The sequence below is a fragment of the Dendropsophus ebraccatus genome, chromosome 5 (assembly GCF_027789765.1).
Source record: "Dendropsophus ebraccatus isolate aDenEbr1 chromosome 5, aDenEbr1.pat, whole genome shotgun sequence".
In the NCBI taxonomy this organism is placed as follows: Eukaryota; Metazoa; Chordata; class Amphibia; order Anura; family Hylidae; genus Dendropsophus; species Dendropsophus ebraccatus.
In genome coordinates, this window is record NC_091458.1 from 62,598,322 (window position 1) to 62,738,540 (window position 140,219).

Sequence of the window (140,219 nt, forward strand, 5' to 3'; positions counted from 1 at the left end):
ATCACCACAGAGTAAATGATGACCCCACAAGGTGTACCGCCCCCAACAAGCCTGCCGGTAACTATTACTACTATTCCCACTACTACTACCCTCATCTACTACTGCTACTCCCACTACTGCTACTATCACTCCCCTCATCAACTACTGCTACAACTACTACTACTGCTGCCGCTACTACTACTCCCAATACTACTACTACTACTACTACCACCACTACTGTTACTACTACTCTCATTTAATACTACTGCTACTACTTCCCCCCACTACTGCTACTACTACTCCCACTACTACTACTGCACCCCTCATCTACTATACTTCTACTACTACTTGTACACCTCTCATCTACCATCCCTCTACCACTATTATATCTCTCATCTACTATACCTCTACCACTATTACACACCTCATCTACTATACAACTACTACTACTAAACTCCTCATCTACTATACCTCTGCAACTACTACACTCCTCATCTACTATACATCTACCACTACTACACTCCTCATCTACTATATCTCTACCACTACTACACTCCTCATCTACTATACCTCTACCACTACTACACTTCTCATCTACTATACATCTACCACTACTACACTCCTCATCTACTATACCTCTACCACTACTACACTCCTCATCTACTATACATCTACCACTACTACACTCCTCATCTACTATATCTCTACCACTACTACACTCCTCATCTACTATACCTCTACTACTATTACACTCCTCATCTACTATACATCTACCACTACTACACTCCTCATCTACTATACCTCTACTACTACTACACTCCTCATCTACTATACAACTACTACTACTAAACTCCTCATCTACTATACCTCTACTACTATTACACTCCTCATCTACTATACAACTACTACTACTAAACTCCTCATCTACTATACCTCTGCAACTACTACACTCCTCATCTACTATACATCTACCACTACTACACTCCTCATCTACTATATCTCTACCACTACAACACTCCTCATCTACTATACCTCTACCACTACTACACTCCTCATCTACTATACCTCTGAAAAATGTTTTTTATTGGCCATATCGCCCAGCCCTATGATGTGTATGATATATATATATATATATATATATATATATATATATATATATATATAATGCAGAAGTAGTGAAAGGCAAAAACAAGCTTGAAATGCACTGATTAAACTTTAGTGTCTGTCATATTTATACTGTGGACTCTGTCCTTGGAAGGGCACCAATACTTATATGTCACTATTCAACAATGCTACCTGGACGCATAACCACAAGGGAAATAAAGGAACAGTCAACTCAGATGATGGATTTCTTTAAATTTACAACAATATGATTATTCATTTTTAGGATGGCCTTACTGCTTACTGGCAAAGCCATAGCCTTTACTTCAAGTGTCTTCAGCTTAGGGTCTCACAGCTAGATCCAATAGACCAGGGCATAGGCCCCACTTCAGGCTGGCAACACTAACCTTGCTTTTCCCAGCTGCCTCCTTCCTCCTCAGATACCCAGCTCTGTGACCTGACATTGCTCAGAAGTCACAGCCTGCTTGCAGCAGTCTCCTTGCTGACCTTCAGGTGAACATGTTTTCGAGGGTAGCTCTCACCCAAGTAGTGCTATAATAGTGACAAGCTTCTGCCCATAGTACCTGTTGCCTTTCTCCTGGAACTTTGAGCCCCTCTCTCTGGTCACACAGTAGTCCTTCGAAAAACTTGGTTTCGCATTGAGGGAGGCTTCAACTTTATTGTTACCCGTAGGAGTGAGATGCACTCTTAGGGTCCTATTCCACGGGCCGAGGAGGGCCCGATCAACGATGTAAACGAGCGGCGATCTGCTAGATCCCCGCTCATTTACTGGGCCTATTCCACGGCCCGATGATCGTTGAGCGAGGGCTGCAAGGACATCGTTACTGATGTCCTTGCAGCAGCATACATTACCTGCAGGGCTTCTTCTCCGCGCTGTGTTCATCCCAGGGTCCCGCGCGCTCTATCTTCTGAATGGACGGTCAGCTGACAGGCCACACTCACAGTCCCGGCCTGTGATTGGCTGAGCGCTCCGTCAGCTGACCGGTTATTCAGAAGATAGAGCGCGCGGGACCCGGGGATGAAGACAGCGCAGAGAAGACCTGACAGGTAATGTATGATGATGATGCTGCTGCTGCTGTCAAATCGTCGGTCGCCCGCCGCGCACCACTATTCAACCGTAGCGGTGCGCGGTGGGGGAACGATGATTTTAGGTCTGGCCCTAAATGAACGATCAGCCGATGACACGATCATCGGCTGATCGTTCTCTCTATTTCACCGAACGATAATCGGCCGAATCGGGCCAAATGGGGCCGATCCGGCCGATTATCGTTACTGTGAAATAGGGCCCTTAGTGTTGACTGGGGCCATCAATTGGTCACTGTGACTGTCACTCACTGTCCCCAACTGGGAACCTCTGCTTGCAGGAGGGAGACTCCCTTTTCTCCTGGACTTTGTCCCTATTTCTGCAGCCTTTACATGTGGGGTCTGCCTGTTTACCTCTCCCAGCAGGGTAACACCTGCTTAACATGTGGCCCCTGCCACACTGTAATCATGACACTCATTATAATGTTACTCCTCTCTTTTTCAGAGAATGTCTAGTGTCACTGCTTATATCTATAATGTCCCTTTGGTGGTATGTGGTGTGATATGCTAAGGGGTTGTGTTGCTGGGTGGTGTAGTGCAACCTTAGGGCTCACCTTCTGAAACCTTTCTGTCATGGTTTGGTCCGAGGGTGCTGGGGCCCTTGTCTTCTTCAGCATACATGCAGGGACATATAATTTTTAATAAAAGTCTTCACACAATAGACATATCAAGTAAAATATCAAGACTTTACTTGAAGGATAACTATATACAATCCAACACAGGGGCATCTGATGCTGGAAAACTGTTGGCTTGATCAGAGTCCTTTGCTTCAGGGGGAGGGTTACCTTGGTTACTATAGCTTAGACTTGGTGGATAAATAGGATTTCAAAGAGACAGACCTGTTCCAGAGACTTTATAACTTTCCGCCTTTATAAGGTACGTGTGAATAGGTACTTGAAGTTACTGAAGAGACTTGACGCTGTTGACGCTCACTATCATGTAGGAGGAAGACGCATGGACACACTGACTTGGAAGCCAGGAGGATGTGGACGGTGAATGGGAGACCCTCTATCACTTCACCAATCCGACAGCAGGCACTAATAAATACAGAGGATGTCCTGCTGAGACTTTGAAGACACGTATAAGTTCTTATGGCTGACTGGAAACAGATTAGGGGGTTGAAGATGGAGTCTGACAGGATTACTAAGGTGACGTAGGGAGGTTAGATGTGACTCTGGCAATGCCAGACTACCAACTGTCACTGACAAGACCGCACAGCCCTTCTGGGTAAAAGGTGGGCGGAGCTAGCTTTCCCCTGGCCAATCACTAGAGTGTGATAGGTTGCAGGGGAGGAGCACTGATCAAGCTCAACACTTGTATCATTAGCAATTAATATATAACAACATATTGAATAAATATATGACAGAAAACACTATCTCCATAAGAGAGTTAGGAAAAAGCAGCAAATACATAGGTCCCAATACAGACTGTCTAAGGTTGCCAATAGCAACAATACTTCTCCAGATGCCTGACAATATATACCTTTATGGGCCATTACACATCCACATGGGGATTGGGCCTCCCCCGCTTATCTCCACACCATACAGGATTACACAGTTACACTATAGTAGGCTTCATGTTACGGGCAATAATATGAAACCATGGGGCCAGAACTTCTTCTGTTCACTAAAAATATATATTATGGGCTTGAAAGTGTGTGCAAAGATTATGTCCCTAGAGATTACACATTGACTACATGTCAAGAAGGATAATCTGATCTTCATGCTGCAGAATGATCACATTATTCCCCCCACAAAAAAACGTCTTCCCTCAGAAGCTGTAAATGGAGATAATGGTGTAAGGGATGAAGCATTGGTGACTGGCGGTGGAGCAGCAGGGGCCCTGATCATCGTATGGGGCTCAGAGAGATTAAATGGCAGCCCTGATTGGGGGGGAATGAGCAGTGAGGTTTTTATGGAAGGAAAGAGCTGTTCTATGTAAGAAGACTGCTTCACGGATTTCATGGGTATGTCAGCTCTTTGTGCCACCTGAGGTAACTGTGAACCCCAAACATGGGACTGTGTGTCAGACGGACTGCATAATGATAAAAGAATATGGAAACTGCCTTAGCCAGATATCTACACCTTGTTGGTAGATGGTGTAGCTCAGGGAAAGAGCCAGAATGGTAAAAACCCATCTGTACTTTACCATAATAAGGGAGATTCATCAAACATGGTGTAAAGTGAAACTGGCTCAGTTGCCCCTAGCAACCAATCAGATTCCACCTTTCATTTTCCAAAGAGTCTGTGAGGAATGAAAAGTGGAATCTGATTGGTTGCTAGGGGCAACTGAGCCAGTTTCACTTTACGCCATGTTTGATAAATCTCCCCCAATATTTGCAAATTGATGTGGATGGAGAAAATCCGACGCAAATGTCATCATCTGCCATCAGTAAGACCCTAGCATTCACAAGCAGAGGTGTACCTTGCAGATCCTGGGCTACCTTTCAAAATATGTAACAGGCAATCCAACTCCAATACATGAATGAAGGGTTATCCCAGAACAGGGCCTGACTCATTGGGGGAGATTTATGAAAGGGTGTAAATATACACCAGGTGTAAACTGCCCACAGCAGCCAATCACAGCTCCTCTTATATGTTACCAGAGCTAAAAGCTGAGCTGTGATTGGTTGCTGTGGGCAGTTTACACCTGGTGTATATTTACACCCTTTCATAAATCTCCCCCATTGTGTACTTCAATTCCATTCATCATCTTTGGAGGCGCTGAATGTTTTGTTCTCACTTGGCCCCATCAGCTCTTTGGACAATGAATGTTGCGGCTGTGCACATGCGCAGTTCACCGCCCCATTCATAACAAACATTTGAGTTTCTTTTCTGGAGATTCCTCTTCAATATTGGGATACAAATGTATGCAAAATTTCCTAACTACGGGTAGGTTCACACACAGAGAAGTTCCTAGCGGATTCTGTCGCTTGCCCCCACTTGTGCCTGCGCACATCTCTGCCTGAGACATAGACTCCATTCTATGGTCGGGTGGATTCCGCCGTCTACCGAAAGAATTGATGTGTCAATTCTTTCAGCAGATGGCGGAATCCGCCTGTGCAAAGAATGGAGTCTGTGGCACAGGCAGAGATGCACACGGCCGCGAGTGGGGACAAGCAACAGAATCCGCGGGAACTTCTCCGCCTGGATTCCTCAGTGTGAACCCACCTTACTTTTTGCCATCATTATATAGTTGCAAGTGCTTTTTGTATAAATGATATGTAAGGGTTTATATATGCATATTTTTTGGTGAAACTACTTACCTGCTAATTTTTATGTGATTTTCACTCTACAAAATTCAAATCTGTAGTTATATACAACTTACAATAGCAATACCATCGAAAGCTAATATGTTGTTTACCTTCCATTGGCCTGCTGTCGGTGCAGGATAATAAATCTCCTGATATCACAGCTGTCTGCAGTGTTAATAGTGTATACAAAATAATACTTATGGTAAATGGCGGTATTATTTGACTGTCGCAGCATACTGGGCAAGTGATGGGAATTCCTGCTCCCTACAGTCCTTCAATTTTACCAGTCACAGTCAATGACATCACTTCTCTAAAATAGCTCCTGTATTGTACTGATGACACCGGGGAGATCAGTAACTGGGAATTGGATACCTGAATGTTTCCTTCACATGAAGACAGCAGACACATAGTAGAGGAGAGCAGCCACATTACTAGCACTTGTATACAGGAGCCAATAACTTAATAGAGAGAAGAGGGGCCATCACAATATTCTCCCATGACTGATAACATCATAAAAGTGGCGTGTAATTTCCTGACCGAGCAAGAGCAGGGAATTCAATTTTGCCTTTAACGCTCTACCATACTTCATCAATACCTGTGAGTAAAGGGATCTTGTTGGTTCTTACATTACAGCTCATACAAGTCAAAAAACCAAGCTGACCCTCCTACAAGCTGAGAAAAGCAGTGAATACGAGAAGAGTGAATACACCTACAGTATATGTTTGGGAAGTACCAGAGTGTGGTCACTAGTTGACTATGTTTGTGCCATTAAAGTCAATGGAGCAAGTGGCTGTACATCCTGATGTGAAGACTGCTTTGTGTGATCTCAGCTTCTGGAGCAGGAGAACTGCTGGTATTGGTTTCGAGGCACTTTTGTGAGGGGGTCACAGCAACTGGATTCCCCTAATTGTACATATCCTCACGATCCATCACTTATAAAGGCCCCTCTCCCTATTCCAGACTCCTCTTCATTCACTCCGATACTCCAGACCACATTTAGGGTGGGTTCACACTACGGAATTCTCGTGGATAAACTCCGACGAATTCCGCAGTATGTCCGCGCGTACGGCCACGCGCCTTTCCGCCGGCTCCATAGACACTATTCTATAGGCCGGGGTATTCCGCTATCCGCTGAAAGAAGTGACATGTCACTTGGTGTCTAAGGAGCCGGCGGAAAGGACAGCCAATGGAATTCCGCAGAGTTTATCGGCGAGAATTCCGTAGTGTGAACCCACCCTTATAGTGTAGCCTAGGAGCATCTACCTGGGGTGGCTATGAGTCAACAGTATTTATATACCATGTCTTCATCACCTATCCCAGTAACCATCCATCCACTTCTCCCAAGGTACAGTCATGTGTTATATTCCATTCGTTATTGTTTTTACTCAATATTTATTCCTTCCGTCTCTAGTATTTACCCCTTCCAGGTGAGACCAGTCCCCTTGGTTGGTTAGAAAGAATCGACAGGGGGAGCCTGCCCCCGTTCCCAGAGTCACCCCCGCCCCCTCCATACTATTATCCCCTTTTCTTCCTTATTATGGTAATACCCTCGGTTCTCTGGGAGTGCATCCCACTTTTACAATCACATACATTTTATTATTTATATCAATCTACTATCTATCTTTTGCACTCGCCTCAGGTAATCTCTAATCTCCACTTTACTACCTTTCCCCCTACCCCCTCTCCTCCCTGTCCAACCCTCCCATCAAAAAGAGAGGGAAAAAAAAAAAACAAACACATAGTAAATATAAGGATTCTCCCTCTCTGCCTTCCCTCTCCCCCACATCTCTATACTCAGTTTTTCTCTCAGTCATCAGGTCTTGGCTTTGCGGCCATTTTGTCCATACTTTGTGGAACTTTTCGATCTTATGTCTTTTTTGTGCCCTAAAATACTCCATTATCATTATTCTCTTCATTTCTCTCTCCCAATCTTCAATATCCGGTGGAGTTACTGAAATCCATTTCTTTAAGATACAATTCTTAGCCACTAACATTCCTTTAAGAACAATCTTTTTATCTCTTATGTGTAAAATCTTTCCTTCTCCCAAAACACATACCTTTGGGTCGTTCTCTATCTTAATATCTAAACGATTTTCCGATCTCGATATCACTTCCCCCCAATATCTATATAGCTTGGGGCATCTCCATAATAAGTGAATTAAGTCCCCCCCTTCGTGATTACACTTTACACACCTATCAGTCTCTCTTAGTTTCATTAAATACAACTTACGAGGGGTAAAGTGAAGCCTATATAATAAAAATCTGTGTCACTTTGTGGTTAAGCCTACTACACCCTTTATGTCAGAAAATATTTTATCCCAATCTATATCTTCATCCTCTACATCTCTCCTCCATTTTTCCCTAAAATTATTCTTCACCTCTTTCTGTGAGTGCCCTCTAATTATTTTTTATAATTTCCCTATCAACCCTCTTTTTATCCTTCTTACTTTATCCAACATAACTTTATATTCCTGTGTTTTAAATAGCCTCTTATTTTGTGCCTTCCCTATTGCATGATTAGGCTATGTTCACACACCGTCACGGAACAACGTCTCTGCCCAGATCATCAAATGATCTGTCCGGCCACAGAGCTCTGATGCGGGCGCATCAGCACGTACCCGCATCAGAGCTTCCACCTGCACACTATGGAGCGAGTGGCTGGAGCCGCTTGCTTCATAGTGTGAACTGACAAGGTTTCCTATGGCCGCAATCCATTGAATGTCAATGTCAGTTATTTGCGGGGCCGCACGGGATCCCGGCCGGAGCGTATACGCTCTGGCCGGGATCCCATTTAAACTAAGGCATTGTTCCACCCCACAAAAACTACGGCCGTTGTTGCCATCAGGCAACAACGGCCGTAGTTTAACGTAGTGTGAACATAGCCTTAATTTGTAAATATCTATAATAATCTCTCTCTCTAACCCCAAATTCCATTCTCGGTGTCTCTAGTGATTTAATATTACCTTGTACATTAAATAAATGTTCTACTTTAATAATCCCCTTTTGTACCCAAAAATTAAACTCATGAATTTTTTGAAACTGTGGGAGATGCATATTTTTCCAAAGGGGGCTATACTAATTGCTAGTCGTGATTGCCATTTTGCCTTTAGTGGCCTGCCATATTTTATGTTTCAAGAAATTTAAAGGATTTTTTTGGTCTCTTAATATTCCTGCCTCCAAGATGGTAGGAAGATCTTGAAGCCATTTTTTTTTTATTCCCAATAATCTGTAAAATCAAAGCTATCCCCTTGGATTATATAAACCATCTGGGAGGCCAGAAAGTAGAGCTCAAAACCAGATAGATTCATCCCCCCCCCCCTTATCACTAGGTAAGCACCATATATCATATGGGATTTTTATTGATTTTTCTCTCCATATTATTTTATTCTCTTTTATCTGGGACCAACAATCTCTACCCAACCATACTGGACTATTGGCTAAAATGTATAACACCTGGGGTAAGATGATCATCTTTATAATCCCTAGTCTAGCAGCAATACTCAGGGGGAGACCCCTCCATACCTTCAATTTACCTCTGAGTTTTTCCAACAGTGGTATCAAATTTAGTTTATGATACTTATCCACTTGTGCCGACATCACAATTCCCAAATACTTAAACTCGCTACATACAGTAAACATAGGATTAATTTTGTGTCTTCTTCTATCTTCCTCATCAAAAAACATAATTGCCGACTTTGACCAATTCACTCCAAATCCGCTAAACCTCCCAAAAAGCTCAGGTACTGTTGTAACTCTCAATACCGAACTGTGTACTGTACATTAGATAAAAATAGCAAAATATTGTCGGCAAATAATGATATCTTTTCAGTTTTACTCTTATATTTAAACCCTTGAATGGTCATAACTCTTCTAATAATTTCTGCTAGGGGTTCGACAGCATAAAGCTATTACTAGGTTGCTGCTGTTTGGTGTCTACCTGCCTGGTTATGGAAAAGAGGGGGGAGCCCTACTGATTTTTATTTTATTATTAATCTTTTTTGAGTGAGTTAATGCTAGCAGGTGTAAATCATAATAAATCATGTGTGCCCCCTGCCTTGCCACTAGGCGAAAGGCGTGTACTTTGAAGAACAGGTGCAAATTTTTGAGCAATGGTTTGCACAAAGATCTATGTCTTTTTCCTGGCATACACCAAAGCACACAATGATAAATTTCCCCCAATATGCTCTAGAATCCATCTGTATGTATCTGTATGCCGCTCTGTCATGATATTGACACATCAGGCTGGGCGGGGAACAAATCCATTACTCACCTCCCCGCCTGTAATTTCTGTTATATATAGTGATGCCATAGACAAGTAAAATCTTTCTTCCAATAGCATTGCCCACTAGCTACTTGTACAGAAACTTTATGGCTACAGGGATTTCTTTAATCTATGACATCACAATAGCCATGACATCATAATAGAACACTTCAGGGCTATATGAGCAGTTTCACAGCCACTTGCCATCAGTTCTCGCCAGACACAAGTGTTTTCTGGGGAAGACTGAAGGTAGAGGGGATACAGTCTCTCCCATCTGACCTCTTTATTGAGGGGGGTGCAACTTTCAATTCCCCCAAAAAAACAAAGTTCAAGTAGCACCCCTCGCTATAAAGAGAGCAGGTGGGAGATAATGTATCCCTCTTGTCTCAGCCTCCCCCAGTGCTTATGTGTCTAGCAGAGAACTGAAGCAGGTGGCTGTAAGGCTGCTTAGAAAGCCCTTTAGCTTTCTATTATGATGTCATGCCCATTGTGATGTCATAGAAAAGTACAACCTTTTTTCCAATAACATTGCTCACTAGCTAGTTGTATACAACTTGTACATAGAAACTCTATGGCTATAGGGCAATGCTATTGGACTCCACGTCTATGACATCACAATAGGTGTGACATCATAATGGAACACTGCAGGGCTATATAAGCAGCCTTACAGCCACTTGCCTTCAGTCCAAATCTGTTGCAGAACATCTAGGCCAGGGGTGTCAAACCCAAATACACAGTGGGCCAAAATTAAAAAATGGGACAAAGTTTGCGGGCCAACTTTGATAATTATTGAAAAGCACATATGGCGGTTCTGGAACTGTCAAAGAAGCATGCGGTGTTCCTGGCACTAGCAGTGGAGTGCATCTCCCATAACTGTGCACTATAACAAATGACATGATAAATTGCTATATCATTAAACCCCAACCCATGTAATAGCCCCCCCCATATTGCCCCATGTAGTAACCAAAACAAAACTGCCCAACTGCACCACATATTAGCCAGCCCTCCTAAGTGTCCAAATAGTAGCCAGGCCCCAATAGTCTCATATAGTAGCCAGTCCTCCCCCATAGTCTCATATAGTAGCCAGTCCTCCCCCATAGTCTCATATAGTAGCCAACCCTCCCCCATAGTCTCATATAGTAGCCAGCCATCCCCAATAGTCTCATATAGTATCCAGCCCTCCCCAATAGTCTTATATAGTAGCCAGCCCTCCCCAATAGTCTCATGTAGCAGCCAGTCCTCCTTAATAGTCTATTTTATAGTAGCCAGCCCTCCCCCATAATCTCTTATAAAGTAGCCAGCCCTCCTCCATAGTCTTATAGAGTAGCCAGCCCTCCCCAATAGTCTCATATAGTAGCCAGCCCTCCCCAATAGTCTAATATAGTAGCCAGCCCTCCCCCATAGTTTGTTATATAGTAGCCAGCCCTCCCCCATAGTCTCTTATATAGTAGCCAGCCCTTCCCTATAGTCTCATATAGTAGCCAGCCCTCCCCTATAGTCTCATATAGTAGCCAGTCCTCCCCTATAGTCTCATATAGTAGCCAGTCCTCCCCATAGTCTCGTATAGTAGCCAGCCATCCCCAATAGTCTCAGATAGTAGCCAGCCCTCCCCAATAGTCTCATATAGTAGCCAGTCCTCCTTAATAGTCCCATATAGTAGCCAGTCCTCCCCCATAGTCTCTTATAAAGTAGCCAGCCCTCCTCCATAGTCTTATATAGTAGCCAGCCCTTCCCCATAGTATGTTATATAGAGGCCAGCCCTCCCCAATAGTCCCATATAGTAGCCAGCCCTCCTCCATAGTCTCTTATATATAAGCCAGCCCTCCCCCATAGTGTCATGTAGTAGCCAGCCCTCCCCCATAGTCTCTTATATTGTAGATAGCCCACCACCCATAGTCTCTTATATAGTGGCCAGCCCTCCCCTGTAGTCTCATATAGTAGCCAGCCCTCCCCCATAGTCTTTTATATAGTAGCCAGCCCTCCCCTATGGTCTCATATAGTAGCCAGCCCCCCATAGTCTTTTATATAGTAGCCAGCCCTCCCCAATAGTCTCATATAGTAGCCAGTCCTCCCCTATAGTCTCATATAGTAGCCAGTCCTCCCCATAGTCTCGTATAGTAGCCAGCCATCCCCAATAGTCTCAGATAGTAGCCAGCCCTCCCCAATAGTCTCAGATAGTAGCCAGCCCTCCCCAATAGTCTCATATAGTAGCCAGTCCTCCTTAATAGTCCCATATAGTAGCCAGTCCTCCCCCATAGTCTCTTATAAAGTAGCCAGCCCTCCTCCATAGTCTTATATAGTAGCCAGCCCTTCCCCATAGTATGTTATATAGAGGCCAGCCCTCCCCAATAGTCTCATATAGTAGCCAGCCCTCCTCCATAGTCTCTTATATATAAGCCAGCCCTCCCCCATAGTGTCATGTAGTAGCCAGCCCTCCCCCATAGTCTCTTATATAGTAGATAGCCCACCACCCATAGTCTCTTATATAGTGGCCAGCCCTCCCCTGTAGTCTCATATAGTAGCCAGCCCTCCCCCATAGTCTTTTATATAGTAGCCAGCCCTCCCCTATGGTCTCATATAGTAGCCAGCCCCCCATAGTCTTTTATATAGTAGCCAGCCCTCCCCAATAGTCTCATATAGTAGCCAGCCCTCCCCAATAGTCTTATATAGTAGCCAGCCCTCCCCCATAGTCTTTTATATAGTAGCCAGCCCTTCCCCATAGTCACTTATATAGAAGCCAGCCCCTAGAGCAGTTGATAAGGGGAACCTGTCACCCGTGGACAGCCCCCGAACCCACCCTACCCCCAGATACAGCCCCCATACTTACCCTATTAGCTATCAGGTTTTTGGATCCAATTAGAGAACACTAACAACATTAAACTTTTTTAGCTATGTAAAATTATTTAAATTAATTTAAAGGGGTTTTCCATGGAAAATGTTGAGAGGCAGTGTAACCACTAGACGATATACTGAGCCAAGGCTTCCGCTTCTATACACTCTTTATATCCAGGTGCCATGGCTGTGCAGAACAGCTTATTGCCTGCACATTGTTCTCTGCTCTGGGACGCCAAGCATGTGCATAGAGCACGTCTGTGCTATCGGGTGGCTCAGCCTTTCCGTCTATGGAGCGCTTGGCTCCTCATGCTGCATAGATAGATAAGGAGCTGTGCTCTCTGCTCACACAGCTTCTGTCCACCATTCCACTGACAGCTGGCTGGCACCTATGCAGACAGAGAAGACGATGTGAGAATAGACAGCACAGCTTCATGTTGGTCTGTATAGTGGTTTTTATTTAGTAACAGTATGGTGGTATCACTATGTAGTGGTAATATGAGGTCCTGGTGTGGCGGTATTATGTGCCACTTTTATTATTAGTCTCTGTATACTGGGATTTGTTAGGTAACAGTATGATGGTAATATGTATGGTGACATTTGTTACTTGTGTACTGGGATTCCTAGTAATGTTAGTCTCAGTATACAGAATGAAGTCAGTAAACAATACCATTACTTTAGCCAGCCAGGAAGGTGTGCTGTGAATCCTGCATTATAGAGCATAGGTTCGTAACTAGCCTAATATATCTAGGATACTGTATAACCCCTCATATCAATAATGACCTCTGCATTATTAGTGTTATCTCTGATCTTCATTGCCTTAGATCAGTGACAGCCGTTTAAGCTGGCCTAAAGGCCCTATTACACAAAACCATTATCGGCTGTTACGGCCAATAATCATCTGGTGTAATAGAAGACAACGATCAGCCGATATGAACGACAAAGATAGCAACAATCTGCTGCCGTCGCTCTGAAGAATAGTAGCGGACCACTTCTTTCTTCTATGGGCTGCCCGGGCGATCTAGCGATCACCCGGGCAGCCCTCCCACAGCTCCCCGCGGCCCCCCAGCTCTTACCCGCTCGCTGCCTATGCGTGTAATAGCGCTGGCAGCAAGCGGGGAGAGAGGACAAGTGAACACTGACAGCACTTGTTTGCTCCTCTCCGTTGCCCCGTGTGATAGGGACTTACCTGTATCTATTGATGTAACGCTATGAAGGCGTACTTTTTTGCAGGATGGGTTGTACACTTTAATTGCAGAACTTTGGGCTACATACAATGTACTAAAAGTAAATGTAGAAAATGGAAAAAACTGTGGGTAAACAGACAGATAAGGGGGGTTCTATCACAAGGTGATTTAGCTGGATATAAAAGGACAAAAGTACGGAGCCCTGGGGCAACTGTGAACTTAGCCATCCACTTACTAATGATTGTAAACCTTTACTTGCTGTCACATATTGATTGCTCCTTACTTACTCTGCCGGATTTCCCTCACAGAGAAGGGTAGATACAGCAAGACAGTCTGATGCAAAGGTGCTGTAGCTGAAAAGTTCTTCACCTGCTTCTGCTCTTGGGTATCACTGTTGTGTCTATGTCGCCACCTGCTGGTGAAAGCTGAACATCTCACATGTAATGTGCACTATTCCCCACTAGATGGCAGACACAATTACACTCAGTCCAGCCAAGAGCAATGAAGGAACAATGGAGATTATTTTAAAAAGAGGACCTGACACAATGACAATGCAGCCCAGACTGCAGCTACCATGTTATAGAGCAGGAGGAGCAGGACAGGTAGATATGTAATGCATGTAAATCTCTACTTAGTCTGGGCTAAGTAATCGAGTGGGTGGTCCTATTCAGTTATTTAGAGCTGTCAATCACAGTAGTACCGCCCACTTGACTAATGAATCCAGAATTAGCAGAAATTTACATAAAAAATAATAATAAAAAAAAAATAATAAATATATATATATATATATATGTACTTGTTATATCACATGATGGCTGCCAGTGCCAACTGGAATGCATTTTCTATATGACATGTAAATCCATTGATACAGCTGCCCCATTAAATACATTTGCTCTTTTAACAAAGATACAACTGCTTATTTACTCATTTGTACACAATTAAATGCTCCTTATATTTCGTTTTATACATCTCTAACCCAGGGAAGGGGAACCTTCGGCCCTCCAGCTGCTCATGCCTAGACAGCCTTTGGCCCTTGGGGTGTTCGTCTAGACTAGAGACAAACCGGACAGCGTAAGGGACACGTAAAGACTACATCTCCCAGAAGGCACTGCGCCGTCTGGTGAGATTCCCGCATAGTCCTCTCGCGAGATTTTGCCCTGCCGGTAATTGGTCCTCGGTAACGGCTCCCGCGGCTCTTTCCGGGGCTCCTCGCTGTATGGTGTCTGCTGACCGGTCTCCCCATCACCCGTTGTGGATACAGAGCCCGCTGTGCCCGGTGCCCTGAGCAGCGCCCTCCTCCTCCCCCCAGTGTGAGCCGCGCCCTCCTGTCAGCGCACACACAGCAAACATGGCCGACCCCAAATACGCCGACCTGCCGGGCATCGTGAGTAACCGGAGCCTGAGTGTACGCGGTGTGTGAGGACTGCAGGGGGCGCCCTCGGTGTGCGGGGATCACGGGGCTGTGTCAGTGCCCCCGGCAGCCATGCCGCACTGTACGTGACGTGTTGCTGTGTCTGGTACTAGCAGGCCTGCAGCAGGTTATACTGGGACTTGTAGTTCTGCATTATTCCTGATGAATACAAGCCAGCCAGCTCTGCCGGCAGTATAAGGAGCCTCCCTCATTGTCCTGTCATTGTGCCCTATAGCAGGGGGGTCCCTGGGGGTCCTGAGTCTCACTCCTCCCTCATTGTCCTGTCATTGTCCCTATAGCAGGGGGTCCCTGGGGGTCCTGAGTCTCACTCCTCCCTCATTGTCCTGTCATTGTTCCTATAGCAGGGGGGCCCTGGTGGTCCTGAGTCTCTGTCCTCCCTCATTGTCCCTATAGCAGGGGGTCCCTGGGGGTCCTAAGTCTCAGTCCTCCCTCATTGTCCTGTCATTGTCCCTATAGCAGGGGGTCCCTGGTGGTCCTGAGTCTCACTCCTCCTTCATTGTACTGTCATTGTGACCTATAGCAGGGAGGTCCCTGGGGGTCCTGAGTCTCACTCCTCCCTCATTGTCCTGTCATTGTTCCTATAGCAGGGGGGCCCTGGTGGTCCTGAGTCTCTGTCCTCCCCCATTGTCCCTATAGCAGGAGGATCCCTGGTGGTCCTGAGTCTCACTCCTCCCTCATTGTCCTGTCATTGTCCCTATAGCAGGGGGGTCCCTGGTGGTCCTGAGTCTCACTCCTCCCTCATTGTCCTGTCATTGTGCCCTATAGCAGGGGAGTCCCTGGTGGTCCTGAGTCTCTGTCCTCCCTCCTTGTCCCTATAGCAGGAGGATCCCTGGTGGTCCTGAGTCTCACTCCTCCCTCATTGTCCTGTCATTGTCCCTATAGCAGGGGGTCCCTGGTGGTCCTGAGTCTCACTTCTCCCTCATTGTCCTGTCATTGTCCCTACAGCAGGGGGGTCCCTGGTGGTCCTGAGTCTCACTCCTCCCTCATTGTCCTGTCATTGTCCCTATAGCAGGGGGGTCCCTGGTGGTCCTGAGTCTCAGTCCTCCCTCATTGTCCTGTCATTGTGCCCTATAGCAGGGGAGTCCCTGGTGGTCCTGAGTCTCTGTCCTTCCTCGTTGTCCTGTCATTGTCCTTATAGCAGGGGGTTCCCTGGTGGTCCTGAGTCTCACTCCTCTCTCATTGTCCTGTCATTGTCCCTATAGCTGGGGGGGGGGGGGGGTCCCTGGTGGTCCTGAGTCTCTGTCCTCCCTCATTGTCCTTATAGCAGGGGGTCCCTGGTGGTCCTAAGTCTCAGTCCTCCCTCATTGTTCTGTCATTGTTCCTATAGCAGGGAGTCCCTGGTGGTCCTTAGTCTCTGTCCTCCCTCATTGTCCTGTCATTGTGCCCTATAGCAGGGAGTCCCTGGTGGTCCTGAGTCTAACTCCTCTCATTGGCAATTACTTTTATGGTCACCACCATCACCAGGCCTGATCCTATTGACTCCAGCAGGGTTGTGGTGTTGCTGAGAGTAGTGCTGCAGCCTTGTCACTGCCTCCGAAAACATAAAGCACAGAGTCTTAAAGGGGTTGTGTCCATTACCAGTAGCTCGGACCCCCAGCAGTCTCAGCAGCAGAGAGGTAGTGATAGAAGCCAGGATGCATCACTGTATCTGACACATACTGATGGTGCCCGACAGACGCTGCTGACTTATAATATGGTCGGCTGGGACCATCAAGTACTATTCTCCTATTGCATATGATGGAGTCCGCAAAGGAGTCAGTGATGCAGGTATGTGGGCCCATCTGGTTAGTGGGCGGCATCAGATCTCTACATGGCATCACTCTGAGCCTGACATTAAGCAAGTACTGCACATCTGCCCTATGATCAAAAAATGCCAAAGGTGTCAGTGGGTGAGCTATGGATCCATCGATAAGCTATGGAACTATTACCCAGGATTATTGGGAAATCCTCTATAACGGCTTCTTACTCCAGATGCTGTCTAATGGGAAACCACTGGATGTCTGCTGTTTGCATTGTTTTCCCCATCAAAGTAATAGTCGGCTCTAGGGAACCCTGCTGTACCCATTGTAAGTGTGTGGAGCCTTGGCTGAGAGTCTTAAAACATGGCAATAGCCAGATATCCCTAGCCTGTTGCAATGGGGTGCCTCCAGATGGGGAGAGCACCACACCACCCTGATAAATAGCCCCTTAAGTCCCACTCGGTTGTGAGTATTGGAACATAAATAAGGAAACTACAGGGTGGCCACTTTTGCGTTAATGTCTAACTCAAGGTGTGAGTATTGTGACATGACAAGGGCTTGCCAAGGCAGGCATCCATCCACAGGCAGGTGTTTCATGGTATTTGCCCCTCGTCAGTGTGGAGCAGGATTCTGGCTGGTTGGGGCAATGACAAATCAACCAACAAAACACAGTAATCACTGAACTCAAGGAGATCAGGGAAAATTCCAATGAAGTACTCAATCAAGAGTCTCCACTGATGCCCCCCAAAATTGGGCAGTGCCCATTCAGTATGCTATAAGGGAATTAGTCTGATAACAGATCCTCTAGCCCAACACAGGATCAGCATTAAAAGCCTCTGTGATTTGTATAAGACCTTTGTTTCCAGTCAGATGAGCTGGAACGGAGCTGAACACAAGCATATATCTCATTTCCCTTAATACTCCATTAGTCATCATGTGCCTGGCTGTGGCCTTCATGTTACGAGCATCAGGGTGGGGTTTCTGTCTGATCTAAGGGCTGGCAGGGCAGCTTCTTTCCCATCATTACTGACAATATTTATAACTATGGGAATAAGTAGCATTTGTAGTGATAACAGTTATTACTACGTGTAACGTGCATCCTGAGAGTCCTGTTACCAGGTTTTCTAGAACTTGCACTGAATTTTATTTGGGAGATTGACTCCTTACTGCCTTACCTTGATAGTTGAACCATCATAGTAAGTGACCTTTTCTTTTTAGTTCCATGTACCTTGTAGTCCAGTGTGTTTTGTGTGTTCCCATATGATTTTGATAACCTTTCTGTTCTGCTGCTTTCAGGCTAGAAACGAGCCCGATGTGTATGAGACAAGTGATTTGCCAGAAGATGACCAGGCAGAGTTTGATGCGGTAAGATATATTTTATTGCAGCCTCTACAGAACAGGGGTAAATCCATGTTATTGCAGCAGTTAGTATATAGTGAGGATTAGTGAGAGTCCAACCACTGGGAACCCCACTGATTCTGAGAACCAAGAGGCTTATGTACCTTTTCATTCTCTGGAAATGTGGGGATCCCAGGGGTTGGATACTGACACTTAATATGATGGGACTGTTGTATTTGAAGCCCAGAAATGTATGTGCATAATAATAATATTTATTTGTATAGCGCCAACAGATTCTGCAGTGCATCCATTAACATAGTAGGAAGGGTAGCAAATAAACTGTTGTGATCCCCTTACTTTGGATCAATTCCATGTGTCATGGATTTTTATTTATACCTGGGACACAGGAGCTCTATGGGGGGAGGGGGGTGTCATGGTTCTCTTTAGTAATACATCTTTTAGTAAACTATGCATGAATACCTCTAGTTCTCTAGAAATATGATGGCTTTGCCACTGACCCTGGGAGCATGGCGGCACCAGATGCATAAATAAGTGAAGAAGTGAAAGGCACTGGCACTTCCTACAGCAAAATGTGTTACTACCCAAATGCATGTCCATATTTTGCTGGTTAAATCCACTTCTGTTTTAGTTTTGCCAAGATTCAGCAGCTTTTGCACACTTTTACTTGCAAAATAAAGTATAAGATATAGGATGGATGTGCTGCTTAATAATGCTTATGACTTTTTTCCTTAACAGAGAAAATAAACACTTAAACTGACTGAACTGTGTTTTTAATACTGATTATGATGTCCCAAAGCAACAACTATGAATGCCAAAATTGTTGACTGGTTCTGGTACTTGGTGCTGTCCATGCAAATCAACCTATTGCTTTGGACTGCAGCTTTAACTCAGTTTAGTGGAAAATCTTCTTGTAAAGAGGGGCCTCAGATAAAATATCACCAGTCCTCATCCAATATTTGTGTAGAGTTCTCTCCTATTTACTTGTAACATTTATTAGTGTCCCTTCAATAAAGGGAAGATTTTGCAGGTTATTCTCCCTCATAGTTTAATGCTTTGGGAAATCATCATCCATATGTTTAACTGTTTAGAAACTTGCACCATGACAATTGTTCCTAACACTCTCACCCTCCCTTTTTGACCTCCTTGCCTGGACACTAGTTTGCACAAGTAAGACCACTCATGCTTCGTTTCTTTTTTTGCATGCTTTTTGTGTATTTAATGATGATAAATGCATGCAGTGGATTTTGATCTTTAATCTCCATTGATTCATTTATAAATGTCATGATCTTGTCCTACGTGTGCAATCCTGAACTGTGTTGAAATCTTTGATCAAGACCAATTATCATCTTGTTGTGATTCAGAATAGGGTGACAGGCATTTCTCAGATCACAAATCCATACTGATTTATATATGAATTAGTCTTATATAATAATATTTCTGACAATAACCTCAGACAGTGCAGCTGCCTTTGTCCAGATTAGATGAATGTTGATTGTGTAGGACAGAACGCTTGGTCAGACTGACTGTGTCCTGTCTGATGAACACAGACATGTGCACCGCCGCTCCATTTATTATGGGACCTGCCAGAGATGGTGGAGTGCAGCATTGGGCTTTCTCAGTGTCTTCTGCAGAGAATAAATGGGGCACCATCTGAAGATTTTTCTACAGATATGGACATTGTACTTAGAATTGCTTGTAGTGATTCCATTATTATATTAGATTTTCTTATACTGATTGTCAGATATGTGTTGTTTTATTCTAATCTGTTTCTATTTTCTGGCTGTCATTTTTTTATTTTACTTTTTGTACATTGTTAGGGGGCTGCCACCTTGCATTTAGTGACATGCTTTACAGCAAGCCTCATGGATATAGACAACAATAAACAGTCTATCCCCTTGGAATGAATGTGAAACATTACTGAGCTTACTCTGTGATCTTTGAAGAGGTCATTCCACAGGGAGCTGCTATTGTCTCCTCTACTGGTGTCACATGATTCTGCAATGCTGTACAGATCACTTTACAGCCATCCCTTATCACTTCAGACAGACTAGGAAGTCTCAGCTTAGTTTTAGGATTATTTTATGATCTAGGTAGAAAAATGTTACCAGAAATTCTTTCTAGTAATTTCACAACCTGTTTGCCACATAAACCATCATTTTTTTCTCTTTGGTCAGAAAAGAAGTAAGCATTAGCTAATACTGTCTAATACAGTCCATAGACAATGTAAAGTTAGACAGTCTAAAATCACACCAGATTTATTAATTGGTAGATCTATTGTCTAGTGTATACCAAGTATCAGTTGACATAGAAATAGGTACTCCGCACTGAGTTGCAGTTAAAGTAATTTTTATTTGCATAGTTGGTAAAGCAGATATAAAATAACGTTTCGGTCTATACGACCTTCATCAGACTCATCATGAATAGGATATAAACGGTGAAGAGTCCTGGTAAAACGGCTTCAGTGCTGGGAGTGGAAGTCTTGGTATAGGCACAGACTGATAAGTCCTGGTATAAGCAGGAGAGCTGTGCTGGCGGCAGGAGCCTTGCCTGGACTGTGAGACTCTGTCTCCCAGTCCAGGCAAGGCTCCTGCTGCCATCACACTGAAAGCTAGCACAGCTCTCCTACTGATACCAGGACTTATCAGTCTGTGCCTACACCAAGACTTCCACTCCCAGCACTGAAGCTGTTTCACAAGCTGTTCGACCAGGACTCCTCACCGTTTATATCCTATTCATGATAAGTCTGATGAAGGGCGTATAGACTGAAACGTTAATTTATATCTGCTTTACCAACTATGCAAATAAAAATTGCTTTAACTGCAACTCAGTGCGGAGTACCTATTTCCATGTATATGTGGGCTTGACCCTTCTCCGCCACCACCGCTACTAGTACGTGGAGTACTAGTACTCCGGCACCACTGCTGCTAGTACAGTTGACTTGTTATAGCACAATTTTAGTGCAATATATGTGGCGCACAGAGTTGTATGGAAGCGAGGCCCCTTTTCATGCACTCTTTGCACTGAGCCATGCTAATTGGCCAAGTAAGGCATTAAAATGTCTAAAATGCATAATAAATGTTGCGCACATTCAGAATTCTGGCAAACTTGCAGTAGTAAATTTGCCCCAGTGTTTCTTTAGGCCAGAAACCAATACTACTACTACTATTACAGCTACCCGAACCTCAGCTGCACGTTTGTTAATTTCTGATTTAGGACTGCCAGGAGTGTGCGTTTACTATATGTGCTCGGAGAGCCTCCAGTAAACATATCCATAGGTCTCACATCTTGACCAAAAGAATGCCATTTTAGGCAGTGTTTGTCAGGGTTACCTGTATGGAATAGAACACCTGTGCTATTCCATATAGGTACTTTAAGCAAAAAAGAAAACATACCTTATGATATATGTGTAGTGGGTTTTTTTTTTCTTCTATTTGCATTTGGAACCCATGAATAATTGATTCTGCAGCATGACAGCCATTTGAAGTATATGTCAGTAGTCAGATGGAATCCTGGCCATCACCATATACCTAGTAGAGAACAATTGCTGCAGTGTCATGTGTGTTATCATACATTGAACTAGTCAGTGCATCACTGTGTACAGTAAAGGAAGAAGCCTTTGACTCGTACTGATCCTGGGCCACTAGTCAGTACTGATAACAAGCCTCTTTTTGGTTATTCATCTATGTCACAGCTTATTCCACAGGGCTGCATTAACCATTCTGCACGTGGATTGCATTGCATTGCATTGCACTAATGCATCGCTACAGCTTCATCTAAACACTTATATAATGCTTTCTGCAACTAACTGCATCTGTTTAACCATCAGGCATCTGCCTTAGTCTGACGCCAGTTATCACCAAGGCTGATATATCTTATACACTTGTATAAGCAGAGCATTTGTACATAAATAATAAAAAATCTCCTCAGTCACATTAATGGTTATTGATGACTAGACATCCTGGTTACCACCAATGAGGCCCTGATTTTCCAAAAGGCATTGTAACCCAGCTCTTTGGCCTTTGAATAGCAGATTTTTCTACTTCTGTAGAAATACAATTGCCTGGAAAGGCTGGATTATAAGGCCCTTGGCTGCCATTGGGCTGCTAACAGGATTTCCTAGAACCAATATAACAAAGAAATTGACTAAAAGGATTTCATGTAACTTCTTAGAAGATGAGCCATGTTAGCCATGTTCCCTGTGACACATGAGTGACTGGTTACTAGTACAGTGATCATCCTGACTATCAGGCGGCCTATAGAGTCTTTCCTGTGATTCTGTCGTCTATTGGAAATCTTCGGGTGCTGTAAGTAGACGCATGTGTATTTGTCTAATAGCAAATCTTTTCTTTTGTTTCCTTTTAACTATTTATTTTATTTGTCACTCACCTCTTGGGGAACACTGCAAGGAGCTGGTAAGACGCCTGTAATTCTGTCTGCTTCCCTGAGTCCTGTGCTTAGCCTGCTTGTATCTAGTCTACATTTGTCTGTGCATTACTAATAATGTAGATCTTCATTCATGTGGCACCTTTTCCTTAATAGTATCTCTTATTAAATAAAAATGGAAAAAAGAAAAACTTTTTACATGTCTTAGAGACTGGTGGAGGTGTATACCCCCCCCCCCCTCAACATTGTGAACTGTGTGGCCTGTCTCCCGGCTTGTTGTCTCATAGATGTCTATTTAATTGTGAATCTCCTGCCTCAAGTGTAGAGCTCTAGTGATTGGTGATCTCAACACCCAGAATCTGACCAATGAAAATGTTTTTCTTTTTTCCTTTTTTTTTTAAATGACAGCGCCTATTTAATCTTAACAGGTGAAAACAAATTCTCATCTTGGCCTTTTATGTGATATAAATGTCTTATCGGCACAACTGTACATCAGAGATGCAGTTGGTAGTTGCATCTTCCAGCCATTAACAGCATATCCTGCATATCCTGTTGATATGCCATAAATGACTAGGATGAGAATACTGCTATAACAGATGAAGGCATGATTTTGTGTTACAAGCAATGATGGACAGTTTCTAAATAGTCTGATATTTGTTGTGATCAGATGATTATGCATTTTGCATGTTTCTTTGGTAGATGTATATATAAGACATTCTGACCCTGTTTTAGTTAACTTTTAACATTAGTTGACATTGACATAGGCAACAATAGACGGAAGCTGTCTCATTGACACAAATGGGAAAGTTGCTGGCTCTAACCTTTGCAGAAGTCATGCCACAGGGAGGGGGGCTGAGCTGTGAGCTTTATGTATCATCTTATTTATACACAAGTGTCACCATTTTTTTCTAATTCGGTACAGATTACTTTCCAGAAGCCGTCTTTATGGACAGAATTGGAAGACTTAGCTTAGTTAAATAGGGCATTTACACACTCCATAAATCGTGGATGCTACAGAGCGGAAATCTGCGGGCCGGCATCAGGAAACCCCGGCATCATATATTATTATAATGCTGGGAGCTCCAAACCTGTTCAGATCTTCCCATTACTGTATTGCAAAACGAAGTCTCTCAGCAGCACAATGCAAAAAATAATCAATGTGGGTGTACGCTTCACCAAACCGGACCAGGTTGGCTTCAGTAAATTCAAAAAATGTAATGTAGACAGCAGTTCCAACAGCAAATCTTTGAGATTTATTCACACACCAATGCATTGGTGTGTGAATAAACCTCAAAGATTTCCAATTACTGTATTGACACAGCCATGTATGGAGCATGTGAATGCCACCTTAGGCTAGTGGTGAGCATGAAAATTAGAAAAAAATTCACCCAAAAATTCAAAACAAATATTTTTAACACAAAAAGAAATCACAACAAAAGCTGTATTGTTCATATAACAGTAATCATCATCTTTATATAGCACCAACATATCCCCACTAAAGAGAGGACATGCACAGACTAAATAAGACATTACATAGTAATACTCTAACAATTCAAACAAGAGCAGTGAGGGCCCTGCTCACCAGAGCTTACAGACTATGAAGAAAGAGAGGTGATACAACAGGAGCGAGAGCCCTGCTCACCAGAGCTTACAGACTATGAAGAAAGAGAGGTGATACAACAGGAGTGAGGGCCCTGCTCTCCAGAGCTTACAGTCTATGAAGAAAGAGAGGTGATACAACAGGAGCAAGGGCCCTGCTCACCAGAGCTTACAGTCTATGAAGAAAGAGAGGTGATACAACAGGAGCGAGGGCCCTGCTCACCAGAGCTTACAGTCTATGAAGAAAGAGAGGTGATACAACAGGAGCGAGGGCCCTGCTCACCAGAGCTTACAGACTATGAAGAAAGAGAGGTGATACAACAGGAGCGAGGGCCCTGCTCACCAGAGCCCTCAGTCTATGAAGAAAGAGAGGTGATACAACAGGAGTGAGGGCCCGGCTCACCAGAGCTTACAGTCTATGAAGAAAGAGAGGTGATACAACAGGAGCGAGGGCCCTGCTCACCAGAGCCCTCAGTCTATTAAGAAAAAGAGGTGATACAACAGGAGCGAGGGCCCTGCTCACCAGAGCTTACAGACTATGAAGAAAGAGAGGTGATACAACAGGAGCGAGGGCCCAGCTCACCAGAGCTTACAGTCTATGAAGAAAGAGAGGTGATACAACAGGAGCGACGTTCCTGCTCACCAGAGCTTACAGTCTATGAAGAAAGAGAGGTGATACAACAGGAGCGAGGGCCCAGCTCACCAGAGCTTACAGTCTATGAAGAAAGAGAGGTGATACAACAGGAGCGAGGGCCCTGCTCACCAGAGCTTACAGTCTATGAAGAAAGAGAGGTGATACAACAGGAGCGAGGGCCCTGCTCACCAGAGCTTACAGACTATGAAGAAAGAGAGGTGATACAACAGGAGCGAGGGCCCTGCTCACCAGAGCCCTCAGTCTATGAAGAAAGAGAGGTGATACAACAGGAGTGAGGGCCCGGCTCACCAGAGCTTACAGTCTATGAAGAAAGAGAGGTGATACAACAGGAGCGAGGGCCCTGCTCACCAGAGCCCTCAGTCTATTAAGAAAAAGAGGTGATACAACAGGAGCGAGGGCCCTGCTCACCAGAGCTTACAGACTATGAAGAAAGAGAGGTGATACAACAGGAGCGAGGGCCCAGCTCACCAGAGCTTACAGTCTATGAAGAAAGAGAGGTGATACAACAGGAGCGACGTTCCTGCTCACCAGAGCTTACAGTCTATGAAGAAAGAGAGGTGATACAACAGGAGCGAGGGCCCAGCTCACCAGAGCTTACAGTCTATGAAGAAAGAGAGGTGATACAACTGGAGCGAGGGCCCTGCTCACCAGAGCTTACAGTCTATAAAGAAAGAGAGGTGATACAACAGGAGCGAGGGCCCGGCTAACATGAGCGCACAGTCTGAGTTTTAAAGAATACCTATTATAATTGTTAAAATATATTGGTAGTACATGTAAATACATGAACTTGTAGTTCATGCACCTAGAAAACCGGGAGGAGAAGGCTGCAGCTGCCGTGTTCCTCATTCATTGTGTGAACCCTGTGAGAGGGTTGTTTCTGCAAGAAGAGCCTGTCTACTTATCAGGCATAAGGAGAAATGGGCGTTTAGAGAAACAAGAGAATAGAAAGAACTCTACTGCTGCCAGTTGAGTAACCATACCTTTGTGTTGTAATGTTAGGTATTGTTTAAAGGAGCACTGTGTGATCTATAAGATTGCAGCAGCATCTATAGATCTCCCCTGGCACTTCCCAGGCACGCCCCTCCCCACTAAGCTCCTCCTTCCTTGCGCCTCTGTATAATCCTCTGTATAGTTTGCGGCTGCTGCTATGATGTCAGCCTTCTGCAAGGAAGCAGGTGTACAGTGATAAAGTAGATGAGTCTCTAGAATAATTACTGCAGCTCCCCTGACTTAGACTGTCTATAATATCTCTGCTGTGTAGAGATTTCTCCTTGTTATCTATGTGATGCAGCCTCATCTTCTACTATCTTCTACCAGGGAACCGTGGAGACAGGCTGAAGCTGCATCACATTAGGATATGCAGCAATTCTGCAGTGTGAGTTAGGGCCCTATGGTGAACAGCTTTCACCCCTATCACTTGCTGCAATTGAATAGGACTCAGAGCTGGGCAGGTGTAGTGGGATGAATCTCTGGTCCCTCTGTCTCTTGACATAATGGGGAAAGAAGAAATTAAGATGTATTGCACTTAGGCTACACTATGATGTAGAGGTATGAATAGTTATGTTTCCACTACAGCGATGACCTCTTGGCCAGCAACAAATGGGTACCTTTTAAAGTTTTTTTTTTTATTTTTTTCACATGTGTGTTTAGAGCCTTCCTTGGTGTTTTGAGGTTAGCACAGTGTTTCAGAAGCCTACCGCACCCCTCTAATAACAGTTTGAAAATGGATCTGACATAGCTGTCATGGCTTTCCTGTACAAAGATGCCAGAAGGCTAGTGTAAATAGACTAGCAAAGAGACAGCCCTGTATCTGCCAAAACCTCCTTACCAGCTTATTGCCCTTCTATGTGCTCAAAGTGGAAAGGGGAGAAGAATTGCTGTACCCCATGGGTAGAGGTAGTAACCCGAGGGTGTTGTTTTTGCTGTGCTGCCCGTACCTGCACCCCTGTAGAATTCCCTTCAATCCAGATTTTATATATAGAATTGTCCTTTATGAAATCCCATCTGCTGCTTTTCATCTGCGTAGATGCTTGCAGTTTCCTTTTGCATGGCTGTTATATACCCCGATATGTTTGTGTGTTTAGGATGGAACAATCTGTTGTCTGGGGAATTGTGGGTTTTATTCCATAGGATACTGTATTGCCATTTATCTGTGTGATCATCTTTAGCTGTCAGATGGCTTCTCTGTAGTACAGTACCAGAACAGTCCCGTATATACTACAGTACATACTTATTCTTATGTCTTCATTATCATTCCTAACCGGTACCTAAGTCAAATGACATACATCTCCTAGTATTGGAAAGGGCTATTGTTTATTGTACATTCTGCTCCTGTGTTTTTCTTTATATCCTACCATCATTTTATCGTGGAGAGATGGAGGATACAGAAGAGAAATGAGTCCATTAACTGTGTTGCCATTTGTAATGTAGGAGGAACTCACCAGCACTAGTGTAGAGCACATCATCGTCAACCCCAATGCTGCTTATGACAAATTCAAAGACAAGAAGATTGGAACTAAAGGGCTAGGTAAGTGAACAACTTCTGTCCTCATACTCAAACATAAGATGAAGAGCATTAATATCTCCTGATATATTGATTTAAAGGGGTATTCGCATCTCATAAAGTAATGGCAGATCCGTGAATGGTGAGGGTCTGACCTCTGGGACCTTGACAGATCCTGAGAAGGAAGGATATGCCATGCTTTGGAGGAACTGCAGCATATTTGTATCCATTTATCATTATTAAGTGATGACATATCCTAGTTATAAACCTTTTTAAAGGGAAAACTTTCACATTCAAGATACCATCCAATTTGCAGGCATCATGCGATAGAGCAAAGTGGAGCTGAGCAGATTAATATATAGGTTGGTGGCATAATTCCCAGTATAACTTGTCATTTATTTGGTCGTTCTTGGCTGAGTAGTCAAGTTGGCGGCCCTACTCATTGATTCTCATGCTCTCTATATAGACAGTTAGGGCCCCTTTTCCACAGGAACGATAATCGGCCGAATTGGCCCGATTCGGCTGATTATCGCTCGGTGGAATAGAGAGAACGGTCATCGGCTGATCGTTCATTGAGGGCCAGACCTAAAATCATCGTTCCCCCACCACGCATCGCTACGGTGGAATACCGGTGCGCGGCGGGCGACCGACGATTTGAGAAGCGCAGCATACATTACCTGCAGGACTTCTCCTCCGCTCTGTCTTCCTACCCGGGTCCTGCGCGCTCTAGCTTCAGAATGGCCTGTCAGCTGACAGAGCCCTCAGCCAATCACAGGTCGGGACCGCCGCGGCCTGTGATTGGCTGAGTGACCTGTCAGCTGACAGGCCATTCTGAAGCCAGAGTGCGGGACCCGGGGAGGAAGACAGAGCGGAGGAGAAGACCTGACAGGTAATGTATGCTGCAAGGACATCAGTAACGATGTCCTTGCAGCCCTCGCTCAACGATCATCGGGCTGTGGAATAGGACCAGTAAAGGAGCAGCGATCTAGCAGATCGGCGCTCGTTTACATCGTTGATCGGGCCCTGCTCGGCTTGTGGAATAGGACCCTAAGTCACTGAATACAAATGAGCATGAGATTTACATGAATGAATGACAAGTTACACTGGGACTTTCCTCACAAAACTATCAGTCTGCCCAGCTCCTCCTGCTCTGTAACATAGTGCCTGCAGACTGGATTGCCTTTTGACATGTTTGAGCAGACAGGTTTCACATCTTCAACAAACTAGGGTAACACAAACATTTCCAGGTAGCTGAAGGTTTTTTTCTTGATATTTATGGCTTTATGGCATATTCACAGGATGGTAACATTAATGGAAGTATCATAAACAGTGTAGTGCCGCAAGCTATGCCGTGTCTATATCACAGGTGCTTTAGATACCTTGTTACAGAAATCCTCTGACCATTGCATTGTAGATTAAGATTCTTTGCAGAGCAACACATTTTCAGAAGCTTGCAGAGGTGTAATTCTCATTGTTCCTGACCTGGTTTATTTCCTTATGGCTACTGCTTATGCTTAGTCTCCTGATAGGTTCCCGAAAACCCCTTAATGTTCTAGTTAACATGACATCCCAATATCTAAATAACTGATACAGTGGGATGAGATGGAACAGAGACTGTAATACTAACATCACCCTGTTACTAGCTGTGAAATGCCAGCTAAGTGTCCTGGACAAACACAGAGGCATGCTGCTCTGTGAGTGTATATACATCCAAAGCAGTTTGTTACTTGTTTTTGTTCCTCACTTTACATATGGCCGTGACTCATCTCTAACAGTTGGAGATGAGGTTTCTTTTCACTAGACTTCATTTTGTATAGCAATAAACATTTTAGCTAACTGTGTTTATGCAGCGTTTCCTGCAGAGAGAAGCAAAATAACGTATTCAGTGTGATAGAAAAACATATGGGGGAATAGGATTACCATTTAGAAGGCCGCTATGCTGACTGACTTTAAAATAGTGTGTTTTTTTTATCTATATGGAGCAGCCAACACACCTCTGCTACAATGATTAAACTCCTGACCATCAGACATCTCAGTCACAAGATAACAGAGTGTTTCTTCAAACTATTTAGCTATAGATAACTGATGCAACCTTGTAGCAGTAAGCTGACCATACATATTAGGTGCAAGTTGATCAAGTGTGCCTGTGTATGTGGATTCAGAGAGAGAGCTGTCAAACAAATGACTGACAGCTATCTAAAATTTTATATATTGGATATATATTTAATACATTCTGCAATGTTGTATAAGTAGTATATGTACAGTAGTGTTTAAGTGTAAAAATACTCTCGGTATCATCTGTTGATCAGTATCATAATATTTTTCTCTTAACAGATTTCTCTGACCGAATAAGCAAGACAAAGAGGACAGGATACGAGTCTGGGGACTATGAAATTGTGAGTTTTGTTCTCTGTGCTGCCGTTTTATACCGTATGGCTTGCTTTTGCCTCCCAAACTGCTCTCCACTAGGAGGAAGAATACCTCTTAGCCAGACCAGAATCTCCTTAAGGGTGCCTTCACATGTATCAGATCGCAGCAGATTTCATGCTGTGAGTTCCACTGCTATTCCTGGTACTGTAGTTTTTTTATAGGTTTACGTACTCTCAAAGCATTTTTCATTCTGCTGCGACTATGTAAAACCCTGTCCCCCTTAACCCACCGCTGCCCGCCACAGCCAGTGATTGGCTGAGTGTGACGTTAGGGAGCCAGGAGCCACCAAAACAGGCCGGAGCATGGGCGAATAATGTATTAACTGGGCAGCGGTGGGTTAAGGGGGCGGGGCTTTACAAACGTGCAGTGGAATGAAAAATCCGCTGCAAGTATGTAAACTCGAAAATGACAGTACCGGAAATTGCATTGGTTTTCATTGCGGAACTCGCAGTATGAAATCCGCTGTGATCCGTTACGTGTGAAGGCACCCTTAAAGGGAATTTGTCACCTTAATTTACATAAGGTTTCTTTGTTTTTTTTAAGGTACAAACACACAGGGCAGATCTGCAGCGGATTTCTCGCTGCGAAATCCGCTGCGGATCCCTGCCCTCTAATGTCTATGGGAAGCCATACTCACAGCAGGCCGGATCGCGTATCAGGTGTTGTATATGCTCTAGCTGGCGGCTAACGGGGCGGTCTCTTGACATACTCTCAGTGGGATGTCTATCCTGCTGCAAGTATGACTTCCCATAGACATGGCAGGGATCCGCAGCGGATTTCGCTGCGAATATGCAGCGAGAAATCCACTGCGGATAGCCCTGTGTGTTTACAGCCTTATTCTAATCTTTTTCTATTTTCTGACTTTTTCTGAATTTTTCTTATTTCACTTTTTTCATTGTAATGGGGCAGCCATATTGCCTGAGCTGTTTTTAAAGGGATACTCCGGGCAAAATTGTATTTTTAAATATGTTATTACAACAGGAAAGTTATACAAATCCCTAACATACACTAATTATGGGAAATGCACATATAGTGCTATTTCCCTCAATTTAGTAGGCGAGGCAGGCTCACTTCCTTAAAAAACTTGTGACGTCACGTCTCAAGTGTAGCTTCCGGCAGGGGGCGCATGAAGAAGTATAGAATTAGAATAGAAGTCTTCTCCCTCCCATCCCACTGCCTGTCTCCCTCCCAGGTCCTATTACACCTGCTGGCCGGTTCCAGGCAGCTGGGTGAGCGCTCCTTATCTGACGCTCACCCCGCTGTGGAGGACCCTCCTGCACCTCCCGTCCTGTGAGCCTGTCTCCCCTGTGCGCCTCAGCGCTTACCCCGCCGCCCGGCTCCGGCGGGGTGAGCGCTCCTGCACCTCCCCCCTGCCCCACATCTTTGAGTGGGACACTTTGCACCATAGTTTCCTGCTGCCCGGTCCCATGGAGGAGCGCTCACCCCCCGCTTGGTCCCGGCGGGGTGAGCGCTCCTGCACCTCCCCCCCTGCCCCACATCTAAGTCTGTCCCCCTCTGCACCTGTCCCCTCTGCCGCCCGATCCTGTGCTGGAGCGCTCACCTGCCGCCCGCTGGGTGAGCGCTCCTTCTCCCAAGCAGCTGCCCGTCTTCCTTCAGCTAACCTGCGGCTGATACACAGCGCCTCCATCCTCGCTGCACCTCAGCGCTTACCCTGCTGCCTGCTCCTGCGCTGTGTATCAGCCACAGGTTAGCTGAGGGAAGACTGGCAGCTGCTTGGGAGAAGTAGCGCTCACCCAGCGGGCCGCGGGTGGGCGCTCCAGCACAGGACCGGGCAGCAGAGGGGACAGGTGCAGAGGGGGACAGACTTAGACTGGGACCGAGCGGCGGGTGAGCGCTCCTCCAGCAGGAAACTATGGTGCAAAGTGTCCCACTCAAATATGTGGGGCAGGGGGGGGTGCAGGAGCGCTCACCCCGCCGGCACTGGGCGGCGGTTGAGCGCTTCTCCATGCGGCAGGGAGCCCGGTGCAGAGAGAACAGGCTTAGATGTGGGGCAGGGGGGAGGTGCAGATGCGCTCACCCCGACCGGGAACGGGCGGCGGGGTAAGAGATGATGTGCACGGGGGAGACAGGCTCACAGGACGGGAGGTGCAGGAGGGTCCTCCGCAGCGGGGTGAGCGGCAGATAAGTAGGGCTCACCCCGCTGCCTGGAACCGGCCAGCAGGTGTAATAGGACCAGGGAGGGAGACAGGCAGTGGGATGGGAGGGAGAAGACTTCTATTCTAATTCTATACTTCTATAAATGCCCCTGCCGGAAGCTACACTTGAGACGTGACGTCACAAGTTTTTTAAGGAAGTGAGCCTGCCTCACCTACTAAATTGAGGGAAATAGCACTATATGTATATAGTATGTACACTATATGTATATATGTATGTACACTATAAGTAGTGTATTTTAGGGATTTGTATAACTTTCCGGTTGTAATAACATATTTAAAAATACATTTTGCCCGGAGAACCCCTTTAACAACTTTTGGTGACATGCTTTACAGCAAGGCTCATGGACATAAACGACAATAGACAGACTCTGTCTCCTTGAGATGAATGTGAAACATTACTGAGCGGGCTCTGTGACCTTTGAAGAGGTCATTCCACAGGGAGCTGCTATTGTCTCCTCTATCTACTGGTGTCACATGTTGCGGCAATGCTGTACAGATCACTTTACAGCAGACTCACCACAGACACAACAGGAAGTCTCGGCTGAGTTTTAGCCACAGTGAAAAGAATGAAAACTGCTTAATATCAGGATTATTTTATAATATAGATAGTAAGATGAAAAAATCTGAAAAAAAGGCAACAAAAATTCTTAAAAATTAGTAGCATAAAAATATTATTTAAACAATAAGTCATTTTCTAATGACACATTCCCTTTAAAATAAAGTTATCCTGTTAATTCCCTTGCCACTTTGATAAGAACCGTAAAACAGTTGTCTATAGATGGTCTTATGCTTCCGGTCCTCCAGGAGCCTTTGTATAGATCATAAAAATGAACAGCATTTTGCATTTACATGATGTATAGTGATCCTCTGTGCAACATTTAGGGGAACACATGGAAGAAAATAAAGGATGAAAAAGGTTCTTTAAACCAGAGACACACCGATGATAGTTGTTTTATACTATTCTACAGCTTTTCTTGGCTTTCGTTATTAAATGCATTCATGGAATATAGATATTGAGGAGTTTCCTACAGTGTCGTCTTCTGACATGTCTAGAATTGGAGTTAGGAAGCTGTGGGTTTTTTTTCCCTCCAATCTCCTTAGTGACTTGCAGTCCTTCCATTTGCTGCCTCATCTTTCTAATCCTTCTGGTTGCATTTCTTTTTTGTGTAGCTGGGAGAAGGGATAGGCTTGAAAGAAACTCCACAGCAGAAATATCAACGGCTCCTGCATGAAGTCCAGGAACTTAATCAAGAAGTGGAAAAAATACAGGTAAGTCTGAGATCACAATCCTTCATGACAAATGGATACTATATGTAAACAGATATTGATCAATTTATTTTTTCTTACTGTAACCAAATAGAGCACTGTTAAGGAATCTACAGCCGAGGAGAAGCTTACCCCAGTTGCATTGGCTAAACAGGTCGCAGCTTTAAAACAGCAGTTGGTGTCCAACCACCTGGAGAAGTTGTTAGGTCCTGATGCTGCCATCAATCTGACTGATCCTGATGGAGCACTGGCTAAGTAAGTGAGGCTCTTTACATCCTAAAATCTTGTTGATTGTGAGTTTTTAAGTGTATATTGACTTATTTCTTGAGGGAATAGGAATTTTCCATTTATTCCATAATGCAAGACTAAAGAAAAAATAACCAATGAAAAAATAAAGTCAGTGGCTGGTTCTATAAAACGATTTTGTTACAGGGATATCTTAAAAGAAGGAACCCTCCACTGAGCCTGAGATTAAATGGGGTGTAGCAGCAGTGATTGCACAGGCCATTCACAAGTCTGTCTGTGCACATCAGGGTCTGGGCCATGTGCATGGTGACGGCAGCACAGCCCTAGTCAAGGAAGTAAGACTGGAAATAGAGAAGGCAGGGTGGGCACCACCAAGCATACATAACAATTGATAAAAGGATACTGGGTGCAGCTGACAACCCAATTGTAATTGATTGACTCCTGACGAAGTCGCAATGTAGCGGCGATACGCGTGGGGTATTCCTTCTGCTAAATGGGGACGTGACATTGCTTATGGGTATGATGTACATGACTAACAGGATTTACTCATCATAGCTTCTCATTGTGTTATTATGTTACCCTTTCTCTGAGTCCCATGTTTGGGGGCCTTTATGGCCTATCTCATTGTAGCAGTGCAGTTTAACCTTTATTCCCAGGTTCTGCAGTTTTTCTCCCCTCCTTGGGGATTTTAGATGTTTTTAACATTGTTTGTTCAGCTGGTGTTTAATAAAGTTTATTTCTTTTTGCATCTCATTTTTGGTGTGCGCTTGACTTAGTTACCCTAGTTTTCCTCTGTCCTTCTCTCCATATATAAGGAAGTAAGACTAGCTGCATTCCCCTGCGTAGTTAAACACCCTGGAGAGCTGCTTTGCAGGAAAACATAGTGAAAGGCTGGCAGCTCCCTAATTCTAAGGGCCCTATTACATGGCCCGATATTAACCCCTTTGGGACCGGGCTAGTTTTCATTTTTGTGCTTTCATTTTTTTGTGTTTAAAAGGCCACAGCACTTGCATTTTTTCACCTACAGACTCTTATTTCACCTATGAGTCCTTATTTTTTGCGACACCAATTGTACTTTCCAATGGCAATTGGAATGGCAATTTTTCCATAAAGTGTGCTGTGAAACCGGGAACAAAATAATTTGCTTAGTGAAATTGGGGAAAAAAGCAATTTGTTCTCATTTTTGGGAGTTTCATGTTTACACCGTTCATCTTATAGTAAAACTGACATGTTATATATTTTCGTCAGTACGATTACAACGATATGTAATTAAAGGGGTACTCCGGGCCAGGGGGTATTTTGGAGGATCGTCGGGGAGGGGGTGGAAATTGAAGCCGGACGTCACTTACCTCCCCCATTCCAGCGCCGGTGCCCGGATCGCACCGCCCGGTACTCCCATCCCGCGGCTGCTTTCTGGTCAAAGCTGCCACATGAGACTGGATGTCTCAAGACAGCTCTGCCATTCAGCAGCTGAAGCAGGACTCGAGTGCTAGGCGGGACTCCGCTACGGCCACTGATTGGCAGAGCTGCCTTGAGACATCACGTATCATGCGGCAGCTCTGACCAGGGAGCGGGACGGGAGTACCGGCGCTGGAACGGGGGAGGTAAGTGACCTCTGGCTTCAATTTCCACCCCCTCCCTGGCGATCCACCAAAATACCCCCTGGCCTGGAGTACTCCTTTAATATTACTTTTATTTTACCTAACTGCTTTAAAAAAATTAAAACCTTAAAAAAAAACAAATAAATTGCTCTAATACTATCCTTATAACACTTTTTTTCCTTTGGTCTATGGGGCTGTGTGAGGTGTCATTTTTGCGCCACGATCTCTTCTCTCTATTGGTACCTTTCTTGCATATTTGCAACTTTTTGATAAGGCTAGGTTCACTCTGCGTTTTCAGCATCCGTTTAACTGATCCGTTTTTTTTTTACGGTAAAAAAAGTAGTGTCAACAGTACTTTATTGTGCGTCAAAAAAAAGCATCCATTTTTTTTATAATGGAAGTCAATGGAAAAACGGATCAAAAACTGATGCACACAAATGCATCAGTTTTTTGCAAAAAACGGATCCGTTAAACGGATGCTGAAAACGCAGTGTAAACCTAGCCCAACTTTTTATTGCAATTTTTCTGGATTTGATGTGTCACAAAATCGGCAATTTTGCACTTTACATGCACAGACAGAGAGCAGGGGAGCAGCTAGCAGCCGTCGCTATCGTTGTCTTAAAACATGTTCTATCAAAAAGACAACGATCAGCTCACATTGTGTATGTTGGCTAATTATTGCCTTTTAACGTGACCTATTACACCAAATGATTATCGGCTGTACTTGGGGCTCTATTACATCAAATTATTATTGGCTGTACTTGGGTTTCTATTTCACCAAATGATTATCGGCCGTACTTGGGGCTCTATTACACCAAATGATTATCGGCCGTACTTGGGGCTCTATTACACCAAATGATTATCGTCTGTATGATTATCGTTTGATTTAACAGGTCATGCACACTGTCATGCATTATTGTCTTAAAACATGCTCTATTAAAATGACAACAATAGTGATGGTCTACTGGCCGTCGCTCTGCGCACACGGAGCGGCGGCAGCAGACCGCCGCTACCTTCAATGGGCCAGCCGGATGATCTAAGGATCGTCTGGGCAGCCCCTCCCGCTGCTCCCTGCGGCCCCCTTGCTCCATGTCTGTGCTGCGTGTAATGAGCATGGGAACAGGAGGCGGGGTACAAGGAACATGCTCCTTAATATTGGGCCATGTAATAGGACCCTTAGAATCAGAGATTGGACCCCAACCAGCTATTCTTTATGGTGTCCCAGCCCCCCAATGTAGCTGGGTAAATAATGAAATATGTTGGGCTGGGGGACGTCACTGTGCTGGATGTAGTTGGTTATGCTCTTGAATTATATCAGTGGCTGGCAAGTGTAGAGAGTTTACATTGAAAAACGGCAAGTCTCTGCAATCTGAGGATTATCATTAAGTGTTGATATAGCTTACAATTATGTTTTAATACAAGTTAACAATATTAGGAAGGACTGATCTTTAGTGGACCCTTTGGTTAGTGCCATACAATATTAGTTGTATATTTACCTTCCCAGGCTTCTTTTTTCTTTGCAGCTTTATTTCCCTATATTTGGCACTGTATGAATTGTAGAGACATCTATTGCTGCACCAGAAACTGTGACCCTGTATGTGACTGACCTCAACAAGGTGATAGCTATACTAGTGAGAATAATTGCATCTATTTAATAGCCTTCATTCGTGCCACAGCGGAGGAAGAAATCATTTCTTGGTTCTGCAAAATCACATGATCCACCTTAACTAAGGAGAGGATCAATAAAGGATCCTCATAGGATCTCTCTGATTTTCATGAGATATGTTGCAATCTCTCTAATGACCATCCATATTCTTTGTAAATTCCCAACCATACAAGCACTAATTAGAACCTAAGCAGATCGTTGAGCATCTAGTAGCCACTTCTGTCCCTTTCTCCATAGAAATGGCATGCCCTTTTGTCAGAATTGAACATGTGTGATTGGAGGAGTCGGGGAAGATACTTCACTGTTTATCAGTCATTTAGCTAAGGGTCTGTGGTTTCTTTTTTGCTCCTAATAATAAATCTATTGATTGTCACCTTAGACGTTTATTGACCCAGTTGGATGCTGCTAAAACCAGGAAGGGTCCAGAGGGAAAAAGCCCAGCAAAAGGTTTAGGCCAAGATGCCGGCGGCTTAGTCACCTATGAATTACACTGCCGTCCTGAACAGAACAAGTTTTCCCAGGCTGCAAAGGTGCGTAGTGGAATGTAGCACATCAGACTGAATATTTTCCTTTTTATAAATGTGATGATGAACCATTGTGTCATCACTAGAGATGAGCGAACCGGGTTCGAGACGATCCGAACCCGAACGTTTGGTATTTAATTAGCTGGGGCTGCTGAACTTGGATAAAGCTCTAAGGTTGTCTGGAAAACATGGATACAGCCAATGACTATATCCATGATTTCCACATAGCCTTAGGGCTTTATCCAACTTCAGCAGCCACCGCTAATCAAATGCCGAAAGTTCGGGTTCGGATCGACTCGAGCATGCTCCAGGTTCACTCATCTCTAGTCATCACCCTTTATTTTAAAGACATTTGACAAATATCCCTATTCTTGCTGCATTACAGATAGCTGAACTGGAGAAGAGACTGGGTGAGCTGGAGGTTGCTGTGCGCTTTGATCAGGATACACAGGTTTGTTGTAGATCTGTGGAGTAAAATTTAGTAAACAATTTGGAGAGCAATAACCTTCTATAGATAACACCCACCCCCTTATTTTTGCAGAACCCACTGACTGTTGGATTACAAGGATCAAATCTGATGGTAAGTACAACTAATCCAGGATCAGAGTTAATAAGGTAATGTACACTTTTATAAGTATAGCTATTAAGTTTCCCATGCACATCAGATAGAAGTCATCTATGCCTGCTACCTGTCTAAACGGAATCTTCTGACTCTCCCATGATGGCTAATGTTGGGGTATGGAAAAACTGGATGTGTGAGATTTTAACATCACCGGTTGAGAAATGGAGGGCACTCATTAAGTCTTTTTTATTGACAATTTATTTGCGAAGATAGGACAAACAAGAAAGCATGTCTGCCGGGCAGGTGGAGCGCAGGCACAAACACAGGGCCACCCTTTTTTTTTTTTTTTTTTTTAAATATACTTTATCCAGTGGGCGCTGACGTGGGGATCCCAGTCCCAGTGGTGTGGTCTTTTTTTTTTTTTTTTTAAAAAAAAGCTGCCCGATTCCTGCAGTCACTGCTATTCTCTTCTCGTGCACCAGTCTGGCTCTATGCACTGGAGACGGGCCCGGTGCACCCCAGTGTGACAATGTCACCTCCCCTCTGACGTGGCCCTGTTCATTCTAACTGATGGTACATTCGCTTTAAGCTTAGGGAAAGCTTGACATTCTGAAGGGACACTGCTGTATACCAGCCTGACAGACCAAAAAAGCCCCATAGATATGTGTAGTGTCTATGCTATATGACAAACTTAGGCTTCAAACATGTTGTAAACAGAGCCGTGCATTATATTATATTTGTTTTGCATCTATTCTCTGGTGGCTTTTAGTTTTTTTTTTCTATCTATAAGTATGCACTTGTACTACTGTGTAATATAAGTTCACATAACCTTTTATGCTGTCTTTTCAGGACACTGTGGAAATCCTGCAGGCTAAAGTAAACATGTTAGATGTTGCGTCGCTTGATCAAGTGGAAGCCAGGCTACAGGTAACACTAGTAACATAAAACCCTGAAAATTGGTGAAATAAATGCAACATAGAGAGCCTGTATTTTATAATGCCACCCAGGAAGTTAACCTAAATTTTGTTTCATAGAGTGTCCTGGGAAAGATGAATGAAATTGCAAAGCACAAAGCAGCCATTGAGGATGCAGACACAGAGAGCAAGGTACTGCATAGAAATGTCTCAGAAAGGGGAGGAGTAGTGAATGCACAGACTGTTACATTGGGGATGTTTATTTAAGAAGGGTGGGATCTGCTGGCACCACACCGTCAAACATACCAGGCACAATCGTGTTATGTTAGCCTGGACTTTAGTATGTGTGTATTGATTCAGAGTATGGCAGCATTTACATAATCTCTAGTCTAGCTTATTGGAGATGGCAGCGTGGTTTTAATACAGTCTGTGCACTAAGGGTGGCATTTATTAAGTCCGGCGTTTTTTACGCCGGACTTATAAATACCCCCGCAGCTCCGCCGCTACGGAGATTTATGTAGAGGCGGACTGCCTCTACATAAATCCTGTGCGTGCCGGTGCGCACCGCCGAAAACCTACGCCAGCTGAGGACTGGAGTAGGTTTTCGGCGTACATTTGTGCGGAACGGATGGTAAATCGCGCGGACTCTGAGTCCGCACCCTCCGTTCCGCCCACTACACGCCCCCTTTCCGCCCCCCTGGCGTACTCGGCGGAAAGTGCCGATTTGCGAATATTTTATTCGCAAATCGTCCATTTGCGAATAAAAAAATACGCAAATCGTCACTTTCTGGCGAAAATCATCCGTTCGCCGGATGATACATGTGGCCCTAAGAGTTCATTTGAACTGTTGACTTTTTGTGTTGTCCAGGTGCATCAACTCTATGACACTGTTCAGAAGTGGGATTCCATGTCTGGGACTCTTCCCCAGGTTGTTCAGAGACTGGTGACGTTAAAGCAGCTTCATGAGCAGGGTAATACATGTTTATCATAAATACTTGGAATCAATAATGAGAGGATGATAATTTGGAAACCTTACAGTGGATGTGGGACCAGCAGGATAGATCAGTGTTGCCACATTTTTAGAATCTTTTATTTATATAAAAAGAAGCCACTTATAATCTTGTATAATATAATCTTATAATCCAACTGGCCTATCATTTTGAGCTCTCTATATAATAAATGAAACATTGATGGGTATTAGAAAATGAATGCTTTTCTAGCGGTACTTGTCATTGCATTAGAATGGAGTGTGTAGGCAGATACTAGAGAAATAAATTAACCCTTAAAGGACCGGGCCAATTTCAATTTTTGCGTTTTCGTTTTTTCCTCCTTGTGCTTAAAAGGCCATAGCACTTGCATTTTTTTTTTTACCTAGAGACCCACATGAGCCCTTATTTTTTGTGCCACTAATTGTACTTTGCAATGACAGGCTGTATTTTTTCATAAAGTACACTGGTGCCATTCGCCCTGAGGTAAAACTGACTTGTTATGCATGTTCCTCAAGTCGTTACCATTACAACGATATGTAACATGTATAACTTTTATAACGTTACCGTGCGAGATCAGGAATTAAATAAATTCATATTTTGGGTGATTACGCACACGGCGATACCAAACATGTTTGTTTATTTATTTATTTTTATTTATAACATGGGAAAAAGGGGGTGATTCAAACTTTTATTACGGGAGAGGGCTTTTTACTAATAACATTTTATTTTTCTTACACTTACACCCTGGGGGACTTCTATTATAACTACACTGATCTCTCATTGAGATCTATGCAGTATGGTTATACTGCATAGATCAATGAGAAGAAGTGCATACTCACCTTTTGAGCTGCTTGTCATCCGACATCCATCTCTCCTGTCTTGTATCTTCAGGCCCCGCCTCCTCCGGCTTTCAATCATTCTGGAGAAGGCGGCGGTCTTAAGATACAGCAACAGCCTGAGCACATTAGAGACGGATTACAAGCAGCGCTCATGGTAAGTATAAACTGCTTGTGATCTGGAAACTCACATCATGGATATATACATAATTTTTGCTATCAGTTTCCCTTTACACAAAAAGATGTGCAACCGATGGCGATAAATTTTGAAGCAGGCTTAGTAGACTTAGCAGCCAAGGATCGGCATTTTCCCAGTCCTTAGCTGATTGCTGTCACTTTTACACAGGACAATTATCAACTGCAAGGGTACTATTACACGTTGCCATTGGCTGATCGTTGATATAGGTTTGGACCTTAAATTGTCGGGCACCGATCGCGCATCGCTACGTGTAATAGCGGTGCGCGGCTGACTATATGCAAACAAGAATACATTACCTATCCATGCTGCAGGGCTCCTTTTGCACTGTGCTTGTCACTGGGTCCCGCGGGCTCCAGCTTCAGAGCGGCCTGTCTGAGCTAACAGGCTGCTCAGCCAATCACAGGCCGGAACTGCCGCGGCCAGTGATTGGCTAAGCGGCCTGTCAGCTGAGACCCAGGGAGAAGTAGAGCGCAAAAGGAGCCCTGCAGCATGGACAAGTAATGTACACAGTTTAAACAAGGACTGCAAAGACATTGGTAGCAATGTCCCTGCAGCCCTTGTTAAACAATTATTGGGCCGTGTAATAGGTGCAGTAAATGAGCGCCAATCTGCTATTATCGGGCCCCCGTGTAATACTACCCAAAGCGCTTTTTTAGCAATATGTAAAAAGGCCCTTTAGTACCGGCGTCAGCATTGTCTCAGTCAGCTGGTCCCCCCCCCCCCCCCCACCCCCCCCCCCCCCATTTAGCCACTGGGTAAAAGCCTTACTCTAAAATCCTTTGATGAGCTCTGTCTAGTGTGTATATAAGTCTGTGATTTTTTTCAGTTCTGTATAACATCTTGTCTGACGAAGAGAGCTAGACTCTCGAAAGCTTACAATCAAATATACTCAGTTAGCCTCCAAAAGGTATCGCCTGATTTCTTCTCTATTCTACTGAATTCTATGGCTAACACGGTACAACAATACTCTAAGATTCATGGTGACCTCAGTTGCTATGTCTACCGCCAAGTTTGAACCTAGTGGCTATTCCCTACAAGAGGAAGGCTGCTATGGCTGACTATAGCCATTCATATCCAAAGTAATCCATAGCTTTCAGTCTAGGATTGACTACTGGTATCCCCACAGATCATTTGAGCATAAGATCATAAGATTGTTGGCAGAAAAAAAAAGCCTTATACCTCTGGTCTGCCCTTATGTTATTTCCTTTATTATCATCTTTGCATAGATGTGTTTATCCCGGAATGTTTATCATTTATTAGCTAGCAGTGCCCTGTTTACACACATTGTTTTTGTTTTGTTTTTTTGCAATTTCTTCATATACCCTTCTTTTCCTGAAATGTGTGGGTTTAAAATTTATCTGACAATTTAGTTAATAGTTACATGAGTGTTTACTTAATTTCAATGATGGGAGTGAATGTACAATCTTCCTCTTCTTATTGATTATACCTCTAGCTATATAGCCCAGCATTGTGTCTTTCGATACTTTTAAATGACAGGCTCTTTTTTGCATACCAGGAAATGGAGTGGCAGTGCGCATCCTTAAAAACGCTCCATTTATTTCCATGCATTACTAATCAATGTACTCAAAGGGTCCTTTTAGACCAAAAGATTTGTTGGCCATGGGGGCCACAAGCAAGATTGAGATCCGTGCTCTTTTGCAATGCCTTTACGCTCCTGACAAATAGAGGGGCTCAGGCTGCACGAATGATCCTTGTATTATTCGTGCACGGAAACTGACAGCACAGATATATATATATATCTATTAGAGAGAGAGAGAATCTTTGCTGTCAGTTTAAAGATCACAAGCAGCAGTGTACCCTTACTTCCATGCTGTTTGTAATTTTCCATCACGCCCGACTCCTATCACCACCATGTGTCAGTGGTCAGACTATTTCTTATCATTGTAAATAGATGCCACAAATAGACGTTTTCAAAACGCTTGTACCATAAGTCACAGGCTGCCTCACCTGTCTTTTCTAGTAATTTTGGCTGCACCCACATTGGGTGACATTCTTAAGCGCTGGGTACATCATTCAGACCAGTGTAAAATCCTACGCATTTTTATTTTCTTGTTTCTTTGTTTATGCCTGACACAAATGTTCAGCACTCCAGGCATCCAATGTATGGGCAGTGAGTAGATGAAGCCTTGCTCTCTTCCAGCCTAAGAATTCAGAATGGCACAGGTACATCATTTTACCCTGGCCAAAGTGACAAATCCGGGGCTCTGGGATTGAAATCAGTGTATGCAGTGCTTTTGTCAGAAACCATGATGGTACCCAATAGACCCCCATTATAAGTCAGCAAGGATTGTCTCTGTAGTATTTGTTATACAACAGATCTGAGACCAGGGCTAGTGTAAACAGAACCTTACCTATATGTGTAGTTTCCCACACTATAGTAACATTATTTTACTATTGGAGTATCTATTGTAGCCATCACCCAGTGGTATAAGAGGCAGATACTATGAGTCATTATTCAGACTGTGAACAGTCACGGTGTGTCGTAATGAAGGTTGTAGCCTGACTCTGAAAGCTATTTTATACGGCCCAGTGTGCCAGGAAATTGAGCACCGACCTGTTAGTTCAGCGTTCCCTGCTTCCTGCACTGTGCTATTACATGCACAGACAGCAAGCGGGTAGCATCATCCTTAGTCCGTTCCCGCTCTTATTACATGGAGCAACGCGCAGCAGACCTACTTCAATAGGTCGTCCAAAGGATCTAAGGATGCCACTACCTGCTTGCTGTCTGTACATGTTATAGTACAGTGAAGGGAACAAGGGGGAAGAGAGCGCTGAACTAACAGGTCGGTGCTCGATTCCCCAGCGCTTTGGGTCGTATAAAACTGCTTTGAGTCAGGCTACAACCTTCATTACTACACAGTGTAAATATTTTAATTGTCAGTGAAAGCCTATGCTAAATGAACTGATAAACAGACCGATTTGTGATATTAACATGTTGAAAGACCACAATCTGTTGGCTGATCGTTGCCTTTTAACTTGTGCTATTACACTGAGCGATTATTGTCCTGAACAGTTGGTAATCGGCACAGTAAGGCCGATAACCGTTTGGTGAATAGGGCCTTTATACATGAAAGCTGTGTTTATTACTATGTAGATATACCAATTGTTGAAAAGTAATAAACAGTTTAATATTCATGGGAGAATTCTTGTTTTTCAGCCATGCAGTTTGGGCAGCTGCTCACCCATCTGGACACTACTCAGCAAATGATTTCTAACTCCCTGAAGGACAACACTGCTGCTCTGGCCTTGGTACGTAATCCTATGGTCATTCATATTCCATCTATTGAACTTCCAGGAAGCTTTTGCCTTTTTCCTGCCCACAAAAGGCTCTGTAAGAAAAGTATTTCACTGCAAGTAAGAAGACGTACAGATGTGTTCATGTAAGTACCAGAATTTTTTTAATTAATGTCTGTTTTTTGTGCAGGTCCAAAAGGCCATGAAGGAGAACCTAGCCACAGTGGAGGATAACTTCGCTACCATTGACTCAAGAATAAAAAAGCTGGGCAAATAAGTCAGTTGATCCTTACAAGCCTCAATGTGCAAGGTGCAAAAAAAGAATTCTGGCCAACGCTGCACTAGGAAATTCCTCTAAGTTCCCTTTGCGTAATAAGGAAAGTTTTACTATTGTGTAAATATATAGTCTTGTTATCCTCCAGTTTTACCTACTCCTCTGCTCTTTCCCCTGGTTATGCTTAGCGTGCTTGTCCTATACCTGGCCATGCAAAGGACAACCTAGCTATGCTTTACCATGGGCAAAGCCCTCAGGAAGTATAGCATTTTTCAAAGTATTGCGTTTGCATGCTGGTAATTGTGATGCAGACTGGGAACGTCTCAGGAGGAGGTGGTGCCTGTCTTAGGCTTTTTATTTATATCTGTATGTCCTAATGCCCTCTGGTACAGAATGCCCATAAAGGTATATCTCAAGAAAGCACCACAACTCCTATAACAGCATTCCTGACTAGAGGGAACATGTTCTACACTAACTGTCCTCTAATAAACATAAGTAAATTATAAGGATGAATATCTTGAAACTTAATAGGCTCTTTCTTATATAAAAATAATCTTTATAAAATGTGTCCTGTTTGTGACAATTATTTTGGACCCTGTGCAACACAGCACACCATTGTCTTATGATTTTTGTAAAGTGACTAAAGGGGTTGCCTCCACATGGTCACCCCTTTTCATTGTGAGCCCACCTTCTCTTAGAAATAGTGAATTTGCTTGGAGAAGCCATGGCCAGCCTATCATTTCCTCCTGCAGCAGCCACTGCTCCTGAATCGCTGCCCATGTAATATATGAATGGCTGGGCTCGCCAAGAGTCACATGTACACAGTAAACGCATTGCCCTGGTAGTTGATTCTGGGTCCAGTCATTTTCTTTTACCCATTCGCCCTATGACAGCACTCCTGGAGAGGACCTCTCACTGCAGGACAGTAAACCTGTGAAGATAAGTCTGACACACCTCTCCACACCTCAGTTCAGGTTTCCTGTCCGGCAGATAGGAGGCCTCTGAAAAGTCCCATCCTGGGATAGAGATCTACCTTCTCCACACCGGCTGCAGGTTCCCCCACTTGGCTGCTGCAACAGAGGGGTTCCCTGGATTGATAATTATTAGGAAGCATATTACCAGAATTATTGCACTGAATGTGTTGAGGGTGTATTGACAACACTTTTTGCTGCAAATTGCACTTTTTGTGACAGTTATTGTCTGCCTGCTTCATACTCGTGGGACCACAGTAAAACGTGTGCAGGTTTTGTTTCACAGTCAAAAACTGCACAACAGACTACCTGCCCGTGTGAGTATACAATTAAATAGGCTTAGAAAAACAGTCTCTTCTAGAAACAGAACCTTTCCTGTCCTCGGTTATGGTGTAGTTTTGCAGCTCACAATGTGAACATGGTATGAGGCCTCAGTCTGAAACTAGCTCTACCTACACCACAGCAACTTAATTCCAGTCCTCAAGGCCCATCATCAGGTCATGTTTTTAGGATATCCCATACAAAGGACACCTGTGAGAATACCTAATGCACGGAGTATACTTAGATCACCTGTAAATACTAAGGAAATCCTCAAAGCATAACAAAGGTGTGTGGCAGGACTAATGTCATGTTTAGTCTTGTCAACTGCCCCATGGATACATTACACAGGACTAAATGTACCATATACCATTTTACTTAGTAGAGATGGGGGTTACTTTATAAGGCAATGTATGAAAGTAGAACCTCTGCAAAAGACCCACCCCCTTATCCAGACTTTTTGATATGTCTTTAGTCTGCCCTACATTGTGGACAGTGTGAATTTTCTTTAGGCCTACCCTTAAGACCCGTTTTCAATGCAATTTTGAGTGGTTTCACTGTAAGTATATATTGGTAAAATCGTATGATTTAATTGAACACGTAATCTCCTTATTACATTCCTTCCACCAGAAATAAAAAAAAAAAAAAAAGGTAGTCTTCCCAGCTGTAGTAGAAAGAGATCAATTCAATGCCTATAGTCGGCGTGTATGTAAATGTACAGAATCGCATATAGGAAAAAAACACGGACGCACGTTAAATTTAAAACATTACCACACTTTTCATTTTAATACCTGATACAAAATAAAAAGACCCCTCAATGATCAGAAAACATAAAATCTAAAAATGTTTCAAAATATTTTCATCTGTTAAATTAAAGTCAACTTTCATATAAAAAGCTAAAATTCACAATTGTAAAAGTTTGTCTTGTTTTTTCCTTTTTTATTTTGTACAAAAAAAATATTAAAAACTTAAAAGGAGGAAAATATTTTACATGAAAAGGCAAAAAGTGATACAAAATCCAATTTCTTGTTGACATATTGTTTCTTTTTTTTGTCTCATAAGTAACAAGACAATGGGACTATACAATATTTACACACATAATAGGTTATACATTTGCATAATTGAGTGTACACATTAGCTCCATCCCTGCTGAAGAGGTCTGAAATGCATTCATTGAGAAGTGCTTTGCCATCAGTTAGGAGGGAGAAGAGAAGTCACTTATTCCTTAAGCGACTGGTCTATACTGAGCTAGGTGTAGTGTGCAGTAACAGGGGATCAATGCTACATTCTGGGATCTAGGCAGCAGAGCTCATTGAGATTAATTGTTACCTGCATGAAGAATGTGGGGCAGTAGAAGCCCCACCTATATGCACAGGTTATAGTCCTGGGACATTATATAGCACTTGTTAGATAAGGTGCTTGCAGCCTGTAAACTCTACATGCACTTACATGATGCAGAGCTGGTTGAGCTCTGGGCATTTTCCTATAATTTTTTGCAGGAAAGGTTATCTGATATAACACACTGTGGTATAAAAGAATTACACAAAGATTAAGAGTACTCCCATCATCTTTTAAAATGATACATTGACAGAATTCATGCACAGACATGTAGCGTGCCAGGATTCAATGTGTAGCAAGTTACACGGTGCCCCGTGACTATGGGGCTAATAAATAGAATATGGCTTTAGGCATCTCTTAAGAAGAGGATCATTAAATAGGTTTCAATTTGTAATTGTACAAAAATGAATCTAATCGCGTCAGATGTCATGAGGATAGATGATACTATAGGGTTTATAATGGGGATGTGTAGTGAAGATTGTATATTAGTATCAAAAATATCCACAACTGATGTTAGTTTGTTCACATTACTTGGGCACCACTGGAAGATAAGAGAACTAAAGATATACAGACTCGCTAGAGCACCGGAGTGGACCCCATTAAAGGTTAATGAGATCCATTCGAAATTACTTTGAAGCTTATCTGCCTAAGCTGCAATAGCAGCTTCATTAATAATGGAAGCCATGATGCGAATGTGAAGAAAGCCTTAATAAATTGTGTATAAATACGGCATCTTAGTTTACAATATTTATCACAGAGGGTAGATGTAAAATAAGTAAGAATGTATATGTTTCCTTCACTGCAACCTCAGTGGGTGTTGGGGGATAACATATCTCTGGATGAAATGCTGTGTGCTGACTGCAGCTGCAATAGATCTAACTGCAAGACCATAGGCAATCATTTGGGAAAATCTGGGAAGAGAAACAAAATCTCTCCACATGGTGCATTCTTTATGTGGTGTTTGCAGAGTTACCACTATTTCAGAAAGCCAGGGGAAACCAGCAATGTATGCTGCCCCTTACCACACCTTGTTGACAGCTTGTCTAGGTTACAAAGCACCGCCCTGCTGTAAAAGCAGAGGTTGGACTGTATATAATATATATTTTTTTTATTAGCCAGACCAGAGTTTACAGTAGCGTGGTGGTCAGTAACCTAGACAACAAGCTGTCAACTCGGGGAGAGAAAGAGCAGCATATCGGGAAAAGGAGACAAGTTTGCTAAATGGCTGTATGTATGTATAAAAATATTTAGTGTGATGAGCCTACAAATGGACACGTTAGTAATTTTACCCAGAAAACCTCTTTAGTAGATTTTATTTCAGTTATTTAGATCAAATCTGCTGCGGATCTGCACCATTAAATCTACTATGATACAGTACGTGTGAAGCTACCGTAAAGGGATAGTCTCATCTCAACTGATTGGTGGTGTGCCAGCACAAGCAGCCCTCACACTCAGCTGATCAGTGCCTGTACTGCACAGTGAAAAGGGCAGGAAGTCGTTTTGTCCAGAAAAAGCTTTTAAATTGTAGCCATTAGTATTGATTAAAAAAGAAATAAAATGACAAAGTCTAATCTGGGAGTCTAAATGCTAGGATGACTACTAGAGATGAGTGAATTTACAGTATTAGCGTAAGTGCTTCATTAGCTCAGCAGTCAACCTATCAGCTGCTTGCTTTTGAACTTCTTGCCATTCCAGATGCCTAAAAAAGCCGATTCCAGTCCAAGAAAATTTCTCCCAGTTACCCAAGACTGGATCCAGCTTTTCAAGGCTGATAAGCAGACTGCTGAGCTAACAAAATGCTTCGCTTCATTAATACTGTAAATTTGCTCAGCTCTAATTACTACTGATCTCAAAAAAAGGGGGTGCGGAGTCCTGGTGAAGAGGTAGCAGCACATAACACAGTCACTCTCCATTATAGATATTATGGGAGATATGGGACAGTGATGGGAACTATGCAGTGCAGACTGCCAAGACTTGTCTGCATTATCCAGATTATTTCTTGTTATGTACTAAAATACATAATATGTGGGTATTAACTAGCATACATTATAAACAATAAGATCGCATTTGCATCCATAAAATATGTTGTGACTTCCCTTGGGAGGAGCTGCATCTTGTTTCAGTCAAGAGTTGTAATGCGCTAGATACTAAGTTTAGTTGCCTCTAATCTCAATCCCCTTGTAATCACAGTATCTACCGCACAGTCGCAAATAACTACTCCCTATTTTACCAACAAACAAGATATTATGGTAAATATTATTCTAGACTTTTCTCTTATGGTTATTGTCTATGTGGGGAAATATAGAAATGAAGAAATGAAATGTATGTCTACTGGACAAATCAAAGTCTAAGTAGGTACTTTACCTTTGGGTTAAATCAAATGAAGAGAAGAAGCGTATGGTTATTAGTAACTATTATCGGATAACATTTTGGAGCAATGCTATGTGAATAGAGAAGATAACAAATCTATATTCATAGGGGATAACTAATAACCAGTTATTACTAAGAACAGACCTTTTAGGAAAGCTGACAACTCCTTCTTCAAGCTAAAGAAAAATATGCTTTCTTCCAGAAACAGATTTATCAAACATGGTGTAAAGTGAAACTGGCTCAGTTGCCCCTAGCAACCAATCAGATTCCACCTTTCATTTTCCCAAGAGTCTGTGAGGAATGAAAGGTGGAATCTGATAGGTTGCTAGGGGCAACTGAACCAGTTTCACTTTACACCATGTTTCATAAATTCCCCCCCCCCCCATGTGTGTAGCATTGCAACTTCTTTCCATTAAAATGAATAGAGCGAAGTTTCAATTTTGGATAACCCTTTAACCATCCTATAGCATACATTATAAAAGTATAAAAATTATTCTTAGCTAATTCTTTTAACAGCATGTTTTCTTGCCAGCAGTTACTACTGTGCCCAAAGAAAGCTAAATAAAATATTAATTACCATGATAAAAGAAGGAATTTCAATGTAATGTGCATGGCACTAAAATGGACACTCTTGTCTCAAACAATGTGGCTTTATGTGATTTTGAACATTTTTGTCAATAACTAGAGTAGTGTAATGTAACTTTTTCCCCAGCACAGTCAATGCATAGCAGTAATGAGTAGATGTAACCATTGGCCAGACTAGTGTGGCAAAGGAAGTAATTGTGGGTGTACTACTGGTAAACAGCCTAGCTTGTCCTGTCCCCTGAAAAATAGCTATGTACCATAGAGGAGGTTCACAGAGGCTCCATGAGTTAATGTAACCAAACCATGCATGTCAACACATTACATGATGCACATTTCATATTCAGACACAGATTTAAAAGTGCATTGGTAAAATGTTAATATGAAAGTATATGAGTCACCTATGATGCAAGGTCACTTGTAAAATATGTGACCCTCCTCTATGTACGTGGGAAATTGTAGTTTTTGTAACAGCTGGGGGGGGGGGTGTCTGGGTTTAACACCTGTGCTACATAAAGCTCTACATATAATGAAAGGCTTTAAGGTGCGTTTACACATAACGATTATCGTGAGAATTTGCGTGATAACGATCAAATTCGAACGATGATCGTACGTGTAAACACAGCGAACGATCAAACGACGAACGAGAAATCGTTCATTTTGATCTTTCAACATGTTGTCAAATCGTCGTTTACCAAAAATTCGCAGATCATTCCGTGTAAACAGTCGTTCGCCGATGTGAGATAGGCTTAAGCGATCGCAAAACGATTTTCCGTACGATATAATGTACCGTCTAAACGCTGATCGTTATGAAAAAAAAAATTGTTACTCAGACATCGTTAATCGTACGATCGGGCCAATTATCGCTACGTGTAAACGCACCTTCAGATGGCAGAATTGGGCCCTAACCATTAAAACAGAAACTTTGCCACAATAAGAAAATTAAGATCTCTGGAAGTTAAAAGGTGCATTTTCATCTTCCACATTTATGTAATATCCACAGGATTAGCTATAAATGCTTGATAGGTGTGACTCCCACCTCTGGAAGCCTCAACTATGGGATGGGGAATGGGGTCCTGTGTCACATTTTGCAGATTCACAGAGGCTGCTATCCTAACTGAATTCATCAGAAGGCGACACTGACTGCAGCCCCTGCCTTGACATATATGGGAGCTGTGGAGAGGTGATATAATCTACAAGTAAGAGTTGTGTAGTTGTAAAGCTGTGATATGCACCATAGCAGATGGAACAATAACAATCTTATCTAAAATTTCCAAATCTAAAGTACCAGAAAGTGGAAAAGAGGAAAAAAAAACATACATAAAAACAAGAATAAATAAATTAAAATAGTGTAATGGACAATAACATGTAAAAGGAGGTGGAGAATGCAGATTGTGCTTTTAGGAGCCTATCAGAATCACTTTATGGCTCAAGAACATGTAGGCATCTAGCAGCCTTCTACTTGGATTACACAAGTCCCCGGTATACATGATGGGAGTTTTATACCAATACTATGGGAGCCGCTAGGTATCTACACCAGATTACAGTGTTTCTCTAGAGCCTATTTCCTGCTGTCAAATTACAAGCTAAAATATTACTATATACAAACAAAAATTTAGAAATGGGGATAATGGCCTTCTCCTTCCACAGCATCCTCAAAAACTGCAGAGATATGCCACCCCTCCTACAAGAATTTAAGGGGTACTTTAAATATCTATAATATGTCAAACAATATACCTTTCAGAACACAAGTGTTTTAAATCTCATATAAAAGATTCAAATTATACAAAGTCCCAACACTAAATAAAGCACTGTAAATGGAGCTTATTGGGCCAGTGTACAGGCCTACTCTCATACTGGAGAGAAGCTGTGTAACTGTACAGACAAGATGGTGCCCTAGCTCCCCACCAGTGCAGCCTCTCACAACAGGAGATCTTGGGGTGTCAAAGAAAAGCTTTGCCTCTAGCTCACTGATAACATGTGGCATAGGCCAGGGAGCAGGGACGTGCCTCTGAGGTGAAGAGTAACTGGGTAAGGTACTGAGAATGAGCGTAGTTTATCCTAAAGGATCCTTCTTCGTCTGTTCTTGGCTGGGCGACCAGGGCGGTTCTGGCGGATAATGGGACGTTCAGCCTGTAAGAGAATACAGCTGACATTATATGTGTATCATTTATGAAACAAAAAGTATCTGAAACGTCTAAAAAGAGATATCGTATATCCCTGATGGAAGGCTGCAGTTCTTTCACACTGTATAGGTATACAAAGGGACACATTGCAGAAGGGAAACTACGATGATGTAACTGTCCGTATATGAACTATTACCATTAGTGATGAGCGAGTACTAAAATTCCTGGGTGCTTGATACTCGAGACAAATATTTCCCGATACTCGGGTGCTCGTTTCGAGTAACGAACCCCATTAAAGTCAATGGGAAACACGAGCATTATTGCAGTGGACCCAGGGAAGGTTGCGTGAAAACCTGTCAACCTCAGAAAATGATAGAAACATCTTTAAGTGGTGCTATATGGTGTATGGCACCTGTTACTCAGGACAATGAGCAGTGAGGTTGGATATGGCTGCACTTAAAAATGAAGCAACCCTGCAGACGACAAAAGATAGCGGTTGGACTGGTTTTTGGTGGTTGTCGTATAGTCTGTGTGTAAGTGGTGCTTTATGGTGTATGCCACCTGTTACACGGGACAATCAGCAGTGAGGTTCTATGGAGCTGTACTACAAATCACAGCAATGCAATGTACAACAGCAGCAGCAGCAGCCACAAAAAATATAATAGTACTGAGCACTTCTTAGGAGTCTCTATGCACCACCTGCTGTCCCCTTTCTGGCAGCAGCCAATCACCACAGTGTGCTGCTAAAATTGTGTTAGCTGCACTGCAAGTCCCAGGCAGCAGTCTGGAGTAATAAAAAAAATAAAAATAAATAAGATTCTAAGCCCTTACAGGGGCTGTTGGGTTCTTTCTCTAGTATCCCTGCTTACAGGAACGCTAATTCCCTCCCTAACTCTCCCTGACAAGCAGCAGCTCTGTCCCTAATCTTTTCCAGCATGCATGTGAGGCGAGGACACCGCGTGCCCAGATTCTTTTATGTCTGGGTCATCTGATCTGGCCAACCAATCGTTGCTATCGACATGTATGGGTCCCACGTCATCGCACGATTTACCGAAGAGTCTCCTGCATGTTGATTGTTTGAGAAATTGCGCCCAAACTTACCGGAAAATGATGATGCCATTTTCCTGAGTATCGCGAAAAGCTCGTCCGAGCATCGAGCACCTTCGAGTACCTTAATACTCGAACGAGTACCAAGCTCGCTCATCACTAGTTACCATATATGAATACAAAATATGGACAGTTACATCATCTAAGGTTACCGGGGGAAGCTAAGAAGTTTGCTTTGTAGTTAGCCCTCCCTCTTATCCTCCTGAGCTCCCTGTGGAGCCCTGGAACTGCTGACAGCCACCCAACACACATTTAATATCAAGAAGCGGTCTACTGAGGAAGGACTTTTTGCCTGGTGATAGGGTCCATAAATGGACAGCGATGTCATTGACGCTTCCAGAGACATTCAGAAAACTGATGCCGTTGTCTCCCGTTGGTACCAGGTTCATACTCTACTCCACCGCATCTTTCCAGACGTATCTCCACTCTGCTGGAGAAACTGGGGAAGAAGGGTCTATCTTACTAAACTAGTTCCTTTTTGGAAGGAGCTATGGCATTTCGCTTCATCCTTCACAGATTACTGTTTACCCTTTTCTTCATCCCTCTTCCTCTTGCATGTGTCAGACATCCCTCTCAAAAGCTATCGTCACTCTGTCCTCCGACATCTGATCAATGCTGCAAGGTCGTGCATCCCCGCTCTATGGAGACAACCTGATCCCCCTAAAATTTCCATGTGGCTGCGCAAAGTTGAAGACATTAAACGAATGGAAGATCTCTCTGCACAACTACATAATCAAGCCCCCTGTTTCCTTCGGACCTGGTTTTATTGGGATCAGTTTACAGACGAATAAAAATCCCTCTTGGCTCAGTGAGGAGCTTCCCCATCACCCCTAGCTTTCCTTTTTCTATTTCTTTTTCCGCCTGTTACTTGGTTGAGCGCTAGATCACTTGTTGGCACTTTTATTCTCTAATTATAGGGAGCTGTGGTTCTACAACTTAGATCTGTGCTGATTTTGTACTTTATATGTTCATTTCTTCTGTTGACTTGTGTTAACCGATTGGAACCTTGCACCGACCGGTGACAGTTGTTATGCCTGATTTAGAATTATAAAAAAAAAAAGAAAACTAATGCCATACTACAACTGTCATCCATAGGCTAATATGATATTCATTTTATGAATACGTTTCTTCTTAAAGTGTACCTATCATTCTGTGGTGGTGGCAGGATACGCTATAAAAATCTTGCAGGTACACAGTCTCTTCAGGCACGAGTTGAAAACAGAATGTCTGGAAGTGCTTATTACAATACAGTCATTGGCGCTTCTAGGAGTGCGCCTGCTGCCACCACAGAATGATTGGTTTGTTGAATGAAACAGAATTTAGCCTTCATCTCGCAATGGAGGTCTAAGGACATATTGCTAACCATGCTGCACAAACTTGAAACCAGGCTATAGTATCCTTTATGTTCTTTTACAAGAACTGCACCAATGTTACAATCTCATATTACTATTTCATATTTAGCATTGCAGTAGGTGCAGTGTACTCCTATATGGCTAAGGACCATATGCAATTGATGCTGCCAACAGATTGTACCCCTAACTGTGTTCCATATTGGGCTGTTACAAAATACAATACTTGCAAGTACATACTTAAGTATGACCATCTCCTCTAGGAGAGGTGAGAGTTTACTGAAGATTTTTTTTGGTGTAACTTACATTTAAACCATTGGCGGGATCCATAGTAGGCCATTTTGCAGGAACAGCTTCTATACGAGAGCCCATCCTCTGGGAACTGGAACCACAAAAGTATGAAAATGTGAGAATCGGGAAAGCATCAGTTTTCACAATTACTGAACTTTCAGGTAAAATATGCCAAAAGCATTTTCTACAACAGAAAGCATATTAAATACCAAATTAGACTACAAACACAAAGTAGAAGAAATAGATTACAGTATCACACATCCAAAACTTTGCCCCCATGTGGTCACCAACAGCAACAACGTTGCCAAGATTATCAGCAATATTGTGTGGCTTCTGGTGACTGCATACAGTCATGCAATGTGGGAATGCAACCTTAGACTACTTATATACTGTGCTTTCCAGCACCCATTCGCACCTGCATCCAAAACAATTTATCAATGGTCCCTTATTGATCCATTAATACAGATGTTTATTCTGTACACCTACACAGTGGCATCCATCAGACATTACATTACATTAGTTTTATGGTTCCTTGCTGCACAGCATAGCTCTGCTGTGCATCTCCCTGATGCTACCTGTTGCGGCTGCAGCTTTACAGCAAGGTAAAACTAGTTATATTCCCCTGCACGAGAATGGGAGAGGGACGGCAACTAGTCAACTGGGCGCTGAGCCACCCATGACTAGTTACGGCTCTCTGCCTGTCAGCATGCAGTGCGGAGATGATTGACAGGCAGAGAGACCACTTAGTGGTGGCTCTGCCTGTCAATCATCCCCATGCTGCGTGCTGACCGGCAGAGAGCTGTGACTAGTCATGGGGGCTCACCTCCCAGATGACTAGTTGCTGCCCTTCCCCCGTCCTCGCAGAGGAATAAAGCTTCTTTTTCCCCCACTGTAAAGCTACTGCTGTAGCTTCGGGAGATGCAGAGCAGAACTAACAATAACTAAAAATACTTTTGGCCGAACGTCTCCTTTAAACAGCTTTTAAATCTCTGAATAAGGATGTAAAGGTTATAGAAGGGATAAAGGTGTCAGGGCTACGAAGTGTATTCAGCAGTAATGTACCTACCTTGCTTAAAAATAAAAGGATGCATTAATATTGTATATTTATATTCATAGCCGACAGAGGCCTGGATGTTATATCACTATTGTAAATTTATCATTACCAATCAAACATGAGGCATTTATAAAGAAGGAGTCAAAAGTTGGAGTTTGGCTTACCAATGCCAAAACCAACCAGCATTTGTAGGACAGGCATAGACAATACTATTTTTTTTTAATCCCTCCATTGCGTTCCAAGCGCTGTAACTTTATTTTTCGTTGATATAGCCATATGAGGCCTTGCTTTAGTGAGACAAGTTGTGCTTTTTTTTAGCACCATTTTTGGGTTCATATATCTTATTGATTAATTTTTATTAACTCTTTTGTTGTGGAAAACATGGTGTGTGACAATCTATAACTTTATTTTCCGCATGAATAAGTTAAGTGAGGGCTCATTTTTTAATGGGAAAACATGTAGTTTTTATTGGTACCATTTTGGAATGCACAGCTTTTTCCTCATTTCCTTTTCCGATTTTAGTGGTAGGTGGTTAAAAATTAAAATGTTATTGTTTAGGTCTTTTTCGATGTGGAGATACTAAATATGTGTTTTGTTTTATGTAGAAAATGGGAAGGTTTTTTTCGTTTTTGGGGGCTTGCCCAGGCCCTGGAATATGGGCTGAATAAGTATCCTTGTTGACTGTCCTAAAAAAGGCATATCAGTGGCTATTAAGAGGTTAAAGGGGTTATCCAGTGCTACAAAAACATGGCCAATTTTGTACCACTCTTGTCTCCAGATTGGGTGGAGTTTGAAACTCAGTTCTATTGAAGTAAATGGAGCTTAATTGCAAACCACTACTGATCTGGAGACAAGAGTGGGGCAAAAGTGGCCATGTTTTTGTAGCGCTGGATAACCCCTTTAAGATTAGAGACTTGATTTCACACCCTGTTGTACATACGTTTAGTTGATTACTGGGGTATAGGAGAGTATGGAAAGATTATATATACAGAAATTTACGTACTTTTGGCCTCTTCTTCTTCCTCTACGGGAGCGTTTCAGCAGCTGGGGTGGCACCTGATGGGTAGAGAACCATTAAGGGCATTAAAAAGGTCTGAAAATCTGTGCTTACTATTTTCACACATTTCTCTTTAACTTTCAATTGATTTTCTGTAATTAACAGGAGGAAGCAGATTATCTTTGTGATACTGGGCAGTAAAAAGCTGTTCATAGACTACCAAGTTTAGATAGCCATACGGTGAACCCCTTGGCAGGAAGACAGTCCAGACACTGGAGATTACATATAAAATACACTTAAAGACCCTTATTGTAGTTTTCTGGTATGCAGACCTTGCCAAAAATGCCTGTTTAGGTGTGGGTCACTGGTAACAATACTGACCTGCATGCCTTTCCTGACCAGCTAATGATAACAGGTTATAAGTATTGTCCAGCATCCAAACAGAAAATATCTTTAAAAAGGGTACTCCACTTAAGAAAGAGTTAACCCTGTTCAATCCCCACCCATAATCTAAGCTTGTTTGTAATTGGTTTCTATTACATGGATTGGGACTGCAGCACATCCTGACTCACACCCTGAAGCTGCTGAAAATCCTCACTTCCTAGTTCACTCTGTCTCCACTCATCTGTCCTCCCCCTCCCTTCTGAGACCAAAGTCACATGATATCTGTCTCTTCTGTTGCCAGGCAAGCTTTAACACCTCATCTGTATCCCCGCCCACCACCATCACACCAATCAGTGAGCACCTGGCCAAAAGGCAGGAAAACAACAGAATAGTGAAAGCCTCCTGAGCAGTATGGGGGAAAGGAAAAAGTTGTTTCATCTCTCTTTCTAATCTATGTATGTAGATAGACGAACAGATATTTTATTTACAGTGTAAAGCAGAAGAAGATTGAGCCGCGGTAACGATAAGTTAAACGATAATTATGACACACCCCTTTTAAAACCACATTTTCCAATGGTAATACAAACGTGGATTTTCTCCATAGAACAATGTGCAGCAAACTTCACAAGTAATACACAATATTTTGGCATCTCCTACACCATTTTCAAGTGGCACTTGAAAACGACATAGGAGATGCCAAAACGTTGTACATTACTTGTGAAGTTTGCTGCACATTGTTATATGGAATAAATTCATGTTTTCACGTTTGTATTACCATCAGAGTATTTTTTACTAGCTGACTTGATCCAAGGTCTGGGATTCGTCTGCTGGCACCCACAGTTCGTTAATTGTGCTGCCTATATTTTTTGCTATATCTATCTATATACTGTGGGGGAGATTTATCAAACATGGTGAAAAGTGAAACTGGCTCAGTCACCCCCGGCAACCAATCAGCTTCCACCTTTCATTTTCCAAAGAGTCTGTGAGGAATGAAAGGTGGAATCTGATTGGTTGCTAGGGGCAACTGAGCCAGTTTCACTTTACACCAGTTTGATAAGTGTGTGTGTGTGTGTGTATATTTATATTATACATACAGACAGGAGATAGAATGATATTCCAAAGGATCGCCCACAGCACTCCAGTTCGTGTATCAGAATACGTGATTTATTGTAGCACAGCTGTGCTACAATAAATCACGTATTCTGATACACGAACTGGAGTGCTGTGGGCGATCCTTTGGAATATTGTGGAAGTCCTGGTCAAGACTACCTGCGGGCACCCTGTATCTTCACTATCAGAAGTAGTGCTGTTTAGAGATCAGATTCAAAATACTTAGATGTAATGAGGGAGGGAGAGTGGGAGAGAGAGAGAGTGGGAGATAGATAGATAGATAGATAGATAGATAGATACAAAAAAAAAGAGAAAAAGCAGCACTGCTCAATTGGCGTGGGGTTGGTGCCAGTGGACCTAGGTCTTGAGTGTATTCAAATAGTAAGAAGATAGCCCACGGCACTCAAAGGGTTAATGGTGCAAAACATAGATTTATTTAAAAAAAAAAAAAAACAGAATGTGCTGCACTATGTTTTTTTTTGAATAAATCTACGTTTTACACCGTTAACCCCTTTGAGTGCCGTGGGCTATCTTCTTACTAGATAGATAGAGAGATAGATAGGAGATAGAGAGGTAGGGAGAGAGATAGGAGTCCTATCTATCTAGTTCCTATCTATTATCTCTCTCTCCTATATCTTTCTATCTAATATCTGCCCCCAGTCACTGCCACATGCTGTTCTGCCCCCCCCCCCTCTCCCGCACATACAGTTGGGGTCAGGTATAGGTCGGCACCTCTCTCTCTCTATTTCTCTCTCTCTCACCTGCACAGGAATCCTCTGCCCCCTGTCACTCAGTGCTGTAGCACATATATCTGCCGGCAGCGTCCCGGGCAGATCGTCACACAAGGCTGCTTCCAACACTGCCAAAAGATAACGGGGCGCCGAGGATTCCTGTGGGGGGGAGGATGTGCCGACCCATACCTGACCCCTGCAGCCACTTTATGTAAGGGAGAGGGGAGGCAGGGCACACCGTGCAGCTTCCAGAGCCGCCCGGCGGCAGCAACAGCTCTGAGCACACAGCACGCCTGTGCGCAGCCTGTCCGATCTCCAGCCTTCCTCTTCAGGAAGATTAACGGAGGGGAGCAGAGCATGCGGCCGCAGGGTGAGGAGGAGGAGGAGGAGGAGGGAGGGGGGAAAGACCGCAGATACCATCCTGGCAGAGTTGAGGTCGGTTAACCGACGCCAGAGACGGTATCAGTATTTTGACGGTATACCGCCCAGCCCTACTCTGAGGTGCAATGCATGCTGTGAAATGTAGTTTGCCGTCCGGCACCATCTTGGATATAGACTGGCTTTTAAAAAAAACACTTGTAATTCAGCAACGGCGGCAACTAGAAAGATACTCAGGGGGACTTGGTAAGTAAATCCAGTAAATTGCAATAGGAATGCAATATGAATAAAAATTACAACACAGCCACAGGGAAATCCACCAACGTGTTTCCAATGGTGATGGCCGATTCCCTTGTGATTTGCACTCCTGCTTTTATTGGATATTAATAAAAAGCATTTTTTATTTGGATGATGTACAATACTTGGAACCTGTTACCATTAGCAGCTGGTCAGGAAAGTTTGACATAATGGACAACTCTATAACACACCAAAAACTGTTCAGTGACTTGGGCTGAAGCCTGAATGTTGGTGGAATCACAGCACTTATGTGCAAAACACAGCTAGTCTGGGAACTATTTTCCAATTATCCCAAGAGATTTTTTTCCCATAGACATCTGTAGTCAGCCAGCACCTGTCAATGCTAACTGTCCGCAAAAATTAATGAAGGGTCGCAGGACTGACCATAACTGGACACAACTGTATATCATCATCATCATGCTGTAAATTATTGGATAAGACAACTGTTTGTTATCATTTTGTGTTGACCCGGGTAAAATTTATCACAAACAGTTGTGATTTTTTTTTTTATGCCACAAAATATGCCCCTCATTCAAAATTACTAATGATCCTGAATGATCATGATAGTCCTAGGCATTATAATGTGCCATGAACATTTCAAAAACTGTGGAACATGGGTAAGAATTTTCATTTTCTCATGCTGCAGAACCTAGTAACTGTTACATAAGGGAAAGGGGTGATTGAGAACAACATTACAATAATGAAGCATTCAATACATACATCCACCTCCTGCTCCCTAGGCTGTTCTTCTTCATGCCAATGGTGTGTAAATGGAGGGATTCCCAGTACTGGTTGTGTGATTTCCTGACTCTGTCCTGCTTCCTCTCCATCATTCTGTGATGTATCGTCCCCATTATATTTCCAGTAAGCGTGCCTGGAGCTGGATAACCTATCACCTCGTGGCCGACGACCATAAGATCTCTCAGCCCGAGATCGACCATTGAACCTGAATCCCCTCTCTTTGCCCTTAGATAAATCCACTTCAGGAAGATTTAATGTGCTGGATGGGTGAGAGGAACCCATCCATGGGAGGATGTTAGGGGGAGCTCCATTGGTGATCTCAGAGGGAATGACAGAATCAGTCAGCAGTCTGCACTTTTTCAGTGGAGATGCCTCTGGCTCTGTCTCTGAGGCAGAAGGGTCCATTGACTGGGATAGTGTATCTGTTCTTGGGGGGTCAGAAGGTGTGTCTGGAGGAAGGTCAGTGCGTACTGGTCCCTGAAAAGGGGGGCCTTTGGGGATGGGGCAGGAATCAAAGGCACTTGAGGTGTTGGAGACAAAAGATCCAGGCCGTGAGGGGGTAAGCGGCAAAGTTTGAGACTTGTTAGTCACATCAACTCGTTGTGAGGGAAAACTTGAATCCAAAGCTTGCTGAAGATTTGACGGGATTTGAGATGTAGGTGTTATGCAGATTTCTGGATGGGGTGATGGATTGACTTCTTTCTCTGATGTGGATGATAGATGGTTCTGTGGTAAGAGACAGTTTAAATGATCGAATTAATAGAAAGGTTGAGGTTGACAAAAAGCATTGTAACTATGTTGCCAATTTGCATAAAGTCCTCAAAGGAAGGGGTAAAGGTATATATTCACCTGGTTGTTGCTGCGTTGTCCTTGTAGAAGAGGCTGCCCCTGGAAAAACTGCATTCCCAGAGCCCCAGGGAGAGAAGGTAAAAATGCCTGCTGGTTTTGTAGCAGGGCTTGTGCCCCCAAGAGAGACTGAAGGCTTCCCATCTGGGCACTTGTGCTAGTGTTCAGCGCTGCGAGATCCCCTGTAAAAGTGTAGATTTGTATAAGTTAATAAAAGCTACATAAAATTTTAAGGTGTATTCCCATCTCAGCATGTCTGTTATCCCAACAGAAAGTGATAAAAGTGTCCCCAGGAATGAATGGATTGCACCGCTCATATGTAGTCAGCGATCAATTCAATCATTCTCTATGGGGCAGCTGGCTTGGCAATTCCACAGAAGGATGGAGCGCTGGCCACGTACGCATTGTGTGCACAACTTATTCCTGGGGGAATTTCACCTTTGTTCTATGGACCCTGTGGTCCAGTTTGGTAAGAACATAATCCACCAATAATGCCATAAGTATTTTTGTTTTTTTCATTTTCAGAGCACAAAAAAAACTAAGAGTAAATGGGGTGACGAAAAACATCACAAATTCCAACATATGAAGTCATTTCTTCCTACCCAACAATCCAGCAGTAAGCAGCGGGTTGAGCAGGGGAGGCATCAGAGTGTTAAGCCGCCCGGGTGGTTGTGGCTGTTGGAGGTGGAATGGGCTGTGTGGTTCGGACGGAGGGAGTTTCCCCTCTGATAAGGCAGGCGAGTTAGTGGTTGTAGTAATGGAGCCAGATCCCGTACAGGAGGTATTGATACAGCTCTGAAACAAGAAGAAAAATACAATTTCTGTAAATTGGTCTATCTTTTTTTTTCAGACTTTTTTTGTATAAATGTTATAAATATGTTTTAATTCCTCACCTTTTTTAAGAAACAAGTTTGCAGCCAGTGAATGGGAGGCATTAAGAGGCTGTAAACATCTAGTCCTGCTCTCAGCTGACAGGTGGATACCATTGAAATTGATGAAGGCAATCCTCCATGAGCTAAACAGCCTGGATTAAAAACTAATGGTCTGTTTATACGGACAGATTTATTTGACAGATTATTGAAGCCAAAGCCAGGAATGGATTTGAAAAGGGGAGAAATCTCAGTCTTTCCTTAATGACCTGCTCTCTGTTTATAGTCCATTCCTGGCTTTGGCTTGAATAATCTGTCAAATCTATCCATGTAAACACACCCTAAGAAACTGCAAAAACAAGCAGAGCTATATGCAAGTGTATTTGCTCCCAAAGCCTTGCCTAGACTTTGTAAAAAAAAACTGTACTGACTACTTTTTAATGGTGCCACACGTCACCTTAAGGATGCGTTCACACGTACAGGATCAAATCTGCTGCAGATCCTGTACATGTGAACCCACCCTAGAAGGGGACTATGAGCAAGTTAGACAAATCTAACCTGCCGATATGTCCCTTCTGCACAGGTAACGTCAACGACGAAAGTATGTCTCTTACCTTTATTCTCTGCGCCCTTCCTGTGCACTTAGTAATTTACTTCTCGGTCCGGTAAAACCATTTGTAGCACTAGGGCTCCTTATAGGCACTGCCCTACCCCCTCTAGTGACACCCCTGCCTGTCCTGCTCCATTGATAATGATTCGAAGGGGTGGGACGGCTGGGGGCTGATCAGTGCTATGGGGTGGGGCAGTGCTCCAAATGATCTTACCGAAACGCAGAGCGAATGACTAAGTGCACAGGAATGGCACCAAGGATGAAGGTAAGAGACTTACCTTCATCCTCAGTGCTCCTCTGTGCAATAGTGAGATATCAGCATTTTAGATTCATTTAAAGCAAGGTTGCAATATACATTCATTATTATTATTATTATTATTATTAAAAAAAAATGGCACTTCCTGTGTTCTGACTTGTTTTTTCAAAGAGTCTAAACAAAGAAAGACCCATGTTTCCTAGGTGATCTAAGCACTCACAGAGAAGGCAGCCAGGTGATTGATAGATAAATTGGCCGGGACTGACTGTGCTGGTCGGGACTTCATGTGTTTAGTCTCCTTTTTTCAACCAACACAGGATTTCTTGTATGTTTTACAGCATGATAACCAAAAAATATAATGATAATAATAATAATAATAATATTAAATGTACATTGCAAACTTGCTTTATATCACATCTACTGTTGATTTAGATTATGAAAGTTGTAACTATGGGTACACTAACTTTGCATTGGAAATAAACAGCAATTCTGAGTTTCTTCTGCAACACAGTAAAGGCTGCCTTTACACAAAGAGATTTATCTGACAGATTTTTGAAGCCAAAGCCAGGAACAGACTAAAAACAGGGAACATGTCATAAAGGAAAGACTCAGATTTCTCCTTTCCAAATCCATTCCTGGCTTTGGCTTCAAAAATCTGTCTGTGTAATTACTATTAGAGATGAGCGAACTTCGAGAAGGCTCGGTGCAATCGCACACAAGTGTGCTTGAGGTTTTTTTTTTTTTTAACTACTTTTGCACATTAAAAAAACACTTTGTCATAAGAAAATGACTTGTTTTTCGGTCACCACATTGCAAGACCCATAATGTTTATTTTCTCATTAACAGAGGTGTATAAGGCCTTATTTTTTTTGCTAGACGAGCTGCAGACTTCATTGGGTTTACTGTAGTGAACAAATAAGTAAGAATTTCAGATTTCGAATTGTTAGGCCTTATTCCCACATTCTGTGTTTCATTCATGGACGACATGGACAGCCTGTAGTGGACCCCCCGCCCCACAAAAAAAAGCACCACATATTGGCAGTGTAAAGCATAAAAAGTCACAGTGGGAGCTCCTCCTTATAAAAAGTTATTACTCAAGCAGACAACATTAAGCACCCTGTAACCCCTATGTTATCTGCAAAAAAATAACAAAAAAAACCTGAATACTATGTATAATCTAAACAAATATTCAGGATGTCATGAAGGAAAAAAGTCCACCTTACCTGTCCAGGGCAGGCAGAGGAGTCAACAGCTCCTAGACTGGCGGCCAGTAGTGCTGAATTCAAAGCCATGAGGGCCGGAGAAGCGGAGACAGGCGGGAATAGCAATGGTTGAAGAGCATTTTCAGGGAACGTCTCAGACAAGGTAAGTGGTGTCTCATGTTTCTCAGCTGTGTCATTCTGTGGAGTAGGCAAAGAGTCCAACAAAGGTGCAAGGGATGATAAGAGGGCGCTCTGCTGTTGATTTTGTGGTGGAAGATCGAGCTGTGGTAGTCCAAGCCCTCCCAGTGGTAAAAGAGGATTTTGTAGTAGCGATGCCATTAATAAAGCCTGCACAGCATTGGAGTCAGGGTCACCCATAGCAGAAGGCAACGCCATAGGTGGGTTTTGGAGTCCCAACAGGCCAAGTTCTGCACTACCCAGTAAAGAGGAGGAAAGTAAATTGAGCAAACCTTGGTTAAGAAGCTGTTGGTGCTGATTCAAGCCAAGGGAAAGTGGCAAGGACCCTAGCATTGCTAAGTTTAGCAGGGCAGGAGTAGCAGAGAATGGCATGACGTGCTCCTGTCCCAAAAAGGAGAAGCTATCCCCAGCATTTGTCAGAGAGCATGGCAGCTCTGTACTGCCTTCTGCAACATTGCTCTGGGGTAGGCTAGGGACAGGAGACTTTGGTACTGGAGACTGACTGGGTCGGCCAGAAGAGGATGCTGGAACAGAAAAGATAACATTGGTTACAGGATTATGGATTAGTCGTCTCTTAACATATACATGAGTCATTTTAAAAAAATTGTGGCAGAAAGCTGTGAAGCTAAGACACAACACAGAATCAATGTATACAATTCCCTTAAAGTAAACGTTAACCCTTTAAAGAACACAGTGTATTTTGGCCTTAATGACAGAGCCAATTTTCATTTTTGTGGTTTTGTTTTTTCCTCCTGGCCTTCTCAGAGCTATATTGCTTTTATTTCTCCATCTACAGAGCAGGTTGGGGCGTCATTTTTTGGCATCACAAACTCTAGTTTTTATTAGTATCATATTTGTTAATATTTTCTTTTTATTAATTCTATTATGATAAATAAAGTGACAAAAATCTGAAATCTTTGTACGGGAATAGTATTGTTATGTCTTTCAATAGATCAAACAACTGCGCACACAATACAATACATAATTTTTATTTACTTTTTTTCTTAATACTTTTGAAGTCCCCCTGGCACTATTACATGCCATCACTGAATTCACGATCAAGGCCATTTAAGGGGTTAATGACGGGCGGTAGCGCAATCGCTGCTACTATCTGTGCCCTAGGCCTGCAGAACCTCTCTCTATTTCTTCCTTGTGACGCCCATGGGCTAGATTACCTTTAACCACTAAAGAAGAGAGGTGTGCTGCAGGCCAAGGACACAGACACTCTAGGCCTAATGCCGACGAAGTGAGAGTTTTTATTTTTTAAACAAATAACAGCACCATCAGCCCAATTGACCCCAGTACAGGACATGGACTGAAGGTAGCTACAAAACGGTATCAGCAGCATGGGGGGGGGGGGGGGGGGGGGGGGGGGGGGGAAGCTCGCAGGTGGATACAGATTCGCTTTAACCTTGGCAGAGGGACATTTCAAATGTTTTCTTTGCACAGGGTCTGTGTGTTTAGGTCACAACCAATCAGCAGAATGAGCATAGAAAGAAGTGTCCTAACACACCTCTCACTCCCAACTCTGGGTCTATATGAGCAAGATGTCACTGAGTCTTTTCTGCTGTCTCCATCAGGAAGTCTTCAGAGAAACTGCACTACTGGAGGCTAGGAGAGCTTATTCTGTGTGACAGGGACAGGCAGGGGTCCCTAGCCTCTGACAGGCTATCACAGAGAGTGCTGTACTGTCAGGCACTCCTACAGAATGTGCGGGACTTTACAGTAACCCCTCAGCATTCCTGACATCAGTTTTAGGCTAGGTTTCTATTAGCATTGGAGCGTCATTGCAGATTCCATTTATTTATCTATCAGGATCGGATTGGACAAAATTACACTTGCAAGCAATATTTTACTGACTGGTCAAACCCTGCTAAATGAATAAAGAAAGATCACAAGGTCTAATGGGATCCAATGGTGTCCTTTGAGCAAAAGACAGTCTATTTTCTTGCACTGAACGGAATCTGTAATAGAGTAAACCTAGCCTTAATAAATATCTCAATACTTTGAAAATCTTTTTGTACAACGTAGCATTGTTTGGTTTCTCCGTTCCTTCCTGGAAACTTAAATAAACTGGCTACTGAGTCAATGGGGCGTGGCTCTGCATGTTCTGACAATGTCCTGTCAGTTCTGGAACAATCATATTAATGAGAATAATAATGTTCACAGAAGAACGACACAACGGAGAGCTCTAAGATGTCCCTAAAATGTTATTTAATGGACAATAAAAGAACAATAGATGGGGACATGCCAGACAGATCCTCTTTATGTTAATAAATCATAAAGTATTTATGGATGAGTTTTAAGGGTCGCTTTACACGTACCGGATCCGCAACAGATTTCAAGACGTGGATATGTGACCCGGCCCCTTTAACCACCCGCAGCCCCCGGCCTGGAGCATACATTACCTGCTCAGCGCTGCCGCTGGATGAAGCCTCACACACAGCCGTGGCGCCGAGCGGGTAATGTATGCTCCAGGCCGGGGGCGGTTAAAGGGGTCGGGTCACATATCCGCAGAATGAAAATTCCACTGCGGGTATGTAACCCCATAGAACTTCACTATACCAGGATCCGCAGCGGATTTCGCTGCTAACTCGCATCGTAAAATCCGCTGTGGATCCGGTACGTGTGAAGCTACCCTAAAGGGGATTTCCCATGTATGAGAAAGATGGCTTCACAGGCCATCTCTAGCCCATTTTCAGTCCCTGGAGATGGTTAGGAAGCTGGGGGGAAAAAGTTGTTTGTTGTACGCAATATTTGCGTAACTTACATTGACATTACCATCAATGGTATGCAAACTATATAAAGGTGGCAGACTGTTTTCCCAACCACAAACAGTCTGGAGATGGATGTGAAGCCGTTTTATAGGGACAGTTTTATATTTTTGACATAGTAACTGATTTAGGCTGTGTTCACACACAGTATATTTCAGGCAGTATTTGGTCCTCATGTCAGGTCCTCATTGCAACCAAAACCAGGAGTGGATTGAAAGCACAGAAAGGCTCTGATCACATAATGGTGAAATTGAGTGGATGGCCGTCATTTAATGGCAAATATTTGCTGTTAACTTAAAACAATGGCCGTTATATTGAAATAATGGCAGTTATTTACCGTTATATGACAGCCATCCACTCAATTTCAACATTGTGTGAACAGATCCTTTCTGTGTTTTTAATGCACTCCTGGTTTTGGTTGCTATGAGGACCTGACATGAAGACCAAATACTGCCTGAAATATACTGTGTGTGAACCCAGCCTAAGGGTGCGTTCACAGGTACAGGATCCACAGCAAATTTGCGTCAGATTTGATGGTGCAGATTTCATGCGGTGTTTAGTTATTTAGATGAAATCTGCTGGTAAGTGTGAACATACCCTAAAAAAGAAAATTAAAGACAACTTACTTGGATTAGCGCTAGAGGGTGTAGATGGTAACTTCAGTGGTAAAGAAGTCCCTGAGTTCTGCTCTGTAGAAGTCTGGACTAGTTGCCCTACAAGGCCAAGAAGATGGTTGCCGATATCTTGGGAAGCTGGAGAAAGGCTTGGAGTTTTGCTTTGGCTTGGGGACTCTTCTACTGTTGAACGAGGCATTGTAAAAGAAGAGGGCACATGACCAGAAACAGAGTGTGAATGGATGGCTTTGGATCTTCCCATGTCTTCCTCAACCTGCCCCCCAGTTCCCGTTAACTTTGAACATAAATTCAATTTAGAGAGCCCACTAGGACTAGTAGGGTTGTGCCCACTAACATCCTGAGGACTTGCATCTGGGCCTGGAGAATTTCTCTGTCTTTTGCGCTTCACCAATAAATCCCTTTTCTGGGAGTGAGTCCTGCTGGGGAGGGCCCGATTTTCTTGTGTGACTGTTGCAGAAAGCAAAGCATTGGGGTTCAGCACTCGGCTGGGTAAAGTGCTAGGGGCTGTGGCTTCAGGTTTGGTTTGATTAGCCATTTGGGCCTTGGCAGCTGCTGTAAGAAGGCTGCTAGCAGGAAAAGAAGCATTGCTTTGCTGACCCAATATGCATCCAAGGGGAAAGCCCAGTAAGCCTTGCGCTGCTCCCAAAGACACCGGTGGTGCTGTTTTATTGCTTTGGTGGGTTAAGGCATGGCTGGCATTTGAAGAGGATCCCAGTTGGGCCTGCCCAAGGGGAGGGAGGCCTTCAAGTATTGCTTTTGGACTGTGGGGCACAGAACGCTTAGGGGAGCTGACAGGTCGAGGAGATCTTGAGCTTGACCTTATGGGTGCAGGAAAGTGCTCAGAGGAAGCAGATGAATGGCGGGAACGCTGAGGGGATGGCTCCACACTGCCAGCTGGAGAAGAAATGGAGGATATGGAGGACCTAGTTGTAGAGGGAGATGTGAGGGCACCACTACGGGTGAAAGGAGAGAATGGAGGGGGTAGGGACGTGGATGAATGGTTTCCTGGGTTGTGTTCAGGAGTAGGGTGAGGGTTCATTATGGGAACCTGAGACTGAATTAAGGGGGGAGAGTTCAATACATGATGCTTTGGGCTAGGTGGCCTACAGCTGTGCGAGTCCAAAATACCCAGTGGATCTTTCTCAGGAAAGACAAACGGGCGCCGTGAGCCCTGAATAGATTCTTCAAGCGTCCGATTGAAAGTGCCACCTGGCACAAAACTGCAGGAATTAAGAGCTAATGGTTTGGGGGACAGGCCTGAACGTTCTTGACTACATGACGGGTAGGAAGGCCGATTCTGGGAAGACTTAAGCTGTATAAAAGAACTGGTACACAGCTCATGAGATATGGCTTGTGGAGTCCTTGAAAACACCTCGTAATTACCATTTGATGGCACTGGTGGACAGTTCCTTAAGGCATAGGACTCACCAACAGGAGCCCCATGCTGCCTAGGTAAGGCAGGTCGCTGGATGGATCGCAAGTCAGAGTACCTTTCTCCAGGGTGGGGAGTGAAAGTATCTGACTTGTGATCCAGAGGTTTCTCCAAGTGGTGAGCAGGCATGTTGTGGGCCTTTTCCATCATCAGTTTGGTGAAAATGTCAGGATCTAGGGAACAAGGATGTTGCCCCATCTTTGGGCTGGTGGATGTTGAATTAAAGTTCTGACTTGAGCCACATCCTGTCAAACAAACATAAAAAAGTAAAAAATAAATAAATAAATGAAATTACGTATGCACAATTGCTGAAAAAGACTTCTGAAATGTCAGAGAGATATTAAAAGTCTTGAAGGTTCACTAAATAGAGCCAGGAGAAGTACATACTATGCATTCTTTTCCAACTTTGCACCGCATGAACAAGACGGTCATATAATGCAAGTCTTTGAGACCATCAGCGCCGTTCCGGACATTTTAGTCTTTTGCTCCATGGTCTGGTGAGAAAGTTAGGAACACTGCACCATACTGCCGATCTGGCCCGCCTGCTCCATTCTTTGTCATCAGAAAGGGGCAGGTGCTCACCGTACTGTGGAGCAAAAGTGCACCGGAACGGCGCAGAGGAGAAAGGTAAGGCCTATACCTTTCTCCTCAGCATCTCCTGTGCAATAAGGGGGTATAAGCAGGTTAGTTTCCTCTAGTTTTACCTGCTGATAGTTCCCTTTTAATACTCCGCTCAGATAAGGCCAAATAAACCTAGTGATAGATTCTTCTTAAAAATTCTAAACTTGCATAGAACTATGCATTCTATGGTATCTAAGTAGAAGACAAAGAACAGAAGACATGAAAAATTCTCACTTACCAGCAGCTTGACTTTGTAGTGCAAGGGGTGTACTCTCAATGCTTTTGTACAGAGTTGCAAGGGCCACAATTTTCCTACGATGGTTGCAGAGTTTTGTCATATCCTCTTCAGCCTTCACATCTTCTGCGCTACGCCGTTTCACCACTGCTCTTGGGTCAAAGTTAAAAACCTACCAGAGGGAAGATAGTATCATGCATCACCCTGTATACATAATATCTTGGCTGAGTTTATGAGGCTATTGACCCCCCCCCCCCCCCCAAAAAAAACACAATCCCCCAGAAGTGATTCTGAGCAGGCCATCTATGCAGAAGTATATTTTGCGAGGACGGAAACAATAAAATAGCCCCTATGGCAACAGATTTTTAAGTTTGTTGCTCTTTAATGTTTATTAATCAATTAAGTTACACAGCGTGTAAGAACAGGTTATGCAAAGGTAAAGGAGGTAAATCAAGTAGTAGAGAAGAAGGTGAACTACATCTACATAAACTTAGGCTCTATCATTGTAAAGCAAACCTTAATCACTTATAGTTGTAGGGTTCAGGGTAGGGCTGGGCGATATACCGAGAAAATATCGATACAGTCTGGCGTCTGTTAACCGACCTCAACTTTGCCAGGACAGTATCTGCGGTATTTTCACCCCCCCCCCCCCACCTCCCCTGGCGCTAGGACACTGACAGCTCACGGTCCCCTCCCGGCCGCTCTCACATGGAGGTCCTCGGTCTCGGGAGGAGCAGGTCACAGACAGAAGAGATCGCAGGATCTATATTTTGTATGAATCCATAACTCCCGGCACAGAGAACACTACAGAGATGCTGCTGCGTGGATGAGAACTCATATTCCCGCCATTACCTCCTCCCTATTGGCCGCTACACATTACAGCAGGTAACATGTCACTGCTAACGGCTCCCGACCTCAGGGCTCTGTGTCCAGACATTAGCTGCAGTGAGCGTCCTCCACCACGGGGGGGCAAAGTGTGGCAGGCCGGGGGGCGGCACCGTGTCTCTCTCATCCTCCTGTGAGGTGGCAGGAGGAGGGGATCAGCTCTCTATACATACAGCCTGGGCTCCTAACAACAGACGGCCACCACTGTGCCCATCACTGCACAGTTCAGAACCGTTTACACCGTCCGCAGTGGGGAAGGAGCCTCGGGCCGTTAGGGGGCTCTTTTACAGTCGTGTTGGCCCTATGTAACAAGCTGCTGGGCTGGTTCATGGCTCTGCTCTGGAGGGAGGGAGGAGATGGAGTTCTCCCTGGTGGGGCTGCAGGCATGAGGAAGCTGAGATACAGGCTGCTGCAGGAATGCTGAGATGTGAGTAGGAAGTATGAAATCCATCTAGTAATTATTGTATTATGTTTTCTCTTGGGTTTGCTTACCACTAATGCTGGTCACCCAGCGTTCCTAGTGTTCTGTATGGCCATTTCGTTGTGTTCCTTTCTTACTAAACAACCAGGCAGAGTGTATATAGAAGGATATTGGCTGATCATTACCCGTCACCCAGCTTTCCCAGCCTCCTGAATCTAATGCAGCAGTGCTTTCCCCTTACCCCCTGAGGAGGATGCTGGGGGACAGTGTTATGTACGATGTGTGTGTGGACATCACTGGGATGGAGGGCGGCCATGATGTGTGTGATGTGAGCTTCCTCTCATAGAGGAGGCAGAGCTGTGCCTGGCTGGATGGAGGGGAGAGGCCCAGCAACAGGGGTATGGGGAGGCCTGGGGCCTTATATACAAGCCTGGCCTCTACACACATCATGTATATACTGTATGTATGTGTATATACTGTGTGTGTGTATATATTAGAGATGAGCGAATCGCTTGCGCAGTGCTCTGTTTATCAAGCCAATTGCCTTTCAGCACTGCTCCGCTCCCTGTCGCTCCACCCTGGGTTCCAGGGAAAAGCTAGAGCCAATCCTGAAAAATACACACACACACACGCTGGGATAGATGAGCTGATATATATTAAATGAAACCGCTGTACCAGCTGCACTGCTCCTACAGGGGTTGTCACCCAGCTTTCCTAATCTGCACTGCTCCTACAGCTGTAGTGTGTATATAGCTGTTTACCAGTAAATACTTGTCTTGTAGTGTGTACATGCTATGTACACACTACAGAATGTGTATATACAGGTATACAGTCACTACAGGATGTGTACATATACAGCTATTTACACACTATAGGACTTGTATGTAGAGGTATACCGCTATGTACTGCATAGCTGTATACCTGTATATAAGTGTCCTTTAGTGTAAACATAGCTGTATACCTATATGTACACGTCCTGTAGTGGTTGTATACTTGTATAGACATGTCCTGTAGTGGCTGTATACCCATATATACACTCCTGTAATGTGTACAAAGCTGTATACCTGTATATACACATCCTTTAGTGTGAACATAGCTGTATACCTGTATATATTTATCCAGGTCTCTGCTGAGACCCCCTAATAATAACAAATAATAATAATAATGGCTATAGACTAAATGGCACGGTCTTGTGTTGATGCTAAGTGAGTTTCTTTTTGGCATGGCCAAGTGGGTGTGGATTGCAAAAAGTGGTGTGTCATAATTATTGTTCAATTATCGTTACTGCAACTACCTGTACGATTAACCGCGATATTGATTTAGGCCAATATCGCCCAGCCCTAGTTCAGGGTAAAGTCTATCAGTACACAGCACCTTGGGCACTGATGTAATCAGAGCCTCACGCTTGACATGTAAAATCACTCACCTTATAGATGTTCAGGGGACACTCCAGCCCACACTTACAAGTTCCATCAGTTACTAGGTAGGTGCGCAACTGATCCATAGAGGTAAGAATTGTTCCACTTGGACTGCAATACAATACAGACAAATCACCATCATTATTACCGTGCATTATTTATTTTTTTTAAAGATTTCATTTTTGTACAGTTATTTTGTAAACGTAGAGTTTCACCTCTAACATTGTCATCATAATTAAGATGTAAACTATATGCAGTTTTAGACTAAAGGGGTACAGAGATACAACTGTAAAATATGAAGAAGCTGGTAACAAGATGCTAAGAATACAGATGTAAAAGAAGTACAGTGGTGCCTTGGATTACGAGCATAATTCATTCCGGGGCCGCGCTTGTAATCGAAATCCATTTATAAACCAAAGCAAAACTTCCCATAAGAAATCACTGAAATGCAGACAATTGCTTCCACACCACAAAAATAATGATTTATTATCCTGAATAACATGTAAAACAGATGAAACAAACATTCAGAAACAGCAGAATATGTGATATTATAAGTTACTGTACAGTAATGGAGAGGATGGGAAACACAAGGACTGACAGAGACTGCAGGGAGCATGAAGGAATGAGCAGGACATATGTGGGCACATACATGCAGCACTCTCTGTCCGGAAAGAGAGGGGTTACAGCTATGGAGAGATCACCTCAACAGTCCTGTCCCCTGATGTAAGCCCCAGCCTGAAGTATATCTGCTATAAATTTGGAAGGTAAGGGAGGCTTCCTGGGTCAGAGTACAGTGCTGTAGACCCTGTTCCTCCCCCACTCCCACTCCCACCCAGTACAGGGAGCTCTTAAACCAAAGCAATGCTCTTAAACCAAGTAACAATTTTGAAAAACTGTGAGCTCTTAAACCAAGTTACTCTTAAACCAAGGTAACACTGTACTGTAAGTAGCTAGATAAGGAAATAATGAATATGTCTAACCTTACGCTTACAATGTATCCTTTTTATATAACTTACATATTCTATGTCTGTATTTCTGGTATATTATACACAAATAATGAACTAAATACCTTAAATTCCACATATACACTTGAAGTAGAACTACCATGTCATAGTGATATGTTCAAAGTTTTAATTGGTGCGGTCTGAGTACCGAACATTCCACTGATCAACAAAACAAAGGGGAGACACGCTCATCTAAGCATTGTGCCCCTTTTTGACTCTGCTCAGTTCTTTTCTTAATAAAAGTGGAGTAAGCAGTATTCAGACTCGTAGACTTTGAGCAGAGCACATTGAAAGGGGCAAAGTGCTTGTAACCCTACCATTAAGCAACCATGACCCCACTGATAAAAAAAAAAAACTCTGGCACATCACTATAACATGTCAGATGTTTTCTAAAATGACATTCATTTTTTACTCATTTTCTGCAAACACTTGGTTACAGGTATAACCGTTGAGAGGGACTTACCTGACATACACCACAGTGCCTGGCTCCACCCTCCTCTGCCAACCAATGGGCACCTGGACCATCGGGACCCCTCCATAGTTATCTCCTCCTCCACTTTCACTGCCGCCATTCATTTTGTTCTCTCTTCTCTCTTGTACCTACATCACAAACCAACTCCAGAGGATTACTGTGACAAGCAGGCAAATATAAAGCATTAAGACATTTGTTAATAAACAAGGTCATTTTCATGAACAGCCTGTAACAACTCTTTTATTGACTTCACTATTGAAATTGATAGTAGACCCTAGACGTAACTATCTAGTAGTGATCTGTCATAGATGTGCACTTTAAACACATGACTGCTGACTCGCTCATGTATATGGATTTACCCATTGTCAGCACATGTAAGTATTGTTCCCAAATCCTTAGCTGCCGAAAGACTTAAAGCGTAACTGTCATATTTTTTTTTATTGCAGAAATCAGTAGTATAAGCGATTTTAAGAAACTCTGTAATAGGTTTTATCAGCCAAAACAGCCTCCTTCTGTACTCAAGAAGCAATCTCCCAGCCTCCCTCCCTGACTTCTTATCTGTGCATTATCAGGCAAACACGTCTTCATTACAGAGAAGCCAGTGAAGACAGGTTCTGCTCTCTTCATTCTATCCTTATGGAGGGGGGAGGGGCCGAGGGAGAGGAGTGAGCAGGAAGAGGTGACATGAAGGTCAGCTGTTTCTAGACTCTCTGGGCACCTAAAACGCAGGATTCTGGGGTCAGAAAGGTCAGTGCTCACCTATGAACTTACTGAGAGAAGATTGCAGGGTGTTGTGCTTTGCAAGACTGCTCCGTGCTCAGTCACTCCTAATAGCCCCTCCCCTCTCTATAGCCACATAATGGACACAGAAATCCTGCTTCATCTGAAGTGAGGGGGGAGGCTGGAAGATTGCTTTTTCAGTACAAAAGGAATCTCTTTTGGTTTATAAAACCTATTACAAAGTTTCTTAAAATCGCTTGAACTGTTGATATTTAATGTTTTTTAAAAAATGACCGTAAAATGACAGTTACGCTTTAAGTGTCACTACAGATATGAAGGCATGCGCCTCTGTACAAGTCTACCTGCTCATTGCGGCACAGTATGGCCGTTAGGTCTGCATCCGATCCTCCCGGCCCAGCATGGCGCAGTTACTGTGTGTCAGGTTCCCGTGGTGGGAAGAGGCAGAGTTGGGTGTTCTTCACCTGCTCCCTTTCTCTTGCTTTGGAGCTGTGAAATGACTGCGCTGGAAATGCTAGGGTTCCATCTTTTCTGCAAAAACAAGAAAAAAAGGAAACATTAAGGTTTTTTTTTCCGGCAATGGTTTTTTATAACATGTATTCAGTGCACAGAAGCCATGTTTTAAAGTTGTATACTGTGTAATTCAGTCTGTGCCCACCAATACAGCTTCCCATCAATAAAAGAACGACTGTCCCGCATGATGCCAGCAGCTCTGCAAAACAAAGGTGTAATGCACTATTTTATTAACCCAATACTCACCTAATGCTGCTCAGCACGCTGCGTTTTCTTGCACGGCTACAGGGATTTAGAGCCAATCATACCTATGACTTCATATGCATTATAAAAGGCTATGCAGATGGCAGCCTCAGTGTCGTGATTCTCACATGGTTCTTGAAGCAGCCATACACAGGAGTGCAAGCGATAACCTCCCCCTGCCCTCACCCAGCTGATTACTGACAGCTCTCCATTACACCCCCCTGCAGAAATCCCCGGGCAGGAGCCTGTATTGTGGACTCAAGCAGAGAGCCCAAGGCGGTTTCCGCTGCCATATTGCTTTTGGCTGTAATAAGGGAGTAAGGTGCTTATGTCAGTGTGTAGTGTGACTGCACAGACAGGGCTGGGAGTGGATGGGGGGAAGAAAAAGATCATCCTCCACACTCTCTCGCCTCCAACCAGATGAAATAACCAGGACAAAGAGCCTGCCAGCCAGTAAATTGATATTTATTACCCTCAGGAAGAATAGTAGTCATTCCCACAAGACAGAAAAGGCATCTGGAGGAGGAGTCGGGAAGGAGGGGGTCAGCCTGATTAACCCGTTACCGCCCAGAGGAATTTATTACCTTTACCTCATACACTGGCACATTCTGGTGTGGATCATGGTTTACACTGGGATCAGCATGGCTTCTGCACACCAAGCTGTCGTCACCATGCACTTTCACTTTCACACTACAACTTGCCATGCAGCACACCTCCTGACCGGCGCTTAGTACATTCCCCTCATGGAAGGATTTAATTGTACTAAGAAAACGGAAAGGATCTACAGGGTTTTGTTTTTTGTTCTTAATCTTGCCTCTTTTTTCTCTTGGTGAAAACAGCTATGGGAATGTGAGACATGACAAAGGTTATAATGGCGGCAGGACATTTGCAATGTATCAGTTACAACAAATAAGCGCATCCTGCCAAGTCTCTGCGGCGGTGGAGGTGCCAGCAGGTGGCTTGGTGGGTTTGTGCCCAATAGTTGTAGATATATTTTTATAGCAGATTTTATGTGGGATCTTGTTTAGAAAAGTTGTACAGGCCGGAATGACTTACTGCAGTCTTTGCTGTATTTTTCTCTTATGGTATACTTTAGCATACAAACAATAATAATAACGAACCATGTGTATATACACCAAACAATTAGCAAACAATTCATGATTTTTTTATGGTCCAAAAGATGCAGCCAATAAGATACGAGCAAATTTCCTTGGCCATATGATCGTTGCCTGCATATACATGGAAAGATCATCACTTCAGTTGAAACTATTTAATGATTTTTGGCACAATAATCTTTCCGTGTAATAGGGCCCTTGCAGACAGGTTTTCCCAATTACAGCTGATCACTAAGAGCCCCAGGAGAGGGGGAAGCAGCTTATTGTCAAGAAACTTTTCCAACAAGTAGGAATTTTCTAGTGCACAGAACCCCTTTAAAGGGATACTCTTATGCTGCGATTACCTGGAGCGATAATTCGCCCAATTGTACGATTAACGATTTTGAAGTAACGATTTTTTTATATAACGATCAGTGTTTGGACGGAACGATATAAAATTGTTTATGTTAAATCGGTGAACGACTGTTTACACGGAACGATCTGCAAATTTTTTGAGAATGACGATTTAAAAACATGTTGTAAGATCAAAATGAACGATTTCTTGCTCGTTGTTTGATCGTTCGCTACGTTTACACATAGGATTATCGCTCGCATTCGTTCGTTATAGTGCAAATTCGAACGATAATCGTTCCGTGTAAACGCAGCATAAGTTAAACCTCTCATCCTCTATCCATAGGTGTTGATGCACAGCAAAGTCCAGCCACTGAGATACTCGAGAATGGGAACCTGAGTGTTATAATTAAAATGGCAGGTTGTACATGCATGTGGCTGCTTAACTCACTATAGCTGCCAAAGATAGCTAAGTGTTGTACTCGTTTCTCAAACAACTCAGACAATGGACGGAGCAATGGTGTGCACATGCAACTCACTTATCTATTCCAAAAATAAAACTTGGGTCCCCATTCTCAAGACTGCTGGGAATCCCAGCACTGGACCCACTGTTATCTGACACTTATCCCCTATCTCTGGGTAGGGAATAAGTGTTTTAACTTGGAATACCCCTAAGGGTACGTACACACTTACCGGATCCGCAGCAGATTTCATTTAATTAACTGCACACAGCATCAAATCTGCTGCGGATCTGCTGGGGATCCTGTAGGTGTGAACGCACCCTTTAAAAGGTGAGACACCTTAAGGAATCATTCTAAAGCACATGTAATTCTAGGAAGGTGACTACCATATCAGTGCTTAGGTCACTGTGTAAAGTGGCGTTCATCCTCTAAGGAACGCAGCCCACCCCTCACCAATGCAATGAGGTAAGCGTAGATTATACTGCTCTCTAGTCTGATGAGTCACTACGCAGCATCTCTTATTCACTCACACAGCACTGAGCAAAGAAATTATCTGCTTGATATGCAAGGACTGCAAAAATATGGCTGAAGGAAAGGAAAAGACAAATTTATGATTAACATGAATCTTTACTTTAAATAAGAACAGACAATTCCATAACAACCTGTAACTAATAAATGGTCGATTTACTGGAAGAAGGGGGTGCTGATAAAAGTGAACTATCCCCTTAAGAATTTAAGCATTGGAATATCTTATGTCACACGGTGCAATCTCTCAGCTTATAAAGAGGGATGTGAAGAGCTTAAGTTGCCAGTGTTTGACATTACACTTCCAGAAATAAACCCGTGCTGTGAAACGTGCAGTAAGGGAGGGACATGCTAAATGCATTATAGAAGAAATATATATTCCAATGGTGAAGGCATCACATAGTTATTAAAGCATACACTACAAGCCATGCAAAATAGACTTACAGACTTTTAACTCAAACAAGAATGCTTCCATTCACTGAAAACAAGCAGAGATCTTTAAAAGTTGAAGAATTGATAGTATTGCTGCATAACATTTACATTGTACACTGAAAGGGCTGCATATAGAAGGAACAACCCAATCCATTACTAACAAGGCTAGCGGTACCGCAGATGGAGGAGTTAGGTGTATGACATAGCGCCCCTTTAGCAGAGGTGACCGCAGTCATAGCTCTACCCACCGACCCCCTCGGTGAGCCTCATATGCAATCTATTGTAAATTATGTGAACCTCCCAACTGGATTAAAGTTGACATTTACTCTAATTTTAACCCTGTAAAGAGTTTTAATCAAATGAAAGTTAATGCTATTTGCTTTTGCCCAGTCCCAATGACCTGGACCCTGTGAAGGCTGCCAACCAAACTCACATGCTTCTTCAAAAGGTCATTAAAATGAATGTGAAAATGTTCTGATGTGTAAAAGCAATCCATAAGAAACCCTCACATCTCATTCAAATATCGCAGTTCGTTTAACCAAAATTATCATTTTCCATTAAAACCAGTTTGAAATTTTTTAACTTTACTTCTTTAAAGGGAATAGGTAATCTAAATGTTCTTTTACAGATTAGAGTCAGTTACTCAAACGTCTTTTATTCTAATCTGTTTCTATTTTCTGACTTAAATTTTTTTTTTAATTTCTCTTTTTGTACATTGTTATGGGGCCTGCATAACTCATGGACATAGATGACAATAGACAGACTCTGTCCCCTTGAGATGGATTTAAAACATCATTGAGCGTGCTTTGCGACCTTTGAAAGGGAAAGGTCATTCCACAGGAATCTGCAACAGTCTTCAATGCTGTACAGATCACTTTACAGCAGCCTTCTCTTATTAGTACAGACAGAACAGAAAGTCTCAGCTTAGTTTTAGCCCCAGTGGCGAGAAAAAACTGCAAGATATCAGGATTATTTTATATTATAGATAGAAAAATGGAAAATTTGAAAAAAAAAAAAGTTACCAAAAATTCTTAAAAAATATGTTTAACATAAAAAAATTACTTAAATAAGTCATTATATGATAAAACATTCCCTTTAAGGGTAGCTTTACACGTAATGGAATCACAGCGGACTTCACTTGAAATCCAATGCAATTCCCCTCTTGTCAGTTTCAATAGGATAACATACTCTCGCAGAGGAATTGTCATCCCGCTGCAAGCATGTAAGTGGCAGCCCCCTTAAAGGGATCCTGTCACCCCAGTTGCCAGGGCAGAGCCAGAATAACTGGAGCAGTCATTCTCTATGGACGTCAGACTCCTCTCTGGTAATTAGCATAACGTGCATGCAGGGCTTCCGACTGCAATTTCTCAACGGAGGGACAGAGTCCAGGAACGGGACTTCATGGAAGGGGTAAGTATATGGGGCTCTCCCCATCTTGCATACCAATGACTACCTGGTGAAACTCATTCTTTTGGCGTGAAGCTACAGGGACACTTCGAGGCCCTATTACACAAAACCATTATAGGCCTTACTTAGCTAATTAATGGCCGTTCAGGAACAGTACATGTTAAAAGGCCATGCATGACGTCTGATCGTGGTCTTTTAACATGTTGAAAAAACCCTGATCATGTCGGTCCAGAGCAGACTGCCGCTGATTTTAGAGGGCAGCCCGAATGATCTAAGGATCATTTGGGCAACCCCTTTCGCTGCTCTTGGCTCTTCCATGTTCATCTAATACCCCATGTACTTTGCTTATTTGTTGGGAGCGTCATGGCACCATCTCTTTAAGAAACTAGGGAATCGGATGCCCAAAGTTTTTTTTAAGATGCTCTAGTCTAAATAATCAGATTCAGACCCCTCTTCCACAGAAAAACTCAAAAATCTTTATAAACTGATGGATTGGTATAACCTGGACAGGCACTTGTGTATATGGACACCATGGTTATCATGTAAAACTACATTTCAGGACTGCTTGTTACACTTTTCACTCTGGCCAATAGAGTAGGATCTTGAATAGAGGACCCCTAAAGGTTATATGAAAATTGGATTTCTTATCTGAAAAAGCCATTCAAAAGGGTTGTCCCATGTAATCAAGTTATGCCTTATCCTCAGGACAGGGCGTATCTAACTAATCAAAGAGGGGTATGATCACTGAAGTTCCCTGCAATCTGGAGAACATGACCAAAAGTGTCCCCTAAGAAAAGGGTGGTGGTCACACATTTAAGCAGGGAGAGTCATGGCTCAGTCCCTGGCATATGTATTATTTGCAGGACAGATTAAATAAACAACGAGGGGGAGATTTATGAAAGAGTATAAATATACACCTGGTATAAACTGCCCCCAGCAACCAATCACAGCTCCTCGTTTATTCTATTCTAGAGCTGAAAGCTGAGCTGTGATTGGTTGCGGTGGGCAGTTAACACCAGGTGTATATTTATACCCTTTCATAAATCTCCCCCTAAATGCTTATAATCTTACACTTTCTATACATTTTGGGCAAATTGGAGTTAACCACATAATGTGAATATGAATGGTAATTCTGAAAATGTCTCTCTAGGACTTGCAGCAATTTCTCAAGCCATTGAACATCTGATGACGGATTGATGAATTATGACTTGTGAATGCAGCAAATTTCTAAGCTTAACCAGGATATCAGGCTGGGGTCACGCATAGTCAGTATTTTGAGCCAAATAGAAGAATGGGTTCAAAACACAGAAAAAGGTGTGAAATGTTTCCACTAGTCTGACAGGTGAATCCAGCCCATTTCCCCTATGTACATTTATTATTTCTTTCTGATAAGAATTGCCCCTTTGGTGGGACTGATCCCCTCACTGTATACTAGAACTGTTGTGTTTTCAACAGTAAATAAATCACCTACCGGTCTATAGATAATGCTTTTCTAGGAGCTATTGAAACAAAACGCATAAAAAGATTTTTACCAAAAAATAATAATTTTTTTTTTCTGCCAGGTTAATAACCAGAGTTACAACCTAGCAAAAATTAGTAAGTATGGTCACACATTTTTTATTTTTAGAGCAAATCATAGATATGACACAAAACAGCGTTTAATATCTGAGCACTCTAGTATCCTGAAACATCCCGCAAACCAATCACCTTGGAATCTGCATTTACAAGAGGTGGCCATAACTGCAGCGGCTTATCTCGCCAAGAACAAAGGGACTGAGCTTTGAAATTCTTTATACTTTATACTGATATAACCAAACCTTCAACCAGCGGTGGGTTCAGCCAACATCAATATAAAGCAGGTGTAGGGAACCCTGACAGCCCAGGCATGATGCCACATTGTCTCCTGCTCCCACTGCTCTCCCCCCTTAGGAGACAAATCTTCCATGCCTCTGTCTCACATTGTGTGTGTTTGCTAAGATCAGGCTGATGATGCAGACAGGGGGCAGGGCGTGATGTCCCAGGAGGCTTGGCTGGATCCCCCAATGCCCTGAGTGATTCACCATCTCTGACTGGCAAGAAGCAGGTGTTGCACTGATTTCTCTAATTGTGCAGAAGTGTGCAGTGAAATTAGGGCTGTGTTCACACATATTGGAGTGTCATTGCAGTACAGCAAACGTATTCACAAAAATGATGCAGTAACACAAGTAAATGATGCTAAACGGCAGAGAGGATCAGAGCCTTATTGTGGGGCTCAACTTCAAAGATTACAGATGCTTGATCATAATATATGCGTGGAAATTAAAAGAAAAAAAAAAATTCTAAAAGTTCTTTACTTTATTCCAATATCAGCATTACAGGTAGAGAATACAGTGTGCTGTGTGGTGTTACAGGTAGAGAATACAGTGCTGTGTGGTGTTACAGGTAGAGAATACAGCATGCTGTGTGGCGTTACAGGTAGAGAATACAGTGTGCTGTGTGGTGTTACAGGTAGAGAATACAGTGTGCTGTGTGGTGTTACAGGTAGAGAATACAGTGTGCTGTGTGGTGTTACAGGTAGAGAATACAGTGTGCTGTGTGGTGTTACAGGTAGAGAATACAGTGTGCTTTGTGGCGTTACAGGTAGAGAATACAGTGCTGTGTGGAGTTACAGGTAGAGAATACAGTGCTGTGTGGCGTTACAGGTAGAGAATACAGCATGCTGTGTGGCGTTACAGGTAGAGAATACAGCATGCTGTGTGGCGTTACAGGTAGAGAATACAGCATGCTGTGTGGCGTTACAGGTAGAGTATACAGCATGCTGTGTGGCGTTACAGGTAGAGTATACAGCATGCTGTGTGGCGTTACAGGTAGAGTATACAGCATGCTGTGTGGTGTTACAGGTAGAGTATACAGCATGCTGTGTGGCGTTAGAGGTAGCGAATACAGTGTGGTGTGGTGTTACAGGTAGAGAATACAGTGTGCTGTGTGGTGTGGTGTTACAGGTAGAGAATACAGTGTGCTGTGTGGTGTTACTGGTAGAGAATACAGTGTGCTGTGTGGTGTTACTGGTAGAGAATACAGTGTGCTGTGTGGTGTTACAGGTAGAGAATATAGCGTGCTGTGTGGTGTTACAGGTAGAGAATACAGTGTGCTGTGTGGTGTTACAGGTAGAGAATACAGCGTGCTGTGTGGTGTTACAGGTAGAGAATACAGCGTGCTATGTGGTGTTACAGGTAGAGAATACAGCATGCTGTGTGGGTGAGACCACAATGAAATTATAAATTACTGCAAATAATTCAGTAACACAATGAAACTGCAATGTGTGAACACAGCCTAGATCAGAGTATCTCAACCAGGGTGCCGCGGGATCCCAGTGGGAAATGTGCACTGTCTCTTTAAGCATCCCGAGAAGCTGCGGCCGCGCAGCTTCTCGGGATGCACAGATCGATTTGATGTTTGACTGTGCGGGCGGAACATTAAAGCGAGCAGAATGCAGGAGCAGGACCTGTCAGCGTCCTCCTCCTGCATTCCCTCCCATAGGCTGCCGGCACTTCATACCAGCAGCCTATGGGACGCCGGGACGTGACCTCTCTGGCAGGCGTGATGATGTGAGGTCCCGTCCCTGCGGCTCGCAAGATGGAGCCCGAAGAGGAGAGCTGCTGACTGCACAGCATGGATTAGGTGAGCAGGATGTTTGTTTTTTTAGGGGCACCTCTGGGGGTATTATTAGCTCATGGGTGCCACCTCTGGGGGCATTATTAGTTCATGGGGGCACCTCTGTGGGCATTATTAGCTCATGGGTGCCACCTCTGGGGGCATTATTAGCTCATGGGTGCCACCTCTGGGGGCATTATTAGCTCATGGGTGCCACCTATGGGGGCATTACTAGTTCATGGGGGCACAGCAGGGGATCCTACATACAGGGGGCATCCCACATTCCCACTCGCTTTACTGCACATAACACCAAACAGCACAGTTACTTTGGGAGCCTACAGGAGGGAGAAAGGAAAGGAAGTTGCTAGAAATGTGCGGAGCCTAAATTGTTTGTCTCGCCGGTTCTGAAGAGATGAAACGTATCTGGAAGAAATCATCATGGAGGACTGGACTGGATGGAGAGGAAAAGGGAAAGTGACGCCTGAGATCAAAGAAGACGCCACCTGTGAGTCACTGTATGACTGTTTTCCTATTTTGTAGAACGTTATTTAGTAGAGGTGCCCCGAGCTAATTTTTTTTTTCCAAGGGGTGCCCCCAGGTGGAAAAGGTTGGAAAGCACTGGCCTAGATGTTCTGCAACAGTTTTAGGCAGGGAATAGGCAGGGAGGAGGACTGTGATGAACAGCTGAGGGAAAGCATTGCATTCTGGAACCTGTAGTACTGTGTACAACTGATAAACCAGGAAGTGCAGAAACACAGAACAGAACAAAACCCCCCAAAACAAATGGATTTTTGGTAGTTTCAAAAATGGAATAGATAGGTAAGTAATGCTTTATGCTTCTGCAGAAGTTTCATTTTTTTAACCTGTACCTGGAGTTCCCCTTTAATGGCAGCTTTTTTTTTTTTTTTTTTTTTTTTTAATCCAAACAGTGCAGAGTTCTCTTACCCTGTAACCCCACCTCTTCACAAGCCACTGTGTAGGGAGAAAAAGAAAAGGATACTTAAGTGACTTCTGTGGGTAAAAAATGTATTGAGTAGATCCATGACGAAAAGCACCATTATGCAGCATTTTTCTGACTGAAAAAATCTGCTGTGCGCACATACCCTACAAATCTGCAGCTATGCTGTGTTCACACCTACAGAGGGTCTGCATCGGTGGTAAATGTGAGCAAACCAAGCAGAACAGCATGATGGCGTATAATGTGATGTACCAGCGCCATTGATTTCAATGGCCCAAACATGTTTCTGTATTAACTATGTTTGGTACATTTGTGATCTTACACATTTTTTTCTGCAGGACGTCAAAGTGCAATGTATCCAACTACACACTGGAGTCCTGCAAAAAAAAAAAAAAAACATTTGGAAATGCACAAACCATAGTTACTACTAGTCTATGTTCTATCCGCTGGAATAAGCTGATTCTGAATACTATACACCTACAAAACCTTTTGGTCTCCAAAAAAACTGCAAAAATACAACAACAAATTAAACTAAATAAGTATTCTTAATAATTATCCAATAATTTGGATCCGGAATACTGTTCTGTCAATGTATACTATTATCAGTGAGCATAACCTTAAAGCCTAGATGGCCCGAACAATATAGTAAACGAGCACCGATCTGCTAGAGGGTTAAATAAGGAGAACACACAGGAAGAATAAAAGTACAAAAAGTTTAAATGAAAAATAAAACAACTGTGAATGAGGCCTTAAAACAACTGTGAATGACCCCGGCCGCGGAGCTCTGATGCGGGCGCATCAGCGCGCCCGCATTAGAGCTTCCCATAGCCCACAGTGAAGCAAGCTGCTAAGTGCCTGGACATGGTTCAGACAGAGACAGGCGTGCGTAATGAAGTTGTCGCCTGTGATTGAATGGAGGACAAGGAAACTGTGCCCACAGTCCTGGGTATTGGCCCATAGACTATAAACTGGACCTAAACTGTCTGCAATTTACAATAATGGGCAAGGGGCCTTGGTGTGGCACCAGCGGCTGTATAACAGGTTATTTATTCCAGCTCTATGACATACATAGGTCCGTTCTATAGGACAAAGAAATCAAGCATCCCAGTAAAGGAAACAGGAGCCATTACAGCTTATTAGGGTACTATTACATGGAACGATAATCGACCTATTATCGTTCAGTGTAATAAAGACAACAATCAGACGATGATCGTTGTCATCGGCTGATCGTTGATATAGGTTCTGACCTATAATTGTCAGGCGCGGACCGCGCAACGATACGTGTAATAGCGGTGCGTGGCCGGCGACTGATATACATTACCTATCCAGGCTGCAGGGCCCCTCTTCCTCTCTACTCCTCCCCGGGTCCCGCGCTCCGCCACGGCCAGTGATTGGCTGAGCAGCCTGTCAGCTGAGACAGGCCGCTCTGAAGCTGGAGCGCACGGCCCCGGAGAGAAGCACAGAGGAAGAGGAGCCCTGCAGCCTGGGCAGGTAATGTATGCAGTTTAAACAAGGGCTGCAAAGACATTGGTAACAATGTCCCTGCAGCCCTTGTTAAACGATTATTGGGACGTGTAATAGGCCCAGTAAACGAGCACCGATCTAGCAGATCGGCGCTTGTTTACATTTATTATCTGGCCCCCATGGGCCTGTCTAATAGTACCCTTACACAAGGTGTGTGCTCATTTCCTTCACCAAACTCCTAAAATGTAAGCTGTGCGCCTATACTACTACACTGCTACAGTATTAAAAACCTCTACCTGTGGATATAGAGTTAACTACAATTGCAATTTATCCTAAGAACACTTCTAAGTGAAGTTGGCATGCATGTACTGAAATGAATGGCCGCCCACTGATATGGGCAATGTATGCTTAAAAATAAACAAGCAAAAAATGTCCATTTATATTTGAGTTTCCAAGGTTATAGTCGCTGCTCACAGTGGTTCTACTAAAAGTAGTTGTAAAGTAATATTTCACACTGGAAATTTACTCCAATCCTGATCTGAAAAAGGTTACACAGCTATATAATGGAGGTTCCGCAGCATGCACACTGTATTGTGTATTATGGAGGTAGTCTCCCCTACATACAGTGAGTAAGGGAGACTATGGCTGACATACTGTATGAAGCACCATGATGTAGTATGGAGCCATGTCCCACCATCAAGCCTCCTGCATATGGAGGAGAGTGCTGAATCCCCCAGATTGTGCTGATCACCGAGGGTCCTGGAGGCCAGAGACAGACTGATCAAACACTGATGGTCTCCGAGTACAGCTGATGAAGGTTCATGCCCTGGAAAAGCCCCAGAGTTTTTACAGCCACATAGTGAAATATGTTCTTTTTTTCCTAATCTGTTTCTATTTTCTGATTGTAAACTTTGCATTTTTTGGCATTATGGGGACAGCAGAAAATGACTAAATATTACAGGTGGTAAAGATGGTGACATGCATTAGGGCAGTCTGCCAAACCTGCCAATTTTGGCATGCCAGACCGTGTTTCCCCAAAAATAAGACGCCCTCCTAAAAAAACTCACCAAATCCCCTCGTGGACCTTCAAAACCAGCACCGCAGGCAGTCTGGTCTATGGCCCGCATGACCGACGCACGCCTAACCTGCCGCTGACCCTCCGCACACAGGATCCGCCCCTCTTGGTGAGTATGCGGGGAGGATGTCTTATTTCTCTACCCCTGCCCCCACCCCCGCCCGAAAATAAGACATAGTGCCTGTTTTGCAGGGGGGGAATTTAAAGGGGTTATCCAGCGCTACAAAAACATGGCCACTTTTCCCCCTACTGTTGTCTCCAGTTCAGGTGTGGTTTGCAATTAAGCTCCATTTACTTTAATGGAACCGAGTTTGAAAACCACACTCAAACTGGAGACAACAGTAGGGGGAAAGTAGCCATGTTTTTGTAGCGCTGGATAACCCCTTTAAGGCAGCGCCTTATTTGGGGGGAAACGTGGTATAATATGTAAGGGTGTGTTTACACAGATTTATTTGACAGATTTTTGAAGCAAAAGCCAGGAACAGACTAAACAGAGAACATGTATGTTAGACTGAGTTTTCTCCTCTTTTCAGAACCATTCCTGGCTTTGGCTTAAAAAAAATCTGTCAGAAAAATCTGTCTGTGTAAACACACCCTTATATTAGTATTTATATATCAGACAAAATTTGGACAAATAGCAACTGAGGGTGGATGAGTACCTTGAAGGGACACCACAGGTATGGTTCAATCAGACACTGGGTCTTGTCCCAGGAGGGCATAAAAGTATCCCCCCACTACTTCTGGGCAGTGTACCTTTTGCTGATGGATGGCTGACTACTAGACTATAAGAGGGGGGCATCACTGGACTGAGATGCAGGATGGCTATTATGACAGACTGCCCGCTATCTATGCTGTTCTGACCAGACTATGAATAGGTGTTACGAGCAGTGGATAAGTGAGGACAGACACACACAGCCAACAGGCTCTAGGCAGCCCTGACAGACCACCAAGTGTGAGGAACGTTTGATGTGCTGACACGCTGGAGCAGTTTGCACAGTTTTCTTGTCCTCCATTCAATCACAGGCGACAACTTCATTACGCACGCCTGTCTCTGTCTGAACCATGTCCAGGCACTTAGCAGAAGTGGTGGCGTTTGGTGGAATTATGTGCACTGCCATTGACCGACAGCTACTCTTATCTTCGTTCATAGAGCTTTAATGAATGAGAACCCTGGACTGCTACAAACTGGAACCATATTGTCTTTATTAAGATTCTACGGCCATCAGGTTTGAGTATAAAGACCTTAGGGTGTATGCATCAGTTCTGCTTTTGCTGTGAAGTGACACCCTGCACCAACTACTAGTGTGATGATCTGGGGAGCCATCACCTATGACAATTGGTCATCACTAGTGTTGACAGGGACACTAAAAGGGACACTAAAAGCCGCCATACTCCACCAATAACTGACGGACAAACAATTGTTCAGCCATCAGTTATGTTTCCCGCCCACCCTCCCGTATACACAGGAATGCTTGGCACGGCAGAGCTTTCCTGTATTCTCTATGGGAAGGGGTAAGCTGCAGCCAGAGAGCTTATCTCTCTGAACAAAAGGGGTCAGCCCTGATTTTCCATCATGGCCGACTCGGTATTGGGACAGCCCCAGACACCCTAAACTGGGGATCGAATCCACCACAAACGAAGACCTCAACTGTTTGAAGTCTAAGGTGTATTGGGACAGCTCAGCAGGCACACGTATGTTGCCTCTTACGGCAGAGAGCTTCTAATGCTCGCCCACAGTAAGTTTCCCAGGCATGTCTCCTCCTGGTTACCAGATTTATCACAAATCGAGTATTTATGGAGCCAACTGGGACACCAGCTTTGGCAACCTACAAGTGGGCAGGATCTACAGACCCAGTTGCAATATATGTGTACAAATGTGCTGCAGAATGCCATACAGAGCCTGTATACCTCCATGGCCAACCGTATCTTGTATCAGGGCTCGAAGTGGCTCAACAGGGTAAATGGGCCACAATTTTCCCCAATAAATGATGTAGCCTGTAATCACTGTAATAATGTAATCACTAAGGCTAGATTCACAATGCAGTTTTTTTTTATTATGTAAGTCAATGGAAAACAGAAACTGAAGTATAGCATACCACAGCATCCATTTAACCATCCTTTTTTCTCTTTTAAACATAAACATTAAATGAAAAGCAAAAACGCAGTGTGAACCCTGCCTTACACCTATCATCATTACATTCACACATAGACTCCACCACATGTGGAGAAATGATGATAAATATCAGATTGTGAGGGTCCGACAGCTGAGACCACCAACAATCACAAGAACAGGGGGCCCCTGTTATGCAATTAAATCGAGTGACTGTGTGCATGATTAACCACTGCTGCATCCACTTCCTATGGAATTCATGAACATAGACAAGATAGGCTGTATTCTGCTATCTTTTTTTGGCCCATTGAGGTGAATGGGGCGGCAGTCTATATGCCAGTGATGGTGAACCTTGGCTCTCCAGCTGTTGCAAAACTACCACCCCCATCATAACTAGGCAGACAAAGCCATGTCTTCGGTTGTCCAGGCATGATGGATATTGTAGTTTTGCAACAGCTGGAGTGCCAAGGTTCACCATCACTGGCATATGTTCAACCAAACTAGAAGTGACATGGGATTCCATTCTTGTGTTCCTGTGGATAAGTAAAGGTGTCTTTTGTGAAAAAATCCCTTTAATAACCATCCTATAGCAGTGATTTAGCTGTGGCAGTCCAATAGCTATTTTTATAAATCCCATTAAAGTGAAAAGACAAAGCATGTGGACAAGTACTACCACCTCTCCATTCATTCCCCTGCTACCTCCTCTGATGCCCCTATTCCACGAGTCGTTTGAAGGAGCAAACGAGCGCTATTAGCGCTCGTTTGCTCCTCGTTCCCCGCTCGCTGCCGCCGCTATTCAACGCTGCATCAGCGAGCGGGTGAGTGCGGGAGGGGCGGCGGGGAGCTGCTGGGGGGGCTGCCCGGGGGATCGCTAATCGTCCGGGCAGCCCATAGGATATAGCAGCGTCTGCTGCCGATGCTCCTATTCAACGGAGCGACGGCAGCAGATCGCTGCTATATCAGTCGCTTGTTTTTCAACATGTTGAAAAACAAGCGACTGCAACGATCAGCCGACATGAACGATGTCGGCTGATCGTTGCACTCTATTCCACGGGACGAATATCGTTCGTAGCGGTCGATATCGGCCGATTACGAACGATATTACTCCTCTAAACGACACGTGGAATAGGGCCTTAACACTGGCCATACACTATGGATGGCAGACAAATCTTCATTTCGTCGACGTTCTCTCCTGATCTCTCTACACAAGAAGATTGGGCACAGCTGACCATTCATGTTTCCTCTATGGCACAGGCCCCCTGACTGTTGCAAAACAATTCCCATTATGCCTGGACAACTAAAACCAAAGCTTTGGCTATGGAGGCATGATGGGATTTGTAGTTTTGAAACAACTGCATGTCTGACACCAGTGCTCCACGGAGAAATGAGGGGTTAGCGGAAGCCAGACGGCTTATCTCTCCCAGAACAAAAGGGTCAGGCATGCCCAATCTTTCTTCTCCCCCACATCATCTGTCAGGGTTGGGCAGAGTGAAGTTTGGGTTCAGCTGAATTGTATGTAAACTTTCCTGAATGCATTTTTACAATTCTGTATGTCATAAATGTCCAAGAGATGCAGGTCTTAGCTATAGAATCCCTATCAATATAGGAATGGAGTCCCCTTACCCAGCCCCCTCTAGACTGCTTGTGGCCACCAGGGTGAAACTGAAGCCCCAGAAACAGTGTAGCTACAGGATTTATGCAACTCCCATTATTCATTACAAAAACTGTGTAAAATGGCCAGAATCAAGCCAGAGGGGTCGGAGATATGTGCAGGTTTTCTTAATGTGTCTGAAAATTAATCGGCTGTGGATTTTCTGTGTGGTTACAATGTATGTGGATGACATATTATGAAATCAAAGCCAAAGGTGGCAAAACTTTCTACAAGGAGGGCAGGAATTTGTAGCAGATTTTTGCCACTGTCTTTTACAGGGAAGAAGAAATCGAATAGCAAACCCGGCTTTACATTTAGATGATAGTCTCACCTTACTGATCCTCCCGCTCCCCTGGCCCCCCACCAATCTCTGTACACCTATTACCCAGTGAGGACAAAGTGACACCTGACCAGTGCAGCAGTCACATAACCTAACATGTTATCACTGAAGTGTCACCCATTGATCATAAAGTGATAGCGTGGCCTACTGATCACATCAGGCTGCCTTCACACGCACAGATTTCTCTGACAGATTTTTAAAGCCAAAGCCAGGAACAGACCATAAAAGGAAAGATCAAGATTTCTCCTCGTCAGATCCATTCCTGGCTTTGGTTTAAAAAAAATCTGTGTAACCATTGTAACCCTTTAATGCAGTGATGATGTCCAACCTGCGACTCTCCAGCTGTCCCAACATCTGGAGAGCCACCGGTTGGGGGACAATGCTCAAAGCTGTCATGACAACTAGAATAAAACATTAATCCCTACAACTAGCAGTGCCGTCCATCACATTTTTAGTATTTTTGATAGAGAAAACTAAATATTTTCAGGAACCTCTAGCTGAAAGTAAAAATTCATCTATGTGAACAGGGATCAAAAAAGTAATTTACAGTGAAAGAGCGACAATACTGATCTAGGACCATGTATGAGACAGCGAAGCAGGGCGGCACCTCTAGAGACGGCAGGGCTGCTTTACAATATGGTCCCACTAAGTAAAGATGAACACAACCTCTTTTTTTTTTTTTAACACGGCCCGATATGATGTCAAGTAGACGTGACAGGGTGCTGTACCATTTTTAACACATACAGATTTTGACTTTTTGAATTTTTCAAAGATCTGGAACATATTCACTCCATGTGAAGATAACCTTAGGCTGGTTTCAAGCAATCCTGTTAGATGCGTTTTATTGCATGTGTATTACAGACGCAAGTCCTGGTCTGACCGCATTTCCGATGACCCAAAGAGTGCATAAGCGTGCATCATCAGAAGCGGTAAGGCTGTAACTTTCATCCTTGATAGGAACCAAAATACACATGTAACACGCTTGCATGAAACTAGACCTGGGTTATGTTCACATGCTGAAGATTTGTTGCAGATTTTGACTTGAAATGGGAAAATCTGCATCAATTCTGCAGAGTGTGTACCCATCCTAAGAGTATGATCACATGTGGCTGATACGTTGCAAATTTGTTGCTTGTTTTCCCACATGTGGAATTTGCAGCATGTGAACAGACACCAACCTAGGAAAGGACAGTATATCCATGTTGTGTATGAGGTGGACAGCAAAAGAAAACCACACAATATTTCTGCATGACAGCAGCTCTGCACTGACTATGGGCATGTTCACACCATGCGCATCTGCTGCAGATTTTCTGCATCCAATCTTAATTTTTTTTTATTTTCCTTTTGGTGTAGAAGCCCTTTCTGCAAGTGACCGGCAGCTAATCTGCATGGTGTGAACATACCGTACTACAGCCAGTGACCATCACATGACAGCCAGCTGCCGCTTCTGGTGCCCACCCCGTGCCAATGTAAGAATGCAAAAAAAGCTGCAGCGTCCCATACATGAAATGCATTAGTTGCATGCGGCACCTGCCACTTACCAGTCATCAATGTAACCAGGGAAGATAGGCAATAGAAAAGCATGATATGAATGATGTGGATGAATGGCGGTCCTGGGCAGAGCTGCAGCTGTCAGAGGACTGTGCCCTGGTATATATAGCAGCCCTCTGACCTAGACAGGACACTTGCCCTCCCTGCCCCCACACCTGGGGAGGTGACAGGCTCTTGTCATGGAGGTTACAGACAGGCACCAGCTGCTAGCTCTCACACAGTGCCATGCTGCACCCTCGGGCACTCACCTCCAGCAGATGAACTTGTGGGGTGACAGGCAGCAGCTGCCCCTTGGCTGGCAGGCCTCCGGCGCCGAGGGGGTTAATAAATGCCACAACAAAGAGCAATAAACCGTGTGGGCTCTAGTGCTTCCCTCTCATTCTTGTTATTGTTGTGTTGCTGGATGTTGTTGATGTCCTGGCAGGGCTGCCCCTCCTTGCTAGGCTTCTCCTGGCTGGCAGTGGGGGGTTGTGGTGTCACTGTGCTCCGGGTCTGTCTGCATAGAGGAGCCGTGCGGTGTCCGCAGAAGCCGTGTACCCCCCGGGGCTCGCTCCGCTCTCAGGCTAGGGGCAGCTAATGCAGCTGGCTGGCTCAGGCCTGTGCTTGCTACTAGATTTCCCAGCTCCCCCTGCCTCTCTCTTCTCAGTGGCTGTTTTCCTTCCCTGGGCTCCAGAGCCAGATTATGGAGTTTCCTGTTGCGCATGCGCCGAGAGGATCGGAGGGCAGCCCTGGGGATTCCGTGCCCACAATACCCAATCCGCACTACGGGAGCCGGGAGGAGCGCGCCGGCCGCCATTTTGGTTGTGGGCAAACAAATACGTAGCATTCCTTTTGTAACTCTTTTACCACCAGGACGGAGGGGGTTAAATTATTTATCGCGATTCACGTTATTTACTCGTTTTACGCTTAGAATAATATCAATAAAGATGAGTTCTGCATCGCTTAGTCAGACGTGTACAATAACAGCACAAAATGGCTGGTGACACGAACGGGTTCGTGACATAAACAAGTATCATAGAAGGGGAGTGACAGGCGGGAGAGAAGCGCTGCGGTCTGCCCCAGACTGACATGGCGGTTACCAGAGCGCGGTACCGTCCCGGATCCCGCATCAATCGCATCGAGAGATAAACTAAAAGGAAAAACTAGATAATAAAGAAGAAAAATCCCGGGTTATATCTTACTGTATATAACAGTGCAGAGAAGTGCACAGGCAATTCAGACTAACATAACATTATAAAAGACACACACATATATGTATAATTTTATATTTTATATTACTTTCCGGCCCCCTTGGTATGACCATCACCTGTCGTTCGAATCTAATGGTGCATTTACACAGAGAGATTTATCTGACAGATTTTTGAAGCCAAAGCCAGGAATGGATTTAAAAGAGGTGAAATCTCAGTCTTTCCTTTATGACCTGTTCTCTGTTTATAGTCTGTTCCTGGCTTTGGCTTCAAAAATCTGTCCGGGACCTGGGACCTATTTTTATCGTTGCTCGTTCGCAAATCGTTCGCATTAAATAAGATGTCGTTCGGTCATTCGCAGTAGTGACAAACGCAATAGCGACAACAAGACAACTGCAAGAACGATCATTCCATGTAACAATATGTAAATGAGTGAACGATTTCAGGTCTTTCGCAATAGCAGTCGTTTGGATAGTTTATCGTTAACGATTATGCGAATGATACTGGTACCGTGGAATAGGGCCCTTACTGGACATTGCTATGGAGGAAACTGGCATCACTGACAAAAGGTGACATAATGGCTGAGATAGGAGCAGAAGCCATGACATCATCCATTGCCAGTGACATCAGCTTTCATGGTATTGTGGCCATCCAGCTATGATAGAGTTATAACTTTACAAGTTGGGAAAGCCCCTTCACATGGACACCTCTGGGAGGTAAATGGATCTCTGGGGTTTCCACGTCACGAATGGCTGATGGACTGGCCACTCAGCCAGTCATTGACTGGGGCAGGATGCAGCTCTAGTCACTTATTGGCAGGTCAGCCAGCTCGGGCATTTTCACCCGAGTCGTGACGTCATCACAACTCGGGGGAAAATGACTTCCAGCAGGGGTCCTACGGCCACTCACCATGGGCACGGGGAGAGGTAACATCCTACTTGTAATCAATTTCCCCCCTCCCCCTGCAGGCTGCCAGCTTTAGGAAAATGCCAGACTTTTCCTTTAAAGGACAAGTCCAGCAGGCGGGTTAAAAATCTGCCGGCACAGTGCCGCGTCCCGCTCCTGGACCCCGCCGGTTGTCTTCTGAGCTCCCCTCCGGGTTTGTCATAACCCAGATGACGGATGTACCGCTCAGCAAGTCAGTGACTCCGGCTGCTAGAGGCAAATGAGCCAGTTTCACTTTACACCATATGTCATAAATCTCCGCCAGTACGTTTTAGAGACGAGCGAATTTGCCGAAGTTCGGGTTTTTATGAACCTGAACTATCGGCTTTTGATTCCCGCTGTCTGCAGCCTCCGTGAACAGGGTGGATACAGCCTGGGGACCGCCTGGAAAACTGGGATACAGCCTATGCCAATGTCTGTATCCCAGTTTTCCGGGCGGTCCGTAAGGCTGTATCCACCCTGTTCACGGAGGCTGCAGACAGCGGGAATCAGAAGCCGATACGAACCCGAACTTCGGGAAATTCGCTCATCTCTAGTATGTTTAGGGATGAGCGAATTTACAATACTAGCAAAGTAAAGTGCTTTGCCAGGCTCAGCCATTGGCTTGCCAGCCAGCTGCCTTTGGACTTTGTGACGCTCTGCTGCGGGTGCCTGGAAAAGCTGGATCCAGTTCTGGGTCCCAGGACTAGATCCAGCTTTTCTAGGCACCCGGGAGAAGAATAAAGTTCAAAGGCAGCCGCCTGATAAGTGCTTTGCTTCACTAGTTCTGTTGATTTGCTCACCCCAAGTTATCTTGATTCTTTAGGTCAGTACAATTACAATGATACCCAATTTGTGTTTTGTTTTTTCGTCATGTACTCGTATTAAAACATTTTCTTTTTAAAATTAATTATTTATTAAAAGTGCCCTGTTCTGATGCCTATTACTTTGTCTTATTTTTTCACCTAGGGTACAGTATGGGGGGGGGGTCTATTTTGCACCACAACCAGTACTTTTTATTGGTATGATTTTAACGCAGATGAGGTTTTTTGGTATTTTTCTGGGTGATGTGACTAAGTGATGTGACTTTCTATGTGAGGTGACCATAAAATGCAATTACGTCGTTCAATGTATGGGATCAATAACATATTTCGATAGTTCCAAAAATTCCACATTCAGAAATACTGTTAACTGTGTTGTTTGTTTTACATTTTTATTTAAACAATGTGAAATTTTTATTATTGAGGGGTTTTATATTTAAAAAAAAATAACTTCAGGAACTTCTATGAGCAACAGTTTGATTGTTCATAGAGATCAATGTAATACTATAGTATTACAGTTATCCACATATTGCTACAGGCTGGTTATTCTGGCCTCAGCAGTCACAGAGCCTCAGTGCAGGCCTAATGCTGCCATAACAGCGGATGGCCTCCCCATGATCTTGTCAGTTAGCTGATCCGTCCTTCTATACAACTAAGGACCCTCATTTAGATGCCGCTATCAGCTGGTACATGCAATGGCAGCCACTAGCCACTAACCCCTTAAATGTTGCACTGTATAGTGATTGCAGTATGTGTCAGTGACAGGAGCATTGCTGGCCACTGACTGAATGCACAGGGCTTTCCAGGGCATCCAGAGGTCTTCTACTCACCTCTGTGCTGTCCTCAGGAAGACTCTAATAGCAAGGCGCCAATCTCACTTATCAATGCTATGAAGTAGCATAGCATTGATCACTATAAGCAATCTGATGATTGCTTATAAATGTCCCCTAGGGGTCTTAAAGCGACTCTATACCCACAATCTGACCCCCCAAACCACTTGTACCTTCAGATAGCCGCTTTTAATCCAAGATCTGTCCTGGGGTCCGTTTGGCAGGGGATGCAGTTATTGTCATAAAAACAACTTTTAATCCAGCAGCGCTGTGTCTAACGGCCGCGGCTTACATTTGTATATGCATTAGGCTGGCACCACCTCTCTGTCCCCCCCCTCCCCGCCCTCCTCATCATTAGGAATGCTCCAGGCAGATTGCTTCCTATTCCCCACCTGTGTGCATAATGAACATGGGCTGGATTGTTAATACACCTGTGCAAAGCTCAAACAGCAGTAAATGTTCCTGGAGCATTCCTAATGATGAGGAGGGTGGGTAGGAAGGACAGAGAGGTTGTGCCAGCCTAATGCATATACAAATGTAATGGTGCGTTTACACGAAACGATAATTGGCCTGATCGTATGATTAACAATGTCGGAGTAACGTTTTTTTTTTCATAACGATCAGCGTTTAGACGGTACAATATATTGTACGGAAAAATCATTTTGCGATTGCGCGCCCGCAGCCCGACCCGCCCACCGCCCGGCCCCCCACTCGTAGCCCGGCCCCCCGCTCATCCGCAGCCCCCTGCGCCGGCTTGATCGCCACCCCCGCCGGTCTCATCGCCGCCGCCGCTCTCATCGCCACCCGCCACTCCGGTCGCCCCCCCGCCGCTCCGATCGCACTGATTGGCTGAAGAGGGGAGCCGGGAATTTCAAACGGCTCCTCTTCAGCCAATCAGTGCTGCCTTGCACTGATTGGCTGAAGAAGGGAGTCGGGAATTTCAAACGGCTCCTCTTCAGCCAATCAGTGCTGCCTTGCACTGATTGGCTGAAGAGGGGAGGCGGGAATTTCAAACAGCTCCTCTTCAGCCAATCAGTGCTGAAGCGGAGCACTAATTGGCTGAAGAGGAGCCGTTTGAAATTCCCAGCTCCCCTCTTCAGCCAATCAGTGCACTGAAGAGCGGAGTCTGGGATGTCTGAAAGCCTGCTGCGTGGAGCAGGTAACGTATGACCGTGGGCCGGCTGGGGCAATCGGAGCGGCGGCGATGGCGGGGGGGGGGGGCCGGCGACCGGAGCGGGGGGGGGGGCGACCGGAGCGGCGGCGATGAGAGCGGGGGGGGTGGTGATCGAGCCGGCGCAGGGGGCTGCGGATGAGCGGGGGGCCGGGCTGCGAGCGGGGGGGCGGGCGGCGGGGGGGGCTGCGGGCGGCCGGACTATCGCGCGACAACTGTTTACACGGAACGATCGGCGCATTTTTTGCGAACGACGATTTGTTGAAAGATCAAAACGAACGATGTCTCGTTCGTCGTTTGATCGTTCGCTGCATTTACACGTACGATTATCGTTCAAATTCGATCGTTATCGCGCAAATACACACGATAATCGTTACATGTAAACACACCATTAGCCCCGGCCGTTAGACACATCGCTGCCAGATTAAAAGTTGTTTTTATGACAATAACTGCATCCCCTACCGAACGGACCCCAGGACAGATCTTGGATTAAAAGCAGCTATCCGAAGGTACAAGTGGTTTGGGGGAGACAGATTGTGGGTACAGAGTCGCTTTAAAGGGTTTTTTTCATGCAAAAAGAAAAAAAAAACTTCAACATCAACTGGTGCCAAAAAAGTGCAGAGATTCACCAGAGATTTGTAATTTACTTCTGTTAAAAAGTCTGGTCTTTCACTACTTATCAGCTTCTGTATGTCCTGCAGGAAGTGGTACTCTTTCCAGTCTGCAGCACAGGAGAGGTTTTCTGGGTCAATGTTTTTATGGACAGAGGCGGCAGCATTGTGTCAGACTGGAAAGAATACACTACTGCAGCAGCTGATAAGTACTGGAAGACTTGAGATTTTTTTAATAGCAGTAAATTACAAATCTCTGGCACTTTCTGGCACCAGTTGATTTATAACTTGATTATATAAGTATATAGTTTTAAAAATTAACAAAGCCCCTCCTCAAATAAAAGTTGAAATCACCCCTCTTTCCCCATTTTTCAAATAAAAATATTACTAAGCTTGTTCTATTTTGCAGAGAAGAAAATGTAAGCCTGTCGATGTGCAAAGCTGGTAGAGACATACCCCAAAAGACTTGCAGCTGTAATTGCAGTGAAATGTGGTCCTACAAAGTATTGACTTGGGGGCTGAAAACAACAGCATACATACACACTTTCCAGATTTATTTTTTTTTTATTTGAAAACCCCATCATTTTCTTTACACATCACCATCACAATTACTTGCCACTTGGTGTTGGCCTATCACATAAACCCAAATAAAATACATTTAGGTTTGTCAGTGTAACGTGAAAAATATGTGGAAAAGTTTAAAGGATATGAAAACGTTTTCAAGGCACTGTATATACTGATCTAAATAATCCATTCAGTAGCTCTAAGGCAGTGATCCCCAGTGATCAACCCTCTGTTACAGAGTGCCATGGCTCGGTGTCCTGGGCGACAAATGCTGGTGTTGCACCAGCCGGTGGGCTCTGGTGTTTTGGGGGCAACTTATCACGGTGGCCAGGAGTGGTAATATCGATCCCCAGACACCGAACCTTGGTAGAACTGGTGTGAGGTGCAGGTGTAGGTGCATGGTGCAGCGTAATTGATGACAGAGTCCCGGCTTAAAGCGAATGTACCATGCGCCATATGCGGGAACCGCGCCACGGTTCAAGAAAAGGCGCAGGGAAGCCGATGCCGTTCTATCCATGTGAAACCCTTAAAGCGAATGCACTGATGGTACAGTCGCTCTAAACAGTGCTTCATACCTAGGTATGAAAAGGGTAAAGCTCACACCAATTTTTTATTCAGAACTGGGGGAAGGAGATTGAATAGATAATAACGTAATAATAGATAATAAAGTAATAATAGATTATAATGTAATAAGTACGTTAGGAATTGTGTCTCACCATGGGCAGCAACATATGAAAATGTATGTTGGAGCGGAATACCCCTTTAACCCCTAGGTGACCTTGGACGTACCTGTACGCCCTGGCTGCCTGTCACCAGACGACCTTAGGCGTACAGGTATGTCCTGGGTGTTTATCCTCATATGAAGCGTGCTGTAGAGCGCAGCGCACTTCATAGCAGGTGGGGGCCGGCTGCAGTCAGCAGCTGGGCCCCCACCGTTAAGGACAGGCTGCACCAATCGCGCTGCAGCCTGTCATTAGCGATCGCGCCGTTTAAGTGTAAGTGACAGGAGCAGCTCCTATCACTTACCGATCGCTCTGCTGGACTGCCGGAGGTCTCTTACCTTCCTCCATGCGATCTGATCGGCGCTCTGCTCATTGAGTCTCCGACAGGCAGGCGAGCGCCTATCACACTGATCAATGCTATGCCTATGGCATAGCGTTGTACGGTGTATGCAATCTAATGATTGCATGTAAAAGTTCCCCAAGGGGACTGAAAATGTGAAAAAAAGGTAAAACATTTTTTAAAAATACCCCAAAGCTCCTCCCCCAATAAAATTTTAAATCACCCCCCCATCCCATCATACAAGTTAAACAAATAAATAAATAAATAAACATATTATATACCGTAGTGTGCGTAATTGTCCTATCTATTAAATATAACAGTCCGCATCCTGTATGGCAAACAGCGTAAATGAAAAAAGGGTAAAAATTGCCAGGATTGTCAATTGTTTATTACATTAAATATTTTAAAAAATTAATGAAAAGTGATCAAAACGTCCGAGCTAAACAAATAAGGTATTACTGAAAAGTAGAGATCATGGCGGAAAAAATGACACCCCATACAGCTCCGTAGGTGAAAAACTAAAACCATTATAAGAGTCACAATAGGCTAATTTTATTACTAATTAAATGCCAAAAAAAAAAAAGGATTTCATTTAAAAAAAGTAAATCATTAGAAAATCTGTGTAAACCTACATATGGTTGTTATTGGACTGACCTATAGAATAATGGTATCATGTCACTTTTATCGTATAGTACATGACATAGACACAGGAACCCCTCAAAAGTTCACCAATTTATATTTTCATAAATAATATTTATGGGGTTCCATCATACATGTTATGGTAGAATGAAAGATGCCATTACAAAGTACACCTGTTCCTGAAAAAACAAGCCCTCACATGGCCCTGTAGATAGAAAACTGAAAGTGCTCAGAAGAAGAGAGTTCTCAGAAGGGAACAAGGGAAAACTCAAAAATGAAAATTGGCGCACTCCACTGCGTCATTTTGGGCTTGGTCTTCAAAGGGTTCATATTTTCCATTATCACAACTGTATTTGCCAAGACAAGTACAGTGGTCCTCTATCTTCTTAGTTAAAACAACGTAGCGATGAGGCGGCACTCCAGATATAGTGAATAAAGCAAGTGAATTTACCCATTATGTGCAATACAACGTTTCAGTTTCTCAATGAAACCTTTTTCAAGCAACACATGTGGGGGAAGTGGGGGAAGGGGGCCAGACCGGTTATATAACTTTGGTTAAAGTAATATAACTTTGTAATGTGTGTTAAATAAGCCCAAATTTTTTTTCGTGGGAGTTGTCCTTTAAAAAAGATTGTAAGCCCTCGCGGGCAGGGTCCTCTTCCCCATGTATCAGTCTGCCATCTGCCTTCATGTAATGTGTTTTGATCTTGTAATGTTCTTGTTTGTTACCCTTGTCGCATGTATAGCGCTCTGGAATTAAGTGCGCTTTATAAATAATTTATAAATAATATTATTATTATTATTAATAATAATAATAATAATAATAATAATAAATAATGACTTGAGGAACATGCATAACAGTTTTACCATAGGGCGAACGGCATAAAAGCAAATACCCCCCAAATAAAAGAAATGCGTTTGTTTTTTTTTCAATTTCACCACACATTAAATTTTTTCTGGTTTCGCAGTGTACTTCATGAAAAAATTCAGCCTGTCATTGCAAAGTACAATTAGTGGTGCAAAAAAAAGGGCTCATGTGGGTTTCTAGGTGAAAAAATACAAGTGCTTTGGCCTTTTAAGCACAAGGAGGAAAAAAACGCAAAAATTTAAATTGGCCCGGACCTCTAAGGGTTAAAGAGTCACTGTCTTATTTTTTTTGCAGAAATCAATAGTCCAGGTGATTTTAAGAAACTTTGTAATTGGGTTTATTAGCCAAATATGCCATTATCTGCATGTAAAAAGCCTTTTCCCAGGTCCCCCCTCCTTCTTCTTTTGCATTCACTGCAAAATATCAGGAAATTGTGACTTGTTGCATCAGACACAACCCTGTCTGTTCTATAGGGGGGGGGGGGGGGAGGAGGGAGATGAGTCGGCAGCAGAAAGCAGAGAACAAAGGATTACACAGCTCCAGAAGCTCCATTAAAGCTGTATTCAGAGGTCAGAGAGGTCAGTGCTAACCGGTGATAGCCGGTGATTTAGCTGTAAATTAACTCTTTGTTGTCCTGTTTTGGTGCCTTAACCCTTAACCCCTTAACCCCTCCTCTCTCCATACACAATGATGAAGACAGGGTTGAGAGCTTCAAACTGCTTTTTCGTGATAAAAGTGCATTTTCCGGCTAATAAACCCAATTACAAAGTTTCTTAAAATCACCTGTACTATTGATTTCTGCAAAAAAAAACAACACTTTAACCCCTAGGCGACCCTGGGCATACCTGTACGTCCTGGGCCGCCTAGGGATGTTCAAAGCGGTGCCGCACGGCGGCCCCGCTCTGAACCGCCGCGGCCCGGGGTGCCGCTCGTAGCCAAGGACCGCGGCTATTAGTGGGCACGGTCTGATCGCCGTGCCTGCTAATTAAGTAATCGGATGCAGCTGTCAAAGTTGACAGCTGCATCTGATTACTTACTGCAGCCCATTCCTGGTGTTTAGTGGGGTGGATCGCCCCCCCCCGTGACGTTTTCCCAGAGGAGCGATCCACACATCTGGCTTGGGCCGGGGTCTGCGCTGTAATGGGCCTGATCCCGGCTCGGCACTCGATTGCATCTGGCTGCATCAGCCGGAAGCAATCCAGTGCCTATCTCATTGATCTATGCTGTATAACTATACAGACCTCAATGACAGATCAGTGTGCATATACTAGTAAAAAAAAAAAAAAGTATCATTAAAAAAAAAAAAACCTCCCCTAATAAAAGTTAAAATCACCCCCCTTTTCCCATGTTATAAATAAAAAAAATAAAATAAATAAACATGTCTGTTATCACCGCGTGCGTAATCGCCCGAACTAATAATTTATCATATTCCTGATAAAATGACACCTCATACAGCCCCATAGACCAAAGGATAAAAGCGCTATAAGCCTGGGAATAGAGCGATTTTAAGGAACATATATTTGTTAACAATGGTTTGAATTTTTTCAAAGCCATCACATAATATAAAAGTTATACATGTTACATATCGTTGTAATCGTAACAACTTGAGGAACATACACTCACCGGCCACTTTATTAGGTACACCATGCTAGTAACAAGTTGGACCCCTTTTTGCCTTCAGAACTGCCTCAATTCTTCGTGGCATAGATACAACAAGGTGCTGGAAGCATTCCTCAAAGATTTTGGTCCATATTGACATGATGGCATCACACAGTTGCCACAGATTTGTTGGCTGCACATCCATGATGCGAATCTCCCGTTCCACCACATCCCAAAGATGCTCTATTGGATTGAGATCTGGTGACTGTGGAGGCCATTTGAGTACAGTGAACTCATTGTCATGTTCAAGAAACCAGTCTGAGATGATTCTAGCTTTATGACATGGCGCATTATCCTGCTGAAAGTAGCCATCAGATGTTGGGTACATTGTGGTCATAAAGGGATGGACATAGGCAGCAACAATACTCAGATAGGCTGTGGCGTTGCAACGATGCTCAATTGGTACCAAGGGGCCCAAAGAGTGCCAAGAAAATATTCCCCACACCATGACACCACCACCACCAGCCTGAACCGTTGATACAAGGCAGGATGGATCCATGCTTTCATGTTGTTGACGCCAAATTCTGACCCTACCATCCAAATGTCGCAGCAGAAATCGAGACTCATCAGACCAGGCAACGTTTTTCCAATCTTCTACTGTCCTAATTTCGATGAGCTTGTGCAAATTGTAGCCTTAGTTTCCTGTTCTTAGCTGAAAGGAGTAGCACCCGGTGTGGTCTTCTGCTGCTGTAGCCCATCTGCCTCAAAGTTCGACGTACTGTGCGTTCAGAGATGCTCTTCTGCCTACCTTGGTTGTAACGGTTGGCTATTTGAGTCACTGTTGCCTTTCTATCAGCTGGAACCAGTCTGCCCATTCTCCTCTGACCTCTGGCATCAACAAGGCATTTCCGCCCACAGAACTGCCGCTCACTGGATGTTTTTTCTTTTTTGGACCATTCTCTGTAAACCCTAGAGATGGTTGTGCGTGAAAATCCCAGGGCAAACGTTGTAAAAACAAAAACCCTCCAAATAAAAGAAATGTGTTTTGTTTTTAATTTCACCACACATTGAATTTTTTTCTGGTTTCGCAGTGTACTTTATGAAAAAATTTAGCCTGTCATTGCAAAGTACAATTAGTGGCGCAAGAAATAAGGGCCCATGTGGGTCTCTAGGTGGAAAAATGCAAGTGCTATGGCCTTTTGAGCACAAGGAGGGAAAAACGAAAATGCAAAAATTGAAATTGGCTCGTACATCATTACGCTCTTATGGGAGTTCAGACTAATGACGTCGCTCTGAACTGCACGTCTCCAGCTGCTAACAGCAGGCAGGGACTGTGGCAATTAGCGAGCCAATGACCATACCCGGCTAATTAGCCATTTAAATGCAGCTGTCCCCCCGTGAAGCGATTGCGGAGGTGGGGTCCCTGCTTCTGGCCGGGCCTCCTCTCAGCGCAATGAAGCTGATCTCGGCTCAGCATTCGATTGCTATGGGTTTTAGCAGCCCATAGAAATTAAGCACTGATCTTATTGATCAATGCAGTATATATGTACTGCATTGATCTCTATGAGACTACACTACAAATCCCAGCATCCCCTCAGTAATTGTGTCTTTGTACTTTCATTGGTATGTGTCCACTACAAATCCCAGCATCCCTTCAGTAATTGTGTCTTTGTACTTTCATTGGTATGTGTATTATTGTTTTACCTTAGCATGGCACCGTCTTTACTTTCCCCACTGATAAGTTTCTCCCCTTTGCTCTGCCCCCCCACCCTTTTTCACACCTGAGCTCTGATCAAATCTGATTCAACTTCCTGGACCTAGTAGTATAAATTTAGAGACAAGGTCTCATTTTAGACCTTGGTCTCATTTTTGCACATCTTAAAGTGCAATCTTTAAGTGCTAAATTCAGAATTAGGCCAGAATTGGATCAGAATTGATCAGAGAAGGACTGCTGAAAATACACTGTTTTGTAAGTTACAACATCTTATCACCATGAAATACTTCATCAACTACCTAACTATCCTTGTCTGCACCTCCTGTGTTCTCTGTCTGTCCTACCCACCCTCTATCCACACTATAAATTACATCCACATCAGCCCCTCTCTCCTCTCCTCCCCTATGCATTGCTCCCATACCCTGTACACTCTCACTCACCTCCCTACAACTCCTTCCACTGTTCAGCACAGAAGTCGCTCTCACAAGTCTTTTAACCTTCTGCTTAACCACCTGCTGTCTCTTTCTATCCTCCTGCTTCTGGCTGCTGGTGACATCTCTCCTAATCCTGGTCCTCCCTCCTTTACTGCTAATCCTTCTCTTTCACTTCCATCCAAAAACTGTTTTAAGCTTACTAAGAACCACTGTCTGCCATCCTCCCTTTCCTCTGTCTCTCCAGCATCTTTCACCTGCGCCCTCTTGAATTCTCGCTCAGTGTGTAACAAACTCACTGAGATTCATGATCTCTTCATTAACAAATCCTTCACCCTTCTTGCCCTCACTGAAACCTGGCTGCAACCATCGGACACTGCTTCCCCTGCTGCTCTATCCTATGGTGGTTTTCATCTCTCCCACACCCCCAGACCTGAGGGTAGGCATGGTGGAGGAGTTGGGGTCCTTCTCTCCCCACAGTGCACCTTCCAGGTAATCTCACCTGAGCCCTCACTCTCATTCCCCTCCTTCGAGGTTCACACCCTCAGACTCTTCCGCCCACTCCCCCTTAGAGTAGCTGTCATCTACTGTCCCCCTGGCTCTCCTCGACAATTCCTCGACCACTTTGCCACCTGGCTCCCTCATTGCTTATGTACAGAAGTTCCCACACTTATCCTGGGCGACTTCAACATCCCTATTGATATTCCCATCTCCCCTGCTGCCTCTCAGCTTCTCTCCTTAACCTCCTCCTTTGGCCTCTCACCACTAACCAACTCTCCCACACACAATGGTGGGAATTCCCTGGATCTGATCTTCTTCCGCCACTGTTCTGTTTCTAACGATCCATCTGAGCTATCAGACCACAACCTTCTCTCTTTCTCCATTACTAACATCTGCCCCCCTCCTGACACTCCTACCCCATACATATACAGAAATCTTTGTGGTATTAACACTCCTCAACTCATAGACTCCCTTCAGTCCTCACTGCCCCAATCTCATCCCTCACCTGCTCAAACACAGCCACACAACACTACCACAACACCCTTAAAACTACCCTAGACTCTGTAGCTCCCCCTACTCTACGCACACCTCGTCACAGATGCCGGCAGCCCTGGCACACCCCAGAAACTTGCTTTCTTCGGCGGTGCTCTAGGACTGCTGAACGTCTGTGGAGGAAATCGAGAACCTCCGCAGATTTCATTCATTACAAATTCACCCTCAAATCTTATTACTCTGCCCTTCGCCTTGCCAAACAGGCTTACTTCACCTCTCTCATCTCTTCCCTCTCCAACAATCCAAAACACCTTTTCAACACCTTCAACTCTCTTCTTAAGCCCAAAGTTCAGACACCCATTACTGACCTCTGCGCTGAAGACCTGGCCTCCTTCTTTAAAACCAAAATTGACACTCTCCGTGCCGACATCACCTCCCAGCCCCAAAGTCCCATAGCTCCTATTACTTCTCCCATAGATACCCTTCCCTCTCCCCCTTCACTCTCGGCCTTTGACCCAGTGACAGAGGAAGAAGTCTCCAAGCTCCTCTCCTCCTCTCGTCCTACTACCTGCCCTAGTGACCCTATTCCCTCACACCTCCTCCAGTCCCTCTCTCCTGCTGTCACTGCTCACCTTACTAAAATATTCAACCTCTCCCTCTCCTCTGGTATCTTTCCCTCCTCATTCAAACACTCTATTATAACCCCACTGCTGAAAAAACCTTCTTTAGATCCATCCTGTGCAGCCAACTATCGACCTGTCTCCAATCTCCCCTTCATCTCTAAACTCCTGGAACGTCTGGTCTATTCTCGCCTAACCCGCTATCTCTCTGAAAACTCTCTTCTTGACCCCTTCACTCCACTGAAACTGCTCTTACCAAGGTGTCAAACGACCTTCTGAAGGCCAAATCACAAGGAAACTACTTCTTGCTGATTCTCCTGGATCTCTCAGCAGCATTTGACACTGTGGACCACCAGCTTCTCCTCTCCATGCTCAGCTCTCTTGGCCTCAAGGACTCTGTTCTCTCTTGGTTCTCTTCCTACCTCTCTGACCGCTCCTTCAGTGTATCCTTCTCTGGCTCTACTTCCAGTCCCCTACCTCTTAATGTTAGGGTTCCCCAGGGGTCAGTCCTGGGTCCCCTCCTCTTCTCCCTCTATACAGCCCCCATCGGACAGACCATCAGCAGGTTTGGTTTCCAATACCATCTTTATGCTGATGACACCCAGTTATACACTTCTTCCCGTGACGTCTCCCCTGCCTTCCTGCAAAATACCAGTGACTGTCTATCCGCTCTCTCTAACACTATGACCTCTCTGTTTCTCAAACTTAATCTCTCTAAAACTGAACTTCTTGTATTTCCTCCCTCTAACAAACCTAAACCCGACATCTCACTCTCAGTCTGTGGTACTAGCATAACTCCTGTGCATCAAGCTCGATGTCTGGGGGTTTTGCTGGACTCTGATCTATCCTTCACTCCCTATATCCAAGCTCTTACTCGCTCCTGTCATCACCATCTCAAAAACATCTCCAGAATTATAGTCTGTAAGCTCCAACGAGCAGGTCTCGTTTATACTCTGTATTTTGTATTTTTGTTATTTTTCTTTACTATGTTCTTATTTATTCCAATTTAACTGCGTATTATGTACCTCTGTACTGTATGCATAGAAAAAAAGCGCTGCGGAATCTGTTGGCGCTATACAAATAAATTTATTATTATTATGAGACCAGCATAATTAACATAGTCCACCGGGGGAATTCAAACTACAGTGTAAAAAAATAAAAAAAAACTCCAATCCCATAATAAGTCTAAATACCCTATTTTATAAAAAAAATATATATATTTGGTATAGCCACACCTGGAATCACCAAACTAGTAAATTATGGCATTCCTGATCTTGCAGGATAAACGGCATGAGTGCAAAAAAAATGGCAAAACACAAAATTGTTGATTTTTTGTCATATCAAATCCAGAAAAATTGTAATAAAAAGTGAACAAATCAAGTGATATATGCAAGTAAGATACCGACAGAAAGTACAGATCATTGCACATAAAAATTGTCATGTGGTGATAATGTTATTAAAGGGGTTATCTGGCTGGAGAAAACAATCACTGTCACCCTCATCATTCCCCATGGAAGTCTAAGGGAGATGGGAACCATACTTTTTTTTAGAAATGTTGGGGGGGGGGGCTATTTTCTTACAGTTTTTGCTGTGTTGATTTTTTTCAGTACAGTAGATAAAAACTTTAATAAAAATGGCAAGAAATTTTGAGAAGACGCTCTCCATGTACTCTGGATTCACGCAGTGCTGTTTTTTTTCATGTTTTATTGTGTTTTGAAGGCCAGGTGGAAAAAAGCCATGTCAGCATGGTTTTATTAGATGAAACAAAAGTTTAAAATGTTTTACCTGTTAACCCATTGGAAACATTTAAATGTACACTTAGTTCAAGTCAGTGGGGAAGCATGAAGCGATCTCCGGAGCTAAGCACGCTCCTTACATGGTGGGTGTTGGCTACTACTATACAGCTGATCCCTGCCATTCACACGCTTTCTGATTTACGGACCCTACGGAGTGTAGTGGAACAACAGACCTCCCAGCATCATGTACCAATATGATGCCAGGAGAGCTGACAGTGTTTAAATCTTCACAATGCGGCTGTGTCAGTGAAGTCCTGCAAAAATTTAAACACTGTCAGATCTCCTGGCATCATATTGGTACAGGATGCTGGGAGGTCTGTTGTTCCACTACACAGCTTCACACTCCAAAGGGTCTGTAATTCACAGAGCGTGTAAATGAGCCCTTAGGGTGCAAATTAGTTGTTTTTGAAGCTGGAATCTTTTGCACTCCGCCATGGCTGTCAAGTTTAAATAGAACCAATGAACCCAATTGGGCTGATATGGTTCCCTGAACCGCTGTATACAGCTTCTGAGCAGCCCACGGCACGTACCAACCGTGGCTGCAGAAACTGTATAACCAAGGAAAAGAGTTTTAATAACCCGAGCGTGTGACAGGCAGAGGTGGGGAGGTAGTCATCTGGGCGGCTCCCTGCCCGTGTCTAGTCACCTCTCTTTGCCTGTTAGTGTGCTCAGAGGGGATGATAGACAAGCAGAGAGGATCATTACTGGCCTTTCTGCCTGTCAATCATCCCCTCCGAGCACGCTGACAGGTAGAGAGTGGTGACTATACACGGGTGGGGAACCCAGATGACTACCACTTCGCCTCTACCTGTCACACGCCCGGGTTATAAAACCTCTTTTTCTCGGGTATACAGCTTCTGCTGCAGCCATGGCGGGTACGTGCTGCGGGCTGCTCAGAAGCTGTATACAGAGGTTCGGGGAACCATGATTGGTTCCCCTTTAAGCTTCTACTACAGCCTGCCATGTGCCATAGACAGGGGTGTAATAGGAGAAAATAAAAAAAATAATACTTATGTATTACATTGTAATGTAAAAGCAAGGGGTACAAGTGCCATAGGAGGACTAAATTTGTGTATAGAAGAGTGAAATCAGATGGTTTTATCACATTAAATGATCTGATACAGTTACCATGGATGAAATTACTATGAAAGGGTTAACTGTGTCCCTGCTGTCTTAAGGCCCTATTACACAGAGCGATTATATGCTGATTCAGGCAGAATCGGGCAAAAATTGCTCTGTGTAATAAAGTCAACGATTAGCTAAGGAGACGGTCATCGGTTGATTGCTGTCTTTTAGCAAGGTTTAAATCATCGGCCGCCGGCTGCTAACAGTGTAAAGAAAATAATAAACATGTATACTTACCTCAACACCTATCAATACATCCAGAATCAATAAAGAAATCACATGAGAATTTAAATATGTATGCCCAAAACTTTATTGAAAACATTGCAAGAAAAGGGGGGAAGGAAAGATATTAAAATCAAAACCTGGGAGGTGGGAGACCATACAAGAGGACAGGTATATGTTAACAATAAAGTGCAAGTGCAAAGATTAGATATAAATACAGTAACTCATTCCAGCCAGGTTGTAAACCAAAATTTGTATATAAAGTGCAAGTGCTAAAGTATATAAACCACAGGCTGTATAAGCTAAATGTTCACCATATGTAGGCACATGCACGCAAACAAAGTTACCCGGGGATGGAATCCCTAAAGCCTCAGGCCTCCCACCTCACACTCCATGTATACTTACCTGTTCATGCTCCCTAGTGTCCTCCTGCCTGTATCTCGCTCACCTCAGCCCCTTCTGAAGCGATAGGTCACTCAGCCAATCACTGGCAATGGTGCTGTTCTGACACTAGCCGTGTAATAGGCTCTGTAAGCAAACTGCGTTAATCAGGCATTGTAATACGGCCCTAAGTCTATGGGGTCTCCCTCACACAGACACAGAAATACACAGACACTGATAAAAACTACTGAATTGTCAAACCATTTTTAGATCACAGGGAAGCTTTCAGTACTAAAACAAAACAAAAACAATATATATATATATATATATATATATATATATATTGTAGGGATCTTCCCGGGGGATGGTGTGTTTGGACACAGTTCAGGCAGCAAACTTGGGCTCATAAAAAACAGCTTTGGGTGTTTATTTGTAGCATAAACGGTCCAGCAACATAAATACAGCAACACCGTGCAGTGAGAATAAACAAAACAAAAAGTCCTGCCCGTCTGGGCGCTTACTAATACAGCAGGTTACCTCTCTGACACTTCACTTGGCAGGTAATATTGCAGGGTGTGCATAAGCCCCAGCTCCCAGCGAACACACCATGCAGGCTGTTCACTCCTGTCTGAGAGCAAACCAAGGATCCTCTGCAGGGCTTTTCTCTGTCAGGCTTGATTAGGGCCAGAGACACCTGACCCCAAAACCTGACCTGGATCGGGGGGAGGGAATGGCAAATCCCACTACCAAAACCTATCTGCCATTCCATGTAAGTCCAGGCCCGGCAATAATAAATAATAGCTCAGCAGCATAACACTGCTGAGCACCGATGCCTCCTGGACTCACCATCTCACACTCCGTATTAACCTGGGTGAGATGTACACCCCCTCGAGCACTTTTCCCGTGACATGTCCACAATATATATATATATATATATTCATAAATATGAATTTGGCATTGTTGTAATTGTACTTACCCGCAGAATAAGTTACGGTCATTTTTACCATATAGGGGACTCACAATAGTTTTTTTTATTTCCTATTTTTGCATTGCATTATATGGTACAATCACGGGCCCCAATATAAAGACCAACTTCTGCAAAAAGTAAGCACCCATGGAAAAAGTTTAACATTACTGATGAGGAGGAAAAAATGAATATAATAGTGAAGACAAGGGTAAGTAAGTTTGTTATCTACTGTTCCTTACCTAACTCTAGCCCTTTGCAGTTTATTTATTAGAGCAGCGTTTCCCAACCGGGGTGCCGCGGGGAACGGGGCGATTCACAGACATAACATACATTACAAAGTTGTATAACTTTGTAATGTGTGTTATTCTGTGAATAATTTCTGAGCGCCGCACTACCCCTTTAAAGTAAGCAGAATATAGGAGCAGGAAGTGTCAGCGTCCTGCTCCTATATTCCCTCCCACGTCATCACGCCTGCCGGAAGTCCCGTCCCCGCGGCTCGCAAGATGGAGCCCGAAGAGGAGGACGAGAGCTGCTGCCTGCAGCCACAGCGCTGATTAGGTGAGTAGGATGTTTGTTTTTTTTTAAGGGGCAGAGCAGGGGGCATTATTAGTTCATGGGGGCACCTCTGGGGGCATTATTAGTTCATGGGGGCACCTCTGGGGGCATTATTAGTTCATGAAGGCACCTCTGGGGGCATTATTAGTATATGGGAGCACCTCTGGGGGCATTATTAGTATATGGGGGCACCTCTGGGGGCATTATTAGTTCATAGGGGGCACCTCTGAGGGCATTATTAGTTCATGGGGGACACCTCTGGGGGCATTATTAGTTCATGGGGGCACCTCTGGGGGCATTATTAGTTCATCACAGCAGGGGATCCTACATACAGGGGGCATTATTAGTTCATGGAGGGCACCTCTGAGGGCATTATTAGTTCATGGGGGCACCTCTGGGGGCATTATTAGTTCATGGGGGCACCTCTGGGGGCATTATTAGTTCATCACAGCAGGGGATCCTACATACAGGGGGCATCCCACATTCCTACTCGCTTTACTGCACATAACACCAAACAGCGCAGTTACTTTGGAAGCCTACAGGAGGGAGAAAGGAAAGGAAGTTGCTAGAAATGTGCGGAGCCTAAATTGTTTGTCTCGCAGGTTCTGAAGAGATGAAAAGTAGCTGGAAGAAATCATCATGGCGGATGGAGAGGAAAAGGGAAAGTGACTCCTCAGATCAAAGAAGACGTCACCTGTGAGTCCCTGTATGACGGTTTTCTTATTTTGTAGAACATTATTTAGTAGGGGTGCCCCGAGGAAATTTTTTTTTTCCAAGGTGTGCCCCGAGCTGGAAAAGGTTGGGAAGCACTGCACTAGAGGTTTTGTTCATATAAATTTATATATTATTTTTTATCTATGAGCTGTGTGAGTATATTTATATTCCAATGTTATGCTTTAGTGTTATGCATACATTGTATACTAGTAATGCACATGATGTACTTTATAATATCTACCATATGTCATGTTAGCTTTATTTAATTCCCTATAAGGTTTCACACACCATTGTTGGATTCAACAGATTCATTAAACAATAGTAACTTCCTCTATGATTATAAACCAAAAATATATGTTGTTGTTTTTTATTTTTATTGTTATCATGGTTCTACCATAAAACATATTGCTGGGGTTAGGCTTTAGTTTATTTTGTGGCAACAAACATAGACTACAATGTTTGCAGAAAAGCTGAAGAAAATATTAGAAGAACGTCTGTATAGCTGAAGTGAGCATGTATACTGCAGGTAGGCCACACTGTGAAGAGAAATGTTCCTCTCTAGCAGCAGGTGGCTCTCTGCTCCATGATTTCTTGGTACTCTATATGGGTAAAGTAGTGATGCACATGTTGATTTTATTTGTGCAGCTGCTCTTCCTTAACAGAAAGGGGTGTCATTCTCTGTAGCTACAGCCCTCTCTCCGTCTGCTACATAACATGGCAGGAAACTGTGTAATTGAGCATATTGTTGTATATTGGGTGACAGAAGGTCCATTATGTGACACACAAAGCTCAGTACAGGAAGCAGGCAGCCTGTAAATGCCTGTGATAGCCCGCAGCCAGTATTTAGCCCTCTATGCTGACATTTGGTTGCATTACTATATTTCGCACACAGCCCCAGTGATTCTCCATAGGGGAAAAGGTTGTGCAACAATCCTGAAAATTCCAACATGGTCAGATTTCTTGTAATCACAGGAAGTCACCTTCAAGCTTTTCCCTCATAGAGAAACTTTGAGCCAGATCTATAAAGCTGTCCTATTCTAAGACGCAAACTGACAAACTTCTAATGTGCCAGAGATACCACAGTGTATCAGGCTGATTGACAAAGCTGCTGTGTGTGAAGACTGTCTTGTTTGATTGGCTTAAAGCGAATGTACCATTAGGTAAATCTTTTTTTTTTAACACTAGCAGATTGGCACCAGGATCCTGCTGGCGTGGTCCTCTTTTTTTAAAGCGCTGCCCGGTTTCCATGCTTGGCGCCATTCTTAAGCCGTGCACTGAGCCTACTGCACCCTAGTGTGGCCATATCCCCGCCCCTCTGTGACATTACTCCATTGATTCTAATGGAGCCACGTCACAGAGGGGAGGAGATATCGTCACACTTTGAGGGGGGAGTCGGGCCAATGCAGGGCAAAAGAACGGTGTTGAGCACAGGAATCAGGCAAAGCTTCAAAAAAAGGACGGGGATCCTGGCGCCGATCAGCTAATGTTAAAAAAAAAAAATGATGTACCTAATAGTACATTTGCTTTCAATGTGCGCCAGAATTTGCTCCAGAGTGTGCCATGAATTTTGGTGGACATATACCAACACCCATTTTTACCAGTTGAAAAAATATTAACAAAAATGTGGAAAATGTGTAAGTGGCAGAAGGTATATGTTGGCCATTGAGTTTGCAGAAAGTCAGCTGCAGTAATGCTTTTCCTCTGATTCATCATTGTACAGAAATGTAAAGAAACACATCCATTACTGTCCCCACTGATGTCAATAGGATTGTCATGCTATAAGTTAACATTGTTTAGGGTTTGTTCAGTTTCTAATTTTGGATAAGCAGAATATTCTTTGGTCGAACTGGATGAAAACACCTCACAGAAACATGACTGAGGCCATGTCTCTATCCACAGAACCATTTGGTTCCCCAAAAGTGAAAGCAATAATGCTCATGTGCAACTGTGTACATTCTTGCAACTACAGTGCAATTTGCAGGAGAAAGAGAACGATAGCTCCAGCTAGTGAGGTGGGCTTCCTGATAAAGACTTTCTCCAGATCCTCATTGACATCATCTGTCATAGATTAGATTTCAGGCCATAACAACAGACAAACTCTTGTGGTAAAGTCTTGGACTTCTTTTTGCTGAAGATAATAACACAGGCAGTATTCTTTGAGGAAAGGCCAGGGATGGGTTATGGAGACAAAAGGCATACCTAAGGCAGGCAGAAGGTATGACAGTAAGACTCCAACCAGAAAATTGCCAGTCAATGACCTGAGCACGCAGGATGGATGGTAGTTAAATCTAAATTGGACCAATTGAATCAGGCATGACATAGATCGAGATCCGCAGAACACCATTAACATCTGTGCCTGTTTGGGCTTCAGTACCATCCTTTGTCCGTAAAGTGCAGCAGAAGATGCACAGTTGACAAGGATCTTGCACATTTGTTAGATTTCATCTTGATCTTGCATTGGTCTGAACACTGCTCTATTTCACTTTGTTGTGAGCCGCAGACAGTTAAACTAGTTGTTCCTTCACCACTCATATTCTCTACCAGTCTTTGATCTACATGACCTGGATGCCAGAGGGCTGCTCCAATCAGGACTGGGACTGGACATCCCATAAGAATACTTCTGGCCCTCTGGTTTGGATGGAATTTACCTGTATTGCTCTTTAGGATTTTCTGACTTCTGGCCTACCCTTCTCTGACTTCCCATTTCTCTGCTGATTTGGTAATATATTTGCCCGCTTGGGTTTCTAATTTTTCTATGACCATTGTTAAGTGTTTGTTTGCCTTGTCTCATCTTATTGTGCATTTTGGTGTAGGAAAGAAAGGCTGACCAGTTGTCACTGACCCTGTGGGGTCAGATAGGCATCTGGGTATTAACAGTGGGGGCCTGGCACTAGGGCCCACTGTCTTGCCTTCACTCCCTTCACACCCTGGTCACACCTTCTTAACACTGCCTTGTAAAGGATAAGCTCTGAAAAAAAAACAGTTGACGCACATATCAGTGTTGGTGGCCAGAAAAACCAGTGCATACAGGGAAGTAGGATGGTCACTGCCAGCTAACTTGTCCATGTTATCTTTAGGAACGCCATTCCAAAAGCTGCCAGGCAATTCCACCGGTGGTGCCGTCCATGTCCGTATTGTCTGACCTGCCCCTGAAGCCGCCTGCCCTACCTCTCTGCTTGTCTGACTTCAATTGCTGTCTTGTCCCTAGTACTGCGCTGTCTCTCCCTGCTGACTACAATTACGTGGCCTGTTCCCTTATGTCTTGCTTTGACTCTGTATGGTTCACTGGGAGCACACTTATTGAGCAACCTAGTGTCTTCTAGCCACAGAAGTCCAGCTTTTAAATTCCGGAGCGAGATAAAGGGGGAAGACCTAGATGGCACTTAGGCCTCATTCACACATCCTCAAAATTTGTCCATAATTGCGGATCCGCAATTGCAGACAAACTTAGATCCTATTGTTTTCTATCTTCGGATCCACCAAAAAAAAAGATATGTCCTAGTGCGGATCGTAATTGCGGCACAGGACAGCAATATAGGCCTATGGGATCTGCAAATATATACTGACATGTGAATGAAGCCTAGACTATTCTTTGTTGTGTCCCAAAGTCAAACTGGCTAAGCAGCCCAGCGGGTCTATACTTGCTGTCTACTACACAGAAGACACAGCTGCTGTAAAAAGTATACTTACCTGCTCCCTAGGATCCTGGCCACCACTCAGGGAGCGGAGAATGTTGGTCAGTAATCTAGGCAACAAACCTGCTGTGCTATCCATGCAGATCATTATTGGGCTGTGCATGTCTAATTTTTCTTTAGTTATATATTAACACCTTAAAGTGACTCCTATTGAAGTCAACAGAAGCATGGCTTTAAAGTGTCCTTTTAATTTAACAATTGACAGGCAGAAAGGCCACTAAGTCTCTCTGCCTGTCAATCCTTCCCGCAGAACACACTGACAGGCATGGAGCTCCCCGCCCACATGACTAGTTGCTGCAGCCCCTCACACATCTTTTTTCCCTTTGTAAAGCCACTGCTGCAGCCATAGCGGGAATACCTTCGGATAGCTGCTTTTAATCCAAGATCTGTCCTGGGGTCTGTTTGGCAGATGATGCAGTTATTGTCCTAAAAAACAACTTTTTAACTTGCAGCCCCATTCCCAACGGGCGTAGCCTAGATTGTGTATGCATTAGGCTGGCACAACCTCTCTGTCCCTCCTCCCCGCCCCCCTTATCATTAGGAATGCTCCAGGCAGATTGTCTCCTATTCATTAGCTGTGTGAATACTGAACATGGGCTGGATCGTTAAGGCACCTGTGCAATGTTTAGACAGGAGAAAATGTTCCAGTGGCATTCCTAATGATTAAAAAGGTGGGGAGGAGGGACAGAGGGGTAGTGCAAAGTTAGGGCACAGTTATTCTAAGTCACGCCCATTGGGCACAAGGCTGCAAGTTTAAAAGTTGTTTTTAAGGACAATTACTGCATCACCTGCCGAACGAACCACAGGACAGATCTTAGATTAAAAGCAGCTATCCGAAGGTACAAGTGGTTTGGGGGGGTCAGATTGTGGGTACAGTCTCGCTTTAAAAGCAACGAATCATATATGGTTCCCAGCTGCACAGTATCGATCTAATGTGCTGCTTGCGGGGCATTTCCACTATGGCTGCAGCAGTGGCTTTACAAAGGGGAAAAAGATGTGTAAGGGGCTGCAGCAACTAGTCATGTGGGCGGGGAGCTCCCTGCCTGTCAGTGTGTTCTGCGGGAATGATTGACAGGCAGAGAGACTTAGTGGCCTCTCTGCCTGTCAATTGTTAAATTAAAAGGACACTTTAAAGCCATGCTTCTGTTTACTTCAATAGGAGCCGCGTAAACATGTTGAAAAGACATGTCACTTCAGTTTAGCACCAAAGCTTCTATTGATGTCAATAGGAGCTTCAGGACTTTCTCATGCTGCTCGTGGCTCTGTGAGAGTCTGGGTGCTTCATATAGGTGCTTGTTTTGCCTGTGAGAACATAGCCATACACGGTTATGTAACATGTAGCATTGTCCAAATTATAGTGGTACTACTGTGATTTTTTTTCTTTCATCAGATCGACTGGTTTCAGAAAGTTATATAGAAACAGATACATTATAGATTTACTTCTATTTAAAAATCTCCCACCTAGCTCCATTTGATCTGAAAAAAAAAACACAAATAAATAAATAAATAAAATATTACCAGGGTTTCCCTTTAAATCATGAACTGTGAGTGTGTAGAGCAGAAGTGACAATTGAACATTTGTTAAAAAAAAAAAAAAAGATCCAATTCAGTAACAATGTAGTGTATACATTTTCCTGATGAAGTTAGTGGCTGACATATTAGTTGGGAAGGAATCATATGACACGTCTGATAATTGTTGTTTATCTGTGTTACATGACTTTCAACCTATATTCCTTCCTGCACGCATATTATAAAAGAAGTCAAGTACAAGGTGAGGAGAAGCTTCCAGAATGACTCAGCAGTTTAGAACACATACTAAAGGCTGAAATACTTCTCATTCAGTTGTTTTTAAGGGGGTGTTTTTTTTATATGAGGCCCAGTCTGCAATGGAACATAACAAATAGCTATACTGCCCGTATGTAAGCAGCCAGGCCACCCCCACCTCTTGGTCTCCATAAGCAGCACGGACTCCGGTGTCCATGGTTACCATTAGGACTGTGCCATCACATTGCACAGAGTGAGAATTCTTCCTCTGTATGGAGAGAATTCTCTCTCTGTAGCTCTATAGATATTGTGGTCATGCTGACTGCTGGCTCCAGTGCTGACAGTTGTGGCGGCCCTGGCTATCACCAACAGCCAGGACCCACCATGGATGACACAGGCACAGCTTCTCTGTGCCTGTGTCATCCACAGGATGTAATTACCAGGGCAGAAGGGGGGGGGGGGAAGTCAGTCTGGGGTCCTGATGGCTGCTGGAGCTGCTCCACAGTGCCACAAGGACAACCGCTGTGGGTGTTGTTCGGGGATTCTATAGCACCCCTTCTTTCTCTTCCCAGCTCAGCCACGCCTCCTGCTTCCGCCCTCCAGCCTCCCTCATCCTAGTCGCGTGCTCTGTGTGTCAGGAACTCACCTGACCTGGCTCCTGCGGCGTCTTCCCCAGCCTCTGCTCCGGCGGCCGGCTCGAGAACGCGCCGGAGCTCCGCCCGCCGGAGCAGAGTGACGTCACGGAGACCGTCTCACGTGACGTCTCACGTGACAGTCAGTCAGCTGACCGGTCAGCGCAGCTGATGCGGCTCGTGCGGGCTGAGTGGCAGATCGCTCTGCCACTTGGTCTGCAGCACCGCAGCTGCAGTGATTGCTGGATCAGGAGACCGGACCAATCAGTGTCTGGTCCGGGCTCCTGGTCCAGTATAAAGTAATGTGAAAGCCAGCTGGTATTTGCTGGCTATTAGTTGTTCTAGTCCCAGCTCCCCTGCTCCGTCCCAGCGTTCCCTGCCCTATATCCTATTCTGCCTGTCTTCTCATGTTCTTGACCCTCCGCCTGACCTGTGACTATTCTTTGCTTGCCGATTCTGTACTGCGTTGCCCGTGTGGTTTGACCTGGCTTGTTGACTTCTCTTTATTGTGTTTGTCCGTCTGTCGTGTTTTGTGTTCCACGTATTCAGTACAGGGAACGTCTTCGTGGTTGTCCGCGACCGCCTAGGGTCGACTGAGGCAATTAGGCAGGGACAGTGGGTGGGATTAGATCAGGGCCCACTGTCTGGTTGTGTTTGCCATTGCTGACAGAATAGCCAGCCCTAAAATTTACCGCCATGGACAATCGGACGGCCATGTCTAATATCGTGGACCAAATGCAGCGGCTCAACACGATGGTTCAGGAGCTTGCTGTAAGGGTCCAAAACCAAGAGACGACACCCCGACAACTCACGGTGACTTCCCCAGCATCTCCTGAGCCACCCGTTCAGCTCCCAGATAAGTTCTCGGGGGACAGGAGCAGGTTCCGTGCATTCAGGGAGGGGTGTAAGTTATTTTTTAGATTGCGCCCCCGCTCTTCAGGAGACGAGTCTCAGAAGGTCGGGATCATCGTATCCCTCCTTCAAGGGCCACCGCTAGAGTGGGCATTCTCCCTGCCCCCTGACTCCCCTGACCTGCAGACTTCTGACCAATTTTTTTCGGCCTTGGGGTTACTTTATGATGACCCAGACAGTGCAGCCAATGCTGAGCGTCAGTTGACTGGGTTGAGACAGGGGCGACGTCCAGTGGAGGAGTACTGCTCAGAGTTCAGGCAGTGCAGTGGTCTCTCCATGTGTAATGACTCGGCCCTCCGGTTCCAGTTTCGGGCAGGCCTTAGTGACCGACTGAAAGATATGTTGGTGGCATACCCCCCTCCTGACTCCTTAGAAGAGAGCATGACTTTAGCTATTAGAGTGGACCGGCGACTTAGGGACCGACAGAGAGAGAGAGGTACCCCCGACCTACCAAAAAACCCTGAATCACTGTTTCCTAACCCCAAGCCTTCCCTTCCTGTCTTGTCCACACCTGAAGAACCCATGCAGGTAGATACTACTGAGGCTAAAACTCGAAGAGCCCATCGCATACAGAATAATCTGTGTTTCTACTGCGGGAAGACTGGACACCAGATCCGACAATGTCCTTCTAGGCTGAGGTCACCGCCGGAAAACTCCAGCGCCTGAGAGATTATCGAGGGGGTCTCTCAGGCGCACAGGTACCCTCCAAAAATAAGCTACTGTTACCTATTTCTCTATCTGTGGGAGGTAAAAGTATCAATGGGTACGCCCAGATTGATTCTGGATCCTCCGCAAATTTTATTAATCCTGTGTTCTTTTCTGGTTTAGAGGTATGTCCCCTGCTGCTCCAGCGTCCTGTTAATGTCACTGGAGCAGACTCTGCTCCCTTTGCCCAGGGGGACGTACGATATGTGACCCCGTGTCTGGAAGTTAAGGTGGGGTCGGTCCATGTTGAAAGTCTTGATTTTCTTCTTATGCAGAATTTGTCATCGGATGTAATTCTGGGGTTATCATGGTTGGAGACACATAATCCAGTTTTTGATTGGTCAAGCAGGGAACTGGTCCGGTGGGGGCCTGGATGTGATTCTCATTGTATTGCTGTGTCTCTCTCAGGATGCTCTCCTGAGGGAGGGGAAATTCCAGAATTTTTGTCAGACTATGCTGATGTCTTTGATGAGAAAGCGGTAGAGGTGTTGCCACCCCACAGACCGTATGACTGCGCCATAGATTTAGTTCCTGGTGTCAAATACCCGCGAGGTCGCATTTTTAACTTGTCATGCCCTGAGAGGGAAGCTATGCGGGAATACGTTAAAGATAGTCTACGTAAGGGTCATATCCGTCCCTCCTCTTCCCCCATGGGGGCAGGGTTCTTTTTTGTGGGTAAAAAAGATGGGGGTCTCCGGCCCTGTATTGACTATCGGGAACTAAATAAAATCACTGTTAAAAATCAACATCCGTTGCCTCTAATCCCCGATTTGTTCAATCAGATTGTGGGTGCTAAATGGTTTTCGAAAATCGACCTGAGGGGGGCGTATAATTTAATTCGCATCAGGGAAGGTGATGAATGGAAGACCGCATTTAACACCCCAGAGGGTCACTTCGAATATCTCGTCATGCCCTTTGGGTTGTGTAATGCCCCAGCGGTCTTCCAACACTTTGTTAACGACATTTTTCGGGAACACCTTGGTTGTTTTCTTGTTGTATATCTTGATGATATTCTGTTTTTTTCCTCAGACTGGTCGACTCATTTGCAGCATGTTCGTATGGTAATGGAGCTTCTGAGACATAATAATCTTTGTGCCAAGTTGTCAAAGTGCCAGTTCGGTATTCAAAAGGTCTCGTTTCTGGGTTATAATATTACCCCTGACTCGTTTAGTATGGATCCCATCAAAGTAGCAGCCATTGAGAATTGGGAGCGACCTTGCAACCTGAAGGCCTTACAAAGGTTTTTAGGTTTTGCTAATTACTATAGAAAATTCATCAAGGGTTTTTCTATCATAGCCAAACCTCTTACTGATTTGACCAAAAAGGGGGCAGATCTGGCACAGTGGTCCACAGAGGCTATCAAGGCCTTCGACACACTTCGTCACTGTTTCTCAGAGGCTCCAGTGTTGATTCAGCCCGATTTTGAGCGCCCATTCATTGTTGAAGTGGACACATCCGAGGTAGGGGTGGGAGCAGTTTTGTCGCAGGGATCGAACACCCTTACCAACCTCAGGCCAGTTGCGTACTTCTCGAGGAAATTCTCGCAAGCAGAACGCAACTATGATATTGGTAATCGGGAGTTACTAGCCATCAAGATGGCATTTGATGAGTGGAGGCACTTCTTAGAAGGTGCCAAGCATAAGGTTACTGTATTAACTGACCACAAAAACTTAGTATATCTCGATACTGCCAAGCGTCTTTCTCCACGTCAGGCCCGGTGGGCCTTATTCTTTGCTAGATTCAACTTTGAGATCACCTATCGACCTGGTTCTCGCAACATCAAGGCTGACGCCCTCTCCCGCAGTTTTGATCCCGAAGACAGTTCCGAAAATCAGGTCGATACGATTTTACGGCCTGGGGTGGTGGTGTCTGTCCTGCAACCAGACCTGGTGACACTAATCGCGCAGTCACAAGACCTTGCCCCCCATAACACACCTGAATCCCTCCTCTTTGTGCCGCCGAATCTTCGTCTCCGAGTGTTGGAGGAGATCCATAGTTCTGTGTTGGCAGGGCATCCGGGGGTGGCAGGTACCAAGTACTTACTCTCGCGTCACCTCTGGTGGCCAACCTGGGTTCGTGATGTTAAATCATTTGTTGAAGCCTGTGAAATCTGTGCTAGGTCTAAGGATCCCCTGCCGGTCCCTACGAGACCCTGGACGCATTTATCCATGGATTTTTATTACAGATTTGCCGGTGTCTAGGGGTAAGACGGTCATTTGGGTGGTGGTGGACCGTTTCTCTAAAATGTGCCACCTCATCCCACTACGTAAACTCCCAAGTGCTCGCTTACTAGCCACGCTGTTTGTCAATCATGTTCTGCGCTTGCATGGGGTACCGGAGAACATTGTTTCCGACAGAGGGGTCCAGTTTGTTGCTAGGTTTTGGAGAGAATTTTGTGGTAAATTAGGTACCTCGTTATCCTTCTCTTCTGCCTTTCATCCCCAGACCAATGGACAGACTGAGAGGGTTAACCAGTCACTGGAACAATTTCTAAGGTGTTTTGTGTCAGATACTCAAGACAAATGGCGTGATTTCATTTCCCTCGCCGAATTTGCTATCAATAACCATGAGCAATGTTCTATCAAAATGTCGCCATTTTTTTGTAATTATGGGTTTAACCCCAGATACTCATCCGTTCACTCCGCTGAGTCTGTAAACCCCTCTGCTGAGGCTATTTTTTCGAAACTGTGCACAGTTTGGGCCCAAGCTCATCAGAGCTTGGTTAAAGCCCAAGAATCTTACCGAAAGTATGCTAACAAAAGACGCATATCTGGCCACCAATATGTAGTGGGTGATAAAGTCTGGCTCTCTACCAAGAATCTTAAACTAAGGGTGCAGTCCGGGAAACTAGCACCCAAATTCATCGGGCCATATACCATTCTGGAAATCATTAATCCTGTCACTTTCAGACTTAAACTGCCTACATCTTTAAGAATTCATTCGGTTTTTCATAAAGCCTTGCTGAAAAAATATGTGCCACCAGTGTTTCTATCACCTCCTCCTGCTCCGCTAGTCGTCCAGGGTGAACTGGAGTATGAGGTAGAGAGAATTCTAAACTCTCGGTGGGTGCAGGGTTCATTACAATACCTAGTCCACTGGAAGGGTTTTGGACCAGAGGAGCGTACATGGGTGGCAGTCAGAGATATACACGCTCCTCAGTTGATCCGACGATTTCATACCCAGAATCCGTCTAAACCCGGTCCAATGGATAAGGGTCCTGAGGCCCCTCATAAGAGGGGGGGTAATGTCAGGAGCTCACCTGACCTGGCTCCTGCGGCGTCTTCCCCGGCCTCTGCTCCGGCGGCCGGCTCGAGAACGCGCCGGAGCTCCGCCCGCCGGAGCAGAGTGACGTCACGGAGACCCGACGGCGTCCCTAGTAACCGGGGACGCCGCGGTCTCACGTGACAGTCAGTCAGCTGACCGGTCAGCGCAGCTGATGCGGCTCGTGCGGGCTGAGTGGCAGATCGCTCTGCCATTTGGTCTGCAGCACCGCAGCTGCAGTGATTGCTGGATCAGGAGACCGGACCAATCAGTGTCTGGTCCGGGCTCCTGGTCCAGTATAAAGTAATGTGAAAGCCAGCTGGTATTTGCTGGCTATTAGTTGTTCTAGTCCCAGCTCCCCTGCTCCGTCCCAGCGTTCCCTGCCCTATATCCTATTCTGCCTGTCTTCTCGTGTTCTTGACCCTCCGCCTGACCTGTGACTATTCTTTGCTTGCCGATTCTGTACTGCGTTGCCCGTGTGGTTTGACCTGGCTTGTTGACTTCTCTTTATTGTGTTTGTCCGTCTGTCGTGTTTTGTGTTCCACGTATTCAGTACAGGGAACGTCTTCGTGGTTGTCCGCGACCACCTAGGGTCGACTGAGGCAATTAGGCAGGGACAGTGGGTGGGATTAGATCAGGGCCCACTGTCTGGTTGTGTTTGCCGTTGCTGACACTGTGTCTCTCTCCTCCTCCATCATGGCACCTGTCAGTGCTGTCGGCTAGGGATTTTAACATCTAAGTCCTGCTTCTGGTCTTTTTATGGGGTCTTCAGCTTCAAAATCTGCACAAAAAAGGTTGGGGGGTTTGATCTGGGGCAGTCTTCTAAAAGAGACATTGTCCATAGGAAATAATGGTTAAAAAACCAGTCACAAAAAAATCAGTCCGGAAGGGGGTCTTCTCAAACAAGTGGTCTGCTCAGGAGGTTTCACAGTATATATAATGTATATGTGCACACATAAAAAACACAATGTTTGGTGCTTTTATTTAGAATGTCCTGTTGGTTTCATAACTTAAATATTCACCTCTGCAGTGTCATGTGTATTTAGAGAAGGTGAACAAACCAGTAAAATCCTGATTATTCTGCCAACTGTGGGGGCCTATGTCACATGAGGAGACGTGAGAGATGCGAAAACTCATGCAGCAAATAATTACTCATAGAGTAAAGTTCTAGAAACAACTGACAGAAAATGAAATTGCAGGCCAATCTATTGGCATAATATTACAGAGCAGATTATATAGTTCAGCAGTTTCAGAAAATTCAGAAAATCTAAAGACAAATCTAATCTGCTGATAGCTCCCTATTGCACACAGGGTGCTGAGAGTGAAGGCAAATCTCTTACCATTTCCATGCAATCTGTGATTTAATACAGCGTCTAGTAATACAGCGTCTTGGAACACTGGGGGGAGGTGCTTCTTTTGATAAAGATTGTTGTAACCGGATGGGGTCATTTCAGAAAATTAAAGTGTCTTATTGATGTAATGAGAAGGAATGTATTATTTTAATGTCTTGTGTGTATATATATATATATATATATATATATATATATATATATTTATTTATTCGTATGGCTATGTGTGTAGAAGTCATTGTAGTTGTGTGTGTGTATGTATACTGTCACACCTATGCCAACTGTCCAGCCATATACCTTCACAATAGTGTAAACATTGGAGGATACAGTTGTTTGTTGCTATTGTTGTATGGCTGAAAGAACCTTATAGCTGTAATTGTAAAACTAGGTCCCCATTGTGCTTGGTAAATATGTACAAGGCCGGAGAAACATCAGATAACTTCCATTCATGGTTATCAGTGGTCTACATAGACATACAAGCACATCACCCCCCACCCAAACTTACTATAAAGGTCGGGGGGATGTAGCTTCTAGTCAGCCTCAGCTGGGACCATGGATGGAAGGTGCCCAGCACCCTGGAGGTCATCAAGGGAAATGGGCGTATATTAGACCATAATATACAAAGGGGCTCCCCATTTCATTGTGGATAAAACAACTATGCATCTGTACCATCTGTAACTACAGCTAAGTATTGTTCTTTGTATTAAATACCTTATTTTTCTATAAATCTGTGTGGTTATAGCCTTCTCCGACTATTATCAAAAGCAACCGGTTACAATTGTATATCTCCTAGTGTCATTAATCATGTATGGCCAGGTTAAACGTTGTTATTGGCCAATATGAACTATAATATGTATGACTGTGATCACTTATCCAACAACTGTTTAACCATGAACCTATTTGTATCCACATTAAAGCCCCTATACACAATAGAAAAAAGCTGGCCAAAATTCTGAATGTCTGCAGAGTATAGAGACCACATGTTGGATCTGTCCAATCCTTCTGTTCTCAGAGAAATAGACCACCACCAGAGGATTGTGGCAGCGGCTTACATGTCCTCCCTCCATTCAGAACACCTAACACTCAGCTGAGCCCAGCATTTATGTGTATGTGTGATTGGGAGAGATAGATGTTGTGTGTATGGGTAGTATAAGGTATCTGAACAGGGTATTGGATATTCTGGATGTTTAAAGAGCAGCCGTCTCCTAAATGAAAAACATAAAGGAAAATTCATACTATATCTAATGGAGAAAAATATGGGAAATAACATTAATGGCCCTGTCAGGGAAACTCTGAGCCTTTGACCAAAGAGCAGACAGAACAGACCACCTGCAAATCCAATCTAAGGGTACAAACACACACACCGTATACGCAGCGTATTTACTGCTGCGATACGCAGCAGATTAGATCTAAATAACTGATCACAGCATCAAATCTGCACCATCAAATTTGCTGCATATTTGCTTCGTATCTGCTGCGTATACGTTGTGTGGGTTTGTACCCTGGGGGTACAAACACACACACCGTATACGCAGCGTATTTACTGCTGCGATACGCAGCAGATTAGATCTAAATAACTGAACACAGCATCAAATCTGCACCATCAAATCTGCTGCAGATCTGCTGCGTATTTGCTGCGTATCTGCTTCATATACGGTGTGTGTGTTTGTACCCTTAAACTATCGCCAGGGAATCTCTAATTGCTACCATGCTGCATACTAATGCTGCATTTACACGGAACGATTATCGTGCGAATTCAAACGCCAATCGTATGTGTAAACGCAGCGAACGATCAAACGACGAACGAGAAATCGTTCATTTTGATCTTTCAACAAGTTCTCAAATTGTCGGCGATCGTTCGCAAAAAATTCGCAGATCGTTCCGTGTGAACAGTCGTTCGCCGATTTAACAAATGTGTGAGAAAGGCTTAAAGCGATCGCAAAACAAATTTCCGTACGATATATCGTACTGTCTAAACGCTGATCGAAAAAAAATCATTACTCCGACATCGTTAATCGTACGATAGGGCAAATTATTGCTCCGTGTAAATGTAGCATAACCCGCTGGTATATACTTGTAGCCCATGGCACATTGATTAAGAGATCATCTTCAAGCTGGTTATGGCGTTCAGTACATATGCACAAAATCTGCTTTATGCTAATGAGGTGCAGTGGTCCAGATGGGGTTGTCCTGAACCCCCAGTGCACAGTGCGAATTTGAAAACGTAAATCTGCATTTTAATCGGGGTTCCATGAGCTACAAGTACATACCAGCAGGTTAGTATGAATGTATTGCTAGACCCCTTTAATGTGGCATCATGTTGATCATGTAAATACTAAATACACTGTATTTTAATTTGCTGTTAGATTTTAGTTTATTGTGTAAATCAGATGTAAGGAATGTTCTACCTCACTACTTGTACCTATTAAACATGAGCATGAGTTCTCAATGACATTGCAGTTTTATAATGGCTATTACTCTGCAACAGCCAAGGTTGTTCCAAGGACAGATGACAACACTATTCACTATATCCACGTGTATTACTCTCTACTTCCTGACTTTCCTGGGGTTTTACATTGTGTCTATTATAAAAAAAAAACAGAAATCCCCTGAGGTGCCTTAACATGCCCTTGCTGGTAACTGTGAATGTAATGACGGCAATATGATGAGCTAAATGGAGATGCCTGTAGACCAACATGACCATCTCACCACGTGAAGTGGACATTAGCAATATGGGCCTAAAACACTGGATCTGGATCTACCAAGCTGACTGTGAGGGTGCTGCTGGGATTTTAACCCTAGGACACCAGGAATCACAAAGAACGCTGACACTGAGGAAAAGCTGACAATGTCACTGGGCAACAACGGGATACAAAGACTGAAGCTAAATGTTTAGTTACCACCAGATATAGAATACCATAGCACTACATGTACAGCTGACCACCAGGGACCAAGCTCCACATGTACAGCTGACCACCAGGGACCAACCACTACATGTACAGCTGACCACCAGGGACCAAGCTCCACATGTACAGCTGACCATCACGAACCAGCTACTACATGTTCAGCTGACCACCAGGGACCAACCACTACATGTACAGCTGACCACCAGGGACCAACCACTACATGTACAGCTGACCACCAGGGACCAAGCTCCACATGTACAGCTGACCATCACGGACCAGCTACTACATGTACAGCTGACCACCAAGGACCAAGCTCCACATGTACAGCTGACCATCAGGGACCAGCTACTACATGTACAGCTGACCATCAGGGACCAGCTACTACATGTACAGCTTACCACCAGGGACCAGCCACTACATGTACAGCTGACCACCAGGGACCAAGCTCCACATGTACAGCTGACCATCACGGACCAGCCACTACATGTACAGCTGACCACCAGGAACCAGTCTCTGCATGTGCAGCTGACCACCAGGGACCAGCCACTACATTTACAGCTGACCACCAGGGACCAGCCACTACATTTACGGCTGACCACCAGGAACCAGCCACTACATGTACAGCTGACCACCAGGGACCAGCCACTACATGTATGGCTGACCACCAGGGACCAGCCACTACACGTACGGCTGACCACCAGGGACCAGCCACTACATGTACCGCTGACCACCAGGGACCAGCCACTACACGAACGGCTGACCACCAGGGACCAGCCACTACATGTACCGCTACCACCAGGGACCAGCCACTACATGTACCGCTGACCACCAGGAACCAGCCACTACATGTACCGCTGACCACCAGGAACCAGACACTACATGTACCGCTGACCACCAGGAACCAGACACTACATGTACCGCTGACCACCAGGGACCAGCCACTACATGTAGCTGATCCAGGCATTAAACATACAAATGACCACCTGGGACCAGACACTGTATGTAGAGCTGACCCCCAGGGGCCATACACATGTAGAGCTGACCACCAGGGGCCATACACATGTAGAGCTGACCACCAAGAACCAGGCACTACATACACAGCTGACCACCGGGAACCAGGTTCTGCGTGTACAGCTGACCACCTTGGACCTGATTGATGTGCATCAGTCAGATACAGCTGGTGTAAAAGAGATATTCTAAAACTTCTTAAAGGGAATGTACCATCCGGCCTGGGCTGAAGTACTGGAGGCGGGCCGACCCACCACCAGTGGTAGGGAACCCCCACCCCTCTATGATATGCCTCCATTGATTCTAATAGAGCAGTGTCATAGAGGGGTGGTGGTTTCCTCCCACTGGGGGTGTGTCAGCCCGCCTCCAATACTTCAACCCAGGCCTGATGGTACATTCCCTTTAATTGATGGTGAATCCTCAGGATAGCCCATCAACACTGATCAGTGGTCTTCCAATAATACCTGGCACCCCCAGTGTTTTTCTGTTTGCCAGAGCCAAGGCACCCACCTGCAGGAAGCCAAAAGCAGACACTTCCTGTAATGGCAATACAAGGTAACTGCAACTCAGCTCCCATTGAGGGGAATAGGTGCTGATATGCAGTAACCCAACAAAGGCACACTGTAGGTCCCTGCCTGCTTCTGGTCACTGTGTACACAGGTGCCATGGCTCTGGCATACCGCTAAACGCAGGAGGGCAGCTGGGTATTAGACTCACACCGATTAATATTGATGGATAAAAAAATAATATTTTTAACAGAAAACCCCTGAATGTTATGAAAGATGAGAAGATCAGTGCCCTCATGGACCCACACCTGCTGTCAGTACGTCTCATAGCAGCCTGTCACCTTCTGATGCCTACTAATAAGACACAACAGCCTAACGTACTGTCTCCATCATATATATATATATATATATATATATATATATATATATATAGAGCAGCTATATCCTCCCTTAGAGGTGAATGCTGTCCCCTAACCCTCCTGACCAGCAGGCACCGCGGCCGCAGGCAGGCTTTATACTGTGAGCAGAGGCTCTGGCTCGGGAAGTCCCCCTGGATGTGATCAGCAGCTCTTGGCCCCGGCTTGCCAGCTCTTGCATCATCCGCTCTGACTCATTCTAACCCGTGACTTCCAACAGTACACTTCCGCACCTCTTCCCCCAACATACCCAACTTACGCAAAGCATGCCACGCCTCCTAATGCGTCTCAAGCCTCGCTCTGAATTCTAGGCCTGCTCTCTGATTGGCTCTTTGTGCTCACCTACTTAATAATAACGTGATTCAATGAGAGGCTCACTGACTATCCTGAAGGCCGAGGCTCTGGATTGGCCTGCGTCGGTTGCGGTCACGTGCTGCGTACTGGCTTTGCCATTGGTTAAACCCTCAGTATATAAAGCAGGTTTCGGCATTTCGTCCTTCAGTCGTTTTGCTAAAGACGCAGACGATGATTAACATGAGCTCCTGGTCACTCAACGAGAACCCACTCACCAGCACCCTGCGCCGCCGCGGTCACTGCCCCTGTCACCAGAGAACAGACCCCACGTGGAGAAAGGTGATGTGTCACTGCTCAGCGCTTCTCTTCTGCATCCTCCGGCAGGCTCCATGGAATACTGGCCTCCCATTGTGTGTGCTGGCGCTGCTTACATTAGCTGTGTGGTTATAGTGAGCTGCAGGATGCTGGCCAGGGGCTGGATCCGTCAGCACAGCCTGTTGTCAGATCCCACTTAGTAATCCATTGGAAATTATAGAAATGTAAGTGTTGACACCATAAACACATTGTATGTTTCTCCATAATACCAGGTGTTACTGTGTGTTAACAATTACTTTGTATCCCAATGGGAGATGGGTTGTGCTGTCTGACATGCAGTGGATTACTCTCTAGGATCACTTTACATTTCTATCTTAGTGTTATACAATGTGTATAGTGACCCTAGCCTTACAGTGTGTTCACACTTGGGATTTCCCAATTTACTGCAATAGAGAAATCAAAATCTGCAGTGTGTGAACATACCTGTAATCCCAGGACACTGAGCCCATAGTCATAGGATGTGTTGATCTTGGACCAATGGAAATGTTACTTATTAAACCTTCCAATGAAGAAATCGATATGTTGTTATAATACTTGTTACTGTGCCTTTCTGCTTATTGCAAAATTGCAACAAGCCTTCAGTTGTCAGCAGGGTATAATGGGAGTTGTAGTTGTCACCATGGTCTGGTGAGCAAAGGGTTAATGTAATAGAATGAATGTTCTATTTGTCTCTCTTCCTTGATCCCAGCAAATGATCAGGATAGCAGTGTATAGACTCTTAGGGCGACATATATCAACACAAAAAGGCGTACTTTTTGTGGAAAGTAGCGATTTGCGAATATTTTAAAATAGTCTCAAATCGCCGGAGTGGGGGGTTTGTGGGTGGACTCAGTCAGCGCGATTTATCATTTTTTAAACTAAAAGATATGGTGAAAACCTACTCCACCTTTTAGGTGGCGTAGGTCTTCGGCTGTGCTAACCGACGCGCATGGGATTTATGTAGAGGCAGTCCGCCTCTACATAAATCTCCATAGCGCCGGAGATGCGGGGACATTTATAAGTCGGACTTAATAAATGTCCCCCTTAATGTTGACAGGTGAGTTAGTATCTTAGTGTCTCTATTGAGTTGTTCTGATCAGGTCCTTTTGTAAACATAACGATCAATATATTAGTCAATGTAGCTGTCTCTCTGTGGCCTAGAGGGGGGTCATATCACGTGCCGTTAATAGTATCTCTACACTAAGACTGGAATGGCTGCATGTGATTGTTATATAAGGTATCTAATGATGCATGATCTGAGACGTGTGTCCAAGCTGTTAGGTCTCCTGCTTACATCTATCTGTATTTGTGGAGTGTCACCTGTGGGCCGCACACTATCATGGACCATGTACTCAGTAATGTGGTCCATTACACAAGGGGTGCCTTGTCTATTACCTGCTAGTGATCCAGGTCTTACATTACTAGCTCCTGTATGTGATCTGGTGTGTTATGCCATTGATTAATAGGAAGCCCCTAGTAGTTCACTAAGAACATCTGGCTAGATATGCACACAATATAAAGATGGAAAGAATTGCCCACCTTTCAGCCATACGACACACACCTGGAGGTGGTCCATTTCACCGCTTGGAAGGGGTTAACAACGCCGGCCTTGGTACAGTGCTAGAAATCCAGCTTCAATTTTACTGTTAAACCTCCATCCTTATGCTGTCATCTTGATGGACTCTTACAATTCAATTCTAGGCACATTCCTTTTGACTGTAAGGGCATGATGGGAGTTGTAGTATATAGCAGGAAGCCCTCTGATTGCTTAGAAATGTAAATAGATTGTGTCAGTGTTACTGCGGATACAGATGAGATGTCTTATGCTACAGGGAGAGGTTATTGTATAGTGGCCAACTGCAATAGGAAACTCCTTCATTTCTCAAATATGCTGGAAAACTGTGTGGTTTCTATATTGCTAGAATCATGTCCGGGCTGGTCTCCAGTTATACTGGTCATGATGAGACACTGACGTCCTGCATACTCTACAGGCCTCATGTGTAACCCTACAGTATTGGCTGGGCTTTCTGCCATCACTCTGTTCTTGATGGATGAGCTGACTTACATTTTGCCCCCAGAAGGGACGTAACTTTATACTGGTGCTGGTTTTCTTGCCCAATACAAGTGTCAAGCTGTCAATGGTTGTTGGTGCAGATCATACACCTGTATAAGGTGAAATGCCATTTAGGATCCTGAAAACTGTTAGCTAGCTTGCACCATAGCTAGCGATACATACTGACCAGACATAAGATGACACTGAAGGTGGGAATAATAGGCGATCATGTTCATGTTGAAAGCTGGTGTCAGTTTTTTCTCGCAGTAAATGACCTATTTAGGGATGATGAGCCATTGCCTATAGCTATGTATTTTGAAAAAGGGAAATGCTGACAATCTGAGTGACAAGAGGAACAGACTTCCATGTTACCACCATACCCTGTACATGGACCTGATCACAGATTATAGTCTAGTTTTAGTATAGATGGGACTCCCTGTAGTATTGTCCTTTCAGTTGCTTGAGTTATGCAGTGAGAAGAGTCCTTTTTGGCACCTCTATGAACATATCCTTGGGGGTTTAATGAATCTGCTTGTCAGTGTGACCTAAGATGGGTTCCTATTAGAGATGAGCGAACCAGGTTCGAGTCCATCCAAACCCGAACGTTCGGTATTGCTTAGCGGGGGCTGCTGAACTTGGATAAAGCTCTAAGGTTGTCTGGAAAACATGGATACAGCCAATGACTATATCCATGATTTCCACATAACCTTAGAGCTTTATCCAACTTCAGCAGCCACCGCTAATAAAATGCTGAACGTTCAGGTTCGGATGGACTTGAGCATGCTCCAGGCTCGCTCATCTCTAGTTCCTATGTATTGCAGACTTTCAGTGTTATTTGGCTTGTTATAGTAATGATCCAGGAAAACTAATTAATTAAAATTTGTCTCTCTCCTTTTTCAGTGTTGGAAGCGGAAGACCACCTTTATTCATAATCACACCTGAGGTAATCTGCAATATGACATTTTCATTTTGAAAGGGCAGCTATGCCACCCACAGTGTTCCCACTCCATAGGTGGGTACTAAGCAGTTGTAGCCATCAACAATTCTCAATGGGGAAAATCTATGAAGGGGCTGGCATAGAAAAAGCACACCTTTTCACCTTCATGCCAACCATGGGATCTGGCATAAAGAACTGGTGTAGGTTTGAAAAATTTAGAAAGATGTACTGGCTTCCACAGATGCATGCATAACAATGCGTTGTGCACTGTGGGGGGGTTATTTGCCCTGTATATCTAATGTAAGATGAAACGCTCAGGCAGGTAAGAGGGGTCTCCAGCCATGTGCCTTAAAGGAGAAGTCCGGCCAAAATTAATTTTTGATATGTTGTTACTTATGAAAAGTTATACAAATTTCTAATGTACATTAATTATGGGAAATGCACATATAGAGCTATTTCCCTTAATTTAGTAGATCAGGAAGTGTTAGAAATATCTCTGAAGAAGTGACGTCACGACCCAGGGTGTAATTCCAATGGAGTGTCCAGCAGGGGGCGCTCTCTATATAGAAGTCTATGGGACTTTATTGTTTCTATGGGTTTCTATGTAATGTAGTGTAGTGTAATGTAGTGTACAGTGCTTTATTGAATGAATACATCTATGGAATACTTTGGGGAGCAAGTGTCCTTGCTCCCCAAAGTATTGCATAAATGTATTCATTCAATACACAGTAAGCCCGCCGATCCGCCGCATTCCCGCCGATCCGCCACGCGCTGATCCGCCGCATTCCCGCCGATCCGGACCATATACATTGAACTACAGCTCCTATCATCTGCTTCTAGTATGAACAGGTGATGGGAGCTGTAGTTGGGTAATGGATATGACATGCCGCCGGGCGCAGGGGGGAGCCGCTTAGTACACAGCAGCTCTCCCCCCTCCTCCTCCTCCTTCCGGGATAACTTCCGCCTATAGCACTGCTGAGTCCCTGCCTGGCCGCCGCTCTCCACTCTCCCCCCATACATACCGGCTCCCGATGCATCCTGGTGTCCGCGCTGATGCTGGGAGCTGGTATATGAGAGCGGAGAGCGGCGGCCAGGCAGGGAGTCAGCAGTGGTATAGGCGGAAGTTATCACGGAAGGAGGAGGAGGAGGGGGGAGCGCTCCTGTGTACTGAGCGGCTCCCCCCTGCGCCCGGCGGCATGTCATATCCATTACCCAACTACAGCTCCCATCACCTGTTCATACTAGAAGCAGATGATAGGAGCTGTAGTTCAATGTATATGGTCCGGATCGGCGGGAATGCGGCGGATCAGCGTGTGGCGGATCGGCGGGAATGCGGCGGATCGGCGGGCTTACTGTGTATTGAATGAATACATTTATGCAATACTTTGGGGAGCAAGGACACTTGCTCCCCAAAGTATTCCATAGATGTATTCATTCAATAAAGCACTGTACACTACATTACATTACATTACATAGAAACCCATAGAAACAATAAAGTCCCATAGACTTCTATATAGAGAGCGCCCCCTGCTGGACACTCCATAGGAATTACACCCTGGGTCGTGACGTCACTTCAGAGATATTTCTAACACTTCCTGATCTACTAAATTAAGGGAAATAGCAGTATATGTGCATTTCCCATAATTAATGTACATTAGAAATTTGTATAACTTTTCATAAGTAACAACATATCAAAAATTAATTTTGGCCGGACTTCTCCTTTAACTAGAGCACTGCTGTGGCTGTATGATAGAGTCCTGCACTCATGCCAACTGCTAATCGAGGAGTGCGGTGCAGGGCTCTGTTGTACAGGCTGCTCTCTAGTGAAGATGCCCGCCATCTTCTGAAATCTGCAACTAGTTGAGCTTCAGATGAAAGTGTAGAATCAGCAAAAATGAAGTTTCCCTGCTTTAAATAAGTCGGTGACAGTTGTACTGCTGATGTGTCTGGTAGGCAATACTCTGTAGGCTTACTGCAGCTGTATCCACACTTACGGTGGGAGCAGGAATGGGTATGGTGGTATTTACCGACAGCAAATAAACGTTGAAACTGGTAAGGAATTGAAACTTAGTGTGCGTATCGGCACAGCAGCTACTGGATGAGCAGCTAATTCCTCACACAATGAGACAGTAATGCATATGACCACCATTCTGATCCATGGGGTTATGGTCTCATTGCGTGTTCGTATCATGGAGAACCGAACTTTAGGATGGAGAGGAATTTTCTGTTAATCCTGCTGACAGATGCACTTTACTGAACGTTATAGAACTTCACTTAGCTTTAAGCATTTTTTTTTTAAACCTAAAAAATTCCTTTAACAGCTTAAAGTGACTGTACCACCAGGCCCAGGCTGAACTGGAGGCGGCCGACCCACCCCCAGTAGGAAGAAACCCCAGCCCCTCAATTACGTGACTCCATTAGAATCAATGGAACCCTATCATAGAGGGGCTAGGGTTTCCTCCCACGAAGGGTGGGTCAGCCCGCCTCCAGTGCTTCAGCCTGGGCCTGGTGGTACAGTCAGTGGGAGTGTAAATGAGCCCATGGCTAGATGGGGCTAGTCATCAGGATTCAAGACATGCCTTTATTTCCATAGTATAAGATTTAAGCCCTTATGTTCATATCCACATTATGTCCAAAGGTGTTCCCCAGCATGTAAGAGTCTAACCTTCACCTGCCTTCAGAACAGGAGCTGCGGCAATGTTATAAATGACTATGGTGCCAATACCCTTTCATATGTGTTTCTTTGCTGCATATGCAGTATGTAGATCTAGGTTATGCAGCAGGTTAGTGGGTGTACTTGAGGCTGTAAAATTTATTACCATAAATCATTAAATAACTCTTGTTCATTTTTTTCTTAGTGTGGTTTTGTGCAGCAAGGCTATCAAAAATGATGGCCGAACCTATGCCGTACTGCGGCACAGCTGGCCCCTTGTCGGGGTTGGAGCTGGAGGCCTGGTACGAGGACTTACAAGACATCTTGTCCTCGGAGACAAAAAATACTGCAGCTCTCCAGTTGGTATCCAATGAGCAGGTTAGTTTTTTTTTTTTTTTTTTTTTTTTAAACTGTGCATATGTATGCCTAAATCGGAATCTGTGCCCCGTGTAGGGGAGATGTAGTAGTACATGATGGCTATTCAGGTAAATAATTAAGTACACACATTGGGGGAGATTTATCAAAGGGTGTAAAATTTTAGACTGGTGCAAACTGCCCACAGCAACCAATCACAGCTCAGCTTTCAGCTCTGGTGAAAGAAAATAGGAGCTGTGATTTGTTGCTGTGGCCAGTCTTAATTTTACACCCTTTGATAAATCTCCCCCATTGTGGTTTGGTTGTAGTGACCACGTGATCTCCATGCATAGCCATGCTATGGTATGCATGGTCACGTGTACACCTGTGCTTTGCAGTAGGGGTCAGTGTCACAATCTGAGGTTGTAAAGGGGCATGTGTACATGGATGGCCAGTGCATGCTGCTTGTTAAAGGGGTTATCCAGAGCTACAAAAACATGGCCACTTTCTTTCAGAGACAACACTACTCTTGTCTCCAGTTCAGGTGCGGTTTGCAATTAAGCTCCATTCACTTCAATGGAACTGAGCAGCAAAACCCCGCCCAAGTTGGAGACAAGAGTGGTGCTGTCTCTGGAAGAAAGAGGCCATGTTTTTGTAGCGCTGGATAACCCCTTTAAAAGGTCGCCAGTCTGGTTTATAAAGAGAAAGGAGGGGGATGTCTCAGAGCATAAGGATCCCATTGAGACTCCTGCTTAAAGGGGTACTCTGGGCTGGGGGTCTTTTTATGCCTATGGTCAGGGATGAGGTGGATGAGGGCAATGACGTTCACTTTACCTCCCCGGTTCCAGCGTCATGTCCTGGATTGTGCCGCTTCCTGGTCTCCAACACGGGCTTGATCCCGCCTCTGCCACTGACTGGTTGAGCGGACTTGAAACGTCACGTCTCAAGCCCCTGCAGAGACCAGGAAGCGGCCGGGCAGCGCAGACTGGAGCGGCGCAATCCGGGACACTGTGCTGGAACTGGGGAGGTAAGGGAACGTCATTGCCCTCATCCACCTCCTCCCCAGCCCGGTGTACCCCTTCAATAAGCATATGCATAGTTTGAATGGACAACACCTTCAGTACTTGCATTTTTTTCCCCATCTCAGTATTTTCTCTCTTCAACACTCAGGTGGAAACTCTGGATAGTTCTCCTTACCTCTGGAGTCTTGAGTCAATAGATTCCACTTTACCTGTGAACTTTACTGATGAAGAAGTGGTTGCTCTGGAAACAGTGGTTGATCAGTTGCCCTCTGAGGTCTTGGAGTTTCTAGCCCAGGGATCACACGATGACTTTGAGAATCCATCTACTTCAGAGTCCTTAAACAACCAACAGGAAGGAGCGGTAGAGGTGGACTCTGGCTGCAGTAGCTGTCCATCCCAAACCCATACAGAGGATGAGGACTCCAGCAGCAGCCAATGTGGAACAAAGAGAAAGAGGAATGCCCAACCTAGAGGAGGAAAGGTCCGAATGAAGGAGAAAGAACAGGAGAATGAAAAGAAAGTTGCTCACTTAGTGGCTGAGAATGAGCGTTTAAAGGGGGAGATTGAACGTCTTACTTTGGAGGTGGAGAGGACAAGGAAGTTGCTCATAGAAAGAATGGTTAACCTTAAAAAGTGATATGCTAACAAGAACTGCATGAAAAATGTCTGGATCACCGTAGTGTTATACTGTATATACTGATCTGTGTAAACTAAAATTAATGGTATTAGAAGGTTGAGGGCTCTTGCATACACAGCTATGTACAATATCCAAGTTGTATAAAACTACACATAGCAGATTTGTTATGTAAATGGCTCTAACCTTAAATTCTATACAAGCCTCCATTTAGATGAATGGGACAGTTGCTAAAATCTTAACAGCTTTTTTGTAGTCCCGGATATCCCCTTTAACACTTTCTTGCACAACAGCACCACACCTGTCCTCAGGTTGTATGTGGTAGTACAACTCTGCTTCACTGACTTCAGTGGAACTGAGCTGCAAAACCCGCACCCAAACTGGCGGCTAGAGTGGTGCTGGAAGGAAACAGCCATGTTTTTCTAATCCTGGATGACTCCTTTAAGGCCTTGACACATTTAGTCAACCAAATCTACGGACACAATACAGCTTTTTATAATGGAACCCATGACATGGCTTATTACAACAATATTCTCCCCTAAAAATTGGTCCCGTGTCCACCCTCTAATAGTGCATTGTATAGAGCAGTGTATGAGGCCTAGCTTTCAGAATTTTACAGGTAAAGCAGTGTCTGTAAATGTGTGTATTCTATGTATGACATGTTGTTGGCATGTATTCTGCACCTGTGGTTAAACTGAGCTGGAAAATGTATATTCTGCTAATACAAGAGGACTGTTCACATCCTGTAAATGGTAAGATGACATCACAGGAAGCATTTCTTGGCTTAATCCTATGATTTATTCGGCTCCAGTTACACTCCCCTGTCTCCTGACTGTAGGGTAGTTCTTGTATAGTTTTTGTATCTTTCCACAGAATTATAATTTCACTTTCTGTAAACCGAATAAAGTAGAGTATATATATTTACTCTCTAAAAAGTCCTGTGTTTTACATTGAAGTCCATGGAGTTGTGTATACACTCTAAGCCAGGGATGGGAAACCTTGGCTCTCTAGCTGGTGCAAAACTACAACTCCCATAATGCCAAGACAGTCAGAGCTTTAGTTGTCCAGGCGCAATGGGAGTTGTAGTTTTGCAACAGCTGGAAAGCCAAGTTTCCCCACCCCAGCTATAAACTGTAGCTTCAATTTTCTTGTTCTGGTAGTACTATCAAATGCATGAGCATCACTGACTACAAGGACTCAATGGGATGTCTGTAATATGGTGCATTTACAGAGATTTATCTGACACATAAACAGACTATAAACAGAGAACAGGCCATAAAGGAAAGACTGAAATTTCTCCTTCAAACCCATTTCTGGCTTTGGCTTCAAAAATCTGTCAGATAAATCTGTGTAGACACCATTAGACACCTGCACAACTTGCAGTTCTGCTGAACAAAGTTGACTAATGGTGTGTTTACACAGATTTATCTGACAGTTTTGAAGCCAAAGCCAGGAATGGATTTGAAGAGGACAAATTGCAGCCTTTTCTTTGACTTGTTCCCTGTTTATAGTCTGTTCCTGGCTTTGGCTTCAAGAATCTGTCAGATAACTGTCTTTGTAAACGCAAGATTACACAGGAATTTCTAGTGGTCTAGGGATACACAGGCAATATAGGAACATCCACTTTTTTTTTTTTTCCTTTTGGGGCCAGCGGTAATACATTAAACAAGCAACATTGTAGGGACCACATTGCTTATGTAACTGACCTTATTTTGCAAAACAGTGGACAAATTTATTTGCAATTAAGCTCCATTAATGTCAATGAGTTGCAAATACCAACTTCCATCGGAGTTCTCAATCTCTATATGACCTCCCCCCCCCCCCCCCCCCCCACACACACACACACTTCCTGAGGCAGATTAACATACAATTCCAGCACTGTTTATTTTTTACAGTGTGCACTGTGCCGTACAAGTTTTATAGGTTGGGTCACTGGACATGGCAATATGAAACGTGTATTTAATGTAACAACTTCTTATATACAGAATAAAATGTAATTTTATTTAGGGTATGATTGGAGGCAGCAGGGGTTTCACTACTTTCCTTCATTTTCACACTAGTGTACACTAATGCTGC

General features: G+C 44.2%; 3 protein-coding genes across 5 annotated transcripts; 2 read left to right on the forward strand and 1 right to left on the reverse strand.

The window, feature by feature from the left end:
• Positions 1–14,853: 14,853 nt before the first annotated feature.
• DCTN2 (dynactin subunit 2) lies at positions 14,854–44,890 on the forward strand. Its single transcript, XM_069970366.1, has 14 exons — positions 14,854–15,101; positions 18,185–18,253; positions 27,315–27,411; positions 29,722–29,783; positions 33,165–33,263; positions 33,355–33,515; positions 37,153–37,303; positions 37,683–37,748; positions 37,839–37,877; positions 38,709–38,786; positions 38,894–38,965; positions 39,642–39,744; positions 43,976–44,067; positions 44,243–44,890. The coding sequence occupies exons 1-14, from the start codon at positions 15,066–15,068 to the stop codon at positions 44,327–44,329; spliced, it is 1,212 nt and encodes a 403-aa protein (XP_069826467.1). The 5' UTR covers positions 14,854–15,065; the 3' UTR covers positions 44,330–44,890.
• A 4,812-nt stretch (positions 44,891–49,702) lies between these two features.
• Positions 49,703–93,557, reverse strand: MBD6 (methyl-CpG binding domain protein 6). 2 transcript variants are annotated; one of them, XM_069970367.1, is made up of 13 exons: positions 93,143–93,557; positions 75,431–75,617; positions 74,340–74,476; positions 72,881–72,983; positions 70,152–70,320; positions 67,852–69,537; positions 64,275–64,975; positions 61,919–62,111; positions 61,320–61,498; positions 60,450–61,196; positions 56,836–56,888; positions 54,794–54,869; positions 49,703–52,038 (listed from the first exon to the last, which is right to left on the reverse strand). In XM_069970367.1, the coding sequence occupies exons 3-13, from the start codon at positions 74,450–74,452 to the stop codon at positions 51,967–51,969; spliced, it is 4,092 nt and encodes a 1,363-aa protein (XP_069826468.1). In that variant the 5' UTR covers positions 74,453–74,476; positions 75,431–75,617; positions 93,143–93,557; the 3' UTR covers positions 49,703–51,966. The 2 variants fall into 2 exon arrangements, with proteins under 2 accessions (XP_069826468.1, XP_069826469.1); XM_069970368.1 differs by lacking the exon at positions 93,143–93,557 and adding an exon at positions 92,885–93,105.
• Positions 93,558–130,309: 36,752 nt separating this feature from the next.
• Positions 130,310–139,078, forward strand: DDIT3 (DNA damage inducible transcript 3). Of its 2 annotated transcripts, none has more exons than XM_069970370.1 (4): positions 130,310–130,475; positions 133,444–133,555; positions 136,339–136,511; positions 137,658–139,078. In XM_069970370.1, exons 3-4 carry the CDS (start codon positions 136,368–136,370, stop codon positions 138,144–138,146), a joined length of 633 nt encoding a protein of 210 aa, XP_069826471.1. In that variant the 5' UTR covers positions 130,310–130,475; positions 133,444–133,555; positions 136,339–136,367; the 3' UTR covers positions 138,147–139,078. The 2 variants fall into 2 exon arrangements, with proteins under 2 accessions (XP_069826471.1, XP_069826470.1); XM_069970369.1 differs by having other exon boundaries at positions 130,311–130,475; positions 133,444–133,486.
• Positions 139,079–140,219: the final 1,141 nt, after the last annotated feature.

Bases quoted from the DNA above. Each gene is read 5' to 3' on its own strand.
- MBD6 (XM_069970367.1), bottom strand. From the start codon at position 74,452: ATGAATGGCGGCAGTGAAAGTGGAGGAGGAGATAACTATGGAGGGGTC. The intron at 69,538-70,151 runs GTAAGTGAGAAT...TTTGTTTGACAG, and splicing joins ACTACAAAGTCAAGCTGCTG to GATGTGGCTCAAGTCAGAAC. The intron at 64,976-67,851 runs GTAAGTTGTCTT...TTTCTGTTCCAG, and splicing joins ACCCTCTAGCGCTAATCCAA to CATCCTCTTCTGGCCGACCC.
- DDIT3 (XM_069970370.1), top strand. From the start codon at position 136,368: ATGATGGCCGAACCTATGCCGTACTGCGGCACAGCTGGCCCCTTGTCG. The intron at 136,512-137,657 runs GTTAGTTTTTTT...TTCAACACTCAG, and splicing joins AGTTGGTATCCAATGAGCAG to GTGGAAACTCTGGATAGTTC.
- DCTN2 (XM_069970366.1), top strand. From the start codon at position 15,066: ATGGCCGACCCCAAATACGCCGACCTGCCGGGCATC. The intron at 18,254-27,314 runs GTAAGATATATT...TTTGTAATGTAG, and splicing joins ACCAGGCAGAGTTTGATGCG to GAGGAACTCACCAGCACTAG. The intron at 27,412-29,721 runs GTAAGTGAACAA...TTCTCTTAACAG, and splicing joins GATTGGAACTAAAGGGCTAG to ATTTCTCTGACCGAATAAGC.